Source organism: Lathamus discolor, chromosome 3 (genome assembly GCF_037157495.1).
Source record: "Lathamus discolor isolate bLatDis1 chromosome 3, bLatDis1.hap1, whole genome shotgun sequence".
NCBI lineage: Eukaryota > Metazoa > Chordata > Aves > Psittaciformes > Psittacidae > Lathamus > Lathamus discolor.
In genome coordinates, this window is record NC_088886.1 from 30,820,818 (window position 1) to 30,964,996 (window position 144,179).

Consider the following 144,179-nt stretch of genomic DNA (forward strand, 5'->3'; position numbering starts at 1 on the left):
AAGCACTCATGTAAGTCTTTGCAAGATTACACAAAAAGAAGCAGTTATGATTTAAATGACCAAAAGTACACTTTTCTTCAAAGAAAAAAAATATTTTCGAAAGCAGAACTGATTTTGGTTCCCTGTACCAATTTTATTTTTATTTGCAAAGCCTCCGTACATGAGAAAACATTGTGAAAACAAAAGATAAAGGAAATGGGGAAAAATGAAGTGAAACACAGAGAACGATGAACCTTTTCAAGAAACTCACCTCCATTAGAGGGAGTTGGTTTTAGATTTTAAAGACACTTACTACAAAGCACAAACCTATATCTTTTCAGTTTAATATGCTCCATTCTTAGGTGGCAGACGTAGATAATGTTAAATCAACACGCAAAATGCATTTTGATAAAACTACAAGATTTTTGTAGACTTATTCTGCACATTTCATTCTAGCACACATAAACCAAACAACAGATGATTTGAAGCTAAGAAGGACTGTTACTGATTTTTTCAAGATTAGATGGTCACTGCTATCTCCATAGAGTTACAGTCATGGTAGCTTGAGTCATCACATCACAGTGTATATGCTCCTGTCCTCATCCCTTAAAAAGAACTCATTCAATGAAAATCATGCAGGTGATTTTAAACAGATACTGATGCGCTTTAATAATTTTCAGCATTGCTGCTACAGCCAGTAAGTATTGCAAGAATGCTATAACTTCTATTTAAATGGTTTCAAGGTGAGTTATACCAAAGATCTTCTTACTTGCTTATTTTTCCCTTACTCAATAGACTCAATAAGCATCTAATAGAATGTAGTTTCTCCACAGTAGAAACAGTTTACTTTAAGGAGTAACGTTCATGATAACTGCCCCGCACTTAAAGGCTAAAATTAAAAAAATAATAATGAATTTTTTTTTTTTTAAGAAGAAGGAAGTAAAATGGTCAACCATTCTAATAGCATAACTTTGGGGTTATTAATTCATGAATCAGATGTTTCTGATTTATTTTTGTGACATTTTACAATGGCAACCTGCTGCTTTAAAAAATACCTTTTTCCTGCAGTGAAAGTTGCATCCAGGAAAGAGTAAATCAGGAAGCAGGTGGCAAGAGGTCTTTTAAGAGAAAAGTATGAAAAAAACAAAAAAAACATTCTAGTTCAATCAACACAGTTCAAGTGCAAGGAAGCATCCATATATTCTATTTATTACAGGAATATTTACAACTATTTCTAATTATTGCTGTTTAATGGTATCCCAACAGAAATAGGTGTGGAATAAAATTATTAATTGTTTCACAGATAATTTTTATAGTAGTTCAATAGATGCATTTCTAAAGTTATTTTTTTTTAATTTTCATAAGTAATTTAAGTGCATTTTGAAACATAAATTCTAGTCCTTCTACAGAAAAATACTGGAGAATGCCTTCTCCTTATTAGCATTTTCAAGTATGCCCAAAAGTTTTCATGCGAATTGGCTTCTTGTGCTACAAACATGTACTGGGTTTAGATTTAGAATTAGTGAAGCCAAGAGGACATACTGCCAGCGGTCCTCATGCCCTTTGTGCAGGATCAGACCACTGAACATGAATCCAGGGACATCATTTCTCCTGAGTACAACCATCTGCAAGTAACTGTGAAAACTCGAGGGCTAATCCCTTGAAGACAGCTAAAATACAGGTCATGGCTTGCAAAATCACGATCTAGTTCTATATCTGCTTCTATCAGACTATGCAAATTATATTTCATGGTGAGCTCAACAGATTTAAAATAACAATGAGGCAGCCTCTTTGTTTCGCGATTACACAGTACTCAGCACAATAGCATCCTGGTTCACAACTAGGATTTCTAGGTGCTACAGTAACAAACAATTTGTATTATTTCCTAATTCTAGGATGTCTTCCATATCTGAGGAAATCCTTTGACTGCTGATTGACACACAGTGGGACACAGTACTAGGGCAGGATCCTCTATAGGATCCAATTTCTCACATCTGGTATCTCAGCATTATGAGGTGACAAGATGTAGCAACTTAGAGGTATCTTTGGTTTGATAAAGTGTGGACATTCATATGCACTCATGAGCTGACACTGCTGTTCACAGATTGTATCTTACAATATTTTATAGCCTGAAGAACAGCACTGTCATTGGGTGAATAAGAGCTATCACCATGGGAGAAAAGAAACCCATGCAATTATACCATGGGAGATTTTATCTCATTCATTATAATATTTCTCCATAATAGCTCAACCCCAAATAAAAGTTTATTTAGAGAAATCTTTGATCTAAGGAGCTGAGTTTCAGGAAGCCATTCAGTTTTACTGCGGTTTCTGAATGGTTGACAATCTCCTACAGCTAGCTATCAAGTTTTCCAGGAAAAGCTTGAAAAGCCAAACAATCCCACAGACTATAGTCAGAGTAGAAAGGACAAGGTGCTAAACTTTATTTTAAACCATCATAGAGATCAAGAGTTCCACTGGATGGTATTTTAGCACTTGGACTTGGCAGTCCTGAAGGCAGATATGACTTGCAGCCAGGAGGTATGACCAGGATGATCACTGATTGCAGGGCAGGCACACACAGCAGTCAACTACTGTCCCTAAACCATGTGCTGAAGGAAATCTCCACTGATGTCCTACAGTCACAGAGCTCCAACAGACTTCTGCATAGGCAAAGCTGAGTGCACATACTGGAAGGATCAGGACTGAATGTTTAAAGGGATAACAGAGAACAAGTATATTCAAAAAAAATCAATACTGTAAGTTACCTGAAAGCCCAAACTCCTCTTCCAGCCCCATTTTAACATCAGTGTTTTCCTGACAGTGTGTAGTAGGTCCTGAAGCACTAAGTCAAGCAAACATCTGTAACTAGAAACAATGTATACTATTTAATTTCTTAAACCAAACAAAACAAGAATGCATTCCCATTATAAATACAAAGAGTGCATTCAAAAAATTAGTGTGGGAGGAATCCTTCTTATGAGAAACAAGGCAATACATACAGACAAAAGGTCTTCTGGCAGCTTTTCGCTATTATTTTCCACTAATGTATACTTTTGCAAATTATAGAGCTCTGCAGAACACACTCGAGGCTGCACGAAGCAAGCGCCTTTCATGAAGAGGTACCAAAAGACCTATTAAAACTGAACATTTAACTAGTTTGAAAAATAGATCTACGTTTGGTTTATGTTTTGGTATGGAAGGTAAAACAGCTTTGGCTGTTTTCATTACACTGTTGACTTTAAAGAGGGACTGATTAGGGAATGTTGTGAATCTGCTTGTGCATTTGTTTACAAATAAATTAAAAATATTAAAAGTAAATGGAAGAATCTGCTACCTTATGCAGAGCTTATGTACTGCAGCTGTTAGGGAGAACTATGCCTATCAATCCTCACCCAACAGCAATGCTGTTGATGATAGTGTATAACCAAAATATCCAATAGCCCAATTAGGATAGCAGCAGTTTCTGAGTAATGACAGCAGGATAATTTGGATTAGAGTTCTTCAGTGTGCACAAAGACAAACTGATATAAAAAACTGCAGTCTATTCATGACTGTTTAAAGAGCCATTTTTCCCTTCCAGGTGCATTGTGACCATTTCCTTTCTCTGCATACATACTTCAACCCTTTTAAACCAGCCATTTCTGGTGGACACAAGGTCAGATTTTCTGCTGAAGTGAACTTCCAGGTTCTTGCCTGTGTTTTAAGGAAAAGGCCATCTTTGCAGAATTGAGGAAAAAGTCCCTTTTTTAAAATTATCAAGCAGAATTTTTACACAGGAAGATCAAGAAAATCTTGAAATGCCCTCTTCAGATAACAAAATTTGCAGCTTCCACCTGAACCTCAGCAGTTGCTGGTCACCTCTGTGAACATGCACAAAAAGGAGTTGACTTCTGACCCCTGGGCCTCCCATGCAGCACTTAAACTAACAGCATTATACTTGGCAATTCTTAAAGGTAGAGTTTGTTTGCTACTTCCCCTCTGAATTGCTTATGTTTGCTTTGTTGAACCTTGTTTTTAATGCTGTTGTAGTGCATGCAGATGGTGATGTAGGTGTTTACACACACAGGAAGTGACAAGATTCAAAATATATACATTACTCCTTAATGATCATGCCAAGTATTAAAAGCACTGCTGCACACCACCTGTATGCATATATTTATAGATGTTAAATAAAAAGACAGGGTCTAAGAAAGTAAGCATAGAGCACAAAGTCAGAAACACATGTAAATCTGTTCACTGCAGTGTTATAGCCAGTTCACAAGACTAGAAGCTAAGGGACTTGATCATATAGCTCTGCTGCTGAACTTTTTATTCATGTTTCATTTAAACCCACCAGCACTGACCTGAACTAAAAGTACCAAAGCTGCAGGGAAGGTAATCTTCAAGGATAGGACTTGTAAATCCTGACACTGCTCCATTAAATCAGCCTCTACAGCCTCTCCAATTTAAACTGAAAAGTCTTTGGGGCAGACACTCTCTAGCTACTTTGTTCATGTCCAGCACAAAGTGCTCTGCTCTTTCTTAGGCACTTCTTGGTGTTATTCTAACATAATTAAATATTCTGTTCTCAGTATTTATATTGGAAAAAAGCTTGACAAGAGTACCTTGACTGTAAGTGTACTGTCACTTAAATACTTTTGACGCAGTGTCTACATTACTATTTAAGGTTGCATGTGCCTTGAATCAAAACTCCTAATGTCTTCATTTGCCATGCTTGAGTTTCCAACACATTGATCTTGGAGCACACAAACTGGATTTCATTCCCATGAAATTCAATCAGAAGAGGTGTTTTGAACTAATACCACCCAAAACTACACAGTGTGGGTATCAGGCCCCCAGCACCAACCACCGTCATATTGCTATGGTAGATAGAACCTACAGTATCTAGATTTTACAATCCTAAAAGTGCTTCCTGAGCACTACAGAATTCCTTTAGAAATAATGAGCTACTACTGCCCTTTAACATATAGAGAGGAAAGAAGGTAAACATGCTGAAGGCTTGCTTGATGTTATGAAGGAAACCCCAAATTGTTAACTTCTTTTTAATCTTCTTTTGAAATTCTCTCTTTACAATTGCAAGTACAAAACATTATCTTTTTTTTAAGCAGTTAACTTAAAAAATATTGCCAGTAAGCCACATTTAAACAGGGGTAGGAGGGAGTTTGAATGCCAGATCTATATCTTTAATCCATTTTTTCGTATTATACTACCTATCTTTAGTACTGCTGTGGCCCCATTACCACAGAGTTTCAACTTTTTTCTGTATTCAGTATACATCTCTTTTGATGTGAAATAGGATAGTACCTCAGTAGCCCCTACTTGTTTGGGGTTGGGTTTTTTTGTTTGTTTTTTTTGTTTTGGGGATTTTTTTTTTGGTTTGTTGTGGTTGGTTGTTGTTTTTTTTTTTTTTTACAGAAAAGAAACAGACACAAATTTATTCAACCCAAGTTCATACATTTGTTGACAAAGCAGGAATTTGGTCCAAATACCTGCAATTAACAACCATTCTGTTCTACATAATTCGTAGTTTTCAGGTTTAATTTCTGCCACAACCATTAGCTATCCACAACCATTAGCTATTTCATTCTCAAGCTGTTTACACACCAAATGCATTGATTTTCAAATGCCTGTTTCCTTCCCATACTGAAGTTATTGCATTTTATTTCATGCTTTCTTATTTGAGATATCTGCACAACACACAAAATATTTTCTATGTCTTGATGCACTTCTAGATAGCAAAAAAACCCCAGCACATACATAGATGTAAATTTATTATGGTGGTCAATTACACTAGCAGTAAGAGAATTGAGAGTAAACACTAATCTAGTGTTAATTGCAAGTGATTAAGGAGTAGCAAGCACCAACAAAACCCATGAGTCTGGCTGCTTTAATTTGTGCTTATTTTCACCTGTAACCAATTACTACTTTTCCCATCATTAAAGAAGAAAACTCCCTAAATAAAGAAACAATTTCTACGCACTGAATTAGATGAAGACAAGAAGGTTAACACTATATGCCACAAGCATAGCCTAAAAAGGCTTTAAAAGAGTGTTATGGGAAAATGCACCATGAAGTAATGACCACAGAGAGAGGCAACACAGACTGATCAAAGTGACATGTAACCACTGTCTTCTCAAAAATCAGGACCACAACTCAGGGCTATTCATAGTTAATAGACTTTCTGTTCTAGCTCAAGAAGGCAAGTAAGGCCTCTTGCTTTTAGAGCAAAAGGATCTAAAAATTGCTCTGAAAAATCTATGCCGAAAAGGAAGACATACATACTTGTATGATCTGGTGGTACTTTTGTTACAACTGAGACTATGGATCAGTTATATATATGATCTGAAGGACAAAATGCTGCCTAAGCTACCAATAAAAGTAACCTGTTGAGAGAAGAGCCAGACAAACCAGTTCTTCCTACAGCTGCTTTTACAACTGGATCTTGTTGTTACAGCTAGGACAATTGACAACAATATAGAGCATGTATATGCTACCTTAGTTTTTAAGTCCAGTTTTGAGAAGAATGAAATCTCTGAAGGTCAAAAGATAGCATTTTGTGGGATAAAGTCTGTATAATACAGACTATAAAATTTTATGCAGTTAATCCTCTACTGAGGCAAATATCTGGATCACACATCTTTCCCAGAAAATCCAGAATTTCTCTTGGGCTCTTATGTCAATGTCATTGTTTCTGATATATATTTTTCCCATTACCACTTTTCTCTGTTGATTCTCGTAACAGCCTTCCTTACTAAACAGTCCAACCCTGAAGCATTCCCAGAACATTAACTACTACGTGGAGCACAAACAAGAGATGTCTGAAATCACAACCAAAACACATGGCATCCTTCATCAAAGTGCATAAAGTAAAGGACCAGTCAACTCAGTGATGCATTTGGAGACCCAAAGACTCACCTTACTGGCACCTCAACAATTCTCCAAGGACGTAGTCCTGTGCTAACACATTGGTATTTGGCCTGGAGGGCTATATTCTAATTCATGACAAAATCCAGCAACTGCAAAAAGCCATTAAACAGAAAAGGATGAAAAAATACCAGTATCATCAGGTCTGACAACTATAGAACTCCATTCATACTACCACTGGTCAAGGCCATGCCCTTTTTTCAACAGCTCACATAAAGTCGCCAAAGTATGTGCCAGATACTTTTTGTTAAAGTTGGATGTAAAGGCCAGAATTAAAAAAAAAAAAAACAATCCAACTTAAAAAAAAAAAAATTGTCATTAAAAAATGCTGCTTCTCTTTTTTTTTTATATTCAGTTCCTCAGTTCTCCTGCAAATACACCCCTAGCACTTTTCAGCCAAAGCAATCATTTTAACAGGTCCATAATATAACCCACCGACACAACTTCTTGCATCCTTGCAGTAGCCACCAAGGTGCTTGAGAGCCAACAGAAACTATGGCTACCTAAAAATCCCTTCATCTTCACTAATTCAGGGTACCTGCTGCCAGGTTATCACAGCAGAGCCTGCTGTCAACAACTGAAAAAGCAGCCTAAGTAGGGCTGGCCCTTTTCCATCATAAACTGAACTGTGCTATTGAATGGAATGTTTTAAATAAACTCTCTGTTTCTAAATATGCAAAGTAGCTCATTACATGATTTATATAACGGCCTAATACACAAATTTCCTGGTCATCCTGATTGCCTGTGAGACATTGTATCTCTCAATTTGAAGTTCTGCAAGAAACGGAGGAATGGAGTAGAAATATGCAGGTCCAAAGCTGTATTTTTCATGCTGAGCCTTACCTCGCTTCCTCTATCTTCTCCCAAGCCAGCTTCCATGGAAGTTCCATGAGAGACCATACAGTAAAGACCATCCCAGGTATGTGGGGCCAGCAATGCCAGATGTAGATGGCTGCTTGCTTTGCTACTGCTGATTTTCTATCCAGGAATTACTGAGGTTTCTGCAAAAAGGTCACCCCTCTTGGAAAACACCATCAAAGAATAACTACAAAAGACTGGTGCAGCAGTATAAATGTTACAATGGGGTGAGACGTACTCAAAACATGAATTGGATTCAGAGGCTTAAAGGCTATTTCCCCATAGCAATGAAAATGTTTATTTAAATCTCCTTAGAGCTAAAGGCTGAAAGCCACTATCTATAAGCAAATATGCATGTGTATGTGCACGCACATACACACACATTAATTTTCACGAGCCGTGAGTATGAAAGAAGCACTCTCGGCTTTGCGTAATTCCAGCTGAGAGGCTGTAGTAAATGCATTTTATCACAGGTCTTTTACGCAATATGACAATTAGTGTTCCCTCACAGCAGGTTGTTTTGTTTTTCACTGATTTAGTCGTTCTGGCTTGATACTGTATATAAGCACAGATCTAAAAAAATACAAATGGACTTAAAAGTCTAAATGTATGTAAAATTGATGTGTTGCTATGAAATGGGGCTAAACTTTCAAACTTATTACTTGGACATGGGCTAGATTTATTCAGAAAAAATAATGAAAAAGCAGTTGAGTTTTCTAGTGAATTCTGGATGGGTCAGTGCTCTGCCCAGGTTGCTACATTCAATCTGTCTTAACACAGCCTTCAACTCCATAAACTCTTGCCAGCGGGTGCAACCCTGGACTGCATGGGAAGGATGCTGACCTCAGCATCAGCAGGGTTTAGTGACCAAAGAAAATTTCAACTTAGTCTTCTCCTGGTAGAGATTCCTGTCACTTAAGTCTTCTAGGTAGGAATCTCTGCTATGAATAATAATATCTACTTAAGTTGATTTGTTCATTAGCATTTCACATTTGTATTTAGCTAGGAGGCAAAGAGGAAGGAAAAGTGGGTGGCTGAGAGAATAAAATTAACTATTTCCCTTCCCCCAAACCTAATACTTATTTCCATCCCAGCAATGCCAGAGAGAGGCACAAATATACGAGGGCTCACACAAACGAACACAATGCCAAGGAACCTTGAACAATGTCCCTTTCTGAACAGCAACATCTCTGCACAAGCAGTCAAGCTCCACTTCTCCTGTCAGAAAAAGCAGATATTCCCCTCACACAGAACTCACGCTAAACAAGTCAATTATTTGTGTGAGCCCCACAGAATCATCTCCATAACCCTCTCCAGGACCCTCAGGCCAACCCTTGACACATGAGTCTAATCATACAGCACCAGAATCAATTACACTTTTGGAGAGAGGGGTGGAAAAAATGACTTTGCAGGCCCACCACAAATTACTAAGGCTGTCCTCTGGCTCTTGCACGGCTTGAATCCAGGAAGTGCCTCTCAGCTCAATTTTCAATTATGTTCTCATCACAATTTACAACAGACAGTGTGTAATTTATGGCAATTACCTCTTCTGACATCCCCCTTTAAAAATTTCAGATAAAGAGACAGACAAAACCTGAAAGTGAGCCAAGCTCACCTGGCCTGCCTGCTGTACTAAGTTGACATTATGGGGAGAAAAAGGTATGCCTGACAAGGCTGTGAAGGAGATACTTTACAGCGTCATGAATGCATGCTGACAACTAAATCAAGCAGAAGAGGAACATAATTGTTGTGGATGCATTCCTTTATTTGTTAATGCATATATACAATATCATAACAACTGAATATTGTGTAAAGGGGTAATAGGAAACACAGACTGTCATTCTGGGTAAACGACCTGAGAAAAAAATGACTTTGCTATAAAGTCACCTAAGCTCATTTGTTTTATACATAACTATCCACTGTAAACAAAATCTGGGGCTGCTTCCTCTCTGCCCCAAGATAAGCATATCATAATGAAAAAAAAAAAAAAAACAAAACAAAGAAAAAAGCAAAACCAAACTCAACCACCCTAAAATAGTGTAGGGATTTTTGTAAGGAAAACTGTGTATTTCAAAGAACAGCATGCAATCTTTTCACCTACAATATTTGAGTATTTTGCAGGTATCCTTCAGGTATCTTTACTTCAACAAAGATAAATTGTGGTATTTTTCATTTTCCAAGATATGAAAGTAAAACTGAAAAACCTTGTGAAGCAAAACTACTGTAATTTCTGAAATGAAATTAACAGAAATAATAGTTAGGGCTGGAAAAGACCTTAAAATCATCTAGTTCCAACCCCCCTGCAATGGGTAAGGACACGTCACGCTAAACCATGTCACCCAAGGCTCTGTCCAACCTGGCCTTGAATACCAGCAGGGGCAGGTGATCAAGTTCTTAGAGAAAATTCATATGGTACTGTAAAGTTGATGTTTAACAAGAGACTTTTCCTCCTGCAAACTGCATAAATTTAAGCACAGGTCACAGAAGACATGGGGGAAAAAAAAAAAACAAACTAACAAACAAAAAAAACCATGATACACAAAGTTATAGGTATTTGTTTAGCATTCAACATCAGCTCAGCAGTCCAGCTGACAACAAAATCTGGATCTCCTAGTTAAGTATCCACTTTCTTGGCGGATAGTTACAGAATGTATCATCTTAATTACGACAATGCAGGTACTTACTAGCAGAAAAGAACATGACTGATGGGATTTTCTGAACTGGAGAAACTCCAGCAAACAGATTGCAAGTGGAACTAACTCGCTTTAGCTCCAAGAGAACATATTCATAGCAGTATATGTTGAAAAGAATAATATGGCCACGCATGCTCCCCTAAGACCTCTCCACAGCTCCTCTCTGGCAAACAATACTATTAAACAGTTAATTAGCCAAGTTTCTTGCCAAAATGGTGATTTGTTCCTATTTAGGTCTCCTGGTAGCCAGCAGTATGTCTGTCCCAGAATCTAGGTTCAGGAAACACCACAAACAGAGCAAAGATGAGAAACACTGTGCATACAACATTTTTCAGTAGTTTTCCTCCTACATAAGGATTCTGCATTCGTTGATAGTGACTGGCAGATATATTCCCTTCAGTATGTAAGAATGTGCAACTGAACTTCTTGCCTTGCTAAAGTCCAGTGTAAGCTAAGTTCTGCATGACCAAACATGACTAAAGCCATGTTCCTCAGTCCATAGTCAAACCAAACACTTCCGAATCTCTTCTCCTCTCCTTCCATCTACACGGTTAGCAGTGAAAAACTTATTCTTAAAAGCTCATGACTCTTCAAGTTATCAATTTATAATCTGAAGAAATCAGCTCACTTCTAAAAGATGCAATGAAGAGAATGGACCACAGGAACATTTTAATACACCCCATTGGAAAACAGTCAAGTAAACCCGAAAGTTTTTTACAGAAATCTCAGAGATCAGGGCAAATACAAATGCAATTTCACATTAATTGCATTCCCCTTTGAAAAGCAAGGGAAGCCTGACTACACTGCAACATAAGGTTAAGGAGTATGTGCCTGTAAATGTAAAGTACTTCCTTAAGCTTAAGAAATAAAAACCACAACCTTATCTAGTTTTGGTTTACTTGCAACAGCAGACAGGATTGTAACAGACCACAGTAGCCAAAAACACAAGCAGGCCACTCCTATGTGTCATCATGTGAATCAAATGAATGTTTCTAGAGAAGGACTGATTTATGAAACAGCTATTCGCTTCAGATTGAAAGAGCTTTAAGGGCAGCACTACCTGAATGCTTCAATAATGCTCTAGCACAACAGGATTCAGAGATGCCGACTTGTGCCTTAAGGCATGACAACAGCATAAATAATCAATGACAACAAAATGATTTGGATATAGACACATGGGACCCAAGCCACAGCTCACCAAAGTCAATGGAAAGATCCCCATTGTCTTGGCAAGCAGAGATAAGTATCAGCCCTTGAGTGAGCTCTGCCTCACCGCTTGTTATCTACTATACAACACATTTTCCATGTCTCTTCACCATTAAATATTAAGAATGTATACTTTCTGCGAAGTGCAGGCTGCCAAAATCAACAAGATTATTTTTTTTAACCAATAAGGATGATATTCAATTAAAATATTATTTTAGCACTAAAATTGCATATGAACAGCAAAGGGTGTAAGTTTAATTAATGTGAAGCAGAAGTCTCTTTTCCAAGATGGCCAGCAAGAGCTTTCTAATGATTAGTGGAGGAGGTTGCGAAAAAGAAGCTAGACCAAAAGAAGCTCCCCAAAAAATACCACAAATTCAAGCAGAATCATCACACCAACAGAAATTCTCTCCCTTTTTAATAATACAATTTGAATTTGTATTGTTAGTTTGCAGGAAATTATCAGCTGCTGAGTGAAATGACAATAAAAAGAAATTTAGCAATTGTTGATGTAGACTTATTTTAATCTAATACACCTTCAGGTGTGTGAGATTCCAGGTCAACAGAAAGAAATGTCCTTCACAGAGACAATTCTAATCTAGATTCCTCAGGTTTTGTTGCATGTAAGTGAAATCTTGACATCAATGGGGAAAAGCTTAATAAAGAGAGGACACAGTACAACAAAACAGAATCTCGGGTCTGTGATTACAGTTGCAATAAAGAATAGTTTCATCTGTAATTAGGTTTTACTATTCCATCTTTTCTTTCATTATTAGTTTGTGTTTCACTTGCAACAGAAGAGGAAAAGGAAGCAGATGCAAAATGGGAACTTTGAAACCTATCATTTCACAAAACCGTTGGAAATTTGGTAGATATTTGTAGTTTAACGACTAGTAAGAAGGGGAAAAAGAAAAAGTTACAGTTCAAAATTTTAATTGTCCAGGGGTTGGGAGAGGAAGAGAAAAGGAAAAACAAATTCACTAGTTCTTTACCTCAGAAGCTCTCAGGCCTTGCTGTAGCTAACTCAATAATTACATTGTAGTGCCAGCAACAATTCAATTTTTTTTTTTCTCGCCTGAGGGTTTCAGCACATTTGCACCATAGGGAAGCTTTTTCTCTTTACATCTCAAAACTCTACCACAAACTCTTCCTTTATTCATAACAGCCAGATCCCCAGCTGAGATAGGCACTTTCGTGTTGCTCTAGATGACAGTTTTCTGTGTTCTTTCCAAGCTCAGGGGGTTTAATAAACATATCTGGCAATCTTTCGATAGCTGGAGGGCCTAGGATGACACTGTGTGCAAACAATATGCTCTCACTGCTAGGGAAACAAGTTTATTCAATTCAATTAATAGATTACAGTCAAGATACTTGTTATCCTGCAATGAAAAATAGGAAAAGAACTCTGAGAATTAAGGTAGGTCACAGGATTAGCACCTGGCAACACAGCAAGACAGGCAAATAAGACAAAACACCCACTCGCTAATAGAGCACTACCAATAAGCAGTGGCACAGGCCGGAGATCTCAGCACAGAACTGACTTTTAACTCACTTAAAACTGAGTTTAGTCCTCTGAACCTGCAGAATCTTATAAGCAACGTTTTAAAAACATATCTGTTTCCTCCTACAAAACTGGGATGTTCCTTTTTATTTAGGGGTGTCTTCATTAGAGATGAGCAATAGCTCTTCCTTGGTGAAACTCCACTGTTTTCAAGCCAATGACAGCTGCCAGGATTCCACATTTTTAAAAGTTGAAGAAAAATTCTATTTTTAATTTAAACTCTATTCAAACCAAAGCATTTTCTTAAAACACACCACTCATGGGATGCAGAATTTGCTTCTATAATATATATTTCCACAGTGCAAGCACACTGGTCTAAATAAGGGAAACACTCATGCTATTTTGATGAAGCATACTGCAGGAGCTGGTGGTCCTGTGTATCCCCTACTTTAAGTACAGATCTGCAACGACTTGTCCTTTCTGAAATGTGCTCAGAACAAGTTTAAACTTGCAGAAGTTACCACAGGAGAAAATCTCATTTAACTACCAGAGTGACAGGTAAATTTGCCTGAAGGATGATTTGTGGTTAGGGCACATACAGGAACACAAGAGGTACGAACTTCTTTCATACTTGCATAAGTAACCCAATCTCCAAGCACTTCAATTCCTGTATGTAAAACAGGGATGAAAAACATTCTTCTGTCTGGTTTGCCTATTCTCTTTGGCAACAGGGGCTATATCTGACTGTATGTCTCCTCTGTGCAATGGCTGCCCATGTGGTGATGAGTTCCTCAGCTACCAGTCAAACACCAGTTCAGCTCAAGAGCACAAATAATAACCACTATTTAAGTAATACTATTCCTATTTCAGTAAATAGGCATCACTGATTTCTCAGAGCCTAATATGACAGTATTTAAAAATAAAAAAATCTTTAAATAAATGAAAAACAACATACTGGAACAAATATAAAATTAGCATTGGTGCTGGCACTCCCACAGCCTCAATAATATGGCACAACAGACAAGATAGACATGTTATGGGAAAAGAAATTGTGCTTGGAGATGAGAAGAGTGTCTTAAAAGACTAGCCAGGTCTCCTAGTGATATTCTTGTGAACATGATACTTGAGAAAAAAAGCCTTTGGGACCTCACTAAGGCTACCCATCAACCTCTCCAACATCTGTATCCCAAGAAGGGGCTAACTCTGAAATCAGATGTGCCTTGTTGCTGCTATGCAAGCCAGGGAAAGAGGGGACAGTTTGAAGGTGCTGCAGTCATAAATAACTTCCCATTAAACCACTTTAAACTGCTCTGCAGCAGCTCTCTGCCCATGAAGTCACAGAGCCAGTGGATACACTGCAAGCTACTCCAGCCCATCATTGCTCCTAACAATTTTGTCCCCCATACAGCCCTGAAACAAAAAGGTTCAATGATTCATGGCAGAAGGAAAACTAGTGCAAGTCCTCTGCTTACTATCACACTTCACAACCTGGGGTACACAGTAGTTGCTTTCTTAATCACACATGCTCAGCGACTTTCAAGAGGTCAGTCAACAGCCTCTGTTTCTCTCTAACCCACAAAGTTTTTCACTGGGATCTCTAACTAAGAACTGGGTCACAGTAATTAGTACAGTTGAGTGAATAATCAAAAATTAATTATTTATTTACCTAACTTAGCTGCTGCTTTGTTCTTAGATTAGCTCACAATGAATTTTCTTGGATTTCATGCATACTCAGCAAATGTCTTTTAGTATGTTTATATTGTGGCCTGCTCAGGAATTTTCAAGTTTTCATCTGAGCTTCAGAGTGTGCACCATGATCTCATGATATCATTGCTCACCTATAACTGAAAATACTAGAGTGCAACTACAGTCATGTAAATTTTAAACGCAATTTTTAAAAACTTCCATGTCAAAAGTATTTTGCCGCATACAGTCCAACTGCTTGAGGATTGAAAAAAAAAAAAAAGCACACACCAGTGGAAAACTGACTGCTAAATTCTGAATAAAATACAGCACTTTTATATTACCGATTCAGCTGTAATAATTATTGCATTGTACACAGTGGGAACTGGCCTGAATCCAGAGCAGTAACATTCCTCCCCAGTTTTCAGTTCTTTTCAGTAGTGGAGAAAAGGCCTATGGAACTAACAGGGATGTGAAATCAGTCAGGATGAAACTTTTAGGTTTTCCTTCAGACTCCAGCATAGATTACTCTGAAAATACACAGAATCTGGTAGGCAGTTGCATCTTTCCACTAAATTTTTACTCACTGGTTTACTGGTTTTACAGAAGATACAGGAAAAAAAAAAAAAAGGCGGTGGGGAGGGAAAAAGTATCATCAGCACTGTCCTGGTTTTGTTCCAATTGTCTTAGTAGGAATCTGATCCTGAAGTAAAATACAAAACTAAAAATGCTATCAACCAGTGCTCTTCTCTGATGCTTTAAGTATATGCTTATATTTTATACACTAGATTCTGCTGACTTTGCAAGGGAAAGTTAGGACATTCTTCCAAGATCAGAATTTATTTCTCACAAGTGTAAGGAAATGGCACTTACTCATTTGCTGCATGGAATATGAAATACAGCAAATAATAACAAGCGAATCTGTATTCCTTAATTCCTGGATAAAACTCAAGTCCTGCTTCCACTTCAGGGAGTAATAAACACTAATTAACTTTTAGCAGTCAGGATCAGTATTTAAATGTTATAACACGTGTTACAACAGAAGAAAGCTGAAAAATATTATACAGTAGACAGCAGGAAATCTAGGCAGAGAAATAGCATAAATACAATTCATATTCTGATTTCCCCTTTACTTCCAATGAACATTTGTCTGCTTTATAAGAATTTGCTGGCTGTAAAAAAAGTTCTATTGAAAATCTTGATATTCTGATATGTTAAGGAAAAGAAAACCTTATTTCTTACCAAAATAATAATAATCTGTGTATATCAAACAATCTTACTGTTCTTCAGAAAAAATGTCATACTTAAATTTTAGATTTAAGGACTACTAAACAGTATGTTGCTTGAATGAATGAGACAAATCTATACCACTTACCTACTTGGGGAAGGGTGTCTGTTCTCAGAACAAACACTCTCTGAACTCAGTACACGGTACTTGAGGAACCATTCAGCAACTTGGAATTGTATATTTTAAAACAGTTTGTATTTGTAACTGCTATTAAATAAAAAGCAGAACATCGCTGGTTTGGCAGCTGCTAAGATTTTATAATCACACAATAGAAAGGATTAAATACATGTGAAGAGTGCATTAGACTGAATTCTGTGCTCAGCTGCAATCATGCAACCTTAGGAAATCAATAGGGTTGATTGATTGACCAAAACTCAAGAAAGTTCAATTTTAGAAAAAATGATTGTGTTTCTCCCTCTACTGTTCCATGTTTCATAGCTAACATCTGGTGAAAATTAAGAAGCAGTTTTTCCCCCTTCCCCCTCACCCTCAATCAAACAAACAAAAAAAAAAAAAAACCCACAATACAAACCCCTCATATATATCTGATGTATTTTATACATATTCATCCTCATAACTTGACAGATGGGAGGAATCTTGCAGTCATTTCTGAAAGCAGACAAAAGGCCGTTGGTTCTGCTCCACATGATGATTTGTGAAGACAGAATATCACCCGCTTCCGTTGATGATTATATAGTTCTATCCATCTGTCTGCCACTGGAGGTTGTGAGAGTGAGATACAGCTCACACCGTCTTCATAAACAAAAGTAGACTGTGCTGTCAGTAGTCAGACACGCCAACTAATTGGAGCTGTCGACAGACACAATATTCTGTGTCAACAGCTCTGGTAACAGTTTGAAACAGCAATGATATGTTGGGTGATGGTGAGGATGACACATATGTCTCTAATAGCATGCTAGAAATCTGACATAACTAGAAAAGAATTACTGAAATGTAATTCCCAGCCTCTAGTTCTGCTGTTAAGACTTACCAGTCGGCACAGAGAGGAAAGAGATGCATGTGTGTGTTCATGCGAGTGTGCTTGTACTTGTACACGTCTTCCTCTGTATCACTTCACATGCTGACAGCTTAATTTGATATTCATAATGCCTAACTCAAAAACTAAGCTTTCCACTGTATTTCAATGAATTCACCAAAATTCTTACACAAATTTAAAACTTTTTTTTTTTTTAATTTTTCCACCACTTTCTTATTCATTGGAAACAAGCTAAAGCCGCTCAAACAGCAGCCATGTTAAAAGGACAGCTCTTACTGCATCTGTGCAGAAGAGTGCTATCTTACTGCAAAGTGATTTGGTGGACTCACCTAAAAGAGAAATTGTCCTCTGATCCTGTCAAAATTCATGAACATTCTTAATTTGAAAGGTAAGCTCAGAAATAAATATTTGCAGGATTAGGGCTGCAGTTTCTTGGTAGCAGCAGTTAAGAAAATCCTTCTCGATCATCATTCCCTTTGGATGTGAAAGCAGAAAGAAATCAGTGTAAAAGGTTGATAAATAAAGAACTGAGGGACATTTGCTTTGTTCTACTCATACATCTGTCCCCTCAGCTTACACATTTATCTAGTTTCTCTCTTGCCAAGTGTAATGCAATGTTGGGTAGACTAGGTTAAATAACACATAATATGCTAGTTTACAAAGATACAGCATTTTTTCCTCCAAAGAATTAAAGACATGCTGTGATAGCAAAATGCAGCCATCCCTAGAGTATTAAGGCCACTAAATCCTTACATAGGAACCTTGTAACAGCAGGTCTGGCATCTCATCTCAAGATCCAGAGCACAGTTAACACCAGTGCACACTCTGCATGGCCAAAGGACCAAGCTGGCACACTACTTGATTTGAATACTACCCTTGATATCTGATAATGCCAAACAAGCGCAATTGTGAAGCCATCCCTCCTTTCTCAGGATACAGCAAAACACACAGGCTGATTCCTTGATGCTCTGCAATCATACATTAATTAAGGCAAGTTAACTGCAGGTCAAGTGCCAAACCTGCTCAGCCAGCTATGACAGCATTGAGCTTTGAAGCAAGTATCAACCTTCTTCTGTTTCTGCTATACCCAGAACCCTGAGACCCGATGGTCACCATAATACAAATAATAAAACACAGTGACAGCCCTTTTGCTGATGCACACGACCACACTGTAGTCAGGATTTGAACAAGGCCTGTAAGACTTTTCATCCCAGAGAAAGAAGAGAAAGCATGCTGGGAAAGCCACACAAGGGCTAGAATGAAGTTCTTCAGCCCTGGGAATGAAGCAAGCTGCAAGTCTGCTACTGAGCAAACTGCAGTGAAGGGAGGGATAAGCTGGATACCAGAACCTCTTTTCTCGGATCTTTACAATCAACCACAAAGGTGCAGCTCTGCTCTGAAGGGAGAATGTCAGCACTCACGTGGAGACATGATCTCATTAACCCATAGCCTAATGCTGAGGCTGACCAGTCCCTCCCATTAGCAGCCTTAGCAGCTTCCTGCCAAATTTAGAGGGCCAGAGCCGAAGGAAGCAGATTGGAAAAGACGTGCCCAGAGGGCAGGAAGCCTGTAGCATTACTAAGGAACATGCAGTGACAATAGCTGAGGTTACGGAGGAAGAGCCTAGTCTTGTTTGCTGCATAAATCCCTACATTATCTTTTGCTATTTGACCTGCTAGAGCAGCCAGCGGCACAAGGAGCATGGCGTGCCGGCCTGAGCTGGCTACTTCCAGCCAGGAGAGGGCACACAAGTCGATTCACTGCACGATTGTCTGCTTTGCAGCCACTTAACTCTTCCCAACTTCATGGCTTTTTCGTTGCTGCTGATGTCCCCTGTTAACCGTCCAGACTTAATGTGTTCAAAATCATAATAAAAAAAGCCTAACTAAAGAGATAAGCCAACATCAGCTGTTGCCAAAGTCACAAAGCTAGTAAAATCTGTCAAAATATTTTAAGAAGAATTAAAAAATAAATAAATAAGAGTGTGAAAAATAAAATCAAGCAAAATTGTTTTCTCCACATAACCAAGGTGCAAGTTGCACCAAAAAAGTGGTGTGTATAAATAGTGTGTTAGCCATTTACTGTGAGTGTGACTAGCAGCTGGGCTGTTTGCATGAGATGCAAATTTGGAGCCATTCAGGGAAGGAAGAATGAAAGCTTTGGCATTCGTCGGGCAAACACTAACAGGTTCAGGAAAAGGGCCAGCAAAATACAAACCACACAAAATAGTGGGTGGTCAGGCTTCAGACAAGGACAAAATACCTCAAATGATCCAGCTCAAGGCAAATACCGGACACTTCAAAAGTCTTACTTTTCAATTCCAAAACATAAGCAAAAGACCCTGCAATCACTATGCTAACTGGAGACACAGCAGCATTCACAGCCCACAAACACTTACTGACTTTGTCTTGCATCACACTTATCCATGCCTACTGTGTCTGGCTCTGAGTCATCACTAGTCACAAGGACAACTCTATTAGCTGCCATGTTCAAGAGTTAGTGAAAAAATACCCATAAAGCTTCTGCCCCAGAGAACAGTTGAAGGAGCTTGGAAAAGGTCAGGCTGCTTACCAATTTAATCTAAAATAGGTGGGCTCTAACACTGAAATGGTGCTTACAACAGACCCAGCAGCTTATAAGGGTATTTCAGGACTCTCTTCTCCTTCTACTTCTCTGGGACACCAAGATTTTTATGGAGTCTGTTTTCTGCCTATAGATACCTATGGTAGAATTACAGCAGGTCTGGTTTGGTTGGTTTTTTTTCTTAATGAAGTGAATCTAGGCACAGCATCGGCAATCTCTGTATTAAGTTACATGTATTTTTTTCACCAGAACAAGCAAGGACCTAATGCATTTGAAGATAAGTTCATTATTCAATCTTCTGATGTCTTTTCATGTTGCTTAGACTTGCTGCCTCATACCACATTCGTATTTAATAATTATTCTAGCTGTCTCCAAAGCCCTTTCACCACACCTTGTGTGGCACATTACAGACAGCTTGGATTTTTCAGGTACAAATTGCTAAACAATTACTGATGAGAGAAAGGTCATAATAATAGGTTACAGAAGCCTTTGCAGCCTGCCTTTACTTCATGGCCATTTATAAAGAACCATTTCATCCCATTGTTATAATGATGAGAAGGAAGTAGTTTAAGGTAGTTATAGACAAGCAAACAAAAGGCAGGAGAGCAGTGCTGTATAACTTCTACTTTCACTTCCTGCCTACTCCATTACTTCTGGCATTATGGGAGAAATAACATGATTGGAATGACCTAAAGGTTATAATGGGTGGGCAAGGTTTGCCTTGTCGAAAGCAGTGAGAGCACTGTTGGCTAAACCTTTTTGAAAGCTGAAAGTGGTGCCGTTTAACAAAAATACTAAGCTGTCATTGAAAAAAGTACATTACTTAGAAATAGTATTTCTTCATGGGCTTTCTTATCTCTATTTTCCCCACTTAAATGTTTTTGGGGGTTTGCTGTTTTGGTTTTTCTTTTCTTTGTGGGGGAAAAAAAAAAAACAACCAACCACCACCCAAAGAAAAAAAATACAGCAACAAAAATGAACTCTCTTTGAAAACTTGAGAGTAGAGGACACATTTGTGACTCCATTAACTTCATATGAATACCACCGGCTTTAAAATGGCAAAATCACATTCCAAGTGGTCCAAGCTACAGCATTATGAATCAGGCAGGCAAACTTCTCTGGGTTCCTAGGAACAGCATGGATATATATACTCATTTTTATCACCCCTAATTTTTGTAAGAAGTGCCTCTGCTATCTGGCTTCCTCACTATTTGAGGTACAAGATTTGATCCCAACAAATCAAGGAATTTCAAGTCCAGTCATAATTCACAGAAACATACAAGTTGTTAAATAAAAATCTGCCTCTGGGAAGAGAAAATGCAGGACAATTTGATTGATCAGGGAAAAGTGACCTCAAGCACAGCCGACACTACAAGACAGTAGTTTGGCACTTTCAACAAAAGGGGGAGGCTCCCCCAGCCTTGCTTAAAAATTTGTAAAAATTATACAAATTACAAAATTATAAAAGAACACAGTACTGACATCAGTGAACCAGTAATATTTCCCAACATTTCCACCTATGCTCAAACATTAACAGACCTTCCTTCAAGAGCAGCCCAGTAAAGAGGAGGTAGGTCCACCTGAACGATAAGTGATACCATAAGTCATGCACAAGGCAAGACCTGGATCTGCATCAGGAGATGTTCATAACCTTCCTCCTTTCAGAGAAACTTCATGTTTCACCCTAGGAAACTGCTGCAGACACATCCACAAAATACCATCTTCTGCTTATTTCATGGTGATTTTCATGACATTAGGCCTTAGTTTCTCTAAGCTTCACTTTCCCTTCCTGCAAAATGAAGGTTAGGACACAGGTTTACCAACTGGGCCCTTGGACTTCCCCCATACCCATGCTCTTCCTATAATCACATGTTCAAACCTACCCTAGGTGCAAAATGGAAAAAGTGGCCAGCTGGGCAGATTCCTGTATTACTTATCCCAAAATACCTTGAGTCTGCATCACATATTAATCCTGAAACAAGACTGGCCAAATTCTTTCACGGAAAGTAAAGACACAATTACTGCAAGAGACATACATCCAGACTGCAGTCCATGTAGCTGAAACATGCACATGGTTACACATCACCTTGCTTTCAGCTCCAGACCACAGAGCCAGACCTGTGCCTCCCCAAGAAGCCCATGAGAAGAGATTTTGCTATTTCTGCACTTCTACCTTTAGAATGCACTTCTAGCTTTAGCTTGCCTCATCAGTCTGAGCACAGGGAAAATGATTTCATCACAGATCATTATTCTATTGGCAAGTGCAGAAGACAAGCAAGCCCTGACTTTTAGCAGATGTCCTCTTATAGCTGTCCAAATTTAATCAGCTAAACTGATAATCAACTATTATTTTCGGTCAAAGGTTACTTAAAAAGTAAAAGCAAACAAGTCTGTAAAATAATTTAAATACATCGAAGTTTATATCCCACATCATGTGGTAAATCCTGCTCTCCTTCAGGAATGCAGCCAGCCAAACTTCTGTTCCATTGGCCAGTTGCTGGAATAATAGCCTCTTCCTTTGTTTCATCGTGACTTGGTTACTATAATTATTTGCTTGCTAGACTTACAGCTACTGCTCTGATTGAGAGGAGTACAGAATACAACTGCCAGACTACATGCTGCATCTAAGTCTTTCCATCACATTACCCCTATATCCCCATATTAAGAGAGCTCCATTGCTTCCAAATACAGCAGCGGCCTGATTTTTTAGATCTTCCTACTAATTTACAAGGCTTTACATTGGAAGCCTCAGATAAATCTTTTGCTGCTCCATGTCTGAAGAGTCTTAGGGCTGTACTTGTATATGCTTTTGTCTCCCCCATAGTGTTTTAGACCCTGAACTTGTTTAGCCTTACTCACACGAGCAGGTTTACAGACTTCAATGGACTACTTACACGAGTAAGAAGTACTCATATGAGTAGATATTTGCAGGCTCAGACCCTAAGTGACTTGGAGAGCTTTACTATTATTCACTTCTTGAAAGGCACTTGCAAAGAAACAAGAGAGGACTTACCGTATTTATTCAGAGTTATTATATATTCACTATGTCTTCTTCTTAAGCCCTCTTTGTTCTTGAGTACATGTACTCTATCTACAGTAGCGATACACAATATTTCTCTCAGCGGATTTTCACATGTGAAAATAGTGAGGGTTTGACATGTTGGACTGTTGGGGTTTTTGTGTTGTTTTGTTTTGTTTCTCCCTGTGAGAATTTTTAGATACCAACATGAGACAAAGAGGATTTTGTTATTACTTCTATTGCAAGCAGCACTAACAGGCTTGTGCCAGAGAGTTGGGCTCCACTGCGTAAAAGCATTTTTCACACACCTCACAAGTCGTCTCCTGACCTTAAAGAGTTAAAGCAGCAATTTCTCTACAGATTAAATTGAACACCGTCATTTTCCCCTTAAAACACTTGTTTCCTTCATGCATTTTCAGCTATGAGGACAATCAATTTTGTCATCAGACTCACAGCACTCAGGTCTAGAATGGCTCATTTTTGCTGACGTTCGTATTTCCCACCTATATGATACATACAACCAGACACACACATTTTTTATATAATGAGAGATGCTATCCTCTCTGCAAGACTTGTATTCCTTGGGAGAAAGAGGGCAAAGAAAAAAAGGTGCATTGTTCTGTAGACTGCCTTGCTAAGAAGTTACCCTTCCTGGGAATGCTATGTCACAAGAAATGTGCAAACAGGGCTTGCTAAACACCCCAGATCTTTTAAAATAAATTAAATGTCTTTTCCAGCAGAACACAATGGAAAGGTACAGATAGATCATTAAAAACTAGAGGCTTTCAGAGACTCTCAATGGTGATATTTTACTTCTGAAAACACCAGAAGAGATGACAGACTGGATCCTCTGCAGTGCACAGTGCTCCTAAGCACCCTCTATTACTGCAGGTGGCATGGAGAAAGCGGGGGCATTCAGTAATATGAGGACTGCTTGTCACCTTGCAACGTTGTCAGTGGCTAGAAAAGTCTTGCATTCCACACATGGCAAAATCCATCCTTCAGTTCAGTGTGCCCAACTGCCTCCACAATAGAGGCTCGTGAACTTATTTCTACTGGAAATTTCTGTGCTTTGCTAGCAACACCAGTTCTAGCAAACCTTTAGTATGGATTTGCATGGCAGCTTGGTGACAAAAGCGCAGCCCACGTTGTCTTCCATCCAGAATAAGCTGCACCCTAGCCAGCATAAAGTCTCAACAGCACATCTAGTTTGAGGGACTTCCCTAATGTCTTTGCAGTAACATATACAAGAAACAGTGAAGAAAAGGTGAGAGCCCCAAAAGGGGAGGGGTGATGTATGGGTGTGGTAGAAAACTGTTGCTGTCCTTATTTTCCACCTGCCAGGTTAGAGACTCTTTTCCCAAAAAAAAAAAGACGTAAGAGAAGTAAAGAAATCCTGACACGGGGACGGCACAGTGCAAGGCAAAGAACTGGAACTGGCATGGAGGAGAAGCGGGGCGTAAGGCTGTTTCATTTCAAACAGCTCCAGTCGTGGGCTGGTTTGCATGTTCTCACCTATGTACTTAAACATTAGTAAGCTACCAAAACAAGCCCAACTCCACAATACCATCTACTTGTCGTCATACTGCTTGCTTGTTTTACTTTGAGTAGGTAAGCCTAAGAAAGGGACTACAACAGGCAGGGAAAAGCACAGATAATATAAATGCAATATATTTCTACCGGCTAGAATATGAAGTAGCCCAACATAGGGCAATGAATGCCTTAGGTCCAGCCACCTTTCAGTGCATTCTGCACTGCACGAATCTTTCTTCACTTTAAATTAGATCACAAACCTGGGAAACTTTCTCCTGCTGACTGAAAGGGAGAAATAAAGTTTGCTTCCATGGCTTTTTTTCAAAGTTGTTAAAGCTCTAGTAATAAACTTATTTTCCTTTAAGAAATGCTGGCATACCACTGTCTAGTGTCAATTTTCATGGGTCAGCATGAAAACAAGATGGGTGAAATGAAATTGAAAGAGTTTCTGTAAGATTACAGCCTTTGAAATCCTTTAGGTCTGAGAAATGGCAACCTTCACTTCTCCAGCTCAGACTTCTGAGCCACTATATATCACTGCACTGATAACACTCCCTTCACCATGTCATTCCCAAAGAAGAGAAAAAGCTTTCTAAACCAACTCACTTGGCAACTGGATTTTGGCAAGCATAATATACAAAGAAGCAAAATCAAAACTTAATAAAAAACTTTAATAGCTTTAATCAAAGTAGTTACTATTTAAGATTCTTATGGTGCAATTCAAATTAGGTGTCCTACCACTATTAAGCTTAAATAGGAAAGGTAAATGGAGACACCAGTACAGTAGAAACAAATTAAAACAAATAAATAAGAAATGGTTTCTTTTAAAAATTCTCATTCTGATAATTAAAGCTTTAATCAAACATTTTCTAATACCAATACTCACAGTTTATATTCTCTGCTCATATTTAATATTCCAGTAAGAAAACTTACATTAACAAGAAAATACTAATGATATGGTTAGCATTCTGAGGAAATGAAATGCAATCTACTGTGATAATACCTAATAATATCTTAGATATGATAAATCAGCCTGAGAATAATATCAAACAGCAGCATATGAATTGCAAAATTACTACCTCAAAGTCTGTCAGAGGTCTGATTTCTTTCCCAATATCTAACACAGGAGCAATTAAATTCCTCTGTGTACCCTAACTTTTAAATCTGTACTAGTATTTCTTAAAGCACATTTTTACCCTTTATTATTTAGTATTTTTTAATATTCAGAAATTCTATTTCTTACTCTTTTTTTTTAATAAGAGGTGCCTCAAATCTGTGATTTAGATCTTTTAATTCTCTGGAATCACACGGCACTGCAAATGCAGAGTATGTCATTAAACATGAGATCTGGCGTGGCACAGACTGACCATACAACAATTAAACTCACGAAACAAGAACAATGGGAATGCTTTTGAGAACCTGGGATCTGTATTTTGGAGAACTAATACTGGAGAATCAGACTTTCTAGTGGAAACTAGGGCATATTTGGTGCAATAACTCTAGCCACCTGAACATACTTTTCTACTGCTTGAAATCCTTCAATTTTAGGCAAAACACCTCAAAGAAAAAGACTCAATTTTACTAAAAGTGACCATAATGGCTACATTACTCACAGTGTGAACTACACTGAATTCAGTGATGGATAATCAAAACAAAACTGAGAAATTGTCTCCCATGATAATTTTCTAATCAGAAGTGCTGTGCTTGCACAATTGAAAAATTCTGTGGGAAACATTCACATTAATGGGGGGGGTGGGAATATATTTCCCTAGATACAATGCTTCTGTTAATATCCCTCCTTATTAAAACAACAGACATCTTCCAAAGGAGAGGAGAAACAGGAAGAAGCAAGGGGCAGAGCACTATGCTAGACACGGGTTCCCTGGGTTTCCAGTGCCCTTTATCTTTCTGCTTCCTTACTTCTCTCCCCTCTCTCCCCTTTGCAAAATTCACAATAGAACAGGAAAAAAAAACTGGCTTTCAAGAAAGCCAGAAAAGGTGCACAAAATACACGCTGTTTCATTTGCTTTCCTAAAACTGGATTCTCCAAGAAACTCCCAGCCACCCACACACATATACAAGTACACATGTAAAGGTAAGGTGCTTTTTCCCCCTGCCTAACTTTTTATTCTGATTCATGTAAGCTATTTTAAAACCTTGACTATTTTTCCATAGGAAAAGATGTCTAATTCACAGCCAGTTGAAAGTAGAAAGCTGACAGCTCTTCTGAAGTTGAACGCCAGATTTGGGAAATGCAGGCAGTGTGTGAAATTCACCCCAGTGCTGGAGGCATTTCAGAGAACCATTCAGCATCTCCTGCTCTGTAAAACAGTGGGATACCCACAGCACCACAGCTCCCTGAATCCCCTTTGCTCCCCAGCTCCTCAGCAGCTGGCATTAGACTGTGCATCACAGAGCAAACAAGCAGGGTGGGAGTGAGGAGCTGGCCAAGGAAGAGCTGGTAGGACCTGATAGCCATAAAATGGAACAATTAACTTTCACTGAGTAAAGTTAGCTTGTGCATCAGTGCATCCCAGTGGGCCTAGATGCAGCATACAGACCCACCAAATTCCATAGACATCTAAAAGACCTCTGTGTCTTGCACAGGGCTTGGTCTATCTGTAAATACACTTTGAATTTTTTATTTGTCGCTGACACACAAATAAAAGATAGGTATGATGCAGCGCATTCTTCTTTATAATTACTTGGAAATCAAAACTTTAGGCTACAACTAAGCTGTCCTCTAAACAGATCCAAGTATTGGATTAGTTGGTAAAATGAGAATCACACTTTCAATAACTATGGAGCATGTGTGAACAAGAAGATACATTCCCATGGCTTTGAGTGATGGAGGTTTTACCACTTCCTTTTACTCTGTAATTTCATATTTTAAACATGAGAAAAATAAACCTGAAATACAAAGCGTTTGCTTTTAAGCAAATCCTGCCTTATTTTAATGGCTTATGGTCAGCATTATCACATAACATACTGCCATTTATGGTGGGAGCCTGAGAACAACTTCCCCTACAACTCCAGTAAGCACACAGGTTATCAGTGGTTACTTAGCTGTTTAACATCATTTACGTTACTGACCAACTCCTCAATGGCAGAAATAATTAGTTTCAAGAATCAGAGTTTGCTGCCATAAAGCTACTTGTAAATCTTTGTGGTATTACAGGGAATGAAACAGACCATAAAAATGTAAAATGTCATTATTTATCACAAGTTCGGTATCTTACACACATTACCTTACTACTACTATTCACAGGAATACACTTGTCTTCATAAGGTCTAAAGGACGAGTTCTTTGCTTGGTTATTCCAATTATACACCCATATACCTCCACTGAAAGCAACTGAATTACAGTAAAGTACTAATGAAGTTTCAAAAAGAAAACATGTTGAGAATGGGAATTTGAGAACATCAAGCAAAGTACAGATCTACTCCTGCATAGTATATATTGGCCTAACTCCACTGTGATTAGTGTAGACAATTGACATCAGCTGCCAATCTGCTCCTTGAAAATTAAGGGCAGAAACCTAAACATATTCTGCAAATCTTGGCATTGTCAGCTAAATATGTACACATGCCTGATTCTTTTCTCTTGTCCAATAGAGGATGCAGCTTGTTAAGACTTTTTCCAGCAAAATATATATGTTTAAATTACGTGATTAATTTCTGTGTTAATGAAGGTTGAAGGCCCGAGAAGGCTGAATGCATCTATTTATCCAGGGGCCAGATAAAAATTGCTGCTCAACTAGCCAGCCCGACCCTAATATGGAAAGCCCCAGCCTTATTCAGGGTGAGAGGACAATTAAATTTTTATGCTCATTTAATCCTGTGCCCTTTCAGAGCAAAGGCTGACAATTGTGCCCAATTTTTCCAAATGTTTGCTATTACATAACCTTGACAAACCCACCAAACTCAATTTGTGCAGGGCCTGTTGACAAAAATCCAATCGCAACAACATTCTGAACCTCTCCGGTGAAACACTGGATTTAGAGGTTACAAGAAAAGAAAATCCCAGCACTCTGAACTAGCACTTTATTAATTCCTACCTGCAGCAACTAAATTCATATTACTGTGTAACAGTCAACAAATTGCTTCTGTATGAAAGGAAATGCTTTAAAAAGCCTTTCTGCTTCTGAAGAGCTATCTGTAAGGCTGGTAATGTTTTGCTTTGATACTCAGAAAAATTGATTCTTTTAACAAGTTAAAATAATTCTAATTTTTTTTCCCTTTTCATGCTTCAGTCTGTCACCTGGTCACTTCCTCTATAAGAGATTCATTTAGGAGAGTTGTATTATTATCTGTGCTTTTGTGGTTTAGTGCAGAGTCAGTTTATCTTATTACTGTTATGTTCTTCAAGAGAGATTCATTTAAGTGTGACCTAGCCTGTTATTCTATGTGCCTCTTGCATCTCTATTGGTCATTTAAGAGTTGTAGAACTCTCTAATTTATTTAAGCAGGGCACTTTAAAGCAGTATCTCCGTAATTTTCATTGAGTTTAAGGAGCCCTTCTATGTTTTCAAAATGCTTGAAGTTTTTCTGCTCTTCTAAGGACTGCAAATATTTGAACAACAAAGAAAAATGCTTAAGAAAGTTCAAGACAGACATGGAGGCAGTGAGAGGCACAGTGAGAGAAATGAGTGCACGTGGATTTTTTTCTACATGGAAAACTCTACCAAGAAAACCACACCAACATTTCGGTCAGAAAAGTGAAAACTGGTTGTTCCCCCAAAATACTAGTTTGTAATCTATTTCTCTTAAATCTAGGATTTTAAAGTTGCCCTCACATATTCTTTGTAATAACTCAGAACAAATAAATTAGCACAAGGAAATACTTGCAAGGAACTTTTACAAACACTGCAACAAATCTTTTCTCTATGAAATACCACTAGGGAAGTTACCAGCTAGGATGACGACTCAGAAGACGCAGAAGTCACAGTTCTGTACAGGGAATACTGGAAAAATAAGACATGCTAATGTCAGGGCTAACCAAGCTTAGTGTGAACGCTGTGGGTTCTGCAGTTCTTTCTTAAGCAAACCTCTTCTTCCATAGCTTTCTACATAGGAAAACATGGGGCTTTGACAGCCAAACCTAGAAATACATTTAATCAAGATAAAAAATGAAATGAGCAAATACAGACCAGATTCTTAAAGTAAATAAATAGGTAAATGAATAGCATTAAGAGAAAAGCCTATGAAGAATAAGTGACACAGCCTGGGGGAGTGAACCAGGAAAGCCAGTTAACAAACAGTGCCCACCCACTGGCAGGGGAGGGAAAGTAAATCCATGTTACATGAGGCAGTACAGATGAAGTTCAGTTCAGATCCTTACACTCTTCTCCTCTTCAGGAAGAGTTAGTGCAGCTGGAGTGCCAGGCCAGCTTCCACTGCACATAGCTTTAATATCTATGCTTGATACTGCTGCATGTCATGCAGCTTGCCCTTTGGCTGATACAATACTCCTGACCGGTTGTTGTGAACCTCACATAGAAGGCACTAAGAACTGACTGTGCAAACTAAGGACAGGGCCCTAAGTTATTTAGGGTAACAAACCTAACGGCAGTTACCCTACCACTTTCTTTACTTTCCCATATTGCCAAGAATGTACTTAGCCAGTGGGCATTTGTCAACTTTCAACTGATTTTTTTGCAGGATTTGGCTTGGCTTTTTTCTCAGCTTCTTGTAATTTATTATACATGATGAAAAACAAACAAATATATAGTTTGATTTTACTTTTGGAGAGGGAATCCTAAGAGTGACAGCTCCCAGGACACCAAACACACCAGCTGTTCTTTTATTTTCCAGTTCTTCACAGTAATGACAGTCTCATCTCTTGGTGCCAAGCCTCTTTGGAAAACATTTTAAAAATAAACGTAGCACACATGAAAACATGCCAAAACAGCCTTCTTCTCAACAAAGATTCTCCAAGAACAGAAGATGCAAGGGCTGGTGGGTAGTTGGGCTTCATTCTTGCAAACCAGAAAACTTACTAAAAATTACAGTGTTTGGCAATCCAATAAAAAAATATTCCCCCCCTCTCCCCCAACTAATAGCTTCTGATTAATACCCTGGAAGTCAAAGCCAAACACATCTGAATTTAGTCTAATGATACCAGTTTTAGCCAGGGAAGATTACTGATTATTAACCATGATCAGAGGACCCAACCACAAGAGCTATTCAAGAAGATTAAAACATGTCAGCATGGGAAACATTAGATTCATCTGATTTTACAGGTCAAAACATCATGCACACTGTTTTGACTAAAACAGAAATTATTGGTTCCAAATCAGATCTTTTGCAAGCATTTATAAAGGATATTAAACTAGGTGAACTCTTGATCTCTTTTTTGAAAGACAGTTTGCTGAACATCAGCGAATGAAAGACTTTGGAACACAGATTTTAGCGTTCTCCTTTCCAGTCAGTTCCAGTGAATTTACCCACAGTAGATAATCTGTTATACTCACAGTTTAAATCTTCAAGTGCTTAAAAGTTCTTTATGGCCAAACTTCACCTACTCAGGTTTTTTGAGTTCTTTCTTCAAAACCAAACCCCTTCAGACCCTGGTCATCTCTTGAGACATTGCTCCAAATCTGCTTACATGCTTTGCCATCCTCCGGCATAGTTTTCTGCTTCTTCAGAACAGAATAAACCAGGCAAGCTCTCTGCAGCTCTCTTGAAGATAGCAGTATTTCTGCCTACTGATAATTCAATAGACACTTCCACTCATCATTTAGCAAGTTTAAATTTGTCTCCCTTACCTAGTATTATCTTTATGTAGGTATTCCAAACCGCATATATAACCAGCAAATGTTTTTCCCCACAGATCTTCTGTATTTTCAAAAGTTTATTCTCATTTTACTGCTTTGCCTACAGTTGACATAATCACAAACACCTATCAATGGTAAAAGAAAGGAGCTGGTTGCTCTGCTTGCTAGTTCACAACATTGTGAACTGATGTGAGAATGCAAAGCCTCAAAGCTCTCTTGGCAGGTAAACGAAGGAGGATGCTATCTTAGGAATTTCCAATAGCATTGGAAAAGCCATGGCTTGGCCTAGGTATAACATTGTAATTGGTCTCAGAAGACATGAATGGGTTAAGTTTATAAAGCACTTCATTTTCTAGCCACAGCTATGGTACCTTGGGTAATTACTGCAGCTTAAGTTAGACCACACCTTAGATAAACCTGTAATGCTGGCGTTTTCTGCAAACATTTTCTTTACTGCAAGCTGTGGCTTGCCTCTCACATATATTTGCTCTCCATTTCCAACTTGGTTTTTCCTTAGCTAGTTTGTACTCAATTGAACCAACAAATCAGAAGTTGTTGATTTAGTTCCATATCTCTTGAGTCTTTACGTGACACCACCATTCGAGTTATGTGGTAACTAGTGCTGTGGGAGCCTGATGATTCACTTTTTGTGCTACATGGAAAAGACTGGGGATGAAAGAGGAGAAGGAAATAGTTCCATAGAGGAACACTTTGTTTTTCTTAAAGGTGAAAGAGGCTAACTTGGTTATAGTTAATGCTAAGAAAGTGAATTTAGTTCTGGTGATAAATGAACATATTCCTAGCTCTCCAGTGAACATTTTCAGTAAAGTTCAAAAATGCTGATATTAATTTTTCATCAGACTTTGTTGAAAGAAAACATCTCTGGGTATAAGCAGGTGAGTGCTCTGCAAACATCAGTAACTATGGAGAAGATTTTCAGTGACCAGCTTGCTTCCAAGTCTTTGTCATCACCCCTGCTAGGGCTGCCATTCCTGCAGACTAACCAGTGCTGCAGCACTTCCACCCAGGGCAATCTTCAGACAAGCAGAGATCTGCTGTACCTGTCTCCACCAACAAACACAACATGCTCTGGAGGAAATGTTTCAGGGATGATGTACAGAATCGCCCCACGACTTCAGCCAGAGGGAGGAGCAGTTGCAGATGAAAAGCTCACTCTTCACAGGGCCAGACCTGGAAAAGGATCTGTCCACAGCATCAGGCTTTCTACAGCCTGATGATAGATGCACTACACAATATTAATTGCAGCAACAACCACTAATCTGATAACTCTAGCTTTCTGAGTACATTCCAGCAAAGCAAAACAAGGTAATCCTCATGCTACCTGACATTTGCCCCCAGAAAAAAAAAAAAAAAAACAAAAAACAAGAAACAAAATCCAAACCCTTTATAGGAGCCAAAAGCATATACCAAAAGCTAAGGAAAGTACAAGATTAAAGGATAAGATTTAAAACCTAATTCAAAACCTAATATTGGCCTAATATTTCACTCAAAGAAAGCAATAACTGACTTCAATTCGAACAGAATTTGGCTAAAGCTAACCACACTGGAGCATCTCAGCTTGGGCATAGATGACTGAAAAACGTTTTGTTTTGGTTGGTTTTTTTTTTTTTTTTTTTTTACATTCATATGACTTAACCTTAGTAAAGTCCACATTTGAAAACAAAATGAGTAGTTTAACTTTATCTGTCACTTTTAAAATTTCACACTGAACAAGTCTTCATTCAGTAAAGAAATAGATTTCTAAATAAAGAGAAAATAAGATCACTATAGTTAAGATCTAAATATTCATGTGTCAGAAAATTCATGACTTTTCAGTCTTTGAGACTGAGTTTGGACACCTGGACCTGAGAAGCCATATAAGACTGATACTCTAAGTTTTGAACTTAAAAAAAAAAAAAATGAATTTGACCAACTGCCTCTATGTCAATGTCCTATAGGGAGAATACAGATCATATGTTTGTGGATAAGAGTCTGAACTCATGGAGACTTTGCGCTTATGTTGCCCAAAATACAAACATCTTCCTAGATGATTTGTATGCAGTGACTTGGCATTTGATTTTAAGATGTACACTGTTTAATAAATGGCATTAAGTGCAATAACCATAACAAGAAGAATAAATAACAAGCTTGATAGCTGGAATCAACTATATACCAGCACAGAATTACTGTATTATTGTACAATACCATCTGAGATATTGTAAATATTTAGTGCAAATAAGATAATACATGTCAGTTAAACTGCAGTTGTATATGACACTTTGTGGAGCCATTATGATTCATCTTTGACTGCCTTACCTGCCTTCTGTTCACCCATTTATGTTCCCTTAAGATACTAGTATGTCAAGTTCCTCAACATCTTCCTCAACATCTTCCGCAACAGAGCATTGCTAAAAAGCAAAAAAGTACTGCTTAGAAGTGGTGGTAGTAGTGGGAGAGAAGGGTTCCTTCCAAGCATCATATTTTCTACAAGAAAATTACATCTACATTTGCTACAAGAATTAAACTTGCCTATAGCGCGTTTACTGGCAACCCTTTAGAGAAATATCACTAAAGGACAAGAAATTGGAACAATATACTAACAGGCTTGGCTTCTAGACCCAGCAGATTGTTGGATGCTGAGATTTAAAGCTATTTTCACCTCTGCAATAGCTATTCTAAGCTGCTTACAGACAGTTTAAACAAACAAACCCTGAGACTTCCTCGCTTAGGCTACAGCAAGCAAAGCACATGATTCTGCAGGTGGAGGAATTTGAAAAGAATACTAATATTTTTTCAATGTTCTCAAACATTCTGAAGACACATATGTCAACACGCAGAAAGCAATATAGGCTGTTACATTACAAAAGGTTTTTCAGAGCAGATTTAAGATGATCACAAAGTCAGTTAGTGGCTCCTAACACACACAATACCTTAGAAGGCATTCACAGTCATTTATTTCTAAGCACCCAAGTCTGCGTATTCTCAAAGGCACATTCATAAATGTGAGAAATACCTCATCACTACATTCTTTAAATTATTTCCAGTTTAACTGGCCTTCCGTACTGCTCCGAATTAAGGCCAGTTATCTTATTAAATGATCATAATTTCAGATTATCCATATGAAGGATAATTCTGAACTCCAGCATTTTCATATATAACTGACACACATGAGTTCTTGATTGAAAGAATTAATGTTTACATGGCCTAAATTTCAGTGGACATAAAAACAGATAACCCAGAAGCTTTGTGCTGATTATATATCTAAGTTATGTCACCTGAGTCCTGTTAAAGGTTTTCTTATTATTAATTGCTAAGCAAAGCAGTTACTTCAATTTAAGTTACAAATAACTTGAACTCATCAAGAAGCTCAAGATCTACTTTATGCTGACAGCCCAAAGACCCTGGAGAGTCATCTGCAAACCTTTTGTTTTCATCACTTGCATAAGATACTAACTGGACAATAGGAGACAACTGCAAAAACGTACTTGGAAGTACTAGAAACATGCTCCATTTCCATCTTCGCTCTATCTCCATCTTCACTCCAGGTACCAAAGATGAGCAATAAGGAAGTATTAACTGGATTAATATGTTCTTAAATATAATTTTTCATATATTTATTTACAGACACAGCAAAATGCATTCCTTTCCTATTGCAGATAGGTAGGTATAAGGGAGGTATACAAGTAACTACTCTGTCCTTCAGGTTAAAACAGCTTGAGATAGATTCAGGTCCTCTGTCCAACAACTAAACAACAGAGTTTAAAGAGATTTCATAAGCAATAAGAGGCACAAGAAAGGAGTCTTTCTGGGGCTAAGCTCAAATAGTTGTAATTCACTGATAGCAAGGGAAAGTAATTTTATAGTAGAATGAATACAGCAACATGGGGTGCTAAATTGCATTTTGAGTTTCATCAGTGGCAACTGTAGCAAAGCTTGACCTTATTGATAAAATAATTCCTTTTACCAGCAACCTGAATTCCACCACACAATTAACTCATACTTACCCAGCTGTAGATGTTTTCTGGATACATGCTATTCTAATAAATAGAAACATCCACAGATTCTTATGGTTGTACGCAAACCAGCGATCAGAATGGAGCCAACTTCATTGACTTAATCTCAGACACACCTAAATTAAAACCTAACACAAATTTTAACAGGACCCCATATATTTTCCTCCGTAAGTTTTGTGCCTTTCAGAACTAAAGTGTACACAGATAAAATTGCATGATGACCAAATGCACATATTTGTTACTGTGAAACTTTAGCATGCACTGAAAGATGAACCTTCACTACATTGTGCAAAAATATGGTATCCTAACTAGGCAGGTACAGACATGATCAACTTATAAAAACAAAAACAAACAAAAAAAACCAAAACAAAACAAACAAAAAAAAAAACCCCAAAAAACCTTTTGTTAGAGCAAGTCCAGAGAAGACCACAAAGATGCTCAGGGGATGAAGCACCTCTCCTATGAAGACAGGCTGAGAGAGCTCAGGTTATTCAGCCTGGAGTAGAGAAAGCTCTGGGGAGACCTCGTAGCAGCCTTACAGTACCTAAAGGGACCTAAAAGAAACCTGGAGAGGGACTTTTTACAAGGGCATGTAATTATAGGACAAAGAGGAATGGCTTTAAGCTGAAAGAGGATAAATTTAGGTTAGATATTAGGAAGAAATTCTTTACTGTGAGGGTGACAAAGTACTGGAACAGGTTGTCCAGTGAAGCTATGACTGCCCTGTCCCTGGAAGTGTTCAAGGCCAGGTTGGATGGGGCTTTGGGCAACCTTGGTCTAGTGGCAGGGGGGTTGGAAGCAGGTGATCTTTACAGCCCTTTCCAACCCAAGCCATTCTAAGATTCTATGAAACCACACTTAAACCTAACGTTTTCTTACCTTATGCCCCTTGCACACATTTATTCTCTTAAAGTTCATAAAGACTATTAGAGGAAGTGAATTAATACCTTTAAATGTCCACTAGCTCTATCTACTATGTAGTTTTTTCCTACAGTACAAACTAACTTGACCCAGCCAACAAAAGCAATGGGAAGAACAACTGGAAGTTATAGATGTTTTTTATATACAGTACAGCAGTCTCACAACAGAAAGTGTGCATGGCAATCTGGCTGTATATTTATTCCCAAGTACAAACATCAGCATTTAATGTTCTCAGTTGCCAAAAGGTTTCACAATATAGTAGAGCACCACTTCAATTGTGGATACTTGTTTTACAATAAACATATGTTCACCAGATTTAGTCTCCTGCTAGTGGTTTACCACAAAGTTTACATGCTCCTGCAGAGCCAACAATTTGTTTTGTAGCAGATATACCATGAAGAAACCTTTCTCTTTGCAAAAAAAATTGTAAAAAGCACTATTTTATCATGTGCAGCAACATCACCTCTTCCTCCCTTGACGGTGCCCATGAAAGTCCACCCTGATCCAGAAATGCCACCTCTGAAAACTGCGTGGTGCACTCAGTAGCTCTTCTCCAAAACCTAAAGAAAGCCAGCTATTGTGATTTCTTGCTAAAATTTTAGTTGAGAAATTCTTTTTTCCTGGATCAGCAGTGCTAGATTTGAAGCCCAGACAGGAGGCACTGACCAGCTCAAATTCAAAGAAAAGTAATCCAAGGATTCAAAGGACCACATGGATCCCGTGCGATTTCCCAGGACTTCCTGCTGAAGAACTGAAGCTCTCCAAAAGCCTTTCTACTCAAATAGTTAATCTGCTCTTTACTGAAAATAAAGCTTACAGGGAATAGCTGTTCATCTCCAAAGCCTCCCAGAACTTCAACTGAATAGACTAGCACTTTGCAGGGAAGTGAAACAGGAAAAATCACCATCTTTAAGATCTCCATAGATATTCTAATCTGCATGTTGGCCTTTAGCTGGATGCATTCCTTATAAGCGTCCAAAATATACACCACTTATGCAAAGCCTGTAAGTGCCCCAATAAGAAACTCTGGACACACTGTTATGTTTGAATTGCTTGAGCTTCATCACATTTCTGTAATCCTCAGATAAAAATTCTCTGGTTAAAACTGTGACTAGTCACTGCAAGGAACATCAGCTTTTTTCAATAGCATGCAGCACACTGGACTCTGGTCACATTCACAATGCAGTCTGAGGGTATTAGCTTCATCAGTCTGCTCCTGCTGATGCCTTTGCATTCTCTGAGGCTGGAGATGCAGTCATTGTTGATGAATCAAGGAGCTTGCTTTGAATTTCCACATGCTAAAAGGAGGAAAATCAATCTCAAATTCAATGCTCTCGCTCCCCCTCCTCCTTCCAAATGGAAAAAACTGCTCCCGAAGGTCACAACAACACTACCCTCGGAATCTTACAAGAAAGACATTAGAGCAGAACATGATCCTGCACTCTGTCATTACTGGGGGATATTGGAAAGAGGACAAAGGAACATGCACACATGAGTGGGGAGTGGGCTCTTGTATTGGCCACATTCAACTTGTTTGTTCAAGAAAAAAAAAAAAAGAAGAAGAAAGAAAGAGTGGAACAAGACATGCATGCTTGATGCTGTTAGTGCTTAATACACTGGAAAAATTGTTTAGGAACAGTTCATCCTTAAAATTACTTTGCAAAACCATCAGTCATTGAGATCTTCCATTATCTGTTGCATGTATGTTTCTTGTAGTCTATCATGTTTAAATACACTTACTTTTCTTGTGGTTTTAGCTTGACTTCCATGCTTTTGATCTGGATGACTCCATGAAGTTTTTCTCCCTTTACCGGCATTGCTGAGCCAGTGATATTGCATATATCTAGCATTACTGTTACCTTAAGAGTATCAACTCTGTGAGAGACCTTTTCATGAGGAAGAGAGGCAGTCTGCCTGTGAGGTCAGCTTATGGCCCAATCATGTTCACCAATAAGTATCCTAACCACTTAACATCTCAACTCCCAAAAGAGCACTGAACTGAAGAGGGCAGCAGCATTAGAAGCAGTTTGTGCAATGACAGCATGCCACAGATACTTTGATAGATATGCCATGGGCACTAAATGAATTAATGCATTATGTATTCTTTCAGCTGTAAGGGCAGAAAAAAATTGCACTCTAATTAGTAAATGTATCACATGGTCTTTCAGCTGGATGGCTGTACTGGGGAATACCCCAATTCCTCAATTCATTCTCCTTCCCCCCCCCCCCCTTTTTTTTTTTAGGACCAGAAATCAAATTTTCAAAACTAGTTTTTAAATACTTCATTAATTTCTACTTTCTTTATGCACTGTGATGATTCCAGAATAATAGTAGTACCTGAGGAAGAAAAAAAAAAAAAAATCTGGTCTTGATATTGTTTTAAATAACCCAGCCTTCTGTAGCAAGGAACATTAGCCTGCAGTAGAATTGGATCATGAGCTCCAGTTTAGTATGGGCAGCTGCAGTCCAATACCATCGCAGCAGCAACATCGTATATTTCTCACTTTGATAGTAACAAATCTTCTAATTTCCAGTCTAAATTTATTCATGGGCAGTGTTTCAAAAAGAAATGCAATAAAGTATTGTACTGTGACTTACACCTTTTGTGTAACTTAGATTATAGAAACAATGAAATATGTCATAAATGTCATCCAGATTTATTTTAGTGTGCTGCTGAACTACATTCAATGGTTGACTCGTCTAATTTAAGTTTGAAGCGTCTGTTAATTCATGTCTAGATTGCAGCTGAACAGGAGCCAAAGTTCATTCTGCTTTGGTGTTCTGCAAAATTTAAATCAAGCAAAATGCTTAGCACTTTCTATTATTGTCATTCTGTAAGCAACTTAGTACCAGAGCCGAGAAGGCTGTATCAGCACATGTCGGCTTGTGTATAAAAAGCCAGGAAGCTCAGAAAGCTCTAGGCTGACAATGGCCAAACTTCATATGTGTCTAAGGTAAATTCACCTCCAAGATACTTCTAACTACTTTGTAAATCTGATCCCTCTCAAACAGGAAAGGCCTACAGTGCTAGGGGAACTGCACAGGGACTTCTGATGCAAGAGGTAAAGAAGAAATCGCATAGTTTTTAGTGAAGCCAGTATACAGCTTCTGAATGGCTTCAAACCAATGAAACCCTCACTGCAAGCAATGGGAGGGAATTACCTTAAGGCAGGAAAATCCTTGCTGCGTGAGTCACAGCCACTGCAGGTTTTGCAGCTGCTCTGAACCAACCCATATTCAAATTTGCATTATGTACCATCCTATGAGCTCTCTTCAGCAGCCTAAGCACCAAGGGCTGGTGCAGCTTGGAGGTTATGTGCTTTGGAGTTGGCCAGGTTTGCATCAAGAAAGACAGCAACCACCTTCACAGCCACCATATACAATGAGCTCAATACAAATGCTGAGGTAATGTGGCTGGCAGGGGTTGCACCAGCTCTAGCAGACAAAAAACTCCAGAAAAATACATATTTGTCTTGGGTATATCACAAGATCTTGCAATACAGGATACGAGTTAAAAGGTGATTCATTTAAAGCAATACTGGCATAATGGTGTCCACTTCAACAGTGACATGCACATAAGCATACACTGTAACAAACTAGAGAAAAAAGGGAAGGCTACAATAGTATAGCACTTTGACTCTACCTAGTTGAAAAAGATATGCCTTAAACCAGACACAGATAAAGTTCTGCAGGGCAAAAGTAGCATTAGGAAACATCAGTGAATGCAGAATACATTGCAGAGCGGCAGATTACTCCTGTAGCAATGTAACAAGCAAAACCCAATGAAAGTCTTTTCATTGACTTCTGACTTCACAGTTTCACAATACCCAAGTTTTATCATGCATTGAGATTGATCTCTCAGAAATTTAAATCAAAGCATGTCTCCAAATCCCAGGTAAGTCTCAGTTTTGATGAGTGTGCTCAACTTCTGATGTAAACTATCTTATTTTCCTTGTGAACCAAGACAAATTTGCTCAATAAGTTCTGAAATTTCACTTCAGTTTCCTATCTAAAGTACATCTTGAAGACTCTGATTGTCAGAAGAGTCCTCCTAGCTTCAACCTGTCTTTGAAAGCCTTCAGAGAACATACTTGAAATTATGTGTCTCTTTCATTCTTTATACTATCATTTATTGTGATGTTTATGAAAGGGAGATTGTCAACAGGACTCAAGCATCTGTCTGCTCTCACCAATGCAAGGGTAAAACCTCCAGGAGCAGTTATGTTATCACTAGGCATGTTCAGAAATCATTTGTGCAATATATAGCAAAATGAAACCTCAGCGTGGCCAGGCAGAGCAATAATTACTATAGTGTGAACAATAAACTTCCAGCTATATGGGCTCCAGTCATAATCTCAAGTGAATTTAAATAGTCTGGGGTTTAGTGCCTTTTCTGAGAAACAATTCTTCTGCATTGCCAGACACTGAACTTGTACCAGGTCATCTAGGTGACAACTTCAAGAATAGTCGTTACCCCCAGAGAAATGTGTTCCCTTGTCAAACACCAATTAAGCTACATCAAAATTTAGTCATGGCTCCAAATGATGTATCCTTTCAGTAAAGCTACATGGAGTAGATGTATGTGAGAATGGTGTAAAGGACATAATGCCATGCTTCCCCAAAACTGCATCTGCCTTAACTCGGGAATATAAAATTTAACAAACTCATGCGAAAGAGAAAATTCCCTGAAGATACAGGAAAGAAGCTATCAGTTGTGTCTGATACCCTACTTCTCCTTGCCCCCCTTACTCCTCAAAGAAGATAAGAAACTTCGCTGTGTAAGTAAACTAATTTTTCCCATGAGCTGTCCTACAGTTTCTTGGCAGCTAATTATTTTGTCTTACTCTGCCTGTGCATGTGGGCTCAGAACTGTACCCAAAGCCAGCATAGAGAAGATTCAAAAAGAACTTTTTCTGCTCTCCCAGGTACAGGACTCTTGTCATTTGTTACCCTCTAAATTATCTACAATTATTTTGTTTAGCAGGCTAATATGGGAACTCTGTTTAATATGACAGAAAGAACAATATAACTGAGTTGTGCTTTGTATCACACATTAACAATCAGCAAGTTAATAAGTCTAGAAGATTGATATCAGTTTGAAAGGCAAAACCTACACAAAACAATTAATTAAGAAAGTTAAGACAAATGAACTGCTCAGGATGGAATCGAATCCTTGAGACAAGATGGTAAAAGCCCAGAAGGAAATACTCTAATTGAAAACGGCAATAGAAGGCACACAGTACAGTTAAACATTATCTTATCAGAAAATTAGCAAAATGTAATTTTTTTTATTGGATTTTTACAGATGTTATTTTTAACCACATCAAAAAAAAACCACCTCATGGCTATTGGCACAAATTCTCATAATTACTATAATTTGATGTCTGAGCTGTGGAGTGACTGCTCAGATAACTATCTCGTCCTCCTTATGCTGTATTAGGAAAGCAGATGGGAGACGTATCTACTCATATTTTTTTGTACTAGGTTTGGACTTCATTTGTGTCTATTATTGATTCTTATTCTTGAGAATACTAAAGAATAAATTCTTTTCCCCTACCTAAAACACTAGAGAAAATCAGGAGGTTAACATTAAGAGAGGTAAAGTCAGCTTTAATTAACATACCAATTACATCCCAATTGCAAGCAAATTGTTTTATTTCCTTCCAATATGCTCCCTGGGGAAGTCTATTTATATACATATATATGTGTATACACACACACACACATATAGTCATTGACTTTGGAAAGAAAAATCAAGCTCTCTGCTCCCAAATAAAGAGAGAACTAGAAGAAAAATAGTTACCATTGTAGCCCATGTCTCAAGAACCACATGCTGTGGGGTTAGTAACATTTTCTAGCCTTGCAGATTGGTGTGAAAGTGCTTTACAGTTTGTGAATTGCACAGTAGTGGGAAATTCACTATCTATTTTGATTGAACTTTCCAATACCCCAAGTCTCTAACGCATACACATGTTAAAGACTGTTTCTTTCCTTAAAAGGAATACCTGGGGAATATAAAACGAGGAAAAGTAACCTCTAACTGAAAAGAAAAAAAAAATTACACAGAAAAGAAAGACAAGGAAAAGGAAAAGACAGAGGAAAGAAAGGGAAAAAAAAATAACCACACAGGAAAATTATTTATTATGCAACAAAACTATATAACATTTTGATAATATGCAGCTAAAACATACTTTGGACTGTGGTTCCACTAGCTCCCATTCCCATGAAAGCTAAGCAAGGTTAGAAGTTATCAGAATTTTGATGAAGGACATTCCAAGGAAAATCTTAAGTGCTTTCAGAAATGGTGCAATTAAATCAGTAAGTGACCTTCCTGTAAGTCAGGAAGCGGGCAACATCTCCCCGCCCAGTGTTGCAGTGCCATCCTTATAAACAAATTAAAAAAATCAAAGGTCCTAGGTCTTACATACTTGCTAACCTCTACAAGTTCCTATAGTACCCTCCTTTCTGGTCATTTGAGAATCAAAAACAGGCATCAAGGTGAGTGTCACTGTTATACCTACATGGTAACATGCAGGAAGAGGAGGAGTTGCTAGCTGGGGGTGATGAAGAAAAAAGGCTGCAGTGAAACTGCTGCAAGTCAACATCATCATCCCCTGCATCCAGCACAAGTTTTACCCTGTATAATTTCGTTCATCTGTAATTTCAGCTACATACGTCACTCCTGTTTCCTTCTGTCCTAAATTTTTGGTCAAGGCATGATAGTGTAGGAACTCCTCCTCTCCATTCTTTGCTTTTGAATTACTGTTAGTCCTATTCTTACCACTGATGTCACCAACTTTTCCAAAACAGTGTGGAAGAATGGAAATATGTTCCCTAACATAAAAAGACAAAGAAGGCAAGAGACCACAAAAGTGCTGTAACTGCAAATCATTCAGGGAACGCAGTAAAACCAACAGATACACTACTTGGGAGCATAGCTAAGAAGCAGACAAAAACATGAGAGCAGGAAAATACAGTTTAGAAAGCTGGGAAAAAAAAAAAAAAAAAAAAAAGAAAGATGGCTAAAATCTGCTTTTATTTAAAGCCTGGTTCCATTGCATGAAGCCAGGCCACAGCATGTAGCCTGAGATGCCATGTGCTATCTCCAGCCTGGCCTCTACCCACTCCAGAAAGACAAAAGTCTCTGCAACACCCTCCATGAGACCTCCTGGCCCTTCCATACAGCCTCTCAGCAGCACCTGAGCTTCACAGAAAAATCAGCAAGTGGATAAGCATTCTCACTACTTTCTTTACGACTCTTAGTCACAGAACACATAATGTCCCAGACCTCCCTGCAGAAATAAGTGAACCCCAGGAAATTGAATACTTTGGTAAAGTATGAATAAACAAAAATACAAAATTGGAAATCACAAGTGACACACCAGTCCTGATTCCTATCACACTGTTCTAACACAAGCAAAAGCATGCAGAAGATGAAACCAGGAATGCAATACATTGCCCATCACAACTACCCAGGTGTAATTAATACTTCACCATACTGTAAAAGCAATATGGGTCATATGTTCAGTAGATCTAACATCCAGGAGGTCTTGTCAACATTCCACAGGTGTGCACAGGAGTAGAATATGTGAAAGGAAAGCAATTATGTGGGTGGGTACACATACAAAACTGTGTTTCTAAGTCCTGGATGAATTCATTCCACACATCTGTAGCCATTTCACATTGAGGAATTAGATGGGGGGGGGGGGGGGGGGGGGGGGGGGGAACACAAAAAGAAAATGCCTACAAAATTCTTTTAAAGCTACCTGAGCATTTGTGCTCATTCTTGGCTCTGTCCTCAAGCACTTCACCTCTCCCAGAAACCTACTTCACCAGACCATTCTAGAAACCATCACTTACAGGTCCCACTCAGCCATCCTGTGGTCAATACACAAGTTTCTATTGCCTTCAACACCATCTTCTATGCAGACTGTGCTTCCAAACTGGAGGGAGTAAGCTGCAAGTAGGAGCAAAGGGAGAGAGCCCTGCCGCCACCCCCCACCCCTTCTAGTTTAATTGACAGGAGGGATTTCCTTGGGGATTTTAACTTGAAAACCAAACAATAAGCTACAATCCAGCCATTGTTCTGGTCACTTTACTCACATGTTACAAGCCTTTATTTTATTCTGTGTCTGGTTTTGTCTTCTCAGTTTACACTTGTAGAGGTAGGGACATGAGTATGCATCTCCTGTGTTTCTGGAGTGTTTCCACAATGCAAAGGAGAGGTTGCACTACAAGTGGACTAAGTGTGACAAAGTGACATTACACCATGCCAGCAAGGAGGGGAATAAAAACTGAAGCAGGATCTCTTGGGTCTCAGCAAACACAAACTATAGAGTCAGTTTGACTTTGTGTGTGGAGAAGAAGGGGAAGAACAGAATTCATACCTACCCTCTGTAAAATATACACTTAGAGATACATAAATATCAAGCAAACACAGGTGATTGTTGGATTAAAGTAGTTCACACCTGATGGGTTGGGAATGCAAATTACAATCTTCTCTTAAGTGCAGAAAAATTAGTCCCGAGAAATTGGATTAACCTCTTTTGCAAAGGAATACTTTAATCTTTCCTGTACCTCTCCAATTTCGTATTTTTTTTTAAGGTGCGCTTTGCTTAGTGTAAGTGCCCTTCCCTGTTTGCAAATAAAGGGCTATATCCTGTAGTCTTTTTCCTGAATGATAGAATTCGGACCTTAAGCTGCAACATATTATTTCTACAATAAATTTTTTGCTATAAGAAAGATTAACCTTCAGTGATTTTAGTGAAACATTAGACTTACTTGCTGCTGATATTAAAGACCATGAAATAAATTTTATGGATATATTAGACACTGATGTGATATTAGAGACTAGATTAATATTTTTTTCTGAATCTCAGCATCTGGAATCTTGCGATTATACAGAAAGTTACAGAAATTAAAAAATATAAACTTGTAACTCGCAAGATTTCAGAACAGTCCCAAGTGGAAGATAAAGCCCAAGTGGAACTTAAAAACTCATAAAACAAAGCAATATTTACTCAGCAGATCAAAGGCATTTAGTTCACATGGGATACATCACCTCTACATTTTTCTACTGCCCTCTCTCTCCCTGCCCAAATAACCCCATTTCTTCTTCAGCAACACCTCCCTTTTCACCCTATTACAATTTCCCAAATCTGTCTCATGTCCCCCACCTACTGTAATCCTCTCTTCTGCACACCCAACTGTCCTCTAGCATTTCCCTCTGCATTTGATCTGCACAATGCTCTGGATCCCCAAAGCAGACAGTCTCTCAGTAGATCCGTTTCCCTTTGTTCCAAAGACTGTCAAATGCACTTAGTACCTGCAGAGCTCCAGTGTACCGTGCAAAGTCCAGAACTCTATTATGCCTTCAGCTACCAAGTTTCCACAGATGCTGAGAAAGACAAAGTATAAAATGAGATTCATTTTTGCTTCAAGCCAAAAATCCTTAAAATGGGCAGGATTTTCCACTGACTTACAAAGTCCTTGGAAAATTACTTTCCAAAATAGGTATTTATATAAATGCATACAGATATATATTAATATGATCAAATTCCCAGCCATGCTCCAAAAGTCCACTCTCATGTGCTGCCAAAAAAAAAAAATGCAACAGCAACTGACTTTACAAGCCCTGAATAACTCAAGTCACCTGGGAGAAAGAAACCACATTTAACTTTCTTTCTGTTTTACACCTCATTTAGCCCTTTCTGACTGTGCCTGCACCAGCCCAGGGTGCTCCACTATTCCCAGGATTAGCAGAGATCTCTGCCGATTGCTCACACCTGCAATTCAGACGAACACCGTTCCACTTTGTGCAATCAGCCATATCTCTGAAAGGCCATCAGCTCCCAAGCTGACAGGCAAACAGAGACCCACCTGATGGGTCAGACCAGACACCTGCAAAGGGGCTGGAGCAGGAAGGAGAGGGAGGAAGGGAAGAGATGGACTTATACGATTAAAAGACTGGACTGATGTTTTGAAGGGGAAGAGTATTACCCATAGGTACTTTACAAACACCTGACAGTGAAACCAGCACTCCTATAAAACTCCCAATGAAGTTGTTTAATACCCAGGAAAGTGGGTCCCATTGGTGGAAATCAATCTACTGGTTTCAAATCAAGAGGTCACAACTCCTAATAACCACTGCTTCGGGAATCTAATATTAATTTAACACCAAATCTCCATTACCGAAGTGTATATGACTGTGGTATCTCACCAGTCTTTCTACTTTTTCATAGATGCACCCCGAATAAATTAAGACAATTGATGTTCCTCTGTTTCAATTATATCTGTGAACTGAGAACATGAAACACTGTCCTTATACTATGCCTGGATTATGCCACTGCCAGAAAACCGCCTATTACTGAACATGGAGAGCACCCTAATACGTCCATAACTAAATATGATCAGTATGGTGTATTTATGCTTCAGTAATTACTATTAACAAAAGAGCACACAAAACTCAAATTCTACAAGACTAATGCTGTCTCTAGCAATATACATGTGTAACAGCAGTGTTCTTGAGAGAGTATTCACAACTCTTAAAACAGGTGTCACTGCACAGGACCCATCACTGATTCATCATTCAAGAAGAACAAAACCACATAAAGCTCACACGCAAGACAATGTCAGAAGCAGCTGCTCGCCCTGCGTATTTTCTGTCTTAAAATTCATTTCAGATTAATTTGTTGTAAGAAGGGGGTCTGATCTCATTATCATTTTAAATCTTGTTCTGGAAACTGACAAAGCCCAGGCCTCAGCTGATATTATTTAGTTCTGGGCCATCCACTCATCAAAGCTAAGGATATGACTTCAAACCAGGTTTAGCTCTAACTTATCAACTGAGATTTAAAAGCAGCACTTACAGAGGGGATGGCAGTAACCTGTACCTCTTCGGGCATCATTTAGCCTGAGAACAATTTTTCCCTAACGTCACTCGTTTCCAACTACTGCGGTGAGTACAGAAACCTAATTTTGACACACAGAAGAGAAGGTATCATCTCCTTGCTTTCTAAAGGGGCATGCCACAAAGAACAGTGACCTTGTGGGGTATATCACAGGCATATTGCTTTGTGGAGCTCTGAACTTCATTACTAAATAGCCTTATTTTGTGCCAAGCTCAGTATTTAACCTTGTAGCAATATCAACAGGGACAGAGCACCTGTAATCTTTGCTAGAACTGACTGAACATTTATCTACCAGAAAGGCAGACAGGGTTTGTAGACATGAGGATGCATATACTGGGAATGAAGAGGCAACAGGCCAGGTCTATGTGTATTCAATTCCCACCAAGACCTCCCACAGTTTAGGTAAGGTACCCATGTGAGGTACAACAGCAATAACTGAGGAAGCTAAAGATAATTGAACACTACTGTTCCCCTAGACAGACTTCATCACAACCCTCACCAACATGCTTCTTTCCTCTTATTACACTGCCAATGATGCTGGATTGGCATGACTCCCATACAAGCACAGACTTGTTGGCACTTCGATGCCTTTGAGCAGGGAGAAAGTTCCTCTTGACTTTTCTTGTGCTTAGCAACTTTGCTTTCTATAATGGCTGAAGAGCAGAAATTGTCAAACTGCTTGGAGGTAGCTGGTTCACAATCACATTTATGAATATCTTAATATCCAACAACATATTGATACTTGCTGCTGCAGCTAAAACTGAAGAAACAATTAGCATCATTCCTCTTTGCAACAAAGTATTTTATCAGTCAAGTAGACTGCAGAGCACAATTATACGGCTATATCCAGAGATTACACACTGCATCAAATGTCAAATCATGTCATGTTAACCACCAAGTTATCCTGAAATTGTTCAGCGATAAGTAAGAAAGAATTTGGTGTCTCTCTGTGTGGTCTCTTGTGCTGGGTGCATATTTCCAGCTGTTATCCCCCTGACCTGCATACCTGCCATGGACTCCTTCAAGCTTATCAATCAAACTAGAGAACAGAAAGCCTAGTCTGACATCTGACTTTAGCTAACAGGAAGCGAGCAGTAGTCCTCTGCTATCTAGTCCCTTTCTTCTTATCCCCAAGATGTAGGAAATGAACCAACACCTTGCTGAAAAATAATGAATGGAACTGATACATCAAACAGGCCTGACAGGTTCTTTAAAAAGAGTTAAAGAAAAAAGAAAAGAAGAGGAAAAAGTGCCAACAAAAATTCCTTTACTCTTAAAGCAAGTCACTCCAATATTCACTTACAAATGATTAATACAGAATGTTTTCTAGCTTGAGAACCAGGAATAAGCACTGAACTTCATGAAGTCTTTCATTAGAGAACAAGAGAAGATCAGATCAGCTGCTTGTGCCTTTGAAAGATCATTTCTACTGGGCACAAAGCCTCTGTTGGCCAGCATTGACTTTTCACTAGGGAGCATAATATTTTAAAGGAAAAAAGGACCAAAAGCAATAGGTTCCCATGCTCTCCTGCCTAACAACTATTAAGAACATTTGCATAAGTAGAAAACTGACATAAAATGTTGTTAGGTGACTGGAAGGACAGGCAAGGGCATTGAGGTGAGGCCCATCGTAATTGCAATAACTATGCATACGATATTTAATCCAAAACCCCTGCAGAAGCACCAGTCCATACACCTTCATATGATCTCTCTCTGAAGACTCAGGAATTTTGTTTGGTTTTCAACTTATAATCATTTGATTAAATTTTCCTTTGTGAATTGCCAAATAGCTGTAAGCAGCCCCAGACAGCATTTTGGTCTATTTAATACTGCCAAATTTTGAAAGTGTTCATTTCTGATCTATCGGCATTTTTCGGTTTTCCAAATCTATGGAATAGAAAACATCATGAGTTTTTCATGATTCCCAGTCTTTGAAGTGACCTAAAGGTATTATAAACAAGACCAACATCACCTTCAATCAAGGATATCCTGAGTAGTAACAATGGTAAATCAAAGAAGCTAACTTTCTTTTAATCCAGTAAGAAGGTAATGTTGAATTAGGAAGGGAATTCGGGGCTGGGTATGTGGTTTTAAAACCATTATATCCAACTGTATTTGTATCCCTCAAAAACAACAACAAAAATAAAATCCTGCACCATGCTTGGAGCTTTTATTTTTATTTAACCTATATCCTTCCTTTTAGTGCAGCTGCTTGCCATCATCTCTCTGAATCTGGGGAGAATACATGCATTATAGCAATGTTTTGTCCAGTTCCAATAGAAATCTACAGTAACCACCAGATATTTATAAAAATAAAAAAAAAAGAGAGAAGGAAAAAGATTAAGAGGCTTAATTACACCACAACTATGCAACATGATGTGCTTAAGCAGTGACAGCAGAGATTCCCCTTCTCAGAAAAGATCAGATATGAGAAAGTACTAAAGCATTAGCAGAGCCCACCTGTGCGTTAGACCACACTAATGAAAGTTTGGAGGGTTGGTTTATTTATTTATTTTGCACAGAGTAGGGAATGGTGAGAATTCAAAGGATAGCTCTAGCCACCTTGTGATACCTTTCTAGTATAAAAATTCATTAGCATTCCACAAATAACAAACCTTTTAAGTCAAATTGAATGCACTGGTTGAGTTTGACTTTCTGAGATTTCTGACTCCTCCTCTTCTCATCCAGCACTTCAAAGGAATGCCTCTCTCTTCTATTAAAAGTCTGCATCTTGTAAAAATTCACCACACCCTAGGAATTCCCCTCTTGGAATACACTATTCAGGCATCTTATTTTTAGAGAAAACGTTTCCAAAACAACCACAACTGGAAAATGATTGATCAGAGGAGGGTGTGTGTTGGTAATCGTACTTTATTCTACTCTGTAAGACACAAAAATTTACACAAAATAATTTTTCCACAATCCAGAGAGAAGCCACCTAGAAGTCTGGTAATTCTTTTCTAGCCCAGCACAATACAGTTCTAGACTGAAGAAACACACAAGTAAACAGACCAGAATTGGCATCAGAACATTGTGTAATGCAAGGCAAAGGGGGTGGTTGTGCATTCAAAGGTCAGAATTAGAGAAGCTTTGGGACAGTCTTCCAGTAGGAACAGCAGAAGGCAAACCCCAAACTGACTGAAACGTGGAATCAGATAGACTTACAAATTGGGTTTTTATCCAAATACTGCTTGAGACAGTAACTACAGATTTGACTTGATGATCCAGTGAAATGCTAAAGCAAACAGTGCTGCTATTGCAGAGCTGGTTCACACTGAGGGCATAAAGAAAGCCATTGCCATGTTTTGCCCATGCAAATAAAACTCAAACAGGGATCTGGGGTGAATCAATTCCAAATTCCCTAATATCTGGTAAGTTACAGAGTCTAGGCCAAAATAAGGAAGGAAGCATCTTGAGTAGTTTTCCAAATTAACTTTGTTATTTCATTTCCACGCAGCTTAATTCTCTTGAATCACTGTTAAGGAAACACAAAAGGATAACAAATATATAAATGTTGCTTCCTTTCCTCTTTCTAAGCCGGAAGATTTGAGATTTTTTTCAGTCAAGTTTTATAAGTATCAATAAGATACAGTTACATATAATAAATAAAAAATAAAAAAAAAGGAAGGAGTAGTGCCAGCTTTTACTTCTCTTATTGTGGTTTTACAGAACAAACAGAACGGAGAGATACGGAATATGAAGTCATCACAAGTAGGCTCTTTTTGTTCCCACTGCTCTACACAAGTGGCTTATAGTCCAGAGTTATAGTATCAGAGTTCTGCAGTCATTTCAACTGGTACAAGTACTGACGTGTGGATTGGGCTGAGCAAGCTATGTCCTTGAGGCTCACAGACACTGCAGTAGTCAACAATGCACCTGACAGAATTAGAAAGTACCAAAGCAACTGCAATTAATAAATAAGGACTCAGAGATTTTGAAGTAGGGATGGATATTTCGCATGACTTTCTGTTCAGTGCAAGACTCGAGTAGTACTCTAGTGCATAGTACCTTCTGCAAACTGTAGTCCTCAACTGGGCAACACTAAGTCGTATAAATACATTTCCCATCCAGGGCCAGAGGTGACAGCATAACAAAACTCTGATGTCAAAGCCATCCTTCCAGATCATATTCAGATATATAGGTCACTAAAAATTGGTGGTGACTATTAAGCCACTATAACAGAATGTGGGCTTTAATTTAGCAAATTCCACTCAGAGCTCTCAGAGTTTTTTGCAGAAACAGAAATACATTTAAATAAAATATTCCTTGGTGGAAGGAGGGGAAAGGAAGAAGGGGAGGTGGAAGCAGAGTGTGGACACAACATTTAAATGGAAAAAATAGAGCCTGGAAGTTGAATTTACCTCTCTTTACAGCCACTACCATTAAATCTACTAGAGTACACTTTTTCTTGCTAATAGAAAAATAATGCATATACAAGCTTATACATCAAAGTGAATGTAAGTGCGTCAGACATGGCTGGAACCTACTGAACAGGAGCTTAAATATTAACAAATGAGTAGGTTCACCCCATAACATATGAGCATTATTCAACAGATGCTAGTATGGACTGAGCAGTGAGGATAGTTGATGCTGTATGTGAGAGCATTTGGTGATCTCACTCCCAATTCCTACTCTTCTGTTAGAATCAGAAGTGCCATATAATGAAATCTCAATTAACTTCTCACTGGCCTTTCCTCTCAGGCATTTTAGGGGACAGTTGAGTGTTAAAGACACCTGATGGCCTCAGGTCTACTGATAAAAATGACTTAATTAAATGAGAAGAATTTACAATATCATTAGGTATGAAATTGGCAAGCAGGTAATCAATGCTCTGTAAGGACACAGAGTGAAATCTGCTGCCTTCCAAATGCTGCATCTTCACATTTTGCCCCATCCAGCTCAGTTCTGCAGCTATTCAGATTTATTTTTTTCTTTCCCTGAAATCCCTGGATTTATAAAGAGGAAAGATCAAGGTAGTGTCCCTATCCAGGCTCTTCCTGACTAGAGATATGAAAAGAACAGAAAACTACCTAGCACGGTCACCTTCTTTTGTGATTTTTGTTGAAGCCTTAGATTCCAACTCTCCTCAGCCCAAACTACCATACATCTATGGAAGCATCTGGCCAAGACACATACACAACAACTAAGGATATCTATCCTCTGCCGGGCCAGGTACCACACAGGCTTTGTAACATTCATCTCTATGTGCCTATACCATGTCCATCATTGTAATACCTGAACATCTGTACTTCTTGAAATGCTGCGTATTCATCAGTCAAGGGTGTATTCATCACTATGACTGCATAACCATAGCACACATCAAGCCCTTGTATACAGCAGATACTTTGTTCACTTGTCTCCTTTCACACAAACAACTCAAAAAAACAAAGCAAAACAAAACACAAAAAAAAAAAAACACAAAACACAAAAAAACCCCCAGAGACCAAGATGCCAGTTGTCATAGATGCCTGCATCATAGAAAAGGTCTCAATATTAGGCTTCAACTCCATTGCACTGATTCACAGCATAAAGGTATTTGCAGAGCCTCCTCATGCTATTTCCTCAGATAAAAGGAAAAGGCTTCCATCTACAGTTCATTAAACACAATTTTATCTCGATATCTTCCACATTAGAAATAAACAGCAGCTTGGATTATCATGTTTATTTATTTTTAAAGGATCACATTTTTGTCATCATTGACAGATAAAGCCTCCAAATGAAGAATGCCCCAGACAATTTTTTTTAAATATGCTTGCCTCTGAGTAACTCTGCATAAGAGGGAGATAACACCCCACATGCACAACACACACGGGGGGGGGGGGGGGGGGGGTGTCGGTGGAAAGACATCCTTTCTCTCCCAGTGCAAACTGCACAGAGCGCTAAGGGCATTTCAGTAAAAAACATTGTTTGCATTGCTGCTATTTGAGTTCAGACTCACTCTAACTTTCAATCACATCACCTGCACTTTTCCAAAGCAGATTCAAAGGTCTAAAAGGGCAGCTAGAAAACAGAGAGGGACATTCATTTACTTATTTATTTATTAAAAGGGCATTTTTCCCAGATTTCAACTAAACCTCATCCACTCTTGTCACTCTGGGCAGACAGTTGAAAGCAATATTAGAGGAGGTAATTGCATAGATCAGTCAACAGCCTTTGTCCCCTTGCCACTGAAACTTACAGTAAAATGGGCACAAGAAAACACTGTACTGGATTAAAGACAGGTCTTTTTCTCCAGTTGCTTGCTGCTTACCAGCTGTTGTGTTCAATGGCAGGGACAGAAGCTCTAGTGGTATCTTTAGGGGAAATCTAGCCTGACACACTGTCGCCTTTTTTTTAATCCGTTCTTTCCAGGCTTGAAACAGATTGCTCTTTGTTTCTAAAGTAAAACTTTACTAAAAAGTATTCTATCTTGTCATCTACCATTAAGTCATTAATCATGTGTGCAGAGCACTTTACTAGCTATGAATTTTTAGGATTTTGAATTTACAAGAATGCCATCACTAACTTCTCAGATTGAGAAACATTTTTCTCAACCCTTTGATCTTATTCGGAGTAACACATGAAAAGACTCAGAGTAGCTGCTTAAACAAACACCGTACAGGGAACAGACAAATTTTATTAACATTTCATTGTAAATCACGGGCAGCAGCCCACACACTGATAAAAACAGATACTGCACTGTCAAATTAAAACTGTACCTGTTATGAGTATGTCAGAACAGCTGCAAGAAAGCTCCAAGTGTACCATGCGACAGAATTACAGCTGCCAAAGTACAGTGAGATTGAGCACATATTGAAGGGCACTGAACAGAAACACAACAATAGAATTAAAGAGTCAAAAATAGAAATTGTTTGGTGTCAGAACATATATCATCAACACCATCTTTAAGAGGGGAGTCATCACTCAGGTTTTGGCAGCAACAAACTGGAAATGGATTCTGTTTCCACAACAGCATGTTTTATCTTCACTTTCTGACCTAATTCAGAAGCATTATAAAGCAGTGTTGATACTAGTGCTGGAATTTTTAAGCCAAGTCCTGTTGTTTTAATCATGCAGTGGTTTAATAGGACCATTACAAACAGCAGAACATCAGCTCCTTTGCAGTCTTTGCAACACATTAATGCATTTTATGAGAAAAAAATCAAAGCCAGCTCTTTTACAGATGTAGGTTTAAATACCTTTTCCACCTGAATTTCACATAGAAAATCATATTTCTGGAGAGTTCAAACAACTAAAATTCTATGATCAGTGAACATATTACAAGTTGCTGCTCACCTCAGAAACTATGGGCTTAACTTTCCAGGAGGAAAAACAGTCATTCTGAAATAATTACTCTACCATTGTTAGGTAATTCTATTTGTCTGCTTTTTAAGAAGAGAGTACTTTAAATTCCAGCTGAAAACTGGAGAACAGGCTAGTAGAAAAACTTTTAAATAAAAAAGAAAAATTCTGCTGTTTCTGTTCCTAAAAAAAAAAAAAAAAAAAAAAAGGCATTCTTTTTGTCAGAGAAAATGGAATTAAAATACCATCTTGCTTTTTAAAAACTATAGTTTAAAAATGCCCAGACTTGAGGTTCATATTTTTACTGAAGCTTCTGAAGTTACTAATCAAAGGCATATAAGTTATATGGCCCTTTTTTTTAGTAAATAAATTGCTACCTGCACTGGATCAAGGCAGAACCTAAAGTGAATATATAAAATATTTATTAATTTTGTAGACATTTCAATACAAGTTTCTGATCCACACTTTGTGGTTAGGTACATATCTCATTAACTGAACAAAATCTTAGTCCCAAAGAACCGTAAAATTCTGAAACCACTTACAACAAAATTTGGGTGTGAACTGCCCTAGAGACAATCAACTTCTTTGTTTTCCTTTCACTCTCATTTTTATGTGAAACTAATTTTCACTCTTTTAGACTTCAACAGATACCTAAACTCCAGACTTTTCTAAGTAGGTGGCTCAGAGTCAGCTTCCTGCTGAAAGATGGAGAAATAGTGTATAAATGTGTGGCCACAACCCCAAAAAGTTTAAACAGGGAAACTTCCTCCCCTCTATTTCCCCACCCATTCTCACTCCCATCTCTGTACTACAGGTTGCCATGCTGTTTGCTGTGTTACACAGCAACATAGTCGGTGGAAATTTAATCTGGCTTCCCCACCAAAACCTGTATCATGTGCCTGTGAGCTACACACCTCCTCTTCCCAAAGCAACATGCCAGTGGGGCCTCTGGGAAAATACTAGAATTCCTGAGCATTTGCCTTTGTTTAGAGTGGAAACAAGTGATTAACTCTCTTACTGCTAATGGAAGTTAAGGGCAGTGGTGAAACTTACCACTTTTAGCAAGGTTTAGCACACCTGAGAACACCTCCTTTTACAGAAGGAAACAAGAAAACATGCAAATTTTAAAGAAGCCTTTTTTAAGCTTAATGGCACTGAAGCCAGTGGAGAGTCAGGGCTGAATTCACCGAACAGTGAAGGGATCTTACTCATCTAGTTTTTGTTAGGAGGTTCCCTGCAAAATTCAAGTCCTAGAAGCCCACAACACTGGCATACAAAAATACATGTTTATCGTCCAGGATACCACCGAGTAGCTATCCTCACATTAGCTTTAAAAAAGGTCGTTGGAAATATATAGTTGCATTAACTCCTTGAGAGACATATTTATATTACCTCATAGTCCCACACTCAATTCAAGACAGGCCAATACTGTAATTACAGACAGGCATAAACACTTCACATCCCAATAGATGAAGACTTAATCTAGGAGAGGCTGCACATGACATTTTTTATTCCCTTTTTTGGTTGTTAATAGTGGCTATGTTAGGGCACCCAAGAAGTGGCTTGCATGCCTCACATGAAGTTGCAGTTAAGATTTGATATTTCAGAAGACATTGAATGTTAAGCCTGAAGCTTGTTCTGCTAACAACTAAAGATACACAGTACAGGACAACGTTCAACTGCAAGAGCTGCTCTTACTTCAGATACCACCACATCCCTGCTTGCAGATTGGGTGAACTAGCTCCACTACACCAACCTGAGAAGCAAAACAAAGAATAGGATTCCCAGAAGTCTGCAGATGCAAAAAAGTAGGTTAGAGCTGTATGGCCAATTTGCATACCAAGTTACCACAACTGTACATGTTGAAAGCAAACAGTCTGTCAGCTGTGGATTTGCATATGTAATTAGCAAGGTTAAAAAGAAAGACACATGTAAGTTTTACCCATAAGAGGTTTTGCATGTGTACACATACACGGTGCAGAAAATTTGGTCTTTAAAGTGTCCTGGTAGAATAACACATAAACTAAGAGCTCCAGGATACCGAGAGCATGGGCAAAGGGCCAGAACCTCCTGAGTTGTAATCTCATCTTTGCAACTGAATCACTGTGGTTTTAGGCAAGTAATTAAACTTTCCACTGTCTTAGTTTTCTTCTTATGTTACATACAGCCCAGTGTTTTCCCCTGTAGATATAATAAGGGTAAATAAAACACATGTAAGAGCTAATACTTTACTGCCTGACCTTCTCATTTTAAAGTGTCAAGAACAGTAATTTCATTACATTACTCAATTCTAGATTTCTTCTATCCTCCCACAGACATACAATGACAATTGGAGAGGATACTGTGGATTCATGAAACCTATCGTACAAAGCACTATACAAAAACAACTGAAATCAGTGATTTCAGTGACTTAAAGATCATGCTTCATATTAAAAAATTAGTGTCTCAAGACAGTTTTGGTGTTACATTAATTTGATACAATACAGATTCTGCTACCTACAGTGGCAGCACATATTTTATAAACATCTAGTAACACCCAAGAAAGGGATTGTAATCTACTACTTACCCAGTGAGCCGAATTATTGTTTTACATCATTTTTCCTAAAACATGAACATATGAATCAAATAAAGCTGCAGTTATAAGTGGTTTTATTATTAAACCCCCCAAACGACCTTAAAATAAGCTGTAAAACTACCATAAACAGAACCCCAGTTTCAGAGAATGGAAGTCTCTCAGATACAGTGTGCTTTCTTGGCCCCTACAATACAAAGTCCCATAGTTAAGCTTAACTCTTCTTGACCAATGTCAGTTAAAACCAATTGGTGTAAAAAGGAAACCCAGACTTTCTACAGCAAATAGAACAGCTTAACTTGTATCCTATTCTACAGTGACTTGCACACAAATCATCAGCATGCAATTTACAGCTCTTAATACAACTCTTGCCTTTCTTTTTTTTTTTGACCCGTATTTGCGCTGCACACTGCACAGAAGTCACCAAGTTCAACCTTTTCAAGGGAAGTCTTACCTGAAAGACTGGGTGAGATGGCTATGGCTGAAAGCTCACAAGAAGTGAGAACTCATGCAAGTTAGTGTAAGTCTTTTCCTTGTTACAGAACTGTAAACTCTAATGCCTCATAACAATCCCCTCCTTTCACCTGTGAACTGACATGAAACCTCTGTCCTTGAATCTGACCCAAATAAAAATCTCCTCCACTGAGGAAGTGAGAAATACGATGTGAATTACCACTGTACACCAAAGGGAAATGTTCCTATTTAAAGTTTATTGTGTCCATTACTTCTATAGAGCATGAGTGTTTCCAGCAAATACCTGTAAGAATGCCAGCCCTTTTGTATTGCCTGCAATTAGCTTATCTCCAATTATATAAACAGGTACATGATGACAGTCTTCAGTAATAGAGGTATTATGGGGAAAATAAGGGTTGCTTTACTTTGAGTATAGGTCTTAGTAGAAAACAGATTAAAGCTTATGTGGATATACAAAATAATAGATAGGCTAATTCTATTGTCTGCCTCTCCTAAATTATTTTATTAGATGGAACATATTAATTATAATGAAAAAGAACCCCTGACTCTGTTGGCTTCTAATGAAAATTCCTTTGTACAATCACGGCAGGATTTCCCACCATTTTCTCTTTCTGATAAAATTAACTCCCTGTGGTTGGTCACCAGGATAAGCTCATTTTAGCCAATCAGCTTGGGAGCTGCCATTTACCTCACAAAGGGAGAAAAAGGTATCTGCTGTCATAGCAACGAGTGGCTTTGCTCTGATCATCTTTGGATCCTTTAGCATAATGAAAAACACTGGCTTGCTTTTTAGATGATTAATCTTTTCCCCTGTGAACCTACTTGAATACATTAGCAAAACAAGTATGAAAAATTTGTTTATCCCAAGACAATCATTAGAAAATTACCTGCAAGAGTAATTCTCATTAGGGCAGAGTCTGTGAATAGCAGACCATATGGTGAATGAAAGAGGCAAGAAGCAATAAAATCTCAAAGCTGCAACAGGTTGCAAACTGAAAGTTTAAATCAGTTAAACAACAAAAGTTGTGAAAAAACCTGTTTTCTTACTAAAATTCCAGATAGGTTATGACAGGAAGATTCAAGAGATTATACAAGCAGGCCTGCAAATCCTTACCTGCTCAAAAAGTCCCTTTGCATATGGCTAGTCATAATAATTCTAGAAGGCCTGATCCCAACCATATCCTGTCACTCTGGCAAATCTTATCAACTTTGACGGCGCTAAGCTTACAGCCGAAATGATAGAACTGGATTCTTATCTTACACTAGCATGAATTCAGATATTACTACTTTGATATTTAAATTGCATTATATATAAAATTAAAATTACAATTTTGTACAACTTTTGAGAACCAAAGCCAGAAGAAAATGTAAGAGCAACTTAAAATTTCATATTACACTGCCTGGCTTTTTTGGTATTCAGAAATTTCTTATTTTAGCTATGTAAATCATGAGTAGAAAAGTGAGATCGTTGGAAGTATTGAACTAGTTTAATTATCTTATTCCCACCACAAGTCCCAGTAGAACCTACTTGGAATTCATACTATGTAGAGCTAAAATGACTCTTCCAATTTCAAGAAACCATTAGAAAAAGAAGGAGAATGAAATAAAAATTTCTACAGGATATCTTCAGCTTGGTTTTGAGAGCAAAAACTTACATGATTCTGTGGAGCCTGCAACAGTACACTGCAGCAGGGCTGTTTGTACAAAAGGTCATGGCTCTAAACGTTCCTGTGTAAACACATGGATTTCTCACCTTAGCAAAAACTTCTCTTCCAAAGAACTGGATTCTGTTTGGATATCTCTCTAGTCACAAGTCTAAAAAAGCCAATGGTCTTCCTCTTACATTTAGAAACAGAGAATTCCCTGTTAAGAGGGGTCAATCAGTAGTCTCCTCTGTTATCACACTGTCTTTATCACAGAGGACTAAAATGCTTTTATTCTCACTCTTTTTAAAGTGTCTGTAATGCTGTAACATTCTAAAATAGAAGAGTACTAGGTCTAATTGCAGGTAAGCCAGTCCAACCATTTAACCTCACTCCCATCATTCATTGTCTTCCAGGCCCAAGGTTACATGATAATAACAGAAGTGTAAGAGGCCATCCCCCTCTGTAGCACATTCATTTGAACCTGACAAAAACAGATTTCAAATTGATGCTTCAAAACTAGCCAGTTGTATCAAGTACTATGAAGTTCTACCAGTAGTTATTAATGGTTTGCTAGTTAGAGTTTCAGAGGCATATGATATTGGGTTTGGGATTTTTTTATTTTCGCCTTCACTGGTGAACACTTACTTACCCCTTTTAAGACTGTATTTCCTCCCTCAGATGGATTTCTAAGAGCTATCAGAGACACTACCTAGGTAAGAAAGCACAGATTATTGGTGTCCTAGAAAGGTTCAACTTTTTGGAAGATAGTGATGATTCCTGGCTCTAAAGACTGGATTTGCACTTCTAGGATCAAGTATATATTTACTGTTCTAATAGGAAACACTTGATTTTCTCTCTGCCAGAGCACAGGAATTTCTGCAACACTGGTTCCTGATGAGAAACACTTCCCTATAGCTACAGACATATCAGCAGGTTCCTATTGGAGAAAATTAAATGGATCTAATTTTAAAAGGCTGTGATGACAACGTGCAATTTCTAAACTTTAATTGCCCACCCTGAGTTGCCTTTTTACCCTTGCATGAATCCAGATCAAGTCCATCAGTTTTTCAAATGCCTTCTCAACAGAAAGTTGTCCCTTTCAAATAAAACTTATTGGATTTCCCAGGTTCTGGTTTTCCTCTATTTATTTATACCCTCAAATAGAAGCTGGAACAAGGATGACATTTCCCACTGTGAGCGAATCTAGGAAAAAAGAAAACTCCCTAGCTATTTACAGCATTGCTTGTTACAGACTTAGATTTTGATTTTTAAAAGTCTTACAAAGTCCAGTCATTTTCATCTCTCTTCAGGCTATTCCATGGAAGTACCCTCAGATTAATCAGAAAAATAAGTGTCCAAATATTGAGGAAAAACAGCAGAAGAACATTCTCTGTATTTCCAGATTCTTGGGGGTACTTGTTTCTGCTGAGATTTGAGCTTCACTTTGTAACTACCTTTTTCTATGGATGACCTTAAATCTTTGATCATTTCGTATGAAGTTTTAGTTGAAAGTTTACAGAGAACAGTATCCAAACTGAACCTCCTTGATCTAAGATCTAGTTGGTAAGCAGGCCAAATCTACTTCCAGGTACATCAAGATCAAAATAAACATGATTAGCATATTCCAAAATCCATTTTATTAAGGCAAGCCTTAAGTATTTAGCATGTAAATTTTTCTAGGGCCCTTGATAGAACATTACCATCAACAGCAACCACTGAAAGCAAAGTAATAACAGATACAGTAGCATCTCCAAGGTGACTTCAGGTTTTCATCTATATAAAGTAATTAATCCTCACTTTGTGTGTGTGCTCTGTTTTATTATCTTTCCTCCTTTACTACCTACAGTTACACGGTAAAACAACTGGGAGCTTTAGCCCTCTCGTATTATTAACAGTACAGGAATGCACAAATTTAAAAGCATGCATCCTTTAAAACGTTTATTTGTGGTCATTTCTTACATTCCTACTGTGTTCACTTAGCACTGAGAAGCAAATTCAGTGGGTTTGATTAAGAGCTTTTTCTATACCCTTAATCTACTTCATACCAATCAGGAGACGTGAAAAATGTTCTTTAACAATTAAAACTACTTAGATCCATGTTGTGCATTAAATGGTAACTATGTAATTAAAAGGAACAAATTTAAAATCTGACAACAATTGGTGCATCTCCAGCATTTAAAATGATTCAATTATTAATAATTCATGCTCAAAACCCCATATGTGGGCAATGAAGCAGAAGGAGAGATGAAAACGAAGTCTGATCCATGACTAACCTTACATCTGTACAGAGCCTGACTAAACAGAGTTACAGCAGTATGTTTTCTACAACATTTACCCAAATACAGTAGGAAACTGTCACGCAATATGTATTTGCAGTGACACTCGACAGTTAGCATGGAGGTGGGGGAAAGCCACGCTAATATACAGGAATCCAGATACGCATATAGTTCTGTATAAAGTCCAATTGAATCAGAGTACTGAGTGGGCTAGGTGCTTCAAAGATTTTAATTACATATGAGTTAAAGCCAAATTTGCTTTAAAAATACCAGAGGATCCAGTCCAACCTTTATGATTTTGGGTCTGGTTCAAGCAAAAATCAGGAAGTTTCTCTATAGGATTGTATGGTCAAACCTTTAATGACAGTCATCCTTCTGAGATGCTAGGCTACATTTAAAATAGTAATTAGATGATTCATGTTGTCTTTTAGCTCACTTATCCCATCCAGCAATGTATTCTAAATGTTATTAGATCTGCTCCCATGAATTTAGTCTGAACTAGAAATTTACACAAGCAACTCACAGCACCATACATGTCTTCCTATCAATTCAGCCCAAAATTCAAGCCTCGTGAGATTTCATCTGTTAACATACAACAATTACTTAATCCTAGATCTAGGTTTTTATTTCTCCTTCACCCCCTTTTTTTTTTTTTTTTTTTACCTTTTTTCTTCTTTTAATATCAGCTTTCCTTTCATAGCTTTCTTGCATATTTCATAGAATCATAGAATTATAGAATAGTTAGGGCTGGAAAGGACCTAAAGATCATCTTGTTCAAACCCCCCTGCCATGGACAGGGACACCTCACACTAAACCATCTCACCCAAGGCTTCATCCAACCTGGCCTTGAACACTGACAGGGATGGAGCATTCACAACCTCCCTGGGCAACCCATTCCAGTGCCTCACCACCCTAACAGGAAAGAACTTCCTCCTTATATCCAAACTAAACTTCCCCTGTTTAAGTTTTAACCCATTACCCCTTGTCCTGTCACTACAGTCCCTGACAAAGAGTCCCTCCCCAGCATCCCTATAGGCCCCCTTCAGATATTGGAAGGCTGCTATGAGGTCTCCACGCAGCCTTCTCTTCTCCAGGCTGAACAGCCCCAACTTTCTCAGCCTATCTTCATATGAGAGGTGCTCCAGTCCCCTGATCATCCTTGTGGCCCTTCTCTGGACTTGTTCCAGCAGTTCCATGTCCTTTTTATGTTGAGGACACCAGAACTGCACACAATACTCCAGGTGAGGTCTGCTACTGCAATAAGCTGCATACAAAAACAACGGCAATGACATGTCCAAGTTTGCTGCAAATCCATTTTTTAAGCCCAAGCCAATGAAGTTGCACATCATTTGCTAATGTCCTCTTAAGTCAAGAAGCTCCAAGAGAAGACTGAAGGACACAGAAGAGGTAGAACTGCTAACTCATAATAACAACTGTAATGATTTGTAATACTGCCGTATTGCTACATGTAACTGTCAGAAGAGAAGGTGTAGTCTAGGAGACCTCCCAGTATAGAAATAAGCACACAATATCCTTAGAAATATAACACCCTAAAAGGCATATGCAGTGCTATAACTTTTATTAAGGGCCTCAGCCATTTAAAAAATAGCCCAAAATGTATTTATGAAGGGTAAGGCTAGAGCATACCCATAATTTTACCATTAAAACATAGAATCATAGAATAGTTAGGGTTGGAAAGGACCTCAAGATCATCTAGTTCCAATGTGCATTAAAAGAGATTACAAGGTTAGTGTTTTAAACATGCTCAACAATTTTAAAAAAGAGTGTCATAAATAGATTTGTTTACTCCTGCAACCTTTTTGATGTCCTGGTTCCAATCACTGTTCCATATGTGGAGGGATGAGAGAAAAGACTTGTTTATTCTGTGGCTGATTTATTACAAAATCAAGACCATTCAGCATCTAATTCCACCCTTCCTTAAATACCTTGTTGCTGTTCTCTCTTGCACAATTTACCACCACATGTAAAGGTCAAGTCCACTGGTAAAGTAATTCATATGGTTATCCAAATCCTATCCAAGCTATAAATTAAGGTGACATAAACTGCCTGCAGCATTTCTTCTATTTCTAGTGTTATACACAGGCAAGTCTAGCCTGGTGTAGTGATAATTAAAGTAAAAATTGCATACATCTCCCCCAAGAACACACACCAAACAGGAAACCAATTAGTTCCAGGATGATACCTGCTGAGGGAGACACAGCAACGATCTCCAGCAAATGCTGACTTTGGGCTTTCAATGGAAAACATAAGTACACTTTACTTCACAATTGCCACCTGTATCACAATCACAGAGAGAGAAGTGCCAAAGGAGGGGAAAAAAGATACAAAATTTCATCAGAATCCCGATGTTCCCGATTTTACATAAAGCAACCAGAAGAGCTGCAGGCTGGTCTCCTAATGCTCTGAAAATTAAGATTTGCATAAATCACAGGCAAACATACTGTTTTCCAGAACTTGCTGTTTTCTTAAAAAGCTGTTAAATTTCTTTAAAAGCCTGTGGTGGAACATGATGCATGCTCTACAAATGGGCTTCACTTTTTGCAGCCAGAATGAGCTTATTTATTTTGAAACCACAGACTGATGAATGTTGTCCTCAAGAATAGTCGAAGGAGATTAAACCTTCTTGGATATTTTTCTTTTGTGATACAGCTTTTATTAGTAAACTAATATCATAAATGAACTGGAACAACTCACCCTGAAGACTGCACTGGAAATATATTAATATACACTTGCTGAAGTTTCAACCTACAGTGAAGTAGTCTCCTCAGAAACTGCTCCTGATGGTCTGAAATACAATGGAAACAGTTACTGAGAAAACCTAGCTTCGTAGAGATGCCGGGAAAGGTGGTGAAAGATGAGGATTTTGCCCCAAAAAATTAACTGCCTGAAGAGGGACTGCTCAAGTGTGTTACGTTGTACAAGTAGTTTCAGGAGCCCAAGGTAGACCTGGAAAGAAGAATCTATATTAAAGAAGCTAAAGAAAATTCAGAGCCTGAGATTTGGCATCTATCCCTAAATTATTATTTCCTTCACTGGGACTCTGTGGATTAAATAGCATCCTCAGTGCAATTTAACATGTGAGAACGCAGTTTACCCAATGTGGCTCAAACTCTGCTCTAAGCCTGAACATTTACAACACCTGCTAACAGTCGCCTGTTCTCACACACTTTTAGAACATCTTTCATTTTTGATTTGCATTACAAACAGCTACTTTCTGCTGTCCTCTCTCTCCTCCAAAGTCTTTCATAAAACCTGTCGACTGATTTATTCAAGCACTTATCTTTTAACTTGCTGTCACTAGACAGGTGCACACTTGCAACAGCCCTTGTAGCTGAGCCCATTTAACAGCTCTTGGAGGGGCCCATCTTCGCAAGACATTGAGCTGTACAGAAGTTAGTGCCCTAAATACACATTGAAAGCAATGATTTAGGGCTCTCTGTCTCACAGGCAGTGCTCAGTGCCTTAGGCATCAGTTTCTTCCCTGTTAAGAAGATTGTAAAAGGACCATCCCATCTAACTATTTAATGTTATTTTAATAGGCTACATTACATGAACTTGATACAGTAGTGGTTATCTGAGTCTAAAGCTCCATTTGCTCCAAAGACTTCAATCGCAGAAGCAGGTAAAAGTAAATCCATACAGCCCAACAGATAAGAGGGCTGGACACCATCAGTGTCCAGGCCTGGGTGATCTTGTTTGCATATTCCAAATTCACCTGACCAACCTGCACTCAGATATTTTTTGTTGCCATTTTACTGTCAAGAGACTGGGGATGAAGGGAGAATAAAAATGAAGAGCAAATTCAGAGGGAGATTTATTTATTTCTTTCAAGTCACCAAGACAGTAAAGAAAATCCTAGAGGTAATGCACATAAAGGAAGAAGGTTGCAGAACACTTCTCTGGCTGCCATTCCACACTACTTTATCACAGGCTGGCCTTTTATAGGAGATGAATTTTGACACTCTGGGGTAGCAGGTAGGACAATAGCCATGGATTACGCAGCCACATACAAACTTCATTACTTAGGATATAGCAGAAGCTAATAAAGACGTGTTCACAGAGATCAGTCCAGCTGCAGGTGAATCATAGAAGATCTCAGATCTATCTACATACAGTCCCTCTTCTGTGCAAAAACCAAGCGCATTGCAAAGAAAACACCTTAATAGAATGTGGAAAGAAAGTTTAAGCAGTGTCAGTCCATCTCCAGGGTGTCTTCAGCTAGTTCTCCTACAGAAAATTACCCAGATCTCTGCATGTGAGCTCTGTACTAATGCTTTTGGGGAGATGACAAGTATTTATAAGAAGGAAACTGAATGCAGTCTCCATAGTTTCAAAGACAGAAAATTATGTTGTGAGCTTTATAATGCTTCCTTCAAATTCCAGCCCAATATCATACAGCTGAATGTATGTCCAACAAGTACAGCCCAACAACTTGGTTAAAATATTCAGGCTAAATTAAAAATCGTTATATAGTGAAATATTTACTGTAATTTTCAGGAGAAGTTACAAGTTCACACCCAAACATGCACACATGCACACAACGTAACCAACATTATGGGTAAAATTAACCATCAGCTCCTGTAATGTAAATTCCTTTGAATTCAAACAGCAAGACTGTCTGCATAAAACCTAAAATCCTGAAGTATTAAGAAACCTCAATAAAGCTTGTGAGTATAATTTTTTAAACCTAAAATATTAAATCTAATCACATCAAAACAAAACAAAGGATTCAAGTAACTTGAGTGGGAAGAAATTCAAACCAGCAATAAGTTCTTTTTTTTTTTTTCATTCATGTGGAATCACAACTACCTTCTCACTTTTTTATTTCTTGACTGATATATCAGAAAAAATGTCCTTGGCAAACATCTGCTCATCTAGCTAGGCTGCCGTTAAACATCTAATACCCTCTATACTGTGTGTTGAAATGTCTTGTTTTCAAGCAGTCTCATAACTTAGCTCTCAGAGCAGTATTAGATGCTTCACTTCTGGATCTTATTCAGCAGGATGTAGTCATACCTCAAGCAAGGATACTTTTTTAAAAGAAAACCATGAGCAACCAATTCTCCCTCTTGGTATGAGCCATGAAGCCAACAGCAGATGATTCTGAGTTAGAAATAACAGACAACCCTCTCTGTGGAAGACCATGATGTAGTTCTGTGGCTGAGTGCGTGTATGTTTTAGCTACGGTGTACCTGTTTGAAGCTGCTTGCAGGCCAGACAAGGGGCAGCTCTGAGCTTACATCCAGCTGCTTTTCAAGGCCTCAGGTTCAGAAGGTGCCATCAAGCTTTGGTCAAATCAGATCGTACTGGCACACTCACCACAGTCAGCTTTGGGAAACAGCTGCGTACCCAGGATAAGGTAATTTTTCAGGCGTCCTAAGGACCAGCACTTTCGAGTGGAGGGGACCATGAGGTTTAACGTCTTTGTTGCTTGCTTCAGGGCTGAAAGGAGGTTCCCAACCCCATCATTTTATTTATGGATAATGACACCCAGCATTTACGAATAGATGTTTTTAAAGATATCCTATGCTGAAAAGATGAAGGCTATTAATTTAATGAGACTCATACCTCACATATATCCTGCAACGACAAGCATGATGAAAACTAACTTCTTATAAGTGACCAGATATATCAGTGCCATGCCACAGGAGGTTAGCTATATCAAAGGCTGAAACACATGGGAATAACAACTAGCTGGACTAGCCACAAAGAAGAGGGGCTTCCCCTCTTCCTAGCCTTGATTGACATTGGATCTGTTTCAGACCATACAGAGTGAAACCTATGAGCCTCCAGCCTCAGGGCCAGATTTATAGGCAGAAAAAGAATTCTGTGATCTTTTTCCATGTATCTGTTGTTACAGTTGAAATAGGCCTCTTATTCTCAATCTGGAGACACTTTTATTGTTCACCTTTTCTCGTATGTCCTTAGGCACATGGAGTCACAGCAGAGTAAGCCAGGCCCGGGACTCAGTGTAAAGTATCACTCATACTGAAAGCTTTCTCCTCTCTGGATTCCCACAGTAAGGACATACAGAAGTATCTTCACTGGTATAAATCAGTCAGGCACCAGCAGCTAAAGAGCTGGATCAGGGTTTTTATAACCCAGTTTTTATAAGTGTTTCAGAAAAAACACAGTTTTAAAAATTTCCCACATCAAACAAAAGATAAAACACAGGTAGACAATAAATCTTCTAGAAAAAGTCACAAATTCACCAGAACATAACTCCTACCCATTACAGTGTTTTCCTTTATTTTAAATGGATTTCAAGTTGAACAAGGCACATAGTAAAGCTGTCCTTGCTCCTTGGTAAGATACTCCCCGTTTGGTTAATTATCTTCACTTCTTTACTGCTCCTGAATATGGAGAGATTTTGTTGTTCTTTATTACTTCAAGAAGTTGCATCTCACTCTGGCCAGCTACCATGCAAGACACTTTTTCATATTGAAAACACAGATGCACATACTAGTCAAAAAGCCATGACAGTCACAACTTACTAACAGTAAATAGGCTGAAATAACAATGACACAGACAAGTCTTTTTTACTCTGCACTGGAAAGGGTTAAGGATGCTCAAATCATGGAATCATAGAATAGTGAGGGTTGGAAAGGACCTTAAGATCATCTAGTTCCAACCCCCGGCCATGGGCAGGGACACCTCACACTAAACCATCTCACCCAAGGCTCTGTCCGACCTGGCCTTGAACACTGACAGGGATGGAGCATTCATAACTTTTCTGGGCAACCCATTCCAGTGCCTCACCACCCTTACAGTAAAGAATTTCTTCCTTATATCCAATCTAAACTTCCCCTGTTTTAACCTGTTACCCGTTGTCCTGTCACTACAGTCCCTAATGAAGAGTCCCTCCCCAGCATCCTTATAGGCCCCCTTCAAATACTGGAAGGCTGCTATTAGGTCTCCATGCAGCCTTCTCTTCTCCAGGCTACTGAGCCTATCTTCATACCGGAGGTGCTCCCATCCCCTGATCGTCCTTGTGGCCCTCCTCTGGACTTGTTCCAACAGCTCCATGTCCTTTTTATGTTGAGGACCCCAGAACTGCACACAATACTCCAGGTGAGGTCTCACGAGAGCAGAGTAGAGGGGCAGGATCACCTCCTTCAACCTGCTGGTCATGCTCCTTTTGATGCAGCCCAGGATGCAGTTGGCGTTCTGGGCTGCGAGCGCACACTAAAGCCAGCTCATGTTCATTTTCTCATCGACCAGCACCCCCAAGTCCTTCTCCGCAGGGCTGCTCTGAATCTCTTCTCTGCCCAACCTGTAGCTGTGCCTGGGATTGCTCCAACTCAGATGTAGGACCTTGCACTTGACATGGTTAAACTCCATATGGTTAGCATCAGCCCACCTTACAAGTGTGTCAAGGTCCCTCTGGATGGCATCCCTTCCCTCCAGCATATCAACCGAACCACACAGGTTGGTGTCATCGGCAAACTTGCTGAGGGCGCACTCAATCTCACTGTCCCTGTCACCAACAAAGATGTTGAACAAGACAGGTCCCAACACTGATCCCTGAGGGACACCACTTGTTACTGGTCTCCATCTGGACACTGAGCCATTGAGCACAACTCTGCGTGCAGCCATCCAGCCAGTTCTTTATCCACCAAGTGGTCCATCTATCAAATTAATGTCTCTCCAATTTAGAGACAAGGATGTAATGCACAGTTACATCTCTGCTGAGGGGCACTAGCTGCTTAAACTGTGATGGCAGATAGCTGTTTCACAGCTGAATATTTACTATATCCAAATTTTCCCTTTGAAGATACTTGTGTGATTAATTTGCTTTCTATCCAACTGTTAAACAAATTAACATTATTATGAGGTATGGAAGAACAAGGTTCATTATATTTCAAGCCTTCTGAAAACAAGTATCAGAAGGGTAAATATGTGGGACTGAGTTTCCTTGACTATTTAGTGTTCTTTAACCTTAGCTTGATTATGTCAGATTAGAAAAAGAATTAATTACTTTCACAACAAGATTATTTATTGTTTGCAAGACACAAACCTCTGCTTAGAACTGTGGGAGATTTTAAAACTAGAATTGTATTGGAGGGAAAAATCAAAACAAAAATATCATCTTCAGAAAGGGGGCAGAAGGAAATAGAGACAGTTTTATTAAAACAGAATGGCAGAGAGAAGTAACCCCTCTATGAATGTTCCCCACTCTCAAGAGCTAGTTCTGTTCCGAGTGAAACCTCTAGGTGTGACAATATTGCCTCCATTGAAATAAATGGAAAAATTCCAAATGCCACCAACTGGGATGGAACTTGGTCCTGAGAAACTTCTTTAGCCTCAGCTGAATAAGTACGGTCTAGACCCTACTCAGCCAATAGCACTTTGCCCTTCAGTTTCTACACACCTCAGAACAGGCTCTTGCTTTAAATTCTTTCACTGCCATTTTCACTACTCTGGCCTCCTGAGAATTTTTCACTTTGAGACTATTAAGAGCATGAATATGTTCAAAGATTTATTTTTTTTTTTAAAGAAGCAAAGTAGTCTTTTCAAAACAGGGAGGAAAAAAAAGCGGGTGAAGAGAGGGCGATAAAAAAAAAAAAAAGAAAAATCCTTCCTTTTCCTAAAGAATGTATCCCTGCTCTACCTGGTAAAGGAGAGAGATGAGCTGGCTTTACTAATTTGTCCAAAGTGCTTGAAGATCCTCCAATGGGCTTTTACAAGAAACCATGTGTTACTACTGCATTATTTTGCTCTGCTTCACTAAGCAGACTTTATGACAAGATTCTCAGGGAGCTCCTGCAGAGTGCAAAAATGTAACTTTAACTGAGCTGTCTGAGAGTCTGACATTAACTTTTCCAAACAGGCTTTGCTTTATGTTCAAGGGCAGGGGTTTATTAATTGGTTGAATGAATCAGCCAGCACACTGAGGTATTACAAATACAATCACTTATCTCTTTACATTCAGTCTGGACATCTAAGTGCCTTAACTTCCATGCTTTTACCTCCAGCAGCTTAAAAGGGGACTAGCCTGCATTGCTGAGCTTGTTTTTCTCCCTGAAGTCTGCAAGCCACATCATGCCAGAATGTGGAACTCCTCTTAGATATCAAAACTTTCAGACAGCTAAGTTCCTAAAGCAAACACTACCAAAGAATATGATGGCCCACACACCTTTAGGGCACTTACATTACAGACATCAGTACATGTCAGAAAGGTTTAAGATGGGATAAAATAAACAGGTATAGAGTTATTGTCAGTAATTATCCTATGTATTTTCCCCTTTTCCATCCCCTGTGGCTTTTTTCTTTTTTTTTTTAAACACAGAACCAGAAAAACATGAACTATCACTAAGTCTAGGATCACAGTTGGACAAAATCATCACACAAGCCTCACATCAGAGCCAACTGGGGCTTGCTGGAGACCACCCACCACAAAAGTCTGCAGACTTCACCAGTGCGAACTAGACCAGTCCCTGGCCTCCTGGAGAGTTCATGAACAGAAATAGTTTCAGAGCCTAACTGAGGCAGACTACCTTGTACAGACACTAGTATCACCTTCCTACATTAGCCATTATGGAGTTATGATCCAGCCATCCCTGAATGGCACATACGACAGTACAATTCTCCACAGAAGGCCCTGTGGAGCCCGAATACTACCCGCAATGATTCTGAGAGTATCAGACAGGTCTCCCAACACACAGACAAAAAACAAAGATATTTCTACTCCTAGGCAATGGGAACATTAAATTTCAACAAATTTCATCATTCTGCACAGTAAGTACCAGAACCCTCTTTTTCTTTTTGGATTTCTCAAGGAAGACAGATATAAGTATTGGACACAATCACTACCTTGTCACCTCCTTATCTTTTTTCTCCTCAGTTCCATTCTATTACTTCATTTCAATGCCTAATATAGAATATAAGATAAGGAGAATGTAATGACAGTTAAGAAATACCATATATATTAACTGTTAAATAAGCCTCACAAAGCCAGTCTCCTATGACCACTGTTGCAAATGCTGGCTACACAAAGAAGTTGGATAGCTGCACTTGAAACCCTAATAAATCCATTCAAAACAATGTAATGTCTGGATTATTTTTTTCAAGCAGAGTCTTTAATCACTGTACAACTTTTTCTTTATTATTCACTAATGTGTGCCAGGCATGTGCAAAATAAATATTCTGGAAGTCTTGGATTTATACATTGGATACAATAAGTAAAAAAAAAAAAAAAAAAAAAAAAAAAACCAGAAAACAAACAAGTGTGAATTGTTCCACTGCTCAATTCAAATTCCTGGAAATAGTGAGTGAAAATGATTTTGCAATTTGGGATTACTTTCTGATGAGTCTCACAGTGATTTTTCCTGATTGTAGCACACTCCAAACCAATGCAAATAGAAGAGTATCAGAACAGTTTTCTATAATATAATATTTTTATTATAAAACAGAATCCTGGTGAATTTTACATCTCTATTGTTCTTACACATGCTCCAATATATATACATCATACACTCAGAATATGTAATGTACACTGACATTGTGTCTCAGTGAAAGATATTTACTGGATGCAGCAAAGGACCGGAAAGAAGAATCAACTGACCAAGTGTTTGTCATGATAGACAGTCAAAGAATTTGTGTATCAGATATTTTTCCTGCTAACAGCACAGCAAGTCATCTGTATATATGATATATTAGATGAAACAGTACAAAAATGCTCCAAGTTACTGATTGGATTTGCCTTATCAACATGGCCACTCTCTGAAGTAATCATAAACTGTCCTTTCAATAGACACAAATGTTCTTTGGAACTGGGAGTAACTCACTCTCCAGTTAATTGATATGAATATATGGATAGTTTGTCTCAAGGATATGAACTTTTTGGCTGTAAATGGGTTTTTCTCAAAGGAAAGTTGACAACAAAAGTATTAATGTAAAGATTTATTCAATAATTCAAGATTTATTCCATTAATTAAATAACTCTACCTATTAAAAAGGAAGCTTCTATACTTAGGGATTTGCATCAAATTCTTCTTGTAAGTGCACAACTATGTTATCAAGCAGTCCTGGTACAGATTCTTTATCATGCAACTATACCAAAAAAATCAATAAAACTCCAGAGGCTCCCGCACTGTACTCCAACAATGTCAAGGTTTCATCCCAGATACCCATTCTTAAGCTCTCACTAGTGTAACTGAAATACTTGTGGCATCTGTCATCTTTTTTGCTACATGACAATATATGACAACTGAACAGTTCTTCTCAAGAAGAGAGATTTTAGCTTTCAGTCTACAGCTGTTGTCCAAAGAAAAAAATTATCATAAATGTTTACAGCCTGAAACCTGACATTAGAGTAGTAATGCTGAAGACTTGTTTTGGTGAGTTAACTATGACACTGGCACAGAAGATGAAGATATAGATTTCCTTACAGTGTTTTAACAGCAACTGATGCAATCAAGTAAATAATGTTGAGATTTTCCTTGGGAAAGAAAAATTCAAACAGCAGGAAGCATAAGGCACACCACTACAGGCAGGAGATTATAGTGGAAGATTCCACTTAAAACAAATCAAACAAGAGAGCATCAAGTTCAAGAACAAGAAAAATACTGCCAAAAAAAAAAAAAAAAAAAACCCGCATGCAAAAAAAGTTCTCTCTCGATTTCATCATCACTGAAATTTCAGGCTGCCGTTCAATTTTCTGCATTTGAAAACAAAGCAACATTTCAAGAAATATTGGCATTTGTTTCTGGAATAATTCATGCAGAGATTCCTTTGAAATTTAAGTGGAGTTTCCTAAGACATGTACAGGTGTGAGGAGCCCAGTCGCTTCAGGATTAGCTGTTCCTCAGAAACCTTAGCAATGATACGAAATTTGAAGCTGCTCTTGAACTTTTCTACTAATTCAGTAATTACTGCTGTGCCTGAAATTGGCCTCTTTCCTGTAATTACTCAGCATGTATTTTCAATCAAAGAGGTTAACACCTGAATTTAGATTCCAGTTAACACCCAAGGTGGACTTTTTGTTTAAAGCTTAATAAATTAGGGACTTTTCCCAGCATAATATTTCACTAACCCGCACAGACAAACACACAAGTACACACTCCAGATGTCTGAAGATCTGAAACAGAGCATGGTCAAGTTATGATCAACTCACCAGATTTGTGCAATATAGGGATTACACTTATCACCTGGGGTCAAGAAGCTTGCATGTGAGCACACGGGAACATCTCTTGCTTTCTCCCCAGCTACTATGAAGGCTTTTCACTGATGCAGTTTAAGAGAGGTGGCACTTTGCTCAGTTTCAGCACTAAGAAATACATATTTTAAAAAAAATTTAACACACAGAACTGGAAACTACACTTTTTAAAAGTCTGTCCTCAAACTTACATGAAGGTGTGCAGTCCTCCTTAAAAAAAAAAACAAACAAAAAAAAAAAAAACACAAAACAAACAAAAAAACCAGACAAGAAGCACATTGTTTTAACCACCTGTTTTAAAATGAGTGCCCTGATAGAGATGGACAGCAGCAGGGGCAAAGGGCAGGAGAGAAGTGAATAAGGTTGTGCTAGATATGTGATAGTAAAAAAAAAAAAAAAAAAAATTAAACAAATTATTAGCTCTTAGGATAAAGGAGTGTAATAATATACAGAGGATTGCTCTCTTCCAACTGTCATTCTAAGCAAAACCCTGCGACCCCAGTTCTTTCCCTAAAGCATCTCTGTAATGAATTCTAGACAGCTAATCTTGAAACATTTAAGGAAGCAAAACTAGCAGGCCTTTTGCTTGAGGAATGACTGAATTAACAACTAACGATGGTCAAATTGCCTGTGTGTTCTCTGCTGAATGATATTGTTGCAAAAGCAACAAAGACATTGTGCTGTACAAGGCTTTTCACAGCAGCAATAAAAATAAAAATAATAATAAAAAAAAAAAAAGATGTTGTTTGCAAGGCTGCCACCTTTGGTTCAGGGAATCCTTGAGTCCAAAACTGCTAAAGCTGAAAGAATTTCTGGAGCAGCATTGCCATATGCTTGCGATGTTCTGATGCACCTCCCCAAGCACCTTCCATTGACCACTGTTAGATACAGAACATACATCTTGACAGACCTTTGCTCTAACCTGCTATGGCCTTTTTTATGTTCTCGTATGTCCTCTGATGGGGTTTTTATTATTTTCCTTGAGAAGTATGTTAGTTTCCATGGAAATAATTATGCCATTGACATGTATGAGTTATACTCACTATGTTTACCAGATCACATTTAGACACAAAGAAAAAAAAACAAAAAACTAAAGGCTTATCACAATATAAAAATATTTTCACTTTTAACCCAGTAATCAAAATAGTCCTTTTCAGATAAACAGGAGCCTTGAGTGCCAGCCTGTGAATGCTTCTTCCTTACATGAAACAAAAAGGATGCAGGAAGAGTTATTCCTTTTATAGCCCACATCGTAGTACAAGACCATCTCTGTATGCTGTTTGGTGGATGTGCACAGTTCACACAACTGCACAAAAGAGTGATGATGCAATGGGGTCGTGGCTCTGTGGAGCACTAGATGGACAGCAGAAGCACAAGGCCATAACAAGCTTCACTCAGGATATGCGTGAACTGCACTGCCCCTTGCTCTGGGCTGCATCTTAATGCAGCTGGAGCATAAGGTGAAGGGTGGCTTCAAAGGCTTATGACACTGCTAAGCTGATATCCTGATCTCAGTGCACAGGGCCCAGCACTCAGTTAGCCTGTCTCTTCTGTAGTCCAATACAGCTCTACAAAGAGGATGTGCAACCAAATCCACCTGTGAAAGGAAACCGGTTGATAGCTCCTTGGCTTGTAGAGCCCTAGAAGAGGTCAGAATTTTCAGCAGCATTTTGAAAAGGTATAGAGAGAATTAGTGTGGAAAACCAAGGTAGCAAATTGTTCCAAGACAGCTGATGCAGTGGCAGTAGGTTATCCAATTAAAAGTTGCTTTAGTATTAACTGTCAGAAAAGGATGAGATCAGTTTATGAACTAGGAGCACAGTGCAGTCAAAAGTTACAAGCCTGAGTTGTTGCCACAGAGTAGCTGAAAGGCTTTTCTTTTGAAAAGATTAAACTTCAAAGAATTGCAGAATAAGATACACAAGAAGTGTCATGTGCTTTTGCTTGATAATGTTTGATTTTCACCCACCCCCTTCCCAGCTCCATCACACTGTAAATTCTTAACACTGAAGTTGCAACTAAGTAGCTGGTTTATAAGATAAATTCCTTGGAGTATGAAAGACTTTGACCAGAAATATAGGGCTGCATAAAATAGATTGAAAGAAGTGTGAATAGCAGAAAACATTAACCACCATAGAAGACCATGGTTCTGCATACTTCTTGACCAAAGGAAGTGAATACAAAGTAAGAGATCAGTGTGTGTCCGTCTGCGATGACATTTGTCTCGCAGAAAATACATGATACAACATCCAAGTCAGACTATGGTGCTGTGTAGGACCACTGCTTCTGTGGTAGTGAGGGTCTTAATTCTCACTAAAACCAAAATGAGATTGGGTCATGTTTCGTAACCGGGGCTTGCATTCTTAGGGATAAGTAAAAGCCTGTGCATGTTGTTCCCTAACACAAGAAAGGTAAACTGAGGTTTAACCACTGGGGACCGAACTGCAAGAGAGAAAGTAATGGGAATATTCCCTCTTAATGGGAATATTCCCTCTTGAGGCACAAGAGGCCTTGTTAGGACTTGCTTTTGTTTAAACACATTTCTTTGGCAATAAGAGCAATTCTCTGCCCAGCTCAGTGGGCTGTGGGGCCAAAGAAAACCAAAGTAAAGAAAACTACACAAGGACTTCAGTCTGTTTGGAAACTGGGGCAGGTCTTTCCCAAGACATGGCTAGTTTAAAAGCTGGAAGTGTATTTCGCCTTTTGTTTGTCCATATCTAATGAACTAAAGGATTTCTGTGACTTAACTCTGTACAGAGACAGAGCTTCAAAATAGGAGCTGGAAATAGGACAGCTAGAAAAGAAATTATATCTCCTTTTAAGATAACTGCCACTAATAGTCTTACCATGATCAAACCATATATTCATGTAATAGAAGTTGCAGTATATTTACCATACCAGGGAGCTTTAAAAGAGTTGCATTTGGGTTTGGGTCTGTTCCTTCCCCCCCCCCCCCCGCCCCTTCACTCTGAATGGTGCTAAGATTTCTGTTTTAGGAAGATTTTTTTTTCTCTGTGGATCAAGAGGCAGCAATATTTCCAAATACAGGAAATGAGACCCAAATCCTAAAAATATTTAAATAGTGTAGAACATTGACTGGGGCTGTAAAAAGCAACATCCTTGTACTTGCCACTAAGATCAAGCATCCATATGCAAGTCAACAGTGCTGCAATTCTAAAATCTCTCATGGACCAAGACTGTGCTAGCTGAGCAACCCTTTCTCTCTTAAGAACTAAGTTCCTTGGGAACAATGAAATTCCCACAACAGCCAAGGAGTAACCACACAACAGGTAGTTTGGCAACTGACACATAGCATGGAACATCTCTCCTAAAGTCAGTCTTGAGTCTATTGCAAAATTCCTCTGAACGCTTAGCTTTTCCCTGAGCAACAAGTACACTAATTTAAAAATTAATAGCAACAATTTGCTCAGTAACTTTGGGACAGGGAGGGAGCTACCTATACAGCAAGAATGAGCTTCTCATTTTACTTTTTGCGAAGGATTCATCTGCCACAATCCATGAGTGTATGGCATAAAGCCCTGAGTAAGCAAATGACTTCAAATTATCCGGTGGCAATTATGAACGAGAGAATGCACGCTGGAGGTGGAATGAAAGAAAATTAAGAGAGATTAATGTGAAATATAAGGTTATAATTAGACATGGGTATCTGTTTTCTACCTGCTTTTGCCCATGGGGAATTTGGAAAAATAAATACTCTTATTTAATAAAATTCTCAACGCCAACAGAAAAGCAGGGCAACTTTTTAAAAGCGATGACAACATATGCCAGGCCAGACAGGCTGTGTTGCAATGGGTTTACATTTCAACATGGAATGGGTTATAAGAGAACATAGCCTGCTATAGCATGTTTTGGCAAAATCAGAATAAAGAAATCTTAAAAAAAAAAAAAAAAAAAAAAAAAAATTCATACCAAGGGGAAACAAAATAAACAATGCAATAGTCCTGTAGTAGAACAATCTGTGAAAGCTCCCATGCGTGAAGGAATGACAGTTCCTAAGAGATGATCAAAATATTTTAAGATGAGGGGGAAAAATCATCTGGAAGATGGGAAGCAAACAAGTCGAGCATCCCTGAAGGCAGGTCTAAATGCCAGAACAGAACAACTCATTCTGGTAGGCAAGACTGAACACTGATTTTTCTAAATGGTCCTGTTATCCTCTCACTTTGTTTGCAGTACTACCAACTACATCAGGTAAGGCAACCTCTAGGCACTCCCTGACAGATGCAATAAGGTTTTAAGCATTCTTCTCAATTAAAGCTATATTTCACTCCCCTGAAAATTCCAATCCCTACTCTCTATAACATATTTTTCTGCCTTAAATATACTTTTTGTGCAGCTCTGAAGAAGTTGGTGGAATTTCTTTGAGAGTAAGAACGCTATTTTTTTTTAATTCAGATATATGTATCACTTTCTCTACTCAAACAATTCCCATGAGCATCACTCAGCTCTGAGATGTTTTCGGGTTCAATAGATCTCAAAAAACTCTAAAGCAAATTCCCTTCATTAATCTTCCAGAAACCTAGGCAGAGATTCTACCGAGCAAACTCTCCAAGACTAAAACATCAGTTTACATAAGCCAAATCAAGATTTGATACTGGACCACCAAATGCAACAGGGGTTTTAGAATGTATATCTGTAACTACAGTATAAAATTAATTTCTTGGTCCTAGCTGGAGTAACACAAACCTGCTAGAACTGGACATTCACTGGGCTTTGTATTTCAGTCCTATTTGATGTGGACCTGTGTACTTCACATTTCTTTTTATTCTAGTAGGTTGTGGCACTTCATGGTCCCGGCAAAATATCTTGGGTGTAGATGGCTTGTTGCCTCTTTGAAAGAATAGAAGTTTACTGCCTACCTACAAAGGCTTCTCTTTCTACCCCTATGCATCAGCACCGACTCCTAAGGCTCAGGCATCCATTCTCCCCAAAAAAAAAGGAATACTCTTTATTCATCTGTTTAAGAATACAACACAGTGAAGTCACACATAGACATCAGCTCTGTAAAATAGCATGTCTATGACATCTATGTAGCCTATTTTTGTGCACTGGGCCTGTCACTTCAAAAGCATTTTCTGCAACTAGATCAAAGCCCCTGGGAAATTTCTGGTCCTTATGCACTCTTCCTATTTCTTCTACCAAACGAGAAATGCATCACTTCACACACATGTTCACCTCTTTGCTCCTCCTCTTCTTCCTGCCCTTTTCTCCCTGAATAATTTTCTCGAACTTAGCTGGCCTAGCAGTTGGAAACAACATTATATGCTACAAGTGTCCAAGATTTAACATCTAAGGAAGATATTCATCCCCCTACAACAAAAAAAAAAGCCAGCTTGAGAGGTTTCAGCTCCCACCTATTCCTTTCTGCCCTTTCTACCACCTACACCAACAGAAGTATTTGTGGGGCTGCAGTGTTTGCACCTGTAGCACAGCCCTGAGCAATTGTGATGTGCTGACTTTTAGGCGTTGATGAGCAGGCAGAAGTGGTGGGGTTCAGAACTCCTTGAGCAAACATTGCTACCAAAGGCAACATGATGTAAAACTGTGGACTAACTGCCTCCCAGCAGACCTTTCACTGAGTTGAGTAAGAATGTCAGGATCGGGCCAGATGTCAGGGCTCCAAGCATAAAGAGGTTTTCTTTAATGGTGCTGTTTCTGAGAAATAAACAATTGTCTGTCACTTATTACTGCACATAGGTCCCGCATCTCTCTGAAATGCTGAAAAACAGCATCTTACAAACAAGGAAAATAAGTTATTAAGCAATTGGAAAATGATTATACAATTATGTTCTGTTCGGGTACCATTAGTCACAAGGAAGATGGAATATATCCAAGCTTTAAAAGTGAATTACTCATAGAAAATTATGTCTGCTGAGAGTCACTTCTCCTTTAGGGTTCAATATCTATAGTGCAAGATTTTCAGAGGAGGAGATGAAGAAGGGTATTATGCTAAGGCATAAGTACAGGAGCCAGGTTTGGGTTCTGTTCCAGCCAGCAGTGGTGAGCAAGTTGCAACTGGCATTAAGTCTGAACTGGTACAGACAGTCACAAACTCATTGATGCTAGCAAAGCTAAGTAGATTTGCAGCAATGCGGAAACCAGCTCCTGCCTCCTGTTAGAGTAGGTGTGCAGGAACTGAAGTCAGTCATACAGCTTACATGTTACAAGTCCAGTAGTCCCACCATTGTAATAGTCTGTCACACAAACAGGATATGTTCATTTTACACTAAACTCAAGCTCTCTTCTGCCAGAACTACTCATGATGGACTATTTCCATGCCAAGCTTTGTAACGTCCATATGCTCCATGTCCTTAGTATGATGAGAGTGGTTTTGAATACACTTTTAGGTCTCTGTGGGCTGCTTTTGGACTCTCTATATTATAGCAGATTTTTTATATTATTTCTGATGCAGCTTAAATTCCAGTTGAAGTTCTCTGGTTATCTTTGCTGCTTGTACGCTCCAAACATGCTTCAAGTTCATTCTTGTGTCAGCATTAAACATTTCACACAGGTGTGGCCTCAGCAGAGCCGATAATAATTACGCACTTTCCCTGACCTTTTGCCCAACCTTCCTGTAAACTGGCACATTATCTCCCTCTTCCCCCGCCCACCCCCCACACCCCCCTCCCGAAAAGATTCATTTTGTAATATAATACACAGCCTTAAACTGTGTTGGGGCTGCTGTGCTCCATTGTGTCTCCTGGAATGCTTTTTACTGCTACTTTAATGTAGTCAATGAAAGGGTGTAATACAGGACAGGTAATAGACAAGATTACAGATTGTGTCTTCTTGTCATTAGCTGAAACTAAGTGCTATAACAACAAACATCATCTCTCCCCCCCAAAAAAAAAAAAAATATTAGGACATTTCAGTTGTAGGTAGCATAGGAATGGACAGGGTTAGTAAACAAAACTAAAACCCTACAGTTGATCCACTACAAGTTTAACCATTGCACCCATCCAGAACTTACTCTGATTTCATTCTTTCACTTCCTCATCAAGCAAGCATCAGCTTACAGCAGGTACCTTCTTTTCTCAGCTACTGTCTCCTCACTTTGTTTCACTGAACACTTCAGGACATGAATTCCATCTTCAGAACTATCTTGTCCTTGTAATACTGTGCAGCTACATCATTTCTAGTTACAAAGGAATCTAGGTTTAAACCTTGAGTCTAAGTTCCCCTGGCTAGTGAAGAAAGACGAGATCTGGATCTGTCATAGTATTTTGCAACGTTGCTCACTGAAAGTACACTGAGAAGGGCTTCAGCTCAGACTCTGAGTCACGGGCTGTACCTGGGGTGGAAATCCGTCTCCTTGCCTGGACAAACTATTGTTTGAACAGACTCAGCCAAAGCCCCAGGCACATCCCTTTAGCTTGCTAAGCCAGTCACTCCCTGCCTCTGGTGCCAGTGCAGTTGCATGGATGGGTGCAGCCAGTGCACCTCGTCTACCACTCCCACTGCAGATTTCCAGGAGAAGGGGTAGCACTAACTGAGCTTGCTCTGACTTGTTCTTGAGAAGGACAGCAATGAAACCTGTAGCCAGTACCTTAATAATGGCAGCAAAGTTAAACAAACAGCTTCTTTCTCCTTGCTTAACTTGCTACTACATCCTCACAGAAACACACCAGCATTTCTTAAATAATATTCCCTGTATATTGTATACAGGGAATATATTGTATGTATATTTAATTGTATTTGTACAATTAAAGTATTTAAGTTCAGGCCTTCCTTTTATAATCTGCAGGCTCTGGGCCAGTACAAATCCACAGAGCTCCATCAGTTTCATTGAGTCAACATCTGCCCAGCACGTCAATCCTTGCCCAGTATCAATCCACAGAAAAGTGCCATGAACTTCCATGGCTTTCTGCCAAACCCCATCAGCTGAGAAACAGTCCTGATGAGCACAGTATTCTCAGTGATGACTCACCCTTGTCAACATCGCCATTCGTCAGAATATTTTCCAACTTTCAATTTTCCAAGAACCAACTTTAACATGGTTTAGGAGCTCTTTAATAAACATGCATTTAAATAGCATGTTTTGGGGCAGGGGGATAAATTAGAGGCCCACTGCAAGTGAGAACTGAAGTGTGTCAAAACAATTCTGCAGATTTTTTTTATACCTTATATAATCTCTCCCCACAGAACGTCAAAGGTTCACATTAAATATCATAAATCAGACCACCTGGGGCTCCCCTATGATTATTGCAGCTGCATGCTGCAATCTCCAGTAGAAGAAACATTCCCTTTTATTGTAAGAAAGTAATAGGGCATAGCCCAAGTCTGCCAGAAAAATGCACAAATCAAAAGCAGGCCGTGCACAAAATCAGCTTCTGATGTGTTCATTTGCTCTGGATGTATGTGGCAAGCTGACAGCCAGAATCACTTTGTCCTCATTGATCACTGGCGCTTTTGCCAGCAAGGTGAGGAGTATGCGGAACAGCCAATTCTAAAGAAACATCAGTTCAATGGAAAATAAAACTGAGACATTATATTTTTGTATCTTCTCCTTAGTGAATTTCAGCAACTGGGAAAGGCACTGGACTCTCAGCACTGAAAACTGAAGCTCTCACCCAAGAGCATGCACAGTTCAGAAAGCGGTGCTACAGCCACCACAGTTGTGTCTGCTCCTGCAAGGAGTCTCCACGGGTCAGCAGCAAGTCACCCATAGGCCCAGGCAATCTGTGTCTTCTGCCTTGTTCCTAAGCTCTGTTTTCATTACCAAAGATGTTTTGCACATTTGTGTCTATCATCTCTGGCAGTCAGCAGCTGACCTCAGAATATTTGCCCAGGAAAAGCAATGGAAAGAAAAAAAGGTAGCAAACTTTTCCCAGCAATATAATGGCAACCTTCCTTCGCTCCTGCCTTAGTCCTGAACCTAACTGTCATTATTGATGGGGGGAGAAATCTGTCTTACGAGAATTTGTGAGCATTTCTCATAGTAGAGATCTTATGGACAGCTTGCCTCAAACATCTCCTTTGACACCTGCGTTGCACAGAAAGTCAGAGATGACTGTAGGCTTGACATGTCCTTACAAAATCTTTGGTATCCTAAACTATTTTTTGGTTATTTGGTTTGGTTATTTCACTTTAAGATACTTGTTTTTTTATTTAGTCTTTTCCTAAGAAGCTGACAGCTTGGTGGGGGAAGTCATATTTGATAGCCAGGAAAAATAAAACAGGCAGGAGTCTCCCTCTATTGTGGCTCATTTATATTAGTCAGGTAGCAGCAAAGTAGAAACAAACCTGCAGAATAAAACCTAGGTCAATGGATATTTTTCAGGCAGCACTAAAGCTGTCAAAGCAGCCTTTTGCTCTACCTGGCAGATAGGAAGTATATCTGAAAGCCTACCAAAGGAGAAAAGGTTATGGTTTGAGCACTCTGTGCTCTGTTATTCTCACAGCAAAGAATAGATGTCTGGGACTATCACAGTTAAGTAAAGCATAAATCAGTTAAGTAAATCAGCTGTAAGGCCATTTTTTTCTTATTTACAGCAGAAGCCAAGTAGGCTTTTTGCAGAGCTTACTACACTGGAACCCAAAAGGTGATCTCAAGCTACCTGCAGACACATTTTCTTATTCTCTGGCTTAGAACAGCACAGTCAGGGCAGAAAGTCCGATCTTGACCACACTTCATTAGGAAGCCTACAGGAATTGCTGTTATCCCAGAATGGGAGAAGCAGGACTTGCAAATCATCTCAGCATTCAAGCTATCTTATGTGTGTGTATATATATATATAAAAAAAATAATAATAATAATAAAAAACCACACACATACAAAACAACCAAAAATCAAGCCAAACAAACAAAACAAAAAACAAAAATAAAAAATAAAAAACAAAACCATAAAACATGCCACGTTTTCTCCCCAAGCAAATCAGTTACCAGAATAAACATCCTGCCTTCCAGCCCATCACCCTGTTTGACAGCATCTGTCAAAGATAAAAATCTTTCAATGAATTAAGGGAAGGGAAAGGCCTATCCCTCCTAGTTACAGTGCTGTGATTTACATCAGTATATCTTCATTACTGTGGTAGACTGACTGGACCTCCAGGGAAATGCTACTAGTACATAAGAACTTCTTAACTGCAGAAGAACTGCTACTGTATATCTAGAGCTATTAAAACAAACCAAGATTAATAGAAATATAGTGCTAGACTATAGTTCAGATCTGTTAAAACGTTAAGCTAATTGCATTGTGTTCTTTCCAGTCTTTAAATGGTAGTACACTGAAATTGGGTCACGATATTATATTTCAAGGGCAATATACAGATCGTGCTTTTTTACTAGCAGTACTCTTTCCCAGATCAGTCTTCTCTTAATATAAATTCTTAATGCTTAGCCATTACAATACTTGCCTATAATTCTGATACTAATATCAATTTAACCTGGAATTTGCTGCAATCACTTTCCCTCTGAAAAGTGCCCTCATTTAATCAATGAAAACCACCATTCTGAGAGTGTTATCTTCAAACAGTGAAATCAATCCCCTTCATCACTAGTAGGCTCTTTAGTTGGAAGAACACCCAGCACTTGAAGAAACTGGTATAAAGATGCAGAACACATGCTGCCCACTTCACATACACACTCAACTCACCTCAAGTCTAACACCCAGCAATAACACATTTTACTTTGCAACCAGATGATACAAGTAAGCACCTGCAAAGAGCTTCACAATAATTGTGGCCTAAACAGTTTGTCTCAGAGCTGTTAGGGTTAGCTCTTGCCCCGCCCCAAAAGAACCATCAGTTTCCCCCGCACTTGACCCTTATAGGACTATGCACATCCTTAAATTTGAGAGTGGTTTTGTTTCCCTTACACTTTATAAGGGCTAGTGTGTATGTATGCATGTGTGTTTGGGAGGGTTTAGCTTTCTTTTTAACTTTTCCAAGGTTTCCAGGCCCTCCCCAAACCTTCCCTCCTCCTACTCCCAGCCTGGTGGGCATGCAGAAACAGTTTTCATCTGGAACACTACTCACACTCAGTGTTTTATATGACATTATACCCTACACAAATAATCACAAACAAACATGAAAAATAGAGGAAAGCAAGTGAAAATTTAAGCTGGTGAAATAAAAGGCCTATGTTAACACACTGTTTGTGGTATGTTCCAGAGCTTGGAGAAAAATGCTAAATTTTCCCCCATCTTTTCGGTCTCTCATTGACCAAGTTGAAATAAGCAGCATGATCCTTAAAACATATTTCCATTTGCTTCAGTTAGATTAGAAGTTTACATATGTATTTCTAACATTAGATCCTCAATGGGCATATTTTTTGGAAAAACATGATTTACTATGCATATCTGAGTATGTATTAAGCCCTAATTAACTTTCTGTAAATTACTTCTTAGAAACATATTACACCCGCACAATGTAATGTTTTTCAGTTTCCATTCCACCAAAAGATGAGACACACAGAGAAAATTCGGCTTAAAATATAATGCAGAAGACAAAAATCAGGTCTCTTCTATATTAAAATTTGTACACCATCGGTTTAGCTGAAGTTCATACTTCACCACAACACAGGTCTTGCATTGCACCTGTACCTAAGGGACCTATTCATTTCAGTGGCATATCAAGGGACTGTTCATTTCAGACCTTCTTTTAGGTGTAAACCATCCTCATCATTTCTTAGGACAGTATTTTGCACAGCAGGCAGAAAGGATGGCTCCTCATGTATGCAAATTCATCCATATCTTTGGGGCTCCTCTAATACTCACCCATTCACAACAAGTAAATCACAGAGCGACAAGCAGGATTTAACTCTGAATAGCTTTGCTTTTGCTGATATAACTTCGACCCTTGATGATAGTTAATGTCAGGGTTTTTTTGCATTCAATTAATTTAACGGTCCAGATTTTTAATTTGCATTTCATTTAACATTTCAGATTTTTAATTTGCCAGATATTGTTTATCAAGTATTCATTTCAGCGCCTTTCACTGTATATACAGTGCATACTCCTCAGTAATTAGTGCGCAGTAAATTAATTCTCTCCTTGTTCCTTCATCAGATATTGGATTAAGAAACTTCCACTGTACCAACCTAGAGAGCTAGATTAGGAATTTCCCATCCATAATACCTTTGTTTAATATTTGTCTTGTATATGTTATGCTGCCTTAATGCTTTACATGATAAGAAATGTTACAGTTAGAAGCAGAAACCTCCAATTAATTTGAGTCACATATGTTTTGAAATTATTAGACTAATATTAAATATGCTCACATAATTCTAAAGTCTTTACTGCTTTAGGCAGCACTACATTTTGCTTAGAAAAACAATGGCTATTCTATTTATATAAAGGGCATGTAAAATACCTGATGATTTTTCATCAACTGCCATGAGTGTTAAATCAAATCCAAAGTAAACACCTTGGTATAGATAGGTCTTCTGCATTATGTCAATATGGGCCAACAATCAGCAATGGTGTCCTTTTACAAATCCAGGGAAAGTAACACACAAACTCAATAGAAGGGCATTGCCACCACAGTCCACTGAAATTATGTGTGTTTTGCAAACATTTCACAGTTCATTTCACCTTTTCCACATCCACTAAGATGCACAGCATACAGACACAATTGTTCTCTAGATCAGACCAGACTCAGTGAACATCTTTGCTTAGTGATTAAGGCTCTTCTTTGCAAATTAAATTCATCTTTATCTGAAACAACCCTGCAAAACCTGCCCACCTGCACAGTTCTGACGTAGCAGTCCCAACTATCCAAAGCATTAATATATATCTCATGAGGGATATTTTTGCCTATACAGATGAAATCTTAAAAAGTTGTGTTTGCTTGGAGGGTTTTATGCTTTAAGAGTCTACACGTTTATGGATACAATGTTTTTCTTCAGTGACAGAAATAGCTAACACAGGTGATGTGTGACAGGTAGAAGGAAACATTGGTCCCTCCTGAAATTGTGCCAAAAATGTCTTAGGTCACGTTGAGCAGCAGTGCAGGCACACAGAGTGTTTAAGTCTAGTTTGGACAAGCTAGCTACAGGGAATAGAGAAGAGATGGAGAGAGGATTTGGGGTAGAAGAGGTCTGGAGGATACTTTTGAACCAACTCACTGCTGAGGAGTATGAATCCGAGGCCATCTAGCACCAAAATTACCTACAGCCATGTGGGGAGCTCACAAATTTCCACCTTGCTTTTCTATTTGAACCACCAAGACATAAGGGGTTACACCTGGAAAATGGTAGCAGAGGATGGTTGCTACTTTTTCTTCCCCACTGACATCAAACACAGGACATAGAGTTGTACTGAAGAATTTGCAACAAGGCACAGGAAAAAGATCACTAAAAATTTGGGGAAAACTAATAATAGAGACTGGAATTTGCCTTTCTTCCCACCCAAAGCAATAAGAACTTTCATTCCACAATTACCACATTTTTATTTAAAGACTACAAAATTGCCAATACACATGTGTGACTGTGGGCAAGTCTCAAGTTTATAGTGCAGCTGGTGTTCAATCAGCCAGAGCAATGTCCTTCCAGTCTCCATTCCCTTCCATAAAGGCGTATAGTACTTACAAGGAATAAAAATGAGCCTGAAGAACAGGTCACACATTCCCAGAGGTTACTGTAACCTTAGCTAGGTTTTATAAGAACTTAGAAAACTTCGAATTTTGACACCAAATAATTCTAACCACTCTAGGTTTGTCCCCATTATTTCTAGGAGAAGGCTATCTTACAAACTCCTGGCTAAATTTGCTTAGGGCCACATAGCCTCATTTGGTTTTATCAGCTTTTCATTTATTTAGGATGTGGTGCTGCCCAGTCTGGTACATAAGCATTTTATTCCCTTTAGTACAGGCAGTACAGTAATGACCCAAAATAGAAGTTCATCAGAACAACTTTCCTGCTTACTCTGGATCTATCAGACAGTGAAAATCAACTTTGGAATAGATCGTTATTCACATTAGCTAAGGCTTGTCTACTGGCAGACTTGCCTAAGAATTGAGAGCTTGATTTAACTCTTTGCTCTGCACACCTTCCGTGAGTTGCTAAGCCTTTCTATAATCCAGTTTTCAGAGGTGAATGAGGAAGATAGCATCCATTGTCTTAAACGGATTGTACATAGGTGAAAATATTACAGCTGACAAGAGTATGGGATACTGGGAGGGGGAGAGGGGGGGGCTATGAGTTTCTACCAACACTTGAGGTGTAAGAACAGCACTGCTGCTTTCAAGTGTGATAACAGACACAGAGGTCTCCCTGTTCCCCTACTACTTCTGCATTACCAAACACAGTCAACAACATCCTCCATTGCATGGAAGCATAGGGCAGCATGGAAGCATAGGGCAGAGCAGCTGTGCACCACGTCTCTACTGGGTAGGAGAGACTTTCTAAGACAACCTGTATTATGCAAATCAAATCAAGGCTTGACCCTAGCATGCTGACGGGGAGAACTGCAGCGTGCCTTACTCTTGCTATCATGAGTGTGCTTACTTCATCTTTCTGATTACACAGGAACAGTGTTCAGTGCACTGTTTAAGCAGCTATTGCAAACACACCCTTAATTCTTCAGGAGCAGAAATACTGGGACATCTTGGGAGAAGCATTCATACCTGAGGGTTAACATAACTTATGGAACCAAAGATTACCCAAAAGCATCAAAAACATTCTGATATTGTTTTCCAGCCTCCACCTGCCACCACTTAATGTACTAAAACTAATCTCTCCACAGAGCAAACTCTCCTTGAGCATACTAGGCCCAGGAAGCTGAAGAAGATCCACAGAAGATGAACATGAGCACCCTGAATTCTACAGCAAAGTTCCCTTTGACTCCTGTGGCATGAAAACAAGGACAATCTGACACAAACTGATCTGGGTTTTAAAGAAATAAGGCAAGAGAAAAAAATTATAAGCAGATTTTGGAGAGCAAGGCAAGTGCTGTGTTTGTAACAGCTTGACAGATCTCTAAGGCTGTGACAAGTTCATAGCAGTATTTCTTCTCCTATTTGGGACCATCAGTTCAAACAAACACACAAAACCCAATAACCCTACAAAAGTGCAAAGTGACACGAAGACCTTACATGTCATATTTCTCCTCTGGCTGCAACATGGTTGTCTTATTATAAGAGGTAATTGTTTGGTTTATTTTATTTAGATAGTTTAGGCTTTTTTTTTTTTTTTTTTTTAATCTAAACTGTTTATTCTTTAAATAGCCTATCAGGATAAAGGGTCACTGAGTATGCCAAAGGAAAGTATATCTTTTGAATTAAAGGATCGAAAACTCAGTCAGGCAGAATACTGGTTGCTCTCAAGAACATTATGGGAACTAATGAAAGAACCCCATTTCCTGCCTTATACAATTAAGTAATCAGCTGCCTTTGGTTACCCCTAACAACTTACACAGACAAGAGGATTACTAAGCAAACAGACTGCAGCATTTCAGAATACACAGTCAACGGGAATGCTGAAATGACATGCATTCCCAGGGGAGTCACTACCTTTTCAATTTTAAGAGAAGGAAGTGGGATTATTGAAAATTTTGGACTTGGCAGACCTTAACAGAAGTGCTTTGTCTGATGTAATGGGCACTATCAAAACTAAGTACAAAAATAACCCTTGCCATCTGAAGAATATTTCCCTTACTACCTATCTTCTAAGACAGAATTCCTGATCTGGTTCAAATGAAGGGATGCTTAAATACAATATAAAACTATTGTATTGTGGCATACTGCAGTGAAAATGAGTAACTTTTATTCTGAATAGTAAGGATTTTTTTTTTTTTTTTTAATTCTTCAGTGACTTAGTTTGCACAAGTACAAAATAAGTGGTAAACAGTCTCCCCGACTCCTTCCATAGGCACCTCTTGGGGACAGGGTTTTCAAGGTTTCTCAGTGGTCACTAGAACTTTATTAGAGATTTGACTTGGCAGAAGTGGTACTAAGAAGTTTTGGGAACCCACTCCTAAACCAACACAGCAATGAGCAGGGAAATAAACACAGCTTAGTTTTCTCACAGCAGGGAAGTAGTATTTGGGGTTCTTTTCTCTTTATGTTAATAGATGTTGAGATTCTCTTTTCAGCTAATTGGTACTGGGAGTACAATGGGTACAGGGCTGGGAGTGGTGTAACAACACCAGGGATACTTCCCTGAGCACTCTGCAGCCTTCTGGGGAGGGTGAGAGGAAATGCCATTTTCCATGAGGTCACTTGGACCTGTCAAAAATTTGAAAGTGTGTCAGTGAAAAGAGGTAAGGAAGATATTTACAATTTTATGAGAAATAAAAGATAATGGGAGAAAGAACATGAGCTATAGTCTTGTTCTAGAGTGACTGAATGCCCAAAGCAAAGAAAAATTAAAATGCTACACTGCTCATTCAAAACCTCCAGAGTGCTGGAAGTGCTGAATGGAAAAGTGCTTCAGAAATAAAATAAATGTTCGCTCTGACTTACTATTATCTGCTGAGGCAATAGAAGCATATTAGGTAAACAGCTATGCAATGTTGAAAACACTTCCAAAAGAGGAAACTGTCAGAGGAAAGATAACATAGAAAGAGGGGGGGGAAATCTTGTACTTAACAGACACGGAAAATGAGATCTATTATAAAAGTGCATTTTCTCTCAGTTTCTAGCAATGTGAACTCTCCTGCAACACATGGCTCCACTGTCCCCACCACAGGGTGATCTAATTGTTGGGGAAACATTTGCTAATAACAGCACCTGGCTGCTGTTTGGTATTTAACTTTCCCTTCCTACTCCCACAGCCTCAGGTTGACAAGGCTCAGGCATATATGCAGAGTTGCTCATGGACACAATAATAAACTAACTTGGCCATTGGTTTCAAATCCAATAAATGACTTGGCTATAATTATTCAATTGACAACCTGCCCTAAAATGCCATAATTTTCCATCTCATTTGCCATCTCATTCTGGACATATCCAATACTGACCTCAAAATTTCTTGATACCTCAGGACAGTGGGGAAGGGGGACAAGTTTTGGGCAATGTGCAACTCTGTGCTGTTGGGCAGATGGAATTTATAAAAAGGATTAGTCATTCTGACATCAGAGGTGGCATTAACTACTAAAATACAAACTCAAATCTTTCAGTTGTGCTGGTGGGTTGAATTTAGTTGCCAAAGACATCCTTTCCCTATGCCAGCCAAAGGTACTAAAAATGTCACCAAAAAAAAAAATCCTTCCCTGCAGTCCACCATGTAAGATCAGTTACACTTTCTAAACTGACCAGAACCAGGAGGTCAAACTTCATAAGGCACTACACCGCGGCTTCCCAACTCAGACCCAAATCCCAAAACAGCCTCACTCTTGTGATCAGGCAGATCAGGGTAGAGTACCATCTACCCACTGAGCTAACCATTGCTACCACCTGCTTGGCTTGGACTACAACAAGCTTGTTGGTACAACAAACGTGTTCCTTGACTTTTATTAAATGCAATTTGAGATACAACATCACATGGCCGTCATGATGCTTTTAGTACACACTGCTGACTGGTATTTTCCTGCACAACATTCCATCTCTAGACACATTTTTGTCCTGTCAGCCAGAATTTTCCTATTCCACACTGCCTCCCCTGAAATGTCCTAAAAGATAAGCTGTGGAGCCAGCAAGTGGGATTCACATGATCAGATTCAGACCCCCAGACATAATTTAGAGAGATTTTACTACTGTTGAGACACAGCTTTTAATTTCAACAGAAATGTTAGGAAACTTCCCATAATCTGTTCTCTACTCAACATTATTCTCTGCTTTCCCAAAACTGGAGGCAGGTTTACCACAGAGGCAGTAAAACCTGGAACAGCAGACTTAGATCACAGTCCAGATAAGGGCTAACTCAGCAAGAGCAACAACTATGTAAACTGAGATGCCTTAAAGCAGGTGAGTGGTTTATTTGTATTGCTCCACTGGTTTCGCAGGTGGAGCAACACAGCTCAGGGCAAAAGACAGGGGACGTTCTGTTACATCATTTTTGCCACATTGAGCCAGATCTCTGCTCTCTGTGCATCTCTCTAACTACTGTTATTCAGCAGAGCAGGTCAGCACACAGCTGAGGCTGAGCTCACTACAGGTACTGTGCCAGATCCCAAAGGAGATTCATCTCCAATGGGCTTTAACAAGGAACCTTGAACTATCACAGTGGAAAGGTAGCAAGGACACTTCCCCATTCCAGTCAGGAGAGCTAAAAAAAAAAAAAAAAAAAAAAAAAAAAAAATAGAAATTCCAAAACACAACACACCACAGAGTTTCAGATCCAAACACAAACTGTAAGATTCAATGAATTCAATGACTAAAGGCTGCAAGTGAAAATGCAGGAAATAAGCTGTTCTCTACAACCACACTTCACAGAAATACAGGAATTGCTGGAAGTTTAGATGCACAGTAATAGCAACACAGCTAGAAATTTTCTAGATCATGCCAGAATTATGAATACAAAACATACAGCAGATATTTGTATATGTAATCACATAAATCTGAGAACAAAGTTAAACTATTGGCTTCCCAAGCAAGAAAAGGGCATTGAGCGCATAGAGATGAAAGAGATTAAAGAGGTAAATCAAACAGTAATAATGGATGCCTTCAGCTCATTCCTATGTGCTACTTATGTGTCACGGTGTTCACAATTACTTTTCTTACTTTGCCATCTTGAGAGGATTGCTCTTTAGAGAAAGAGCAAATGAAAAATGAAGAAATTATGAACTCAAAAGGATTAAAATGGGTATTTCATACAACTTCTACGATACAACAGGGAGATGCTCAGTGAAGCTAAAAGGCAGCATACCTTAACAGAACATGTTTAAATGCATACTGTACTGAACCCTATGGAAAAATCTGTCCTCGCTCCCCCTTGTCTTTCACAGCAGCAACACTGGGAGCAGGTGAGGTTTTATCCTGTCTTGCCTCCCTGTGCCTCTTTTACACAGGTGATCTTACTCACAAATTCACATTAGTGGCTCTAAAAATCCATATCTGCTCCAGATAACCCTGCTGTTCCAACTTTTTTCTATTGCTAGAACATCCATAGAGGATATGAATTTAATAATAAATAAATATTTACACCAAAAAAAAAAAAAAAAGACCACGTCCAAAGCAGATGTATTAAATTCTCTCTTTTCCCAGTTTTGTTGTTTTCTCACTGTTGACCATACCACTGTCTTCCCATCACTCCTGCCCATTCTGTGATCTTAAGTATGGAGACCTCACCAGAATCAGAGTCATCTTAGATTTGGAGCTTCCTCTGGAGTCCCATAGCCATATTATAGACAATTTCCACGGTTCTGCTATATAACATTAGTCATTTGAGCCAGCTCTTAGGTAAGCCATCTCATATCAGTTCCTATGACTACCCTCTGACCACAGTTTCACACCATGTTTTGCTCTTAACCCATCATGGGGCAGAGATCATTTCTTAGCTCCTCTCTTTGACTACCTTTCATTTCCCAGCTAGCTCACCTTTTCTCTTAGTGAGCCAGCATGGCTTCACTAAGAGGAAATCCTGCCTGACCAATTTGGTGGCCTTCTATGATGGGGCTACAGAAATGACACACAGGGGTAGAGAAGTTGACGTCATCTACCTGGACTTGTGCACAGCATTTGATGCTGTCCCACATGATATCCTTGTCTCTAAATTGGAGAGACATCAATTCGATAGGTGGAACACTCGGTGGATAAAGAACTGGCTAGATGGCCACATGCGAAGAGTTGTGCTCAATGGCTCAGTGTCCAGATGGAGACCAGTAACGAGTGGTGTCCCTCAGGGATCGGTGCTGGGACCAGTCTTGTTCAACATCTTTGTTAGTGACAGGGACAGTGGGATTGAGTGCGCCCTCAGTAAGTTTGCCGATGACACCAAGCTGTGTGGTTCAGTTGATACGCTGCAGGGAAGGAATGCCATCCAGAGGGACCTTGACATGCTTGTAAGGTGGGCTGATGCCAACCATATGGAGTTTAACCATGCAAGGTACTACACCTGAGTCAGAGCAATCCCAGGCACAGCTACAGGTTGGGCAGAGAAGAGATTTAGAGCAGCCCTGCGGAGAAAGACTTGGGGGTGTTGGTCGATGAGAAAATGAACATGAGCCGGCAGTGTGCGCTTGCAGCCCAGAAAGCCAACCGTATCCTGGGCTGCATCAAAAGGACCGTGACCAGCAGGTCGAAGGAGGTGATCCTGCCCCTCTACTCTGCTCTCCTGAGACCACACCTGGAGTATTGTGTGCAGTTCTGGGGTCCTCAACATAAAAAAAGCATGGAACTGCTGGAACAAGTCCAGAGAAGGGCCACAAGGATGATCAGGGGACTGGAGCACCTCTCGTATGAAGATAGGCTGAGAAAGTTGGGGCTGTTCAGCCTGGAGAAGAGAAGGCTGCGTGGAGACCTCATAGCAGCCTTCCAGTATCTGAAGGGGGCCTATAGGGATGCTGGGGAGGGACTCTTTGTCAGGGACGGTAGCGACAGGACAAGGGGTAACGGATTAAAACTTAAACAGGGGAAGTTTAGTTTGGATATAAGGAGGAAGTTCTTTCCTGTTAGGGTGGTGAGGCACTGGAATGGGTTGCCCAGGGAAGTTGTGAATGCTCCATCCCTGTCAGTGTTCAAGGCCAGGTTGGACAGAGCCTTGGGTGACATGGTTTAGTGTGAGGTGTCCCTGCCCATGGCAGGGGTATTGGAACTAGATGATCTTAAGGTCCTTTCCAACCCTAACTGTTCTATGAGTCTATTACAGTGAACAGAAGCTTATCTCTCTTGGCAAGGTCTTTCACAGGTTATCCCTCACCCTGTCTTGTGCATCATCACCATCTCAATAAACCAGTCTGAAACACACTTGTTATATTTACAGAAAAACTTTCATGATTTCAATCACACTACCTTTCTGTTCAGTTAGAGTTCCTTGCAAGTGCCTGCAAGCCTATTAGCTCATTCACATCCTTTCCCAACAACCTCACCAAAAATCACAGGTGATGCTTTGACAAACATCACCTTTGTGGCCACCATTTTTCACGTTGGTCAATAAAGTCTCGTAACACTCTTCTATCTATTTCTATCCATCTTCAGTTCCTCTCCAAGGTTCTAAGCATCTTGAGGCAGCAGCTAGCTTTGTTCTGTGTTTGCTTAACACAAAGAGGTCTAGCATTTGGACAAATAACGAGCACCTACAGTATTCATCATCACAAGATACCATTGGTATAAAGAACATCCATGGCTCCAGGAAATAGAAAAAAAATCATGCATCAATAGATAAACAGGCCTTTCCCCCACACACACGCTTTCTTTTTTTGAGTGAGGAGAGCCCATATGTTCCCACCATGGGTTTTATTGTATTCCCTCTTGAAGAATCTATTACTGGCCCTTGTCAGGCTGCTGACTATGGCAGCAAGGAAGCCTGCTTTTCTATGCAGGCTGATATATGAGCCAATAAATTCTAAATCCACTGCCATAGATGCTGCAATTATTGCTATTATTTATTGTCATCTGTTATGTGTTTACAGTTTCCTTGGGACTGGATCAGTTGGCAGTACTGAGCTGGGTGAAAAGTCTTCTGTTACGTTAAAAAAAGAAAAAAAGAAAAAAAAGAAAAAAATTAAAAAAGGATCCTGTAGAACTTCATAGGAAAGATGAGAGGAATATTAAAGTAGGGACATTTTCCGTGGCAGCAAGAACTGCCTACAGAAAAGGTGGTGTTCACATTGTAGGAAAGACAACTTATTCAGACAAAGAGCTGCATGGGAGAAAAAAAGCAAAGGACATGTGATGTCACAAAAAGGAAAAGCAAGTATCACAGAGAGAGTTAAATTCTGAGATGTAAGTATCAGATACTCAAACTTATGATTTTCTACAGAAATGTTAAACCACTGTTAAACGTTATATCTTAAATACCTGAATTTGCTTGTTGAGTATGAAAAAAAAAGAGAATCCCAAAAGAAAAAAAAAAAAACCCAACAAAAAAACCTTAAACAAACCAACACCCATATTTATGTAGAATTCTGAAATAGGAGAGGATGAAAAGGAATGAGTGAATCACAACAAGAGCATAGTGCACAATGCATCATGTTAACAGGGGATTATAAACTCTTTAGCCTCTGCAACAAAAATGTGCCAGCAAAATCTGTGTTTTCTAAATGGGAAATACTGTGACATTTGGGTATTTATAATAGGACATGGTCTTTTTTTTTTGTTAGTATAAGCTATTGTTTCCTAAAAACTGACATATAGAAGTGTCATGCAAAATGCACAGAAATCATGCTTTCCTAACCAGCATTACCACATGCACCTAGTGTGGATCTGCTGCAAGATTTACAGAACTATGCTGAGTTACTGCTCAGCTCCAAACACATCTCTGATACAGACAAACAAAGTTGAAAATGATGGATTAGTTGTATGCAGTTCACTTGACAAGCATCTGAAAGTGGAAAGCGGAGAGAGGAAAAAAAAAAAAAACCCAACACAAAAAAAACCCACGCTTTACCAAAGCCACATAACCTGAGTTAATGAAACTATATTTAACTAAGGGTGTGTATTTAGACTCGATCTTACCTTGGTGACTTAGCCATTAGTAGGAATTCATTGTTTACCTCAACGATTCTTATCAGTACTTAAGCAGTGTTTGCACGTGATTTTCAACTGATTGCTCAACATGCTCTGTGTTAGACTGTTTTGAAATAAATGAAAACACAGCAAGATCACAGAGGACTAATCTCAATTATCTAATCTGCTTAAAACTGCATGGTTTCTTTTCTTGTTGAGGCCACATTAGGCCTTCCTCTATGGGCAGAACTGTACCTACTGATTCCAAACTAGACATCTGTTTGGTCTTTTGCAAGACTAAAACTTTTATATCAGTAAAATGGAAACAGTTATTTTTCAAAATTATTTTTCTTAGGTCGTTTGAGGATCAGTCCTCAAGACGTAATAACTCCCTAGAATGATTATGGGCTCCTACTGACATCCATGATAATTGTGAGTGTCTGATTTACATTGCAGACTCTCTACTTAAAAAATAAATAAATAAATAAAACCAAAACACCAACACACACACCCCCCACAGATCTCTGAGAATCTGAATCATAGGATGGTGAACATTGAGCTTCAAGCATATCTGAGCAAGCTCCTAAAGACTGGGGGTGGGGAGGGGGTGGAGGTGAGGGCAGGGGACAGTGGAAAGGAGATGGGGAGAAGGGGGTGGAATATAAAATCAAAAGTTAAAATTTTAACTCTTCTGACTGAAGCACTGACTCTGTCCAACAGTTCATGGAAAGAACAGAAAAACAGTAGCTCCTGGAAAACTATTAAGCCAATGGGCAATTTACAAAAACAACACATGAAATAAGTTGCAATGAGCTTTTACAGTTTGTGTGTTTGCACTTGACTGAAGAACATAAGAGCTAAAACTCTCTCACCCAGAAGAAACATGCTTTAGCCTTGTGGAGTCAATTCTAAGATTTCACCAGTAGCACAGCTGAGCTTCACAACCAAACTCCCCAAGTAACTTCAATTTCTAGGTCAACTTTTTCTAAAGATGACATTAACAACATTTAAGAAGGAAAAAAAAAAAAAAGAAAAAGCTTAGCATCTCAAGAGTTAATGCAGACATTAAAGAGCTTGCACATCAGTCTGCCAAGATCCAATGTCTTTGTTTTCTTCTTAGACAATAAGTTTGCCCTTGGGACACATCTTTCAAGCAGCTGGAGCCCTTAGGGCAATTAACAAGAAAAGGACTTCTAGGAACACTTTTACTTACACTCACATGTAGCTCTCCCTCTTTCCACACCAGCTATTGTTACGTATCCTGTATTACAGGGTGCAGCAGAGTACTACCTTTGCACCCCACAGTGCTTGTAACAAGTTCCCAACAGTAACAGCTAGGTAAAAAAAAATGGAAGTATCAGAATATGCTATTTAAAAGTGGGAAATATTCATACCAAAAGCTGACAACTATCAGGTTTTGAAATATGTCTAAACTTACCTGGTTTTTCTCCCCATACACATATTTTCGTCTTCCCCAACCTATTTACTGTCCAGTATCCAATTGCCACTAGGATTAGACTCGGGCACATTTTCTCTCAGACTGTGACTATCCATTGCTACTTCTGCACAACATACCATATGCACAGGGCAGCACCACTGAGGGAATAATCAGCATTCAGTGCAAGGGCCAGGGACAAGCACATTAGAGCAGCAGGAGTTCGAGCAGCACTGGCATTTTCATTACAGTACACAACAGTGAGGAAGGGCCTGGCTCAAGATGGAGCAATTGAATGGCAAAAAGACTCTGTAGGTTTGCTTAAGACTTCCTGAAGTCTCAGCACTTGCCTGATGACCTTCCTTTTGAGACAGATCTTTATTATAGCTTTTTAGCCAGGAGTTCAAAGAAGTAGCACTGACAAAGTAAGAGAGATGATTCCCTCCACACCCCAGATCACAGCTTGCTGGAGTGGTAAGGAATTATCTCACAACCTTTTCTTCTTCCATACAACAACATGAATACTCAATCAAGAAGCAGTGAACATAAAGGTTCAGAGATAATTCCTGGTTAAGCACCGACAATTCCATGCATCAGAGTTACTTGCACTTCTTAGTCTTCAAAACAAGGTTGAACTTTTCCACAAGAACCACCACTGTCTGATTGTGTGATATACTCTCAGCAAAAGAAAAAATCTGAAATATAGATTTTTCCCAAAATATAAGAAGATACTAGGAAGAAAATCACATTCAACTAATAAATCATGAGAAGGGGAAAACAAGGCTGAAAAGTATGTACATTTTCCTACATTGTAACAGCAACAAGATTATGACTACCTCCTGTGTCAGACAATTTTAAACTTAAATGACAGAAGTCCACTTATCCCTAGGAAAAAAATAAGCAAGTGGAAAGTATAGATGCTTTCCTGACATAATGCTTCAGAGAAACCACAGCTGCTTTAGATTTTACACATATAGATGGGTCTAAGGATCAAAGCTCCATGTTTGTACTTCACTATTTTGTCCAAAGCTGTGCAATAAGTACTAACAACTTGACCATACACAATTAGAGCAAAACTAATTCATAACTCTTGATTCCCTTATGAAGCCAACAGGTCACAAAGATTTTCCTTCAGCATACTTGGCAACTGTATGACTTTTTTGCACATGGCAGATGTGAACTTTGGTTTTGCCATGACTATAGAATTATGAGAGTGTCCATACTGAATGCGCAATCTTAATTGGCATAGGTCAATAGTGGCACGTTATATCTAGGCTAGCAAGAAAAACATACAAAGTATGAAAGTATCCTTGAGATTCTAAAACTAAGGGAAATTAAAATGACACCTTTCGTAACATGGAAATATCTGGGAAAAAAAAGCTGGGTTTTCATATGTCAAAGTGGCATATGATTGGTCTGTTGCAAAAAAAAAAAAAAAAAGAACACACAAAGTAGAGTTCTGCTTTTTTAAAAAAATGCACAATTTTAAAAGACCTGATTGGTCTGAAAACTCCCTTTTTTTAAAGCAGTCATAAAGCAACATTATTGTTTTCAAAACTTACCATTTTACTACATTACCTGTGACAACCTGATGGAAAAACACAAGATTTCTGAAAGGACCCCAGTTCCTAGAATCTTGTCATTATTTAAGAATCTATTTTTTGACAAGGGACAGATTTCCAGTCCTCACTGATGTGGATAAAGTAGCAGTTTTTAATTCATTTTCATAGATTTGAAGGATCTGGTTCATACATGATAAACATTTGGGGTTGTCCATATGTATTTTACTATTTTTCTGTCTAGGGATAGGCTCAGAGAACACTTCTGCTTTGCCAGAAAAAGCTGTTGTCTAATGATCTCTGGAAGTACTTGATCATTATTTTCACAGGGCACTAGGACAGATTCTGTGCATGAAGCCAGCAAAGGAGCCTGTCAGAGAGTAACAAGAATCTTGCTATACTACCACCCAGAAAGGAAAGCCTTTTATATTTAGCTTTAGAGATACCTGTGAAGGAGGATTCTCTCTCTGCTCTACCTGAAAGCAATAGGTTCCCGCTACATTTGATGAGTCAGGCAATATTCAACTTAGCTCTGCAAAATCCAGATTTAGTTTTGACATGCTGCTCTTTCAATTTCCCTTTTGAGATTTAGTATGCGCAGGTTCACTTCCATTTACAGGCAGTATCGCACTCTTTGGCAACTAGCAAAGTGACTCCTGGGACTAGCAAATCAACCAGATGAAGAATGACTTCTCACTCACTTATGAAGCACAATTCTTCAGTTACTTCTCTGCAAATGAATCTGACAAGTGCTGTATAATGTGCAAGCCAAGTTACACAAACAAAAGCATGAGAGACCATGAACAGAAAATCACATTATACAGAATGAACTTAGGGTTCTGAAGCTGCACACACAGCAATTAGTTGACTGGCAATGCAATAGAAAAGACAAATTTACCATTTACAAAAAAAAACCCAGAACTGAACAGCACGTATAATATGTACTCCACATGAACGAAAGACAATGATTCCTCAGACAAAAGAGCTGTATTGACACCAGCATGAATATATTTCCCCACCCCCTTCCATGTCAAAAATGTATTTTCTAAGGACCAGTCTCAGGTGGTGATGTGAAGACTCCTGAATTTTATTGTCGAGTCATTATGTGACCTTGAAGAAAAAGATTCACTTAAGTGCACAGGGTCTCCATTTACCTATTGTAGAATAGGTAACAACACTTAGCAATAACCCAGAAAGCTTGTTAGGCTTCGTTAATTAGGCGATTCAAGGTCCTCAGCTGCAGAATGGCAATCTTTATTAATAAAGTTCTATTTATTGGCTATCACATCCCTTACTTATGTAAATATACCAATCATTACCTTTATAGCAGCTCTAAACATTTTTTAATCTTTTTCTTTTTTTTCATATTGTAGTCTAAAGATCTTTTATGAACATCTAGAACTGACTGATGGGGGGAGAGAGTACATTGTACCAAAACTTCACATCATAGCCCCTTCACTTTGCCAGAGATAGATAGGGGAGCTATCTTATGAAAGGCTGGTCAAATAAATCTGGCTGGGATCCATGCAAAGAGAACAGATGGACATGGCTGTTTTAAGGAATTAAGTATTCTTTTCCTCTTCCAATTCATAATGTGCTGCAGAGGCAAATTTTACCATTTCCCCTCACAAACAACAAATAGAACATCACCAATCTGCTTAAACACAGCAACTTGGGAGCATTTTGAAGTAACTTACAAATCAGCTAAATCAGTCAAAAGATAACTCACTTGAGAATGATATAATTACTTTCAGTTTGCTTAAAGCCAAGGAAAAGTTGACACAGTGATTAAAAGGAGGGGGGCAGGGCAAGCAAAGGAGAAGTGAGAGGAGAAGGAAAGAAAAAAAAGAGTTACTTTATACTGCATGAAATTGGGCTGTTCTGAGGCCTAGGACCTGAGCTTATTTGAAGAAAGATTATCTTGACAAATTGGATAAACATTTTGTGCATGACAGGACGCTGATGGAGAGTCTGTTCTGCAAGCACACCTGGGGGATAGTTTGCTTAGTGTGTGACCAAGGTGTTCGAATAACCCCGAGTCCTCCCAGGCTGCTTTGTTTACCCTCTGACACGTATAGGCAGATCTGAAGTTGAGGCCTCCATAACAGTTCCTGCAGACTTTGCAGATGCATTTCATTCCCTCCTCCTTGGGCCAAAATACCTCTTGGCTAGGCCAGTCCACAGAAAGCCCCACCAGACTTTGGCAAATAGCTTGCATTTAAGGAAGCCTGCGTGCTGGCCTGCCCCAGGCCAATAAGTGACCAATCCAGAGAAGGCACTATGTCTCCACTCCTTCTCCTCCTTACCCCTCAACACTGACTAGAAGGGACCACTCCAATACCATGATAGAGTCAAGCAGTGAAAGAAAACATGTCTATAAACACAACCTAATAGTTAGCAAGGGAACACAATACCTGTATAGACTCTTCACTTTTCTACATGCAAAAGGTAGCATGACCGTTTTGATCTCACAGACACAGGACACTGGACCAACTTGCCTGATGACCACTGTTGGTTGGTTGTTGGTGACATGCTGCCATTAGCATCATCTGAAAGACTCCTTTGTCCAGGCAGGCGGCAAGCAAATTTTTGCTTCTTAGAACAGCAGTGGTTGTACTGGCAACTAAACTTTTTCAGATACCAACAATCCACCCTCAGGGCTTTTTTCATATGTTTGACAGTCAGGCAGACAAGGATTCTCTTATCAAACCACACAACGTTTCCAAAGCTGCTACGCAACCCTCCCTGCACCTTTTGGGGTAGGCTGGTTTCTAGGCACATTAGTTCTGGCCCTATGGCAAGCTGGTTCAAACACAAGCACTAATGCCAGCGCAAAGGTGCAGAAAGATGGGTATAGAGGAAGAGATAGTGGTGAAAGAGAAACCATTTAGGGAAGCTGAAGCCGTTGGGGGAAACACTCTTTAGGACTATAGCGGTTTACCCTAGCAGATGATAAAAGCTTAGAGCAGAACTTGTTTTTTCAAATGGCAAATTGACCTAAGACTGTTCTCACAAAAGAAATAACCAGTTCCTTACATAATCTCCCATCCCAGCTCAGTTTTAGCTTGGCTTTTGACTGCACTTAGTCCATGAATATGCCCTTGGCCGTTTCCTACCTCCAAAGCCACAAACAGAGCCCAGGAGACAGTAATGGAGGAGACAAACTCTTTGGCAAAAGGAAGTATCAGAGCAGGACTCACCTCACGTTACTTGCTACAGGATGAGACAAGACAACCTCTAGAGCAGGTCATTCCTTACCATGAGCTGCCAGGGGACAACATCCAGCTCCCTGATATTAGATTCCTAATTTTTGGGTGGCTAAACTGAAGTGTGCTGTATGCCATCTCCAGTTACCCGAGTCAATCACATTAGTATACGGTGTCAGGGAAACAAGAATGACACTAAGCTGGCAGACTTCAAGCCAGATCTATTAAGTGTTCTACAAAGTTGCTATCAAGCAGCATGAGGAGAGAAGGGTATCTGGTTTACACTCTGAAAATACATCATTCCAAATCCTAATCCTCTATCTTGCCCTAATCTGCTCTGTTTGGGAACAACTGGCATTCTCTACTTCTCCCTATTTGTTAGACATTTTAAGAGATGAGATTAGAATTAGGCAGCTAAAATTGATAGCTTGGATTGACCCTTTGGATGACAGTCATAGATGGCAATATGTTTAGACGGGAATGGCCCATACTGCTTCTACCTTTTGTGCCTACTAGACCATGAAGACAGCTAAGCACTGGTGACTTGCCATGTAGCACAAGGATGTTAATACTGCTTACTGGACCAAGGCAGGACTATAGAGATGTCCGTGGCATTTATCTTGAGCACTAAGAAAGGGCCAGTTCCCTAAAGCAACAATCAACCACTTCTGTCCCACATCAATAATTTGTTATTCTTTCTGACTATCAGTGAAGAGCAAACAAAACAAAACTAGAACTGCTCTGCAGCAAGGCTGTGTCACCTAACAGAGATTTGCTTTAAAACCCACAGAAGAATCAAGCCAGCACTACAAAATAACTCAGAAATATGAGAGAGAAAACCTCTCATTTTTAACTTGGGAAGAAGGGGGGTACCTTCTTTGATTTTTGTCTTTCAAACCTAATTTCCAGAATAGCTGCCATCACCGTATTCAAAAAGAAGCAATCAAAGCAGTAAAAGGTGTCGTAAAATTGCTTTCCTTGAGAAAGCCTTTTTGCCAGGCAATTTACATTCCCATATCTGCTCAGACAGTATGCCCCAAAGCTAATACACATTTCTACTGCAAGTTATGACAGTAACTCCTAATAACTTAAGATAGTGCTCCCCATGTGAGATATAAATAGGTGGATGGAGACAATTTAAACTGCGGGAGTAATACGAACCTTTACAGGTAGACCTGGAGTCAGCAAACAAGTGCCATCATTAGAAAGTGATCTGAAAACAAAGCTGAATGATAGGAGACAAATATTTTTGCAGGATGTAACAGCCTAAAGGACACAGCTAGAGAATTAATGAGCTCCTAAAAGTATCTATGTATCTCTAGCTTGCCCTCAGGTGTATTTAGCTGATGAGGAATGTTCTTATGATGCAACCCTTGCATCTTGTATTTCATTAGTTGAGTGTGTTGTCAATATCCTGACAGAAGGGATTTTCTTTTCAGGTTGACTGAAATAGAATTAGGACACTATTTCATTCCAATTCATACAGTTATTAATAAAAAGCCATTTTTCCTTATTTGCATGTGATACTACACTGCACACAGAAAAAGAACAACGGCTGTCAAAACCAGAGCTGGCCAAGCAGGAATGTTCTGCCTTTTCACTTACGTGACGATGTGACCTATTGTCTCCCAGCTTACATGGCCATGGCTGCATGAGCACCCTGCAGTCAGCACATCTCTGTTTACAGGAAGGAACCCAAGCTACAGAGGAAACAATGACCTTGCAGTTTAATAGAAATCCTCAGGCACAGATGAGGCAAGAGCTTAGCACAAGACAGGATATTTAGTAATCTAACATCAAACCTCAATGCAAACCTGCCTGATACCAGGCATGAGCCTCAACCATGAACATCCCTTTCTGATGGCACAAGACACCCTCATTATTAAAGCCTTTTCTCAAAACAGCAAAAGATACTACTTTCTCTCCCAATTTTATTCTCTCATTTTCTCTTCTCAGATTTAACTTTATTCCGTTCCAGCCAAATTATTTTCATTTTCAGGTGGAAAACATGCAAAATGGTTACTTTCCCTGCAAAATTAATACTTGAACACAAAATTCGCAGCAAACTCCCTTTCTGCAAAACTCCAAATATCCTGACAAAACTTCTGAAAGTAATTTAAATAAAACAAGACACCTCTGTCTTCAGATTAGTTTTGCATTTCCCCTTCAAGTTTCCTCACATTTCTGACAATCACATTTATACTCAAGAGATAGAAGTCAGACAGCAAGAATATGTGACACTGAGCATGATCAGATCACAGAATCATAGAATCAAATAGGACCTTTAAGGTCAAGTCCAACTGTTACCCCAGGCCTCCACCACTAACCCATGTCACTAAGGGCCTCATCATATACACTGGTTTTGGGTACTTTCAGGGATGGTGATCCAACCACTTCCTTGGAAAACCTGTTCCAATGTCTGACTACTCTTTTGGTGAAGAAACTTTTCCTAGTATCAAGTCTAAACCTCCCCTGGTGCAGCTTGAGGCCATTCCTACTTATTACTTGAGAGAAGAGACAGCTACCTCCTGGATATGCTTACAACAGAATTTTCTATCAGTACAATCTATCAGTGATACAGAATTAGATTTTCAAAAGTAGATTTCTTTTTAAAAAATAGGACTTGCATGATTTTCTGGAAACAGAGGAGAGAACGGTGCCAGCAGGATGTCTGCAAGCAAACTTCATCTATGTGTTCCAAATGCAAAGACCAATGAAGCTGCAGCATCCCTGCTTATTCTCCTAGTTTTAAAACTATGTGTTTCAAGCCCACTGAGGACCACTGACTCATTTGGATGGTCAACCCACTTTTGAAAAAAAAAAAAAAAAAATACATTCTTCAATGCTTTTGCTACCTGGTCCAGCTGAAGTTGGATCAACAGTGTATACTTGCACCTGCACATCACCCTCGGGCAATTCAGAAAACATTATCTGTACAAATACTGTCACAATATAGTTCATAGTTCATTTCTATTTCTTTTTTGTTTCCAATTTCTGGTGGCTTGGGGCTTTTTTAGGTGGTGGTTTTGGGGGGGTTGTGGTTTTTTTATTTTTTGGTTGGTTGAAGGTTTTTTTTGTTTTGGTTGTGGGGTGGGGTATTTTTGGGTTTGGCTTTTTGTTGTGGGGTTTTTTTTTCCTTTGAATACTGTGTGTGATTTTAATCTCATAAACAAAACTTTCACAGCTACAACTGGTACCCTCTTTCCTTCAACTGTATGTTAGGGTGTACCTACCCAGAGTATCTATCAAAGGCCATTACACAAAAGACAACCAGTCCTTTATAACAGAAACAGTCTGAGCCCCATTAGCTGGGGAGACAGGCGTGTTTCAAGCACAGATTCCAGAATATAGGGAAGCCATTGTTTCATCTCGGAATGGGTCAGAGAACCTCCATCACATGGGGGAAACCTTTGATATCCCTCGGATTTAGAGGACAAGTCCAAATGAAAACAAGGGGCAGAGCAGCTTCTGCTAAGCAGGGCAAACTTTCCCCCTCTCTGAGGGTAGACCTTCTGTGGGAATGAAACATGCTCTCACAGTTGCTACCAGAGAGAAGACTGTGTTGAGTGGCAGGACAGAAAACAAGGGCTGTACAGGAACAGTGCCTGACAAAATTACCAGCTTCAAGTACAAAAATCCCACCTGGTCTTATGATTAAGGACAAGAAACTGAGCACTATGGGTAAATGTGTCTTTGTATAAATGTACTGATATTTTGCAGCTGTAAAGTATTTTTATATTGAATTAACTTGCCATCAAAACCAGTAATCTTTCTCACCACAATAATTAAGTAGAAAATCTTGAACCCTCTGAAGCTTCCAGCACAGAAGAACAGTATTATTCTCACAACTGGGCCCATCCTGAGGGTTTAGTTTAGGTTTTAGTTTAGCTGTGTACAAAAATCAAGATATGAGCCACAATGTATGGGATCATAGCCAGAAGTGAAGCCTGTAAGGTCACAGGCACAACAAGAGCTGAAGTCTCTCCTACTTTACAACCTGCTTCCAGGGTTGGTTGCAATGGTGCTTTCTGTTACTTTAAATCTGTTTTGAAAACAGGAATGAAATGTGCATTTCTTATCTTACAGCTAGACAATCACAAAGTCTATCAACATTGCACAGTGAACAGCAACAAAAGCTACCGAGTCTCTTGGACGCTAGGTTTCCCAACCATGCCCCTGGCTGCCAGTCAAACTCAGGATCCAGAAAGTGCTTAGTAGGGATCTGGCCCAAACAATCTGCCAGAGACAGGACTGCAGTTAGGCTTAAGACTACACCTTGTACAGCTCCACACCTTGTGGGCTATGGAGGTAAAAGAATGGGGGGGGGGGGGGGGGATGGGACACAAGAATTCACTTTTGGGACAAAACAGGCATAGACTTCTCTGCTCCAGACTTGAGTCTAAATTCTTACCCAAATACACATCATCATGTAAACAACATGGGTGAGTCTGGATTTGTGAACTAGATCCTCGTAATGCAGATTATTTTTTAACAAAATAATCATGCATTACTGTGGAACACATTTGTCATTCTGAGAGGCAGAAAAGAGAAAAATAAAGTAATCCCTACATAAACAGTCTGTAAACCACATTGTAATCTTGGAGACAAAAACCTATTGTTAAACAGAAGTGGTAAACTGCTGGAAGCATTTCAAGTGCAAGCAGAACATATACCATAGATTGGGGTTTTGTACCTTTAGAAGCCAAACACCTCATTCTAACTCAGTGAAAGAAATCACACACATCCCCAAGCAAGTAGCTCTTCTTAATTTTGTCCCAAAGTGCAGTCATGGAGCAAACGTTTTGTATGATGTTTCTGCAAGTGAGTGCTTTCTTGTGTTGCACAACATTCTCATTGGAGTGCTGGATTAATCCACAAGCAGGACAGGCATCTAGGTGGCTTGGGAAAACACCCTATTTCCAAATTAACTGAACTAGTCACAGAACTATCAAATCCATATTTTAGTGATACAAGAGCATTCATTCCGCAAAATAACATGGATACTAAGTAGAGAGTACTTGCTTTTGTAATAGGAAGCAGAAACCTTGATTTATAAACTTCTTTTCAAGCCAGAAAACCTTAAATCGGAAGTGAGAATTATTTTCTCAAATCAAGCTTTGGCATACAGAAGCTTCTTTAATGCCTCCAAAAACATAAATCCAACAAGCACTGAGATGTCTTGTAAGATACTTCATTAATAGCTATTAAGCCAAGACAACTTTTACTCTGATTTTTAGAGGATTCACAGCAAAACAAGGTATCAGAAGGCTTTTTATTTGGGGCTGGCATCTGCTCATTTTAGCCAGAGCCAAATTCTACCCCCAAGACCACTAGCATCTGCACTGGCACATTATGTACACTGTTGCTTTTTTGTTTGGTAGACTTTGTTCTGACACTGCACTTGCAGGAGCAGAAGAGTGGTTTCTTGTGAGGCCAAGCTCAGTGGTATCAGCACGCTGCCCTCTGCTGCAGATCCTATTATTTTGGCATCACTATTCACACACACCCCTAACAGAAGTATGCTAATAAGGGGCTCAATGAAAACCAAACAAAACTATCCTGCTAGAACTTCATGTGAAATACTGACCCAGGAAAAATAAAGTGTGTTTCTTCGATACACATCTGTCCACTTTGCACAGCAGATAGCAGGGGGCCTGCTGCAGGTGCTAAGGAGAGGAGTTTAAACCAAAGTTCATGTTGATAAATTGTAAGCATATCACGCCAGCCATCTGCACACACCTCGTCACATCTGCAAGTCATACAGAAGCTTCGCAAGTAGCCAAGTGAGATTTTACATACAGCTGAACAAACCCTTCCCTCTCCATCCCGGCTGGAATTTCAGATTCCTCTCTCTAGATCAGCTCTTAATGCTTGCCAAGAACCTCCCTTGTTTCCACCATATCCCATTTCAAGGCCATTCTTTCAGTCTTGAGATCCACAAGAAACTATACTCCCTAGCAGTATTTTCAACTTATTTCACCACTTCCTTCTTGTTATATATCTATATACACACACATTCCATTAAGACTTGCCACTTGAGGCTGCAAACTCAGATCTACCTGGAGAAGTTTGGGGACCAACATTAACACATCTCATAGCTCACTTCACTTATATCCAATCTCACAGTTCCTTCTTTCTGCAAAGAATTCAGTGCCCACTTCCACAGACTTAGATAAAAAAGCATCAGGATATGCGTGTGTTATTAACAATAAAACAGACAGTAAATGTAATAAGTTTATTTATAGTATTTAATGCATACAGACCTGAAAGAAACAAAGCACTTTAGCACACATTTAATATGATTCCTATTCACCAAAACACAAATTCAACGTTTAAACAATCTTAAATACATTTTTTTGAATAGGGACAAGTAATTTAAATCACATGCATGAGGGCATTGGTGAATTAACACCATAAAGCTGGAATCTCAAAGACTGACAGAAGTTTTTGTGGTTTTTTTCTTCACCCCCCCAGATTAAACGCCCCTTTAGATAAAAACCACCTAAATGAAGTTTAATTTTAGCCAACAGAATCCACTTTCAGATTATTTTGTTTTTCTTTTGCATAAGCCTGCGACTTTCACATAATCCACAAGCAAATAGCTCTATTCTGTAGACTAGAAATTATAAAAGACCATGTAATCAGCTGACAAAAGAACTGAAAACAACCCCAGAGGAAACGCAGAGCTGCTCTTGCAGGCTCACAATGTGCTGCTCTGTCAGCTTCCCACTCTTTCAGCAGATACTCCTGACATTTCTTGTGTCATTACTGGACTTTATGAATGGGGCCGTAGGATGTTTGCTGGTGAATAATCAGAAAAGGAAGGGGCATAGCATCACAGACAAGGGAGCTGCTTCACTGTCTGCTGGCCAGATCCAAGCAATTAGTTCACTGCTTTCTCCTACCACCAACCATGAATCACAGCTCAATATTGTATTAAAGGCCGAATTGTTGCCCATTTTTTAACAGGGATGCTTAAGAAATTAAGCTATCGTAACCTCAAATAAACTGCATATGGTTTGGTGAGTTTATTTAGTTCACATGTATCTAAATGTTTAGGTATTTACATAAAGTCTTATCAACCTCTTTGAGCCAAAAGCCTCAGCTGAAAGTCTCACCAAAGTTATCCCACAGAGGCTGCAGCTCTTCCCACTTCTGTTGTAGACAGAAATATTTAAGCACAGTCCCTGCCACTGAATTTCCCTGCTTCTGCTTTGCTTGCCCAGCCACACACTCATACAATGCAAGTTACACACAAGGGGAGGGAAAACCCTTGTGAAGAGATTATGTTTGCAAGTCTGAGAAGTACCAACACTGCTAGTTGCGTATCACAAAGAAGCATGAGGAACCCAGTCTAGGCATTCCTGTTGTCAGTAGCTCTTTTCGAGCCTTAGAGGAGGTTTCACCCTAATTTGAAAGAGATTTTTCAAAACAGAAGCTTTTCAAGTTTCTGGGGAACAGCCGCTTCTAACACAAAGAATCCCCCAGCAGCTAGAAAGGATGCAACATGAACATGAACCACAGCACCTGCACAGGAGATAAACCTCACAACTCACCCTGTCTACAAGAAGCATTTTAGCAGAGCTTAGACCCCCACAGGAGTCTCACTGTACAAGAAGTTTCCTTCTCCTTATAACACTTTTGCCTTCATTTTCACTAAGATTTAGAGTCCTATGATTACTACAGAACATTTTTGTAAGTAAATTTTAAGTTTAAATACTAGAATGATCAATGAAAGCATGAGCATAAGATCATAAAACTCATAATTCATGATGTCTCATGGAGTTACATAAGCTAAAAAGGAAAGTAATTCCATTTGCCATGTAATTGCTTGGCATCAGGAAATGGCAGAATTTGGTTGGACCAGGAATAATTTTAGTATGGACACACAATCATTACAGAATGTAAAAAAAAAAAAAAAAAAAGGCTATCAAATTCAGTATTATTTCCTCACTAAGTCAATGTATTTATTATATTGTAAAAATATACATACCTTATATGCATTCTTAAGTATGGAATATAGTTGCCCAGCTCACAAAAACATAGTTACATTAACAAGTTCATGGAAACTAGTATCAGCTGATCATGCTTTATGAGCAGAAAACAGCAAAGAAAACAGATATAAAACAAAAAGAAGCAGTATCAAAGAAAATTTAGACAATGCATTAACAAACCCAGTTCAGTCTTTTTATTTAGAGTCTGGCCTGTTTATTGTCTAGTTTAGCTGTTCAATCCTTCTAATTCAAGCTTTTTTCCCAACATAATTTAATATCTGCTTAATCAGAAATTATTTTTATTTTGCCTATCTGCTTCTGAGATATCTGTGATCTGAAGAGACATGCCCTCAAACACTGAGATTCATATAGCAAGTGGATCTGAAAACTAAACTGATCCCATCACAAGCAAATTACTAGCTTTCTGACTGTGGAAGAAACTTCACTTAATCTGATGGCAAATAACATGCATTTCTTCAGCAATTCCTACTTTGACTAATCAGTCAGGCTGATGGATGTTTAGCACTTACCTTAATGCAGATTTTCGCTTTAGCTAACATTCATAGAAACAGAATCAATTACAAGCTGGAGATTACTGGGCTGATGGGCTTTCTATGCTATAGCAGTTGACCATGCAATTGGGTTTCTAAGTGACAGACACCACAGGATAGTCTCAGCTTGGAAAATCCTCCTTACTTTTCCACTTATCTAACTTATTCTTCATTCAGCACTTTAATTCCCATCCTTTTTCTTGTTTTCTGAGCCATCTGTGCAAAGTGCATGCATGCACATGTGCTTTGTTCCTTCCTGATGAAGAAATACCTGCATCTGGGTGCCTTCAGCACAGCAGGCCATCACCCACCAACATAGCCATCAGGACAATTACAGTATTATCTTCATGACCAATGAACGTTCAAATATGGAAGCACAGCATGAGGGAAGACTTGAAATGTGGAAACTACACAGAGGGCTGTTCGTCAACACAAAACAAAGCCTAGCAACACTCAAGAACATATGAGAAATCTTCACAATTAATGCATTTAATCAGCATGATCCCAAGCAGAAAAGCACTGTTGTAGCTAAATATTTTAAAGAAGCAAATTTTCCTACTTCAATGGATTTGATTCCTCCCCTCACTCCATCCAACCTTTACCAAGCACTATATATTTACTGGCAATTATCATAGCTCTTTTTAACTTGTTTTTGCTTGTTTCTTTCCTAGGAAAACATTTGTAGAATTAAGAGTCCCCCCTTGTCTGCATTAGAAACACTTGGGCTTAAAATCAAACCTGCAACTCCCGTTCTCCAGCAAAGGCAGGAAAGGCCCAGCACTTTGCAGAATCAAGCCCAGCAACAAAGGTAATAATTTAACCAGTTCCAAAAGGTCTCATCAGTAGAGTAAATTAGTGTATTTAAGGGAGAAATCCTATAAAAATTTAAGTAGACAGCATACGAAAGTAGGACGGTTTTTCAACCAGCTGTCTCTAGCCCGGAGCTAGAGTCTCAATGTTTTTACAAAATAGTGATACTCCAGTTCACATCTGTTAGCTAGAATATTTACAGCTTTGTAATTATTAAAACTGTCTGAACTCCAGAGCTACAAGATGGATGGCTTGGATGGGGCAATCTGGCATAAGGTACAGAAATAAGGTACTTGCATCTAGTCAGGGTCTAAGTTAGCTTTGAAAAGCTGAAGAGCTACACAACTTGCATCTCATTTTTCACTGCCTCATCTACAACCATCACTGTGCCTGAACCACAGTTTCTTCCCCCACCACAGTTCCTTTAGTATTAGAAGTGAGCTGACATTACAGATTTTTCATCATCTCCAAATATGATGCTTCCAGAGTCTCTCTGCCCTACTTGTAGTCTGCTGTCACAAATCTTGTAGCTTTTAACCAGCTGGTGAACTTTGGCTGAAGTCAATTGAAAGCATCAGAATATTTTGAGAGACAGAATCCTCACCTGGGCCTTAACAGCATAGAGCTGTACTAGAAAACCAACCTGTGGGGCAACACAGCATTGATGAAACCACTCCAGCATCAACAAAAACACAATTCCTTCCAGCTAAGCACCTAAAAGCAGTGGTATGAATCATCCCCAAGAGGGGAGTGCCACTGACCTCAGCAAGAGCACAGAGCAGATCCCAGGGGTTTAGACACATGAATTTAAAAGATGTGGCGAGGCCAAGATCTTGGCCACTACACTGGGATGAGCTTTAAATAAAAAGCTCATGGACGTGCATGAAAACAGAGCTGTAGGGATAGAAAATGTTGGGACCTTTTTTTCCCCTGCCCTCCAAGAGAGAATTATCTAACTCACCAGTCTCTTCTGTTTTAATAACATCAGCAGCTCCTCATAAAGCAGACCTCCCACTGAAATGATGTGCAGCAGCAGAATTGGGGGGTGGGGGGCAATAAGAAACTACAACTGTTTTTCCACTAGTTCCTTTTATAGCAGATTTTCTCAGTGCATCGCCAGTTCTTTGACACACACCTGCTGGCAGGTTTGGGGTTACAACATGTCATGGTGGTGGGAAGGACTCGCACATAGGGGCCATGCCATAATGGGAGATGCCATTTTTTATACAGAAGATTCTGTAAGTGATGTTTGCATTAAAAAATGTTTACCCTTTGTGTGTTCCTCCCCAGGAACAACACAGATGTGGGTTCATTTTTTTTAAGACACACTTGGGTAAATGCAAACACATCTCTTTTGTAATCAGCCTTGGCTGACCCTGTTTAGCCTGAGGTCAACGACCAGTGGCATCTGACCTGCTGAAGTTAATGCAGCAGAACAATAGGAGAGGGTTGGTGAGGCCTTATCCTATTACCTTTTTGATACCAAATTAATTGTTTTTCTCCCTCTCAGTGGTTCTCTGACCTTTCAGCTATATGTGTTGCTGGCACAGAGTGATGGATTAAATTTAAGCAAGCACATTTCTTGACATTGTCTCACAGATTTAAAAGTTATTTAGGTCTTCCTTTCAGTACTAAGAGGTTTAACAATGTGTTTATGATTGCAACACCATTTGATAGTTAAAGATGACTGCAAATATTAATTAGCTTAGGGGTGCCAAAGACAAGAAAACTAAAGGAAGTTCACAGCAATTACCACCAATTAAAAAAAAAGCCACAAGTAACGTAGACATAGAGATGCCCCATAAGCCTAAAACTCTCGATGTCCAATATAAACTTGTTAGTGCTTTACTAATTGGCAAACCCCAAAACATTACCTGTAGAATAAATTAGTCAGACTGATTTTTCAAATGGAGAAATTACCTATGATACTTCATTGGATGATGAGAGTTTGCATGGAATAGATAAGGGTCCCTATCACAGCTTTGATTAATTTTTAGTTACCTAGTTGTTGGACCACTTTGCCAGATGGAATAAACTGAGATGACATGGTGGGGACTAAAAGGCAAACGAAATCAGGTTTCAGGGTTTCCCCTGCTATGCATCAGTTAAGGAAAGAATACTTGAAACCTGAATTACAAATCTGAAGTTCAAAGCATTAATATTTGCCTGTAGGTGATTATAAAACATCAAGATGCTAAGCCCAGATGCATGTTCTTCGCTTGGTTCACCTCTCTGTGGGCAAAGCAGGCTTCTCAGCTTCTCACAGTACACGACAGCAAAATGCAAATGTCACTTTCTGTGAGGTTATAACACCCACAGGAGTAAAAATAGTTTTCCTGCAGAGAGTGTTTTTCACCTGTGTTTGCTACCAAGCGCCAAATCAGCAGCCAGATGCAACTTGGATCAGTTTCTCTGACTTCATCTGAACTGCAGAAATGGATGTGAAACTCGTTTATATAATTCAAGTGATCTGGAAAATAACTGAACTCCATTCCCACTGTCCTTTAGCCTTCCTCCCCACTCGCTTTACACCCCCCCCAAAAAAGGAAATTGCGAAGTACAGTTCCCAGTAAGCAGTGGGAATTTAGTTCCCAGCTCCATCAATCCTCTGCACAGTCCAGTTATTATCTAGCTGAAGTAGCACTCCAATGTTAAGTATTTGCTTAACTATTTGAAAGATCACAGCCAAAGCATTTTTACTGAAGATATTTTTCAAACATGCAAGATTTTTCTTTAACTGGTGGGGTATATAATCCTACAGGAGCAATCTTAAGATAAAGAAAACACTTTTGACTGGGTATGTCACCAGGAGCCTGAAGAATTACACATTAGTCAATTGTACCTCTGAAAAATGTATTGATTTAGCCATTGTAACAAATGCAATTATTCTGATTTAAGCAATATTGGATCACAAGAACAGAACAGGATCAAGACAGAAAGTGTTAGACCAGTACCACTGAGTAACTTCACTTATTCAATGCAGTTTAAATATTCTCTTGATTCATCCTCTAAGCTTCAAATATGGATGATGAAGCACATATATTAGCAACATGAAGAGCAAATGATTTCCCATGACACCTCTGCCCAAAAGTGACAAAAAAGCTGCCATGGGGAGAAAATGGGAGAGAGATAGTAAAAGGCTAATCTTGTTGCAATGATTTATAGTTTATGGAGAAAAAAAAACCCACAAAAACAACTAAAAAAAAAAATACCCCTGTCTAAGCTTGCTTTATTTTTTCCAAAACATCCATACCTGCATTTAAATACTTCTCTTCAGTAAGAACGGAAACAGTAGCTGCAATTTCCAGGATAACAGTATACTTGATCTAAGACAAAGCAGAATTTAACAGAAATATATTCATAAAGTTCAGAATGGGACTAATTTGACTTCATAAGTAATAATAGCAAGCAGAATTTCACAAAGATCGGTGTGATCATCTTCACATTTCGATGCCTTTCTAGCTATTGAATAAATATGTGGACATACTTTTGGCTTCCACTGATTTTAGTACATGAATACTGCAGTTGAAATTGGTATTCTGACTTTGGAGAGTGATAACACTGGTTTAAGCTTAAACAACACACAGCTTACTGTTGCCAAAAGTTTCCAGAAAACAGCAGTCTTCAGTGCTTACATAATGCAATTGTCTATACTCCTGAACTACAATGTTATGGTTGTTCATTGTTACAAAGCAAAGATTTGCAAGAAGATGCCAAAAGTTACAAGAATTATGACAGGAGATTACACCTTTATCTCTTCTCATCAATGTTTGACAGCATCCAGCACAAGGTCTTTGAGTTCAGTACAATTTCATTTCCGGTGTAAAAATATGTGCTTCAAAGCCTGATGCATTTCAGTTAATTCCCCATGAGCTATTGATTTTGGTCTAGACATGGTGCAAATGGTCGACACATGACTAACTCATGCAAGTCTTCTTTTAAATAGACTGAGGAATTCATATACACTACTGGTGAAAGGACTAATTTTATCCTCATAAATAGAGGTAAACAAAACCAAGTTGCTTTGCTTCCCAAATTGGATTTGGGAAGCAACCTGACGCAAGTTTAGACTAGAGAAGACAACTGCAGCCTGCTTTTAGTAAAGCCCAGTATGGACTGGGAAGGGTGGTTGTTGTTAAAGTCCTTACAGAGTATTTCTTAACAAAACAAAAAATAAATAAAATAATAAAATAATAAAAAAGAAAACCACACAAACACTCCCGCCCCCCAAAACAGAGAGGACAGGAAACATGCTGGTAAAATTACAGTCAAAAAGTTGACATCACCATTACCACTATCCCAATTATACAATTTCCTAAACCATCAAGCAACTTATTAAATGTAACAGCTGAAAGCTTAAAGAGATGTCCATGTACTGTCAGATATACTTCTCTTCAGTGTCTAGCATCACACCCACCAGATTTCTATGTAATTTCTAGTTTGGACTCCATGAGAACAAGGCTTCACATAACCATTGCAGTCAACTGGTCAGCCAACAAATCAGCCCAGCAAGGCCACAGAAGCAACCACAAATTCACCCTTCTTTCTACAGCAAAGTGCTGCAAATTTTTGTCAGACAGTAAAGCCACCAGAGGCAACCTTACTTCCTTACTCAAAGAGTGAGGCTGTTCCTTGACTGCTAGGTGACATGAGACAAGGCACTGCACCCTTTAACAGCTCAGCATCTCCATCCATAAGAAGGGTGAAACCTTGTCACCTCCTTTACCAGTGGATCTCTTGAACATCTCAAAAATGAAGGGAGAAGTGTTATTAAACTGAGCACAATTTCAGTGAAATTATTGCCTTTTCCAGTTCCATTTTCAAACAGATATATCTGGTTGGCTTTGTTCATCCATCCTTTGCCAGTGCAATAAACCCCCTGCAAAATGTTCTGTGGAAGGTTTTGGTTAAATGTATTACTTCATTGCCATCTTTCACACTCTCACATGCTGCCACCAACTTGAGAGAGCACCAGACTTTGGGAAAAGGCTGCACAGACAGATACCCCCATGCACCATCCCAAACCTCATCCTTCATTTCAACTCAGTCCCTGTTCCTGCCAACTTGGCCTGTACAATTTTATTAAGATTGTGGCTCATTAAGCATTCAACAGCACTGCTCCTCACATGCTTGAATATAAGTCAGTACATCAGTGCTACCCTGCCTCCTTTGCCCTCAGCTTTCAATTAAATTTAGAATAGACTTTAGAAGTCCAACCTGAACATACATGGTTCAAAATGACCTTGTTATACTTTCCCTTACCTTCCTGATCAGGGCTCTTGTACTCCAGCTCAGGATTTAAAACGTAGAAACATGAATTTGCTCTAAGCTCCTATGGCAAACCAGAAGTCTCAAGCTGTTTAAAGTCTTTAAAAGTACGTCCAAAGCTAAAGTGTGCTCTGCAGAGAGATCTCGGGGCTAGGGGCCAGTAGCTTTCAGCAAGATATTTAAAACCTTCCTGCGAGTGAAATGTGTTTTTTTTTCTGATTTATTCCTGAAGACTTAGCACAGTAATAGCTACATTTTTGTTACAGCACTGCATTAGTCATTATTAAAGTCATTACAGAAGTTAGTAAGAACTCTGCTCTCTGATCATTAGTTTCCCACATTCCCAATGTCTCCACTAAAGCTCAGCCACGAACTGTCCTCCTCCAGCCCTTGCTGCTGGGAGAGGACACAGCCCAGGAGATGACCTGCGCTGCTGCTCCATAGCCCCGTTTTTCTTCCGCTGCTCAGTGTGGGAACACCAGGTGCTGTCAGGAATCTTACCAGCATTTACAAATGTTTGTAAGGTACAAATAAATAAAAAGCGCATCTCTAACCCCAGGCTGAAAGACAAAGATGGAAAACATTCCCCAACTGCATAAAACAGTAGACAAACAAGCCAAGGGTTATTAACATTGACATTTTCGGTATATAACCCAGACCCAGGAGTTTTTGTGAGCAACACAGCCATCTCTTACCATACACCTTTCTAGTACCTAGCATTAAGAGACTTTGCTGTCTACAGAGGGACCAGAACACACCTCCTTACATTATTCCTCATTTTTTACAAAGTTAACTTACTCCTTGTGTTATTTTTCAGAAGATTCCTGAGACTCCTAAAATCACTCACTGTTTCAGTGCTACCATTATACTTCTCTTTTCTTAGCAAGATGCAGTGCACTGGTTAAGAAGATATTTATTATCAAAGCAGAAAACTTTGTGTTATTCCACTTATAGTTATGACACAGCACTGCTATCCCAGATGAAGAGTACATGTTTTCTGAGCAAAGAATTAACTCTGCATCCATTTGAAGCTAAATACATTAACTGTTTTCAAACTCAGCATGAACTTATCCATTAAATTCAATTGTTTCAAGAAAAATACTACCACATTTGCAGGTTACCCACACAGTACATTTACAACAACATTAAACAAATAAATGAACCACATATTACTGACCAGTACTATATCCCCATCCTCCTTCCAGAGCAGAGATTGTTTTCCTATTCTCCAGAAAATCAACAACAAGCTTTACAAATTATAAGGAAAAAAAAATACAAATTGCAATAAAAGCAAAAGCCTTACCTGAAGAGGAAGCAGCAGTGGTTGGGCATCAACCAGACCCACACTGAGGAACTGCAAGCAAGCAGGTGGAATGAATTTTCTACTAATAAAAACCACAACCAGGACCTATTGAGCTGAGCTAAGTAGGGTTTTCACTGTAGAAAACATTTTGCGGTTGCAGCTTTTGCTGATGTACCAATCAGCGAGGCCCAACATTTAACATCATAAGAACAAAATTCTACTACTTGTGCTCAAGATGTTACCACACATAATTAGAGGTTGTAACAGGACCATGCCCCACATTGAGTGGTGAATTGAAGTAATCCTAAATTCATTTTGTATCTGGGCAGTCTCAGTGCTATGACAGACACAGCTTGAGTGGCTCCAGCTGTGATAATGTCACCCATTATGTTCCCAGCTATCTGATGTTGCACCTTTGTTGGGAGCTGCCACCACTTGAGACAAAGGGCACCCCTATATGCTGCAGTTCAAACACCCCATATTGTGAAGAGTAGATTTAGATGAAGAAATATGGACAAGAATGGTCAGAGCATGAGGACATGTTTCAGCACCCAGCACACCCCACCAAAGAGTGACTTCCTTAAATGTGGTGGGTTGAAGGAAGTGGTCAAAGCTGCAGATACTGGTCTATGTAGTCAATAGCATTATAAAAACACCAGGAAGCTGACATCATGCATCCAAGTCTGCTGCTACAGGACAGCTCTGTTTTTGTATAAACTTAAAAACTAAACACCACTAGACAAGGCTTGATAAAAATTGGGGTATGAGGCACAAACCTCCTCTGTGCAGCAAAATGCTCTGCCCAGCACCCTCTGCCCTTGTCCTCCACCTCAAGTAATGGGATTGCTCAAACTTCAGGATAGCTGCTCTGAATTGATAAAGTTTAAGACAATGCTGAGGTTGTAACAAGGATTTATACTAGAAGCACCATGACAAATTTCCTCAGCTGGTAAAGCAGGGTTTCTTGGGTTTCTGCACCTGCAGAGGACGATCTGCAGGTGATCCTGTTGCTGGTCAAGGCCAGAAAAGATCTGATAGCCGTGGATGTGCTGCACATTTCTAAGACTTTGCTTATAAAAAGAAAGAAAAATAAAGTGGAGTGTTGTTTTTTTTCTTTAACAGCATTAAGTACTTCCTATAAATTCACAGCAAAAAAGTCAAGATTCATTTGGGCCACATCAAATGCATCTTGCCCATTCTGTGAGGACTGCAGGCTATATTTTTATTCCTACAGTACCACTAGTCTAAAACGTTAAAACTCGCAGAGCGTGGCATAAGAAAGCAGATTGAACCTGAGAGCTCTGCCAAGTGTAACATCAAATCTTACCGAAGAGTGAGGTTAGATAAAGCAGCAGATATGCGGTAAATTCTTGGTTGAAATAAAACACCAAACATTTCTCCTTGGCTAGCAACAGGTGAATTCACAGGATGGGTTTCCTTATTCACAGAAGTTTCTTTTATAGCAAATTCACAGGTTTCCTTGCCTCCCAAGAAAACTCCATCTTGCAATATGTTTAAAATGTTATCAGCTTGGAAAAAAAAAATAACACTGTTTTAAACTGATGGGAAAGGAGCCCATTGGCTCTAAAGTTACCATCCCTAAGTCTTGGCTCAGTGTTGTTTGGGGCCTTTGTTCACAGTAAATCAGCCGTCAAAAATCAGCCCTCCAGCTCACTGCCTGTTCTGGCTGCAGGATGACCAGGAGGGTTTCCTGCAGCTTGGTTTGGGCACTAATTACCTGTTCAAACACCTTGTAAATACCTAGCAGAGGAGGGAAAGATCACCTCCTGGCTAAGAGGACAGGGCTGGACCACGCTGGGATCCCCCAGACAACCCCCCATGCAGTTTTACAGCAGGGCAGGACTCATTATTTCTTCCTCACAGGGACATCACTTTTCCCTTCCTTCCTTCCTTCCTTCCTTTTTCTCTAACCTCTTTCCTCCTTTCCCTCCTGCCCTCCTTCCCCCCTTGCAGCCTCCTTATCTCCTTCCCATCTTCCCTCATTCCCTCCTTCCTTCCCTCCTTCCCTTCCCCCTCACTTCCCCCCCCCCCCCCAGTAGTGATTTCATGCACATGGCAGATAATGTCCTAAAGATGTTTCACAGATCCTAAAACTGAAGGTGGGGGGAATCACCAGCAAATCCTAGTCCGTATTAGCACCTATTTCAAAGTGCAAAAGTGTACAGGTTGTTTTGACTGAGGACTCATACTCATCACTATGGTTAAGATCCATCAGTCCTAAACCTGACCTGCCCAAATAGGATGGGGAAGACGAGCGCGACTGCACGGCACTGCAGAGACACTGAAAGGAAATTTATTTCCCAAACAGCCAAGATACGAATGCGATGCCCCAGAGGCCTTTGTTCTTCTCTTACACCCTCAAAAATAATACAGGAGTCCTTTGAAAAAGATTAATGAAAAAAAGTTTTATGATAATCATTTGGAGCTCTTACGGGCACAGCAGGGAAGGTCATGGGGGTTGTGTGAGTGCCTGGGCACCAGTGAACGCCCAGGGTGGCTTGGCGGGGCTGCGCTCCTCACCCAGACATCGAAATAAGCCGCCACGGGCTGTTTCCTGGGAAGAAGGTTGCATTATTCACCAAGGCAGCACCCAGGGCGGCGGGCGCGGGTGCTCGGAGGTCTTTGCCGGCAGCACCCGTCCCTGCCTGGGAGCGGAGGTGAGTTCAGTCTGTATGTGGCACTGTGGTACAAGTGACCACTGTTGTGAGGCGAGGAGGGGGAAAAGGAATAAAAAAATAAAAATAAAAAATAAAAAATAAAAAAGGTTAAAATTCTGCAGGAAAAAACAATCCTCCTGCGGACAGCGGTAAATAAAATAACAGCAGTGGGGTGATTTGCAACCATGTAACGGGCTTTTGTCTAGGCCTATTTCTCTCTGCCTTGAGGGTTTCTGTGTTCCCTCTCTGCAGGATCCCAGTGTTTCGCCCTCCGGCTACAAAGGCTGAGGGCTGCAGCCCCTCCCCCGGCTGCTCACCCCCAATCTGCCCATGCTGCGCCCCCCCTCCAGCAGCCTGAAGGGCTCCGCTGGGGTGCAGGGCACTGCAATTTAGGGTTTCTGTAGGACTGGTTGAATTTTCAAGAGTGCTGGGGTAGGACTTGCCAGGTTTAAAAATAGCTTTTGCTCATCTTTTTAACTCTTTTTTTTCCCCCGAGTTTGCATTAAGCCTGTTGGGCATTTTGTTCCCTGTAGGAAAGTTAGAGGTATTTATAAGTCTAATTAGAGGCATTTATAAGAGTGATTAGTGTGAAGCATCAGCTGCTGCCGGCTTTCTCTGTGTGTCTGTGTGTGTGTGTTCACACATGGATGCAACACTACAGTTTACAATTTGTTCCTGTGCCTCAAAGCTGCGAAATGCCCGTAATTCCCTCCGCGCTGATGGCAGCAACGAGCACTGGCTGGCTCTGTGCAGGCGCTCAGCACCGCACGGGATGGCAGCGCTCGGTTGTGGCTGTGGGTTTGCACTGGTTGTGTTTCCGTATCCTCATGCAGTGATGTACCAAGTGGCTAAGCAAAATAAAATTAAAGATTAAAAAAAAAAGAAAGAAAAAAGGAAAAGAAAAAAGGAAGAAAAAGGAAGTAAATGCTGACAGCTGCGTTTTGACTCCTAGGGACAGAGACTAACGTCAGCCCCGTTCTTGCCTACCCATGGGCTGCCCTGCAGCCTTCATCTCAGAGGTGCAATGTTGTATTTCCCTCTCTCCTTTTGCTGCTGTGCATTAAATTGAGATCCTCACCCTCCATGCATGTGGTTTTGCAACACAGCAGTCTCTAGGAGGACAGGCTCCCACAAGATCTGCTTTGAGGAGCAAAAGCATCTGAAAGTGAACCAAAGGGAGCAGTGGGGCTGGGTGAGCAGCCATGTCAGAGTGAGGGAGCTCAGGACCAGTCATGCCTCAGCCACACCACTGAACACCCCACAGCACTTTTGCAGAACTGTCCTCAGCCCGAGGTTACTGAACCGTGTCCCAGCCAGCGGTGCGCACCCACCCTGCATGCATGCATGGCTCTGGGTCCTGCTCGTCTGCATGGTGCAGCAGGGAGATGGCTGGCAGCAGTGAAGGCAGTGGGAGCTGGTGCCGCAGAGGGTGCTTCCAAAACAGCCAATTTACAAAGCTCCATGCTGCCAGACTTGAGTCACACTAGTGGGCAGGATCTGCCATGAGGGTGGAGCAGCCCCACAGGTTGCTCCAGATCTGGTGAGCACGCACCAAGCACCCATAATCCACCCACCAGCCTAGGCACTGGGCTCCAAGTGCTGGCACGAGCAAAACTAGGTCTGAGAAGATGTTGTGTGTAAGTGCTGACAGGCACAGGGCCTCAGCACTGTCCACCTCTCACGCCTTCTGGAACAAGTGCTTGTGCCCTCGTGTCTCCCTCAAACCAGTGGCAAGCCCACAGGTGCCTGCTGCCAGCCAGGAGGGCTGGAGCAGGGCTGTCTGCCAGCAGAAGTGGCTCTAGTTGCTTAAAATGTCTTGAGGCAACTCTTACAAGTTCAGGTCCTCCTTGACCAGGGATTTATTTTTTCTAGACATCATATAAACAGAATTAAAAGGTCAGTGCTGCCCCCACACGCTTACAAAAGCTTTTGGTTGGAATGGCTTGAGAAAGATGTGGGGATATGTAGAGGATACTTTACTAATATATTTGTTCTGCATAACTGTGGTCTGTTTCCCTGTCACAAAACAAACAAACAAATCCCAAAACAAGAATAAAAACAAAAACAAAGCTTCCTTAATTTCTGCTTAAAAAACACTTGGGAGAAAAATATTAACAGATTTGCCCGTGTCAATTTCACAGCTGTGTTTAAAGCAGTTTCTGCAAAACCAGTTTGTAGTACAGTTACATTGGCACGCAGGGATGATTTAGCTTGTTTTTTCTTTTTAGGGAGACATTGATAACCTGCTGCTCCCCAAAATCATCTACAAAACAATCTTCTTTTCACACAGCCCACCTGTGTCTAGCCCACGCAGCCCATAAAATACATGTTGTGGTTTTTCTGAGGGCAGACTTTTCCTTGCTTTTTCATTTTTTCCTCTATGTCCATACAGCTACAGAAAGTCCCACACAAACAGAAGGGTGAAACACAAAGCAGAGGAGTTACAATAAATTCACTTTACTCCAAGTAGTACCAAGTGACCATGTGAAGCAAAGTACCAAAAAGCCAACCTATTTTCCTCTCTCATCTCTTCAGTAACAGGGAGGTTAAGGTATGCTTCCTGGTAAGGGGTGAGACTCAAATGTCATGCTAAAGAAGGATGTTGTGTATGTCCCTTTAAAAACTTTGACTAGACGCTAGTTTAAATTTGAATCTAAAAAGAAAAAGTGAGCTGGTTTCAACTTGGAACTGGCTAAAATGTTTCACACAACATCTCTGTCAGGGGAAAGAAAAAAAAAGGGGGAAAAAAGCCAGTTCCTTTTAATTCTAAATGTTGCTTTTGATCATTTTTAATGGAAAAATGTTAAAACACTGCTTTATTTTCTTACCATGGGCTCTTCATTTCACTCCAGATTTACAGCAGCAAGAGACAGACCCTGGAATAGGGTGGAGATGCAGCTTGGAAATCCCCTGTATTTCTGTCTCGGGTTGGCTCTGTACACAAAAACTGATCGACGTGTTTCAAGAAAGCGATGTGTGCCCAAGACCACCCCACTCATGCAGGTAGGACAGGTCAGGTGGGACGTGGGCTGGTGCAGACCACCACCACCTGCCCAATCCCTGTGACAACCAAGGGCTTCACCGGCTCTAACCTGCCCAAACACCCCTAGGGTGCCCCTGGTCTCCCCATGGGGCTTTGGCAGGTGGGAGCCCCAGCCAGGTCCTGTACGGAGCATGGTCTGCAGGCTGAGCTGGGAGAAAGCCATTCCCCTGTTCTGTAGGATGGAGGGAGGGATGGGAAGGTGCCACAAGGAATGAGGGGACAGGAGGTGCAGACAGTAGGAGACTGTAGGAACTGCCCTTTAGATCCAGTTAGCCTAGGCAGAAGGAAGAAACAAGTATTGCCGTGTGCAAACTACAGGCCAAGTATTCATTTTGCACAGGAAAAATTGAGTCTCATCTTTCAGGAGGATTTTTTGAAGTATTGTTTTTGCTTCCAAAAGAGATTCATCTTTGAATGAAAGCTGCAAAACTTTCTTTGTCCAAATCTCTGTACACATTTTTTTGCAACCCACGAAGGAAACTTTGCCATAATAAATTCCATTCAATCTTCATTTTAGTTTTTATTGGAGACTCATTTGAATGCATCCACTAAATGAACTACTCTTCCTGACCAGGTTTTTTCGCTTTAGGTGTCCTGGATATGCAATCTACCAACTGGAATACAGGTACCTCAGGGCTTTAGCAGAAAAAAAAAATCAAAATAAAAATCCAAATCACTGAATTCAGAGAGTAACGAGACCAGCAGTGGGATCACAGACCAGACTGAGTTGCAGGAACAATAAAACATTTGATCCCACTTAATTAGCCTGGTAACATGGGATCAGGCACCAAAATGATAACTAGAAATATATAAATGTCATGAAAACAAACAAAAGCTAATACAAAAATATTTTAATGTTATCTGATCAGAAATTCCATTTGGAGAAATAAAACACATACAGGTGGCTTCATGAACATCTTCTCTCAAATCCTTTGAAACATAAATGCAGATTTAAAATACAGTTTCACATAGAAAACAATTAGAAAAAGAACAAATAGTTACAATGCATTTGAGAAACATCTTGAAATAAAATTTTAAAGGACATCATTTTATGATAAAAATGCATCTGAAAGAATGGCATTTTTGGTCTGTTTAACAATCCTCAAATTTTCCTATCAGGAAAGCTGGATGGGCACTCTCTGTACCACCCCTCATTATTTTCAATTATTAGTGTTTGCTGTTTGTAATAGATGTGAAGTTACTTTGACTTTGTTATGGACAGCCAGTGGGAGTTCTGAAAAAGGTAGATTAAATACCAGAAGGAAAATGAGTGAGATGATATAAAATGGAGCCTGATCCTGCTAACTCATCCTCCAATAAGCAATCCTCTTCCTTTTCTACTTACTGTACAGTGTAAGAGCATCAGGATTAAGTCAGATCTTGGAATCATAATTCCATTTATTTGAAGAGGCTAACATGCCTTTTGCTCCACATAAATGTTTTCATTTAAAAGGAGGTTGTCAAGTCTGAAAGCATATTAAATTCATGATTAGAGGCAACTTTGCAGAGCTTCACACAGGCCGGAGGACTGTGCAGAGCCATAGGGATGGGGTGGATCTCAGCAACTCCAGCACCCAGAGCTGCCTTCCCCAGCCCCAGTCACTATGTGTCTGACAGCCAGATGAACGAACAACCACAGGGCTCAAGCAGCCGGGTGCACATGACACATGAGGATGCAACACTACCGGAGACCTTTGGATTTTCAACACCTGCAGGAACTCCAGGGCCACTGATGTCTCCCACTGCCGTGGAGCACCCCGAGAGCCCAGCTAGCCCCAGTGCAGCCCTTTGCCACCAGAGTTGCTTCTGCTCCAAGTCATCATTGGGGAAAAGAGCTCCTGGAATTTCAGTATTGCATCCCTGTCACGAGGCTGGTGGGGTGCTGACAGCACTGCAATACGTTACGCTTGCTTGGAATGGGAAAGAGCCGCTCATGAAATAAGCAGCAGGCCACACAAAACAATCTGCCGTACACTTCAAGTTTATGTTAAATCATCCATCACCGAAATCTCCACTTGAAAACAAGCACTCCAGCAACAGTACATGCATGTGCACTTGTATGCGCACACAGATGTACCAAGTTTGCTGTTCAATTTTATACAGGAGTTTTTTCCTCTTCAATTATCTTCTGCAGATAGAGAAGACAGAACAGAATGTCATTTAATGTTCACAACATTTTTCATACAGTATTGCACAAGTTACCAGCGAAGAAAAGAAATCATAGCAACCTGTAACCCCTTTTTTACATGTATTAGTAAAGCAGCTAATTCTGAACATACCTTTTTTACTTACAGGCTGCACGTGTGAGTTATGTTACATTTAAAAACCTGCATCATAAACTTAATCAGAAACAGTCAAGTCATCCTTTAAGAGTCATTCTTAATTAGATAGAATCATATATAGTTCCCTGAAAAGGACTAAAAATATTCTGCTCTGATCAGCTTTTTTTTTATATATATATATTTCACCCAGCTCAGGAGTGCTGCAAAATAAGTCAGCAGTTGCCATCCTTTCACAAATAATATCCTTTCTAAAAGGGGAGTTTTTATAATGGTTTGGATTCAGCTAATGGTTGAATATCATTGATTCATACATCCTTTTTTAAAGAAAACTGTGTTGAGTCATTAAATAACAAAAAAAAGGTCATTTTTTTATCCCCACATTTTTAGACTGCTCTTCTTAAAAGAGCACTAAGGCATGTTTTACCTCATTTCAGTATGAACCAATTAATTTCGCCCGATTTCAGTTGGTCAGATATGAAAATCTCAGGACTTACTCAGGTTTTTTCAGTGTTTCAAGTGTAAGAAGAGAGTAGGGTTACTCATGTTTACCACTGTCAAACAACAGTTAGAATTGAGCCCTTCTGGCAGAACACTATGAGAATACAAAAGCAGTAACTGATACTCAGGAAATTCATAAAATGTCCTTTTCTAATGATTCGAGGTATTTTTGTGGAGACATTTACTATTTTTAGGTTTTTCCACTATCTAGCTTGTCTGATTGCTCCTTGTGTGAGTGTTCTGGCCCAGGGGTTGATTTGCAGCTCTAATTGCAAAGGAAAGGATTACATGGCTTTGCTTGTGCTAGAAATGGGGCTAAAACTCTCAGAAAAAAATCTCTGTCCTGTTTTCATACCTACCCAACACATTCACTCAATTTGCTGGTCTCATCCATAACTTCAAACCTTCTGCTGACAACCTGGTCACAGACAGGTGACTGTTGTGTGCTGCCTACTGTAAGGGGAGCAGGTCTGTCTGCCCACACCCATCTACTAATACAGCGAAGACATGCAGCAATTACCAGAGGTGTTACCTTTGCAGTTTTCTTTGAAAGTCATGGAGACATTCCCATAAAATCCTCCTCATTGTAATTCTAGCTGGAAATCCTGGAAACAGCATAGTAAAATCAGTCTCCATGCTGGAAATGGGCACTGTCCATTTGTTTTATTATAAATTTTGATTATAAAGGTATGTATGTACCTACCTACCTACCTAAATCCAAATTTCTGTGATTTTGTCAAAAAATGCCACAATGCCACAACTGGAACTCATAGTGGCATGCTACCTAAACCATACTACCTAAACTTTCAGAATATAAGAAAAGATTTTGTGCCCAGGTTTAGTTAACACCATTTTGTAGATGCGTGCAGGGGCTCTTCAGGACGTTTTAACCTCAGTCAATTCAGTAACTTCACCAAGCAGCAGTCTGGCAACTCTCATTTCAGAGCATAAGACTCGGGCAACTCACAGCACAGCCCCTCCCAGAGAGGACAAAGAAAGATGGATCTCTTGCAGGAAAAGTAGAAAACATCAGATATGCAATTTTTCCTTCTCTACATAAAGAGTATTTGCTGTTTGGCCCAAGCCTGAATTTGCCATTAAAGTAGCCCTTGTCTATGCAAATGTTAGGAGCTAGTCCAAGCACCGACACAGCCTGGCACATCTCTGTGAAATGACCACTGTCATCTCCTGAAAGGGTACAGCGGTCCTCCAGAGCAGCATCTATCTGAAAATAGTTTAATTTTCCTGTGACCATACAAATGTTAGCACAAAGGTCTGGTCTGTGAGAGCAGTTGTGCAACATGCAATAATTTCAATTCCTGGTACGAAATGTTCTACAGGCAGTTGGAGGGTCCAAGACTAAGATCTTAAAGCACCACCTTTCTCACATCTATGCAAATATTAGGAACTACTGACATCTCAACACATGCAACATCTTACATCACATGTAGTAGATTCCATTTAAATTTACATGCCTATAAGCAGTTTCAGTGGGGAAATATTATACTCACAGAAATATTTACAGAAACTTGGGGGGGAGGGGGAGAATAGAAATTAAGCCAGATAATTTTTCAGGTATTACTGATTTGAGATTTATTTGGGGATTTTTGCCTTTTGGGAGATGCAAGTTTCTAAACAAGCAGTGATAACATTTGAGATACTCTGTTCCTTCTGCATGCCTCAGTTATGCATAGGTTTGCTCCACATCTCGTGCTTGCTGTGCAACCCATGTGATGCTTTGTTTACTCACTGCACAAGCAGATACGTGCAACAGCCATTCCCCAGCAGAATGACTTTTCTCTGCGTCCACCGCTTTCTTATACTGGAGCTTGCAAACACTGGGCAGTCAATGTGTTCCCCTCCTCCCTATTCAACTACCCTCTGTGTTTTGGGTTCAAAGTGAAACTATCCAAGACTCAGGGACCTTGAGAGACCAGGACTTGGGAAACTCAGGGAGAGACACTGAGGGCACGAGCGTATTATCAAAAGAATTTGAGTGCACCCAGCAGCCCAGCAGCAAATTAGAAAGTTTTGGCTCCCAAGAATGAGTTGTGTTGTTTGTTCCTGCATACTGCAGCTGCTCGTCCCTCTCCCTCCCCACCCCCCTCTTTCGGGTGGTTTATTACACACAAGCTACTAATGAATGGGAGCCGCTGTTTTACAGTACACCACACTTACAGGACTTATCTCTAGGCCTACCACAGATTTGACTGATCAACAGCAGGGCACCACCATCATAATTCTTCCTAGAAACAGGAGGATAAAAAGGGGTTTGTTGGAGGTTGGCTGTGTCTGCAGAGAATCCTGCCTGCAGGGCCTGCTGATGCCATCGCTAGCTGCTATGGTCTTTGGCCTAATAAGGTACAGAAACAAAGATTGTTCACTTGTTCAAGAATACTAAAGTACCCAAGTGACGGAAAGTGGAGGCAGCAGGGCACACATCCAAGTGGGATTAAGGCCACAAGTGCAACGTTACAGGGCTGACTGGGTGGCAGAGGGAGTATCTGTCTCTGGAAAAAAAAAAATCCAGTCAAACATAATTTATAACATATCACAGTCAGAGGTGGCTGTCATTAAGAGTTAAATGTTGTATTGTGTTCAACTTACTCCGATAAGAATCCTCTAAGCCGCTTACATGTTATCATAACTCATGAGTAAGTAGAGCATGGGCATGGGGAGGGGGAGAGGCTTTCTGGGTCAGGATGGGACACAGGCTGGGAGGCAGAAACACTGGGGCAGAGCTGGACTGCTGGTACCTCAGTGTAGTGTGCCCACTGTCTGCACACTTCAAAGACTCTGCAGTAAGTCTTGAAGCCTGCCAAGCCCATAATAATTGTCAAGGTCCAGACTCTACTTGACCAGATGCATCTTTGTGACTTCTGTGCACTTCTCCCAGGTAGGAAGCCAGGCAGTAACACCAAGATGATCTAAATGGTGCATTCAACCTCTCTTCAGCTGGACCCAAGGGAACAGCCAGAGAAGGTCCGGGTGCAGTGAGGCTGTCTACAGACGTTGAATACACATAGTCAGAAAGCTTCAGTGTCGGCACTGAAGGAGGAAAAAGTGACTTACATTGCAACCAAGTGAAAAGGCCCTTAAGTCAGTATTACTGACTGGAAGTGGACTGGGTACCCAACTGAAAAGCAGGGAAGCAGCTTCGTTGGGGACAATATTAAATGCTGCTGACTGGGTTCGAATCAAAGCAGTAGGATTGTTTTCTCTGGCTTAAAGAAACCCAGCAACAGACCGCACTGAAGTTCAAGGAACTAGATCAGGACAAATCACACAAAACTTTACAGGCTTATTAGGGAATTTTTTCTCCTACTTTATTTTGGGTGTAGAGGGAATACCTGTGTGGAATAAGAATTGACAGTTACAGGAGCCTGCCCTTTTTCACAGGTGTTTCAATAGCAGCACAGCCCACTTAGTGCAATTCCCAGTTAGGAGTGTTTCTCTGGTGCGCCTTGTTCAGAAAGCAGCAGTTTGTTTACTTGCTGGCTTGGGCTGCCTGGATCACGTTACACCTGCTGGGGCTGCTGGTAACCTGGGAGGTTGATTTTAGAATGGCACTGTTGCTTTTATAAAGCCTTTAATGTCACAGGCTCGGGCTGTGTTCAAGATCTCACTCATCAAGCCAAGGCTTAAGGGAGTTTGGGCTGAGACATCCCAGTCCTCCACTCCCCTGTCACTCAAGTCAACGACCACCACCTTGCTGTGGTAGGTGTGGGAGAAATGTTTCAGTACCTGCTCTCCATGCCAAAACACGCACCCCAACCATCTTTACACAGTTATGATATAACCTTTCCTTGGTCTCTCCGTTTCTTAGTTACACTGTACATAAGTACACTGGGTTCCTGCGGCGTACCTGGCCCTGAGTGCTCTGCCAGGCGCCAGAGTATGAGCTACAAATGTGAGCGTACAGTGACTCATAAAGGAAACACCATTCACTAACAGCCCTGGTGGGACAGTGAGCAGTCTCTGCACAGCTTTGCCCTAGGTGAAAACAAGGTAGAGAGCATTGGAGTATCAGTGATGAAAGGTCTTCAACAGTTTTCATGCCCTCAAAGCCTGGTTCTGCATCCTGGTTTTGGTGCCTCTCCATACCTTTCAAATTTTCCCCAGTCAGTGAAGAAAGGACTGAACTTCCATGCTTCCCTGAAGCATCATTTTTGTATTTTATCTTTGCCTGGTCTGGCTGAGGACCAAGGGTCTGCAATTTGACCACATTACTTTGAAACATTCTAGTAAGTACTTAATTTTCTGGGTACTGAATTGAAATGCAGATGTGTTACTGGCTGCCACAGCATTGTCTTCATATAGGTTTGAAAGCCAACAGATTAATCACAGCAAGGTCTTGGTATCCAGAGGTGGCTACTTCATGTATACTCAGGCAATACTGCACGAGACTGCATCAGGTGTGGGGAGGCTAGAGGGCCTGCATGCTGTGTGTACAGACACAATGAGATGCCAGAATGCATTTACGTCACTGTCCTCTACATCTCTGAGGTGTTACAGACTTTCCAGTATCTGATAACTGCAAGCCTATGTTCTTGCAGAAAAGAGACAGTTCACTGTAGCCACCTCCCTCCACAGTGAACTGTCAGATGAGACGGGAGTTGAGTGCATCCATTCCTCCCACCCAGCTACAGCAGCGTCTGGAGCACATCTGCATGTGGGAGGTGAACACACGAACACGTGTTTGTGTCTGTGTGTGCGCTCCTGTGGGTGGGGATGCATTTTCCTGTTGTGAAGCCTTAAAAGTGTTCGTGTTTAAATATATATTTGTCTGGATGCAAGCTATGGTAAACAATCACATTTTAGCAAATAGAAGTTAAAAATAGGTGTAACTGTTCTGTGAAGACAAGTTTTACCCAGCGCTGACTTCTGTTGAATACCTGAATAGAGGTGGGCAGTAGATTAACCATGCAGCTACAGAGACCATAAAGGCTTGTAGAAGAACAACTGGTCAACAATTTGCTTTTTTTGAAATTGAACCTTTTCTAAAACTTCCAGCTAATGGCAAAGATTTCTTCAAATAAGTGTTTCCCTCTGATCTTTGTCACACAGGGTTTGCAGCACCTTGCCAGTGTGTGAGAACATGAAAATGTAAAAGACAATTTTTCAGCAAAGATGAAACTCACTCGTTTGTCTTCACCATCTGTATGGAGTGTAAACAGAGAGAATAAATAAATAAATACTGAAAAGTACATTTGTTTTTAATATATGTGAGCAAAGGTTTTGACACATTTGCAGTATGTAATACTGTGTTTAAAACATGATTTTAACCACCTGAAATATTCAATTAAATTTAGAAAACTCTCCAAGTTGTATTTGCATTCTGGAAAAGCTACATCTACGAAAGAAAGTGTAAGTGCAGCAGATCATTCTGAAAATAAGCTAACTTAAACAGAGAATGAGTTCTCCCTGAAAGGCTGCAGCATGTTTGGCTTCTTAGTATTACTTGGAAAAGCTGCAGCATGTTTGTCTTCTTAGTATTACTTGAAAAAGCTGCAAGTATCTTATTTTTCCTGATAAAACAGAGCCCACTTGGAAAGGACAGACTGATGGTTTGGTCATGAGAGAAAAATCACTTCTAAGAGCACAACATTTTCAGTTAGGCCTCTTTTTTCAGCAGTATTCAGTGACATTCCTAATGCAGTTCATGGTTTTTATTAAAAAAAAAAAAAAAGAAGGTAGCAATAAATGATGGAAGAAACCCGAATCACTTTTCCAGGCAGCAACACTGCCACTTTAACAGTTTCCCACTGTACTTGGGGTTAGTTGCCAGAGAAGCCTTGTTCAGCCTATTTGGGGGCCCCATGAAATGCTGCAAGCGTTACTGAAATGAGCACTTGTCTTTTGTTGTGCTGCATGCTAGCACCATACAGTGCTGAGCTGATAAATCCACTTTTTCTAACACAAGCATTTTTCAAACAAAACTACCATGAGACTGATGAGTAATGCCAGCTTGCCAAAAAAAAAACACACAACACCCCCCAACCCCCAGCCGCTGCTGACACTGACAGCTGTAAAACTCACATATTCACAAAGCGAGATGCGTTACATAACTGGAAACTACAAGAGCAACTCACCAGCAAGAGGAACTGCTAAGCAAGGTGTAACTGGGGCTCAGGGAGGAATAGATCACACATTTTGATGTGTGCTGGTCCACTAATGCCCATGATAAAGCTGGCCACTGCCTGGAGCACACAAAGGTTATGGGGCACTCCAGACTGAGCATCATCAGGCTGTTTGTAAGTTTGTTCTGGGCTGCATTTTTTTTCATCAAAGAGAGAATGAAAAAAAAAATATATCAGTGCTGCTAGATGCATTATGAACAGAAGAGTGATTTAAAAGCCCAAATGCCACTATATGCAAGGCATGAAGCAGAAGCCTGACTCTAAAAGGCTTATCAGCAAGTCTTCAGCAGCTAAAGACAGCAGTGGAGAAGGTGGAACGTTGGGTAGTTAGATTTGAGAAAATCTAGGTAGCTTTTAATTTGCATCAAATCTGTCAGATATATAAAAGCACTTTGCAGAGTTGTTATTATTCCTGTTTTGTGGACAAAGAGCTGAGTACTGGAGACGGTCTGTAATCTGCCCAAGGCAGGGCAGGAAGGCAGTGGCAGAATGTCACCTGATCACCATATCAACTGCCTTTATTTCGGTATCTATTTCTAGATTGGTTTGAAAAACTTTGACAAAAGCATCTGATTCTGGAAGACCCGTGGGACAGATGATGGGGAAAAGGCATCATTAAGGGCTTCTGAGAAATGACAGCCTGTAGAGCTGGTGTAACAGCACAGAAGAAGGCGCAGTGCAGAGAAGGTGGCAGTGTCTGCAGAAGCCTCCAGACCCCCATGTGTTGCTGAGATTGACAGAAATGGGGTTCTGAAGGGGGCTGAGCTGGAGATAACTCAATGCATAAAACAATGGATGTATGTATGAATAGCAATAAAAAAAAATGTAATTAAACCACCACTAACCTCAGGCTAAATTTTATACATCCAAAATTATCTACACTTCCATTTTGTCTGTTCATGGCTGAATTAATTCTTGTTATATAGTATGAGATTGATTTTATATATATTTTATATATTTATATATATAAAGGATTTAACTTAGTGGGAAAACAACACATAAAAGCTTTTTTATAAACAAGTGTGCCTGTTCATCAAACAAGAACGGAACATGAAATGACGAACTAAATGCATAAAGTTCCATATGCTTTATCATGTTACCTGTAATAAACTAGGTTAATGAAAAATCAAGATGCACAGACAAATCGGGGGGGGGGGGGGGGGGGGGAGAAGAAACACAGACATTAATGTTTTGAGAATAATATCTAAGCCAGCCTGTAGGTGCAGTGGGCTGCACAGGAGAGCAGTGGAAGCATAAACAGGATACTAGATGTGCATTAAGCTACAAACTGAAATAGCTGTGAACAATGGCAAAGTCCAGTTGCTCCTGGAACCTTAAGGTAAGGAAACATCCTTATAAAAGATGAGACAATAGCAGTGCTGTAAATGACAGTCCCATAGGCAGGAAGGGATTAAGAACTTCCTATAGCTCCTAAAGTATCAACCTATATTGTAAACCTTCTACAAAGCTTCTGTAAGTGCTTTCTCTTAGTCCACCCAGAATAGGGAAGAGCATCAAAATTAGGTTCACTTTTCCTCTGCACACAGGTGCAGACACACTCTAAGCAGAGAGAAGTAAAAGGAGAAGGAAATGTGGCTCTTGTTCAGGACCTGCCAGGGAACCTCTAAGTCCCAGCACTCACTTGCCCTCCTTGCTTCCTCCAGAACACATAGACCTTTGTCAGCCCTCATCCAGGGTGTGACAACACGTTGCTTTCTAGAGCAGTGCTTCTTGGTCTCTGCAGAGTGCTGGGAACATGGGGTTTAGATACAAGAAAACATGAGTAGGCTGAGGCTTCATTGTTCATTTATTGCTTTTATTTTCTTTGCATCATTTTGAAGTGGAGATTTTTGGATGGTTTTCTTGCTGGCATGAGTAATAAAGTGTATTCATTTAACTGGACATGTATTTAATTTGAAAACATTCTCAAAATACTAATGCCTCATGGACCACAGGCTGAGATACATTCCTATATTCCAGACATCTTTAGAATATTCAGGCTAGTAGATTTCTCTCAGCTCTCAGATTTTCTTGCCACACACTCTTCTCATCAAAACTTTAATTGAAGACTATGAGCATTATTATTTAATACAGTTCCACAGACCACCTGCAGCAAACTTGCCAAGGTCTCATGGATTATCAGTGAGCCATAGGAGAGAGGCAAGGAACCACCAGTCCAGAGCCTTTGGTGATCCTGACTGTTCATCTTTTACACTGTATTAAGACCATTCGTATAAATCTGCCCCTCTACTCTGCTCTCATGAGACCTAACTTGCAGTATTGTGTGCAGTTCTGGTGTCCTCAACATAAAAAGGACATGGAACTGTTGGAACAAGTCCAGAGGAGGGCCACGAGGATGATCAGGGGTCTGGAGCACCTCCCGTATGAAGATAGGCTGAGAAACTTGGGGCTGTTCAGCCTGGAGAAGAGAAGGCTCCATGGAGACCTCATAGCAGCCTTCCAGTACCTGAAGGGGGCCTATAGGGATGCTGGGGATGGACTGTTCATTAGGGACTGTAGTGATGGGACAAGGAGTAATGGGTTAAAACTTAAATAGGGGAAGTTTGGATTGGATATAAGGAAGAAGTTCTTTACTGTGAGGGTGGTGAGGCACTGGAATGGGTTGCCCAAGGATGTTATGAATGCTTCATCCCTGGCGGTGTTCGAGGCCAGGCTGGACAGAGCCTTGGGTGAGACGGTTTAATGTGAGGTGTCCCTCATGGCAGGGGGGTTGGAACTAAATGATCTTCAGTTCCTTTCCAACCCTAAGCATTCTATGATTCTATGAATCCTCAGTATTTTCAAAAGCACCTGCAGAGGTTTTAGCAGCTTTTATTTATTTTTTTTTTAATATCCATATCTCTTTCGTAATGTGGGCATACAGTGCACCTGTTCTATCTGACAAAAGGGATCACTGCTAAAACAGATGATGCAACTGTTCTACTGGAACTTTTGGACCAAAATTGCTCCAAAGTCTCAGGCTTGGAATCAGGAACCATTGGCAGAGGGAGCAACAAGGGGACCTCAAGAGCCTGGACTTGCAGTACCTTCCAGCTGCTCACCATTGCTAATTTTAAATGTTGTTTGGGTTTTGCTTTTTTTATTGAAAGCCAAGCAAATGTGCTGGTCCTCACCAAAGGGCTGTACGCTACGTCTTACCAAGTTTAGTCACACATGGCACTCCCCTGAATCAACAGGCTTGCTAATGTGAATGAATTGTTTTCAGCACAGTTCTATTTAAAAAAGAAGACGACAACAAGCTACAAATAGTATTCAGGGTGAAATTATATAGAGTGTCACCATTGATACCTGCATGTGCAAGTCTGGGCTCTAAATTATTTTAGGGCACTTTGCCCCTACTTGTTATTCTTAGAAATCAAGCTCCTGCTCATCAAATAATCCCAGTGGAGCAGATTATGCCAACCCTATCAGAGGTAGAACCTTGACCAACAGGCATCCATGGATTTAGGGAGACTTTCTTCAGAGCAAGGTGTTACTGCAAGTAAAAGCTAGAGACTCTTGCTGTTGTGAGCTATGGGACTTCTCAGCAGTGCAATGATATTCAGCATGTAGGGCAGCTCAGACTCTCATCCTGAACCATATTTAATATCCCCATCTCTGTGCAGCCCCTCCAACCTCAGGGCAACTGCTCAACAGGTAAGTGATTGGGAGGAAGGACATCAGAGCCAGACCCTCTCATGCGAGGCACATAAAAAGTATTTGGGCAAGATTCCCAGTGGGATAAGTTTGCATAATTTTTCTAAGACTGGGAGCAAATGTTAACGCAATTTTCTTTCTTCAGAGCAGTTTTAAAGTCACTTAAAGACTGAGAGCATTTTCCACCTGAGAGACTGGACTTCACTCCTTGGTGTAGTTCCCCTTACTCATCTGATGAGTACCGATTGCTCATGTGAGCAATGCCTGTGGAGCTGAGGTTTTGTAGAAGGGCAAATTTCTAGATTCGATAACAAAATCAGACCTCTGCTGAAACCTCTTCCTCCCCCGCAGAGTTTGTTGCTTAAAATCTTATAGGAAAAAATGTAATATTCTTTATAAATATGATCTCAGTATGACTACAGGGTTTTTTTCTGCAAAAATACATAGCCAAATTTGTGACATGTCTATTTGTATTAGAAATCAGCAAAGGAACTGCCCTGTGAAACTCTCACACTTTGATGCCATGCTTTTCTGAATGTTACTTGATTTCCTAGTTTAAAAGTAAAATTACACAGATTAAGAGCCTTTTGAATCTCAAAAGAATGCACATATTAGAAAAGTTATTTCCTAAAATAAACAACCTGATTTAATAAGCTGCCTCCTGGGTTTTATGACATTAAGGGAAAAAAGACTGCTTCAAAGACATCTAGTTCAATACATGTCCATCAGCTTCATTTACAAGTTCAAAATTCAGCAGTATATAAGATACTAGTTTGGTTTGGAATATGTAAGGTGACTATTTTTCATATGTTAGCACACTGAAATACTTGAAACAATATTGTTAGGGAAGAAAAAAATAGTTGCCAGAAGAGTTTATTAATAATAGTTGCTAATAAAAACTTTCCATTAACAAGGATTTTTTAAATTGTTTTTTAATATGTTTTTAATGACCTCTACTCCTCATACCTACCTCCTTGCTTCCAAAACTGTTTGTACTGTCCCCAATAACACTCAGTGGAAAGCTGTCGTTCCTGGCTAAATCCTTACTTAGGTTGGATGCTATGCCTCCGTTAGACAGGGTCACAAGGTCACAATCGATTTTGGAGGCCACCTGGAGAGTCCAGGCCGTGAACTGACTCAAGAAATTTATATCAGAGCTGGAATGGTCCACCTCCCAGGGCTCAGCCTGCGCTAACACCCCAGCCACAGGATGGAGCCTGCCAGGCCCAGCTCAGAGAGAGGCCAGAGTTGTTGACCCCGTTAGCTGACCTCTTCAAACTTCAGGAGAATTTTTCTGGCAGTTACCACGGTGACTGGGCACTCCAAGCTTATCCTTCTTACTGAAAAAAAAAAAAAAAAAAAAAAAGAAAAAAAAAAAGAAAGAAAATGTTAAAACCTACCTTGTAGGGATGTCTATCAAGAATCAAATACATAAATGTTTTAATTGTTTGCTTCTCTCCTTGGGCTGCTCTGGCTCTGACTGGTACATCCAAAGTGAACATCAAGAAAGCTGTTTAACTAAAACCATTTCAACTTCTGAAAAAAGTAATGTTCAATAGATTTAACAAGTAGCATTTCTAAGATCTGCCTGTGATTGCAAATGACACGCTGAGAGGTTTATCATAAAATAATATTTATTTTCTTTCTGTACCTGACTCCCAATTATTACCATTCCTTACCAAATCTGGGACAAACTGAGAAAAGCCTTAGGGAGGATTCCATGCTGCCTTCCTTTTTTTTTCCTTTTAAAAACTAGCTGCTTGATGGAACATTAAGTATGCAGCAGTACGTTGCTTTGGTTTCTTAAGAAGAGACTGCATAACCCACTTAATGTACCATGAAGTATTATCTAAGAGGAAAATTAAAAAAAAGGAAATTTGTCAAACATCGTTACTGGTGTTTTTTTCAGGCACTTCGAACACTAATCATTTCACACATAAAATTTACCAGGTAAGCAAGGTCTCGTGATGCTGACAGAAAACACTTGAAAACGCATCAAGGGATCAGAGAGCGCACTAAGTAAACAAGAAAACGAAGTGCACTCTTGATTTCTAAAACAATAAGGGGAAAACTCATGGTTCTTAATTTCAAAGCAATCACATTATAGACAAGGCTTTTATGTAAATTTTTGTCATGCTCCTATACTTGAAATAGCATCTTGCAAAAGGGAGCACTGAAGAGTACACCGCATTGTAGCTGGAAAAATCCTACTGAAGGGCTCCTGATGGCAAACTGTCAATCAGAATTCCCCGTTTGTTATGAACTGCTCATCTCTGAAGTACAGCTAAACAGAGGTTTAATAATTGAAAGTTTAATGGCATTTTGTCTCACGCATGGTTTTGAAGTATCTTCTGTTGTTTGAAGAGTTAAATATGAATATTCAAATTGCTGCTCAGCCACTGCTCTGTGCTCCTCCTGGGCTTCTCCACTGGCAGCGCTGAGAGGGCAGAGGGGACAGAGCTGCTGAGTTGCATCTCACAGGGGGAGATCCTGCAGATCCTGCAGGTGAAAAAATAAAGTAGGAGAGTGGGGTGTAAAAAACAAAAAGCACATAACCAATCCTTTGTGCCAGATCTGTTTTTCATTTCTGCTGGAAGGATGAGGAAAAGGCAGGACTGTGTATTAACCAACATCTAAAAAAAGTGAAACCAGGCATGATGAAGGACTTTCTTCATTCAAAATTGGTTCAATTTCTTTGAAATATCGTATGCTTCAATACTAAATAGATACATAGACAGATGATAATATTATCCAACATTAAACATGGAAACAATTTAAATTAAAAACACTTAAATATTGTTTTTCTGTTATTAGGGGTGTTAGAAAAAGGGTAAGCCTCTCATTAAGAGATGAATTTTTTCATTTGTGTTTTGTATTATGGCTATACAGGATGGTTTTATGTTTTCCCTTTTTTTTCTGCATAAAATAAAGCCAATTGAAACAATCAGGTGACTGATTAATAGGCTAGTGGGAAGAAAATAAGTGTTTGCTGCATTTTATTTTGGTTTCTTGCATCCTTTTTGGACAACACTGTATATAAGCATGTGCCTTTCAATTAGATAGCATGATTTATGAAGTCATTTTCAAGGCTCGCCAGGTTGTTGACTCAGATTAGAGCTATGATGCCAGCTCATTCCCTGGTGACAAACACTGACTGTCCTTCCCGCAGCCAGGCACCCCTGGCAGCCTTATGAAAAGACCTTGTGGTTGGCAGAGCACTGAGCAGGAAATGAGGTCCTCTCCGGTTTGGGACAGAGATGACTGGACTTACAGAAAGTTGTAAAGCAAAATCAGCATCTCCTGAGTCACGGACTTTAAGCTCATGGGGACACCACAGTTCCCTGTGTGAGCGTGGCCCACCGGCGCTGCGTTGCCTGCACACCCTCCAGCCTCCCACTGACTCCCCAGGGGAGCACCCAGCCAACTGCAATTCTGTCATGAGAAGAAGGGAGCAATTTCTCATGGGAGAAAGGAAGCAAGGGCACTGTGGTCCCCTCCTCCTCCCCACTCAGCCCAGCACGGTCCTGGTGCTCAGCACCCTCCCAGGGAATGCCTTTCTCCTTCATCCCTACCAGAGAATTTTTGGCACATCGCATGGTGTTTTTCTAATGATATTACAACGAGGCATTTATCTCAGCCTATGGCTTGGGGATCTTTTGTGTGGCCTTCCCTCTTCTAGGAATTTCACATGTAAATCACTGGAAAGCAGGAAATCTTTTAAGACCCAGTGGGAAGCTTGTGTGCTATGTTTGCCTCAGCATAGACAGCTGCAGACCACAGAGCACCCTGCCTTGTAGGTACTACAGCAACCCACACACCTAGACCTGAAATAGGGAAACTCGGATCCCCATTTCAAAGACTCTAAGCCGGCAAGTGAGCCCTTGGAAAGAGTCTGGAAACTCTTACTGAATTCATGGAGAAGGACTCCCTGATGCTCTCTGTGCAACACTTTCAGTCTGAATTCCCTTTCAATGCAAGTGAAACAATAATATTTAGACCGTTTTGGGATGAGATTATTGCTTTAATAAATTGTTTTTTTATTAGTTCATTGTGGCAAATAAGCCCCCGATTGATTTTTCTCCTAATCAGCTTGGAGAATGCATTCCGCTGTAATTAAATCCTGTGTAACTGGGCACTCTGTGTTCGCTTGTCTCTTAGCTTGCAGTGGTATGAAATACAGTACATCAAACGCTACACTGTACACGATAGGCACCCTGCCAGCCCAGGGAACGATTACGCTAGCTTGTCTTTAGTGTGCTTACAAATGAGTATAGCTGAGGCAGTGCGCATCTCTTGGGAGATGTATGAAAGTTATGAGAGAAGGAAGATAGCCAGAGAGAAGGTCTTTTCTCTCGAGAAGCTTTAACCCTCCCTCTCTGCAAAGGCGGGGAGAGATGCGGGGCCACCTCCCTCGCCCCCCGTCCCCGCAGCTCCCACCGCTGCTCCTCTCCCCTCTGCCGCGACTCCGGCCGAGGCGCCCGGGGCAGCCGCGTCCCCTCCGCCGACGGGAGCGCGGCAGGGCTGCCAGGCGGGCAGTTTTGAAGAGTCGATCTTCATAATACAAATCCCCCGGCTTCGCCTCCCCGCCAGCCGCGCGAGCCAGCTTTTTAATTGAATCCCGGGGATTTGGCCGCAGCCGAAAGCCCCGATTCGTGCCCCAGTGTCGTGGGTCCCTGGTGTGTGTGTGTGTCCCCGGGAGCGTCTCTCCAGTACTGATGTCTCGTCCCCAGAACCGGGGGGGGGGGGCGCTTCGGGAGCTTGGGAGAGCCCCCCCCTTCTCCCCCCCCCCCCCCATTCCCCTTGAGAGGCAGAGCTCTGCCGAGACCCATTGCTCCCTGGGCAGGGCGAGCGGGGCCGGAGGCGTCTGGCGGGGCCGCGGAGAGCTCCCGGCTGTGCCGGGGCAGCGCTTAGCGGGGGGGGTGGGGACTAGGGCCGCATCCTGCTCATTCTATAAATTAATGCTCTTTTCTCTCCGGCTGCAGGGAAGCAGGCCAGTGGATAATTACCCCTCCCTGCAATCCGCAGAGCTGGCCTAATCCCGAAAGCTCAAGTGCCCGTAAGTAAAACTTCAGGAAAAGTTATTGAAACTGACAAATACAGGGTGACAAATAATCAATAAAAGCCCAGTCCTACATCCTTTATTGTTTCCAGGCACTAACAGCAAGTAATGAAACCTCGGCGAGGACGGGGGAGGGAGCAGCAGGGACCGGGAGCTGGGCTGGCCCCTGAAAAAAAACCGGTTAAAAAAGCCAAAGGGAGGACCCGGTAGCTTAAGGGAACCGGTCCTGTCCCCATGTGTGCGAGGAAAATCTCCCCTCTCCTACCCCAAGCCCTCCCGAAAGGCACCGGCCCTGCGCCGGGAGCTGCCGCCCGGCCACGGCGGGCAGGGACGCCCCGAGCCCGGCCACTGGCTCACAGCCGCGGCCCTTGCACGAACTTCATCCACCTGCACAACACTCCAAGCTCTGCCACCTGCTCCCTAAACCACAGAACATATCTGGGCACTAGGCGCCCTGCTTCTAATTAGCATTTCGGCCCTGGATTTTCCACGCCGCAATTTCTAAAGTTTCAGCGAAGGACGCTGGCCAAGATAAATCCGTGCTGTCGTTTCTCTCCCTTTCTGTCTCTCCGAATTAAGTTCTGATCTATCAGTTTAAACACTGGCCAGAAAGTTGATTCACTTTCTGTTAGGATTTCGGGTTAAACCGGGGGCTCCTCCAGTGTCTTTAAGCTTTTGAGCTGTATAAATGAACTGCAATGTCACATAATCGATAGGGAAAACTCAGCTGTCACAGATCCGAAAGCAGCCTCCTGCCACAGCAATAACGTGATTTGGCATTTCAAAGTTTGGAAACGTGCTGTCTGCGCGTCCGGGGCTCGCGGAGGAAGAGCTGAGCAGAGGGACTGGGGGATGCGCTGGGGCGGGGTGGGGGAAAGAGGAGGCGGGGAAACCCGGCCGGCGGCCCCAGCCACGGCGCCCCTCACCGCTGCACCCGCTGCGGCCCCACCGCTCCCTTCCTCCCTCCTTCCCACCCCGACACACGCTGCGAAAGTTGTTTCCCAACTTTGGCGTTTGGGGAGGGTTGACCCAGAACAAATCTCAGTGTCTCGGTGGCCTTTGCAAAGCGACCGTGCCCCCCCGCCCCGAAGCGGCGGGACGTGCCCATCTGGAGTCCGCACAGTGAGAGCCCCGGTGCCACGCACCGCCACCGCGGCAATCAGTCACTAAAAGCCACACGCTTCAGTGAGCCGGGAATAAAATGAAGTCCTGGTGACGCCTGGTTAAACCACTGACCCTCTTGTGAGGGCTGGAAAAGAGGGGAAGGAGACACCCCCATCCCTCCCAGCAAACCCAGCTTTGGGGGGCTTCGCGGGGTGATCCCGGCAGCGGTCGGGGCCGCAGTGGCAGCAGCAGCCAGCCTGAGCACAGATTTCACACCGAAACGTTTATTTTTAGATTGGCTTGGGTGGAAAAATCAACCCGTGGACAGGGAGTGCTCTAAACTGCAGAGTAATCGCTGCCCTCGGCTTCCTGTCCCTCTGCACACCCCGACTTATCTGCACACACAGGCACAAGCACAAGAAAACTTACACAGCATGTTGAGATGGTTTCTGGAAGGGGAGGGCTTTAACGTCCGATTGGGAAGCTCTCTCAGATGAACGATAAATTTCTCTTTGGTTAGGCTGTGGTGTTTGATCATATCTTTGTGGTTTTGTCCCCACCACAAAGGGACCCCCATAGACTGAACCAAGAAATAGGATTTCAGATAGTTTGTTTTGACATAAGGTAACTGTTGCGTTTGTAATATCATAACATTCTAAAGGGGGAAAAAACAAAGCATCTGTAGCTGAGACAAGTAGTGTGCTCAAGTACCACTACGTTTCCATCCCCATTTGGGTATAATTTAAGTATCCCCTGGCCTACAGTAATATACTCTCTATTCTTGAGGGTATCCAAATAGGGGGATTTAATGAGGCCGAATTTATACACTTATATAATTCAGAGGTATCGCTGTAGCTGTAAAATGACAATTGGTACATGTGTAGTGCAAAAGAGCTGAAATCCCATCCAGGGACCAAGTTAGTTATTTCTGAAGGAGCTGTCATTTCCAGCAGGGGGGACACAATGAGAAGGCCAGGAGCAATGGAGCTCTGATCTCCACCAAGGAGAGATAACCACCTGATTAAAATAGGCCTCTTGTTCCCTCGTTACTTGATCGTCGTGTGAACTTACCTTATTTACAATTATAGGCAATGAGTTGCCCAGATTGCAATACACCTATAGTTTTGGATTTACCCCTCCGTTTGTTATCAATACCATCTCTTGGACAGATTTCTGGACCACTCAACAGTAACATGGGAACACAGAAACGTTTTTAAAGATGTAGGGGATGCGTACATTCAGAGCCATATATCTGAGAGCAGAATGTATATTCCCCCACTGGGACCCAAGCAAGAAGCCAGGCCCAGCAGACCTGGGCTGTTGAAATCAGGATATTTATAGCACTCAGACATGTGTGAGTACCACCAGAAAGCAAAGGGGCACTGCACTGTGGGATGTACTATTTTGCAGTCCACATCTGGTATTTGCTCATTTCCCAGACGAACCCAGGCATGGCAGCTGTTGGAGGACACTCTCCTTTTGGGACACTCAGAGCCCAGGCCCATGGCACAGGGCAGCAAAGTACACTTCCACTGAGATTTAATGTACTTTGTTCTCCATTTTAATATTAAATGGATCAGTGTTTGCCAGATTATTATCCCACTATTGCTTGTGCATTTGTCTCTTAATGTCTAGTGTCTGTCATTACACAAAGCATTTTGAAGAGCTAATTTCAAAAGACAGAAAGTCTACACTTACTATGAAAGTCATTAAATTAGCATGACAAGCATAAAGTTCCTAGGTTATAATTTGGTTATAGATCTGAAATCTTTC

The 144,179-nt window shown here is 40.0% G+C and overlaps 1 long non-coding RNA gene across 1 annotated transcript; it reads right to left on the bottom strand.

Annotated features, from left to right (window-relative positions):
* Positions 1-536: 536 nt before the first annotated feature.
* LOC136010906 (uncharacterized) lies at positions 537-118,771 on the bottom strand. The gene is made up of 6 exons (XR_010611056.1): positions 118,722-118,771; positions 117,946-117,996; positions 114,628-114,700; positions 2,748-2,841; positions 1,035-1,097; positions 537-584 (listed from the first exon to the last, which is right to left on the bottom strand). It is a non-coding gene; the product is annotated as an uncharacterized LOC136010906 (long non-coding RNA).
* Positions 118,772-144,179: the final 25,408 nt, after the last annotated feature.